The 114,322-nt window shown below is 32.6% G+C and overlaps 3 protein-coding genes across 6 annotated transcripts; 1 reads left to right on the top strand and 2 right to left on the bottom strand.

The window, feature by feature from the left end:
- Nucleotides 1-2,704: 2,704 nt before the first annotated feature.
- Nucleotides 2,705-24,892, bottom strand: bdwf (bedwarfed). Its single transcript, XM_067269030.1, has 3 exons — nt 24,402-24,892; nt 14,054-14,217; nt 2,705-2,933 (listed from the first exon to the last, which is right to left on the bottom strand). The coding sequence occupies exons 1-3, from the start codon at nt 24,762-24,764 to the stop codon at nt 2,726-2,728; spliced, it is 735 nt and encodes a 244-aa protein (XP_067125131.1). The 5' UTR covers nt 24,765-24,892; the 3' UTR covers nt 2,705-2,725.
- A 3,009-nt stretch (nt 24,893-27,901) lies between these two features.
- On the top strand, nt 27,902-58,985 carry egh (beta-1,4-mannosyltransferase egh). 2 transcript variants are annotated; one of them, XM_067269027.1, is made up of 2 exons: nt 27,902-28,007; nt 57,130-58,985. In XM_067269027.1, the coding sequence occupies exon 2, from the start codon at nt 57,158-57,160 to the stop codon at nt 58,529-58,531; it is 1,374 nt and encodes a 457-aa protein (XP_067125128.1). In that variant the 5' UTR covers nt 27,902-28,007; nt 57,130-57,157; the 3' UTR covers nt 58,532-58,985. The 2 variants fall into 2 exon arrangements, with proteins under 2 accessions (XP_067125128.1, XP_067125129.1); XM_067269028.1 differs by having other exon boundaries at nt 27,921-28,003.
- A 2,449-nt stretch (nt 58,986-61,434) lies between these two features.
- Nucleotides 61,435-102,118, bottom strand: Pfas (phosphoribosylformylglycinamidine synthase). Of its 3 annotated transcripts, none has more exons than XM_067269015.1 (23): nt 102,082-102,118; nt 96,843-97,143; nt 92,481-92,631; nt 86,977-87,127; nt 86,777-86,885; nt 82,225-82,365; nt 82,017-82,141; nt 81,797-81,925; nt 81,463-81,723; nt 81,159-81,389; nt 74,059-74,366; nt 73,845-73,976; nt 73,670-73,774; nt 71,442-71,567; nt 71,190-71,370; nt 71,034-71,117; nt 70,749-70,904; nt 70,276-70,541; nt 69,993-70,206; nt 69,727-69,924; nt 62,120-62,263; nt 61,882-62,037; nt 61,435-61,809 (listed from the first exon to the last, which is right to left on the bottom strand). In XM_067269015.1, the coding sequence occupies exons 2-23, from the start codon at nt 97,124-97,126 to the stop codon at nt 61,502-61,504; spliced, it is 3,960 nt and encodes a 1,319-aa protein (XP_067125116.1). In that variant the 5' UTR covers nt 97,127-97,143; nt 102,082-102,118; the 3' UTR covers nt 61,435-61,501. The 3 variants fall into 3 exon arrangements, with proteins under 3 accessions (XP_067125116.1, XP_067125115.1, XP_067125117.1); XM_067269014.1 differs by lacking the exon at nt 102,082-102,118 and adding an exon at nt 98,750-99,067; XM_067269016.1 differs by lacking the exons at nt 92,481-92,631; nt 102,082-102,118 and having other exon boundaries at nt 96,843-96,979.
- Nucleotides 102,119-114,322: the final 12,204 nt, after the last annotated feature.

Consider the following 114,322-nt stretch of genomic DNA (forward strand, 5'->3'; position numbering starts at 1 on the left):
AACAATATTTATTGTGTGAGTTGCCTCGTAAGGTGTAAAATATACACAAGTGTACACAAACAAACGAATTAACTAACAAACAATAATCTTAAAGTATGTACTGTACATTACGCATTCGTATAAATAACGTGTGTCCGGACAATGATCTGATAAACTTTGGCACTGTTTATTAATTAAAAACATTTAAAATACATTAAAGGAAAAAATATCTCCTCTTATTTATCCAGAATTTAATTCTGCTCTAATTAAAAGCATATAATTAATTCGTTTACCAAGGATCAAAGTAATATAACATTAGAATGACGAATGATGTACGAAATACTAGGCTGGGATGAATGATGATTCTCTGTGTCGACCTAGACCCATATTTCGAAACGAAAGGTTTGCTTATGTACATGGAAAACATAAATTCGAATCGAGTAAAGTCTCAAATTCAGTAAATATTTGGCAGTGAAAGTGCAAAAGGATAACTAGAATTATGTTAATGACGATTATGTATCAAAATATCATAATTCTGTCTGATTGGATCAAACATTTCCAACAAAATTAGATAAATTTTACCAGTCAAACTTTAAAAAATATGTTTATGGTGTGGGGTGGTCTGAAAGTCAGTTAACTGATATGGATTTAACAACTGAAACTAGATTGAAATAGCTGAATGTTATTCCTGATTTGATCACTTGGTTGGAAATGGCCAAAACACCAATTATAATTAACAAATAATCCTCTTTAAAATATCTTTTGGGCCACTAAGTATGCATGCTTGTATAAATACACACATTATAAGTATTTAGAAGACAATTAAAATTTTTGAAATAGCAAAACAATTACAAAGCAAATTTTAAAATAAGTTTATAGACAAATTATTGTTTTTATCTAACAATTTATAGACATAGATTTAATCTTATCTTTAATTTAATGTGCTAACAATGGAGAGGGCATTTTACTGTTTTTTTCTAATTATTCAATTTTAATAAGCTAGGATCGAAATAATTTTTTCTTTGTGAAAATTATAATTATTAAGAAACAATATAAAAACAACTCTTTGGATTGAAAATAGTAAATAAAGGCCATTTTAACAATTAATAATTATAATTATTTATGTGCATAAAAGATTTGCAGTGTTAATGAATTGGAAATGAACACACACCACTTAAAATCTTATTTTAGGTTTTTTTTTAGTTGTTAGTGATTAAAAAACGTCTCTTTGGAGATTTAAATGCTCAAAGAATAAGCATTAAAAAAAGTTTAATATCTAGTGCAAGTGTTTAAAAACAATTGTTATTACAATTACTACTACAAAAGTATTTCATTTGTGTTTATACAATGCTCTTATTCTCTATGTGATTCGTTTGACTAGGCAATGAAGAGAAGACTAACAATAAAAGAAGCTAGCTTATTTGTGAAACTGGAAATGTAGTGCTATTTTATAAAAGTTATTGGAACATTGGAGAATGTTTATACAAAGCAAAGAAGACGATTTTGAAAAAGGTAAACTTCAACTAATTCACTATTTTCAAAGAATGTAAGCAAAACTGCATATTTTATCAAGTATATAGATTTTCGCTTAACGAACTACACTATTACATTTGCACGATTAAACGAAAATCCAAACATTTAAAACCCTCGTCTACGTACCGAATTGTTAGCTTCTTCGCACGTCTTCCGTTTGCGGCGACGATAACGAAGGGTTTAATAAATAATTATTTCAAAACATTGAAAAGACTTCAAATAAACACTGCTGCAATCAATTTGAGACTGATAAAGCCAGAAAGGTATCTGCCTAACTTAGTCTTAGTGATCTTTCCCAGAACTATGTTATATTGAAATACTGTGTATAGATAGTACAAGAATTGTTCACAATCAGTAAGATGTGTTAACTGAAGACTACATTTAAGTAATATAAATTATTGTTATTATATGATATTTCAAGTTACCTTTTGATCCTATTTCACACATTATTTTATATTTTATGACGAATTTTAATTAATTCCATTCTTATGTTTAATATAGTAATATAAAATGTAATAAATTATATAACAGATTTTCGGCATTTTCAAATTTTATGATTATCAATTGTTGTTGAAGACTTACTTTTAGAATAAATTCTTGGAATACGTGCCAAAATTCTTTTTTTCTGAAGTGCTTTCGTTGCAAAGTTAACATTTAATCAATCGTGAATAATTGTAAAATTCTAAATCATCGACGACTTGCTAAAATAACGTGTTTTATATTTACCACGCGGGTTAATAAACCCGGAAAATAACTTCCGACGTACGACGGGTCTGCAGACGACGATCCGTGAATGATTGTCTCTAAAAATTGTCCAGATTATTACGCAGCTGTCACTAATTCTTCTCTATTTAATAAAGTGTTCTTCACCACAAATGGCTTAGACATTTCATGGTAAAACATTTATTAAATTATACAGAAACATGCTCCAACTAATTTTCTTCGTTATAAAAATTAATCTCTCGTCAGTTGTAAAATTAGTTGCAAAATGGATTTATTTTGTCGAAACTAGAAAAAAAAGGATCTATATTAATCATAAGTTTTAATAGTAATTAACTTAATTTTTTTAAATGTTAAAGAAACTCACCTAAAATTGACATGAATTTGGGATATTCTCTAAATTATTGTAGATATTTTAATTAAGTTTGAAAAATGATATAATTACAACAACAACAACAACAACAACAACAAATTTCTCGAGTTTTTAAACTTTTTAATCGTCTTCTGCGAGATTGAAAAGAATTTCGTTGATCTGATAAATTGCCAAATTTCTCTTTCTGGACGACATCTTTCTTAATACTGCCGCTAAATACTGACAGAAGTATCCTTCGGCATCGTTCTGAATCGGTGTAAATTTTAAAATGTTATTGTCTTCGACGGTCGATATGTGTCTGTAAATATCTGCAGAATGTGCAAATTTTCTGAAATATAAAGTAATTTTGTGAATATACTGTACATGTTATTCGGATCTGTTATTGTAAAATACTTACAATCAAATAAAAGAATTACTATTTGCTATATTTATTTAATAAAAAATGCAAATTATATTGTATCAACTACATATACTTATTATTTAGACACTAGAGGATAATTAAAATAGTTGTAACAGAGACATTAAGGAGTTTATTTTAAAGATACATAATTTAAAAATAAATAAATACTAAATACACAGAAAATGAAATCATGCCCCAAATTAAATTTTTTGCCTAAAATGTTCACTCTGAAGCAAAGATATTCTTTCTCCTTGATAATTTATTTACATAAAGTTATTTTTTTCCATTTTTTTCTTTGTTTCAAAGTAAGCGTGATGAATATAAATTCTGCAAAATATCACAGAAAATCTTTGTTTGTACTTTATACTGCATATGCATTTTTGAAAACATTTTGTAATATAAATATTTTCAAAAATATGCTTGTTATTATTTACCATTAATTAAAAATTACCAAATATCTGTTGCTGATCAAATGTTCTCAAATGATAGGAAAAAAAGTACAAAATGTTATGTGCCTTTGTCATCTACCAAGTGACAATGGAACTGAATAAATGCATTTTTATACATTTCTTGTTTTATCTGCTACATTCAAGATCTGCTGCCTAACATTGTTTTAAATCCTCTTTAATCTTCTCTAATTTTATCTTATATATTTGACTTTTATCAGGTTGTAAGAGAACTTCAAACCACCTTATTCTCTCTATAACAAATTTCTTTGGTCCTAGTCTCTCCAGTTTGTAAATTAAAACATATTTGTATATTGTATTCCAAATTTTGATTTATTAGAAAATGTTTATTCTGCATCAATAGAAGTCAAAAATTTGAATACATACTACTGAAAAAGAAATGGCATAAAATATAGCTTACAGAATACAGTGGTTAACGGTTAACGAACGATTCGGAAGACGAACACTTTTGCAAAAGATTTTTATTTTCGGACAACAAACACGCATTCGGATAATGAACACCTCACAGAACACAAGAAGCAACACTGCTTTTAAGATTTGTAAAACTATATTTTAATGGCATCTATACATGGTTTATGGAATGAGACTTTCACTGTTGTATACATAACCTTTTTTGCACTAGTTAATTTCTGTTCTCTGAATTTTTATAAGTGCTTTACTGAACTTTTTATTTAAAAAATTGATATTATGGGGCCCAAAAAGAGTCTAGCATCAAGAACTGTGTTCACTATAGAAACTAAGCAAGAGATAATAGCCAAGATAGAGAGTGGGCAGATGTCTGATATTGTAGGCAGATGACTTTAACAGATCTACAGTACAATCTTAGCTAAGATATAATCAAAATCACTCAAACAGATAAAGGAGTAACGAAAATCGCATCTAAGAAACAAAGATGTGTCATCCACGAAAAAATGGAGAGATTGCTTTTAGTTTGTTATTTTGTTATGTAAATAAACATAGTAAAAAAGTATATAATTTTTTATTTAATTTTTGGGGTCTCCAGAACGAATTAATCGAATATCCACAAAAATCTATGATAAATCAATAATCAGTTAACAAACAATTCAGAGAGTGAACGTGGTCTAGGAACGAATTACGTTCGTTAACTAATCATCCACTGTAGTTTCATCAAATTTAAGGAGCATATTACATGAATGGAAACAGACGAAATTCAACAACTTGATCAATGGCACTAATTACCAAAAACTTGACAAAATGGAATGAAGAAACAATCACCATGGCCGACAGAGGAGTCAAAATATTTAATGAAATGTGTGAAATAAATCTGGAATTCCAAAGTTTTAATAATTTAATAAAATTAGTCTTTCGACTTTTTTTGGAATTACAGAAAGAATATTTTCATTCTGAATTCCCGTAGTCAAAAGAGAAGCCAAAATGAAATATTGAAGCCACGAAAGCTTTCGCAGTTTCAATGTTTAATTTTGCAATATTTAATAAGCAAAATTGTGACTTACAATGCAGTAAGTTTTATGATGAAATTGAGTGACCAAAACTTAAAATAATATAAACAAAGTAACCCCATCTAAAAAATATGCTTGGTTTGACTCTAGGAATCTTACAACCTAATTTATTAAATTTGAAATCATATGTTCATAAAAATATCATTTTTTTGTTATTAGATTTTCAAAATAAAATGTTTTAGTAACATTTACATATTATAGTTTACACCTCCAAATCAATAGCAGTAATAATGTACTAAGGGATTGTTGATAAGGTTCATACATATTTCTTGACAAAAATTTTTTTTTGTCAATATTTTGTTAAGACAGCTCGTATTTATCACCTGCAGCTGCTCCGCCCCTTTTCGGTATCAAGAAATTAGGTCAGCCTACCCCTGACACATGCAATTGGTCTGTCTCGATGGAATGCTTGTACAGTGAAACCTTGCTTAACGAGCCCCTCGCATAACGAGCAAAACAAATTTGTAAAAATTGACTCGCTTAACGAGCGATGTTTCGCATAACGAGTGACGAGAAGGGCTGTCCTGGATTGTGCGCTTGCCCTATCAGTCTGAGTTTAGCACTCTTTCCGCTAGCATCTTAGTGTCGCTTGTGGTCACATATTTTTGCAAACTTGTGTTCATACATATTACATATAAACATCAACAACCACAGCCCGTTATATAATAAACATGCCAAGCAATATGCCAAATTCTTGGGCTATGTGAAGGCTATAATTAAATATCAGAAATTGTTTAATTTGACTAGAGGTAGGCAGTTATGCTACCATCTCATATTAAATTTAAAGGCCAATTCCCGAAATGTCTAAATTAAAAGTTAATTTATAATTATTAAATTTAATACGAGATAGCAGCATAACTGCCCACGTCTAGTCAAATTAATTAATCGTTAACATTTAATTATAGCCTTCACATAGCCCAAGAATTTGGCATATCGTTTGGCATGTTTATCAGACATGTTATCTGATTTTTTTGTTTTCTGCAAATCAAATTTGCATTTCAGGTTGGTTCATTCTGCATTACAAAAGATGATGATGATTCACGCTCCTTAACAATGTATATTGTATAATTGTCTTTGAATAAACATTATACATAAAATATTTGAGTATTTTTTGACGTGGAATGCATTATCGTATTTTACATTAATTTATATGAGAAAAATTGTTTAGCTTAATGAGTGTTTTTCATTACAAGTAAGATTCTGGAACAAATTATGCTTGTTAAGTGAGGTTCCACTGTAAAAGTGTAGCCCTGTATCAAATTTTATGCCTTTGTGTTCTTATCTTATAGTTTTGCACTTAAATTGTCTACAAGGACTTATTATACCAGGGACCTGGTTCAGCAAATTAAGAAAACAATTCAGAAAAAGCAAACAGTCTTTATTTTTCACCTGAACACATGTTACACGATATCATTGTGTTTAGGACCTGTTGGTCCCTCATCAGCAGGTTTACGACCAACAATTTCTAAAACAAATTAAAAAATTATTACAAAATTATAAAAATTTCCGACAACAAAGAAAAACAATTTGTAAAAGTAATGTATATACCAAAGTTATTTGAGAGCATTAAAAAAGTAATAGAAAGTAAAATAAATTTAATACGAGAAAAAATAAACTTGACTAAAAAATATCCTTATTATAGAAATGATAAAAAATATGAAATAACAGAAGAAAAAATTGTAGTATATTTATTTGATTGCAGTTGTAAACAAAAGAAAACATATTGGGGAAACAAAAAGAAAATTAAAAATAAACACAAAAGAACATATCTGCACCATCAAAAGTAATTATGCAAATTCAGCGGTAGCAGAACATTGTAATATAACAGGATGCAAAATAGATATGAGCACTATAAAAATACAGAAAAAAAATTTTTTTCGGGCAATTGTAAGGTTGCCGATTTTTAGGGGCAATAAGTTAATTGCGCGTCAGGAAGACCTAGGGGCGAATCGTATGTGGGTGGCAGTGGCAAGAGACAAAGATGACAAGTGTCTTACAAAACCGTTTATTTTTGACATAAAATTAAGTTACACAATACTGACACAAAAAATTCAATCTAGATCTTTTTTCCGCTGGGGAGCACCCAATGTCCGTGGACGAGTGAAGACTGGTGACCGATGTCGTGTGTCTCGGATCCTTGATGAAGGAGTGTCTGTTGCACGGGAGGTGACGGGTGATGCTACGGATGGACGGAGCCACCGGTGGAAACACTTGTCTGGAGGAGAGTCACCGCTTGACCTTGAGATTCGGGGGTTTTATAAGAATTTCCCTCGAACCTCACCCTTTTGATTGGTCCTAGTTTCCCTCTCCCTTACCCCGATTGGTCATTCTTTTGTTTTTAGGCGAAAACCGAGACCGATCTGGTTCGGGAAATGTCCAAGAGGTGTCGACGGAGTCTTTGAAGTCCACACTTGTATTTTATGCCGTTATGGTCCTTTTTTCTGACGTTTTTGACCCCAAACAATCTGGCAGATGTTCCTGTGGCCATTTACCCCCCCCTTTGTTTCTCGATTCCGACACTTGCTGGTGAGCACCTGGACAAAGCTCCTTCTCTTTCGGTTGAACATCCCCCTCTGTCGTTTGTCACCCATCACGTTTGTCTTAAAACGCGTTATTTCCTTTTTGTCTGGTCTATATCACCGATACAATTTCTTGTTCCAATTTAACCTCCGAAATTTCCCAACTTCAGAACTTTATAATTAATTGCAATTTTTGACCTGATTTTAGGGACTTCACACAATTATATGAACACAACCACATAGTAAGACAAAAAAATAGAATGACAAATGAACAACAATACAGAAGGGAAATACACCAATCATGGAACAGAATCATTGGCAGAGAGAATGAAGGAGTGGAGGTATAAAAAGAGAAATAACCTCGGGATAAGACAATGTTCAAGTGATAGTGGGAGAACGATGATGCAAGTTTTAAAAAATGTTTAAACCAGTTTTTATCAATATAACTTATTTTTATTGTATATAGGAATATGATTGAATTTATGCTATTTATAGTCTTAAATATTGATGTATTTAAAGATGTATTTATGTATCAAAAAAACTAAGTTCTATTTTATTTTACTTTATTGTTGGGAATTTTTATAATTTTGTAATAATTTTAAAATTTGTTTTAGAAATTGTTGGTCGTAAACCTGCTGATGAGGGACCAACAGGTCCAAAACAATGATATCATGTAACATGTGTTCAGGTGAAAAATAAAGACTGTTTGTTTTTTCTGAATTGTTTTCTTAATTTGCAGAACCAGGTAACTGGTATAATAAGTCCTAGTAATAAATAAGTCCTTGTAGACAATTTAAGAACAAAAGTGTAGTCCTGTGTTGGAAAACCTTTTTTTGAGTTAACAAACACAAACAGATGTGTAGTTAACTGTTTTTCTATGTCTGTTAGTTTTTCATCTGTCTTAATCAGGTGATAAATTATGGACATCCTGTATTATTATTTCATAAATTTAAAATTTATGAAACAATAATTACAAAATTAGTAAATATATAATATAATTTAAGTAAAGCAAAGTTTATTTTTCAATGTCAAAATAACAAACCAAATAAATTACAGTTCTACTGCATTTCAAGACTTAAAAAGTAGAAAAAGGAGGACTTTCCAGAAGAAAATTAGAATAAGTAAGAGAAATTTAAAAATAGTAAAAATCATTACTTTGAGAAGGATGTTCAATAAAGTATGACAAAAGCAGTCTATAGTATATTTGACAAAATATCATCTCATTTACAAGGCAAAGAAAGATAGTTAACATAGTTATGATAACTGAGTTAGAGTTATGGAAAAATAACGTTACAAAAGTTTAATTTACAAGTTTTAATGTCAGTTTCATTATTACAGTGTAATTTCTGCTTAAACTGTAAGATAATTGAAAGATTATAATAATCAACTAAGTTGCAAGATTTAAAAAATTGTAAATTTTGATAGAAAAACTTTAAATGTCAATTACTTAAGCTTTATTATTACTATAGTGTTATCTTTCCTTGAATTTATGATGTTAACATTTACTCCAAGTGAAAGGGGGCTTAGTGATCCAAAATACATTTTGGAGAAAAGAAGAAAAGAAAAATAATAAATGGATGAAAATTTTCTGGTGATTAGTTTCAATTCTCTCTCAGGCATAAATCTATATAATCTATATTGCAGAGTAGTTGAATAATTAAGATTTAACTTATATAACAGAACTCAAATACAACTTAGTATAACAGAACCCAAACCCAAGATTAGTACATTTGACTGTAAAATCAAATGTACTTTGACTTTACATCATAAGATTAGTACATTTGACTTTATACAGTCAAATGTACTAATCTTATGTTTATCAAGTTGTACTAATCTTATGATGGGGTTTAAAAAGCCTGGAAAGTGCTTTATTGTATTAAAGGTTGACCTTTTTAATGATTGAGGTGTTTTCTTACTAAGTCAAATTAAAAACTTAATATTGTGGTAAAAAGCAAGTAGTCAGTATTTTTTTTAAAACTTTTTTAGCATCAGATCCTTTAAATATATAGCTCAAATTTTTAACATAATCATAAATTAACAGAGCTAAAATACTCACAATCAAATAAATAATTACTAGGGTAAGGCTAGAAACTAGAGTACCATTAAGAAATGATAAGCAACACATGGACTCAATGTATGTGCCAGGAATAGAGTACCAATTTTGTACAGTAGGAATGACCAACAACATCTATGTATCACAGACAGACCCTGAAGAAATGGAGATTTATAAATCAACTCTCAAAATGAAGATCCATCAACTACTCTGGTAGTATCTCTCTTGAATAGAGATCATTATATGAGGTTCCCAACACAGAATAGAATATATAATAGTAATGATACCAGGGTGAAAGGGATAAGCAAAAAGGGAAAACAACACTAAATCTGGAACCTGTTACTAGTGTAAATCGTGTGAAAAAACCTTTCTTCACAAACATTTTTGAACTTTCTAAGATAGTTCTTCCTCGGGCAAAAGTTCTTTTTTCACACAATTTACACCGGTAACAGGTTTCGGATTTAGTGTTGATTTCACCCGTGGTGTTAAGGTGATGTTGAGTTTCTTATTTAAAAAGGGAAAATTAACGTAGTAAGTATGGTTGCTGTGTATACTAATTTTGTGTGTACCATCCTTGTAATCCAAATAATGATACTGGTAGACAATCATACAGCAATACCAGTATCATTATTTGGATTACAAGGATGGTACACACAAAATTAGGGAAAATTAAGTAAAAGTAAATCTATTCTGATAGTTTTTAATCTTTAAAATGCTTCATGTAACGTTTTGATAATTTGAATTGTATCCAGGAATTCCATTTTCCATTTGAGTATATTTCTGTCGCATTCAAAAATTTTAATTTGTCAAGAAAATCTTGAAGACAACCTTTGAAATTGCCTGAAAATGTCTGCAACTACAGAATTGCTGATTTAAAAAGGTGACTGTGAGTACTTCATCTAACATTCATTTTGTTTTTCTATTTGTTTTTGTTCTGTGCTTTTTATTTTTGAAAGTTTGAAAAAATATCAATCAAGTTTAAATTATAAAATAAAAAAAGAATAGGCTTGCAGATCAGATTTTAAAAGAGTAAACAAGCATCTGCTCCAGTAAAATAGGAAGGCTGCAAAATTTTCTAATTTTTGCTTCCTCTAGATAACAAAATTGAAAAAATTGGACTGAAAAATCGTCCCTGCATCTTCTATCTTGTAAACATTAAATCAAAATCATCTTTGGATGTTCTACTCCCTAAAGTTTAAGTTTAATGTAAAATCAGAAAAACTACAGTGAAACCTAAATTTAATTACTTTTAAGGAGAACCAGTTGAGATTACTAAAAATGGATGTATAATAAAGCTAAATGTTAAATTAACAAATGTTAAAAAGAAAAAACTTGAAGTGAAAATCTTTCCCTTATGATCTTCATTGAGACTAGATTAAATACTAGAAAACTATTGTTGAGATTTACACAATTACAATAAACATCTAAAGTTTTTTGAGAAATTTAAAGTTTATCTTTTATTATCTTGCATTACATACACAAATATAGGAATAGGAAAGTTGAAAATATGCATTATGTATACTTCATTTAGAAAAAGAAATTGATCTTGTGTCACTCAACGTTTTCTCCAACCTATTAACCGGAGTAATACTTTCCGATATTTGCTAACGCTTTCGATGCCCCCTCCTGGGCTCTTCCTCGGGCATTCGATAAACATTGTAGTGATTTGGTTGTTCACACTCCCCCATCCGACGGTGTTCGATTATGTAAGACTCCAAAGTGCATGCGTCCCTAAGCCTAATAAAACTTCCAACTGTGAACCGCTTATCCTCTCTTCTACTATACGCTCGAAACGCAAGAATAAACAAATAAATTTAATTTAAACGCTGTCGTCCATTAGGAATTGCCACGCTGTAGATAGGGACATTTCTTCCTTAAAATTAATGCTTGTGGCTTCGCACTCGGCTCTAAAAATTTCAATAGCTTCCAATATTTTTAGGTGATCGTGATGTGAGGTGCTGAGAATGATACGTGCCTTGTCAAATACCACCGTGATGTCCGGGTCTGTTGCATACGTTGCAAGGGCTGTCGTGTACTTATTTCGTAGAATGTCCGATTTATGCTCTTTCAGACGCACCTCTAACGATCTTTTGGTTGCACCTACATAAACCATTTCTTTATTATGCCTGCCATCTATTATAGGGACTCTGTAGATGCCCGGTAACCTATTGGGGTTCGGACAATCTTTTCCATTCCTTAGTAGGCTAAAAATGGTTTGACATCTCCTGTACGCAACCCTAATCTCCTGTTTCTTGGCAATGTCAGCAGTGGTGACATTCGAAATAGTTAACAAAGGGTTCGCTAGCAGAAAATTTTTCCCTGACAAAATCACCGACAAATGAAATGGAAGTTTTGGCTAGAAATAAATACAATACCTTTTCTTACAATATATCTAATAATCAGTGGCATATTTGGAACGTAACGAGCCCTGGGCTAAGACCAGGTAACAATAGTGTATTAGTGCTGTCGACCTATTTTGTTTTTTTTTTTTTAGGCAGAGAAATTTTTCACCCCGAATGGCACTGCTGATATTAGACAGATGTCATCATCTCTTGAAATATGATATCCTTTTTATTTCGCTGTCCATAGCCCGACACATCTTCCATAGCCATCTTGTATTATCTTGCGCGCGTGGGATTGTGGATCTCTCTTATGACTGGATCTAGTTTCAAGAACTCTCTCGAATCGATCGCGATTAAACCTCGTTTCGGTCAAGATTGAAACGGTCGAGAGAGATCGCACCAAGACATAGTCCCCGACCTTGCTCACAATCTAGGTTGAAATGCTCAGTGCAAACGGGGTATAAGGCTCTAGTTTAGTAGTATTACAGAATATAATATGTATATTTCAATATATTTTTTAAAAAAAACAAAACCACCGAGAAATGTTCCGTGTGTTTAACTAGGTGCGGAAAACTGAAAATTTTAACAATGGGTTCGGCCGAACCTGTGCAAACCCGCTGAATATCACCACTGAATGTCAGTATATAACGTTTTTAGAATGGGGTTAAACGTGACAGGGACTACAAGCTTGTCATCTTCCTTTACCTTAATATACCCACCTTATACGTCCTCTTTATTTTGATAGCAATGCTTGTATTTTTTAACGAGCGTATGTATAAGGTTGGCGTACCCATACTCCTTTACTATCGCTTCTATATAATTAATCTCCTGCGTTAACGCCTGTGTTGTGGAAGAATGAGTATACGCCCTCATGACTAATGATTAGAAAGCCACTACTTTATAAGGAAAAGGATTGCACGAACCTATCAGGATGTATGTTGTGACTGCCATCGATTTCCTATAGACTGCCGTTCGTATGCTCGTTTTGTCAAACATTATGTCAATATCCAAAAAGTGGATCCTATTACGGCTGTGTTGTTCTATCTCTACCACAACGTGTTGTTCATCTCTACCACATCTCTACCTATTACTCCGGTTAATAGGTTGGAGGAAACGTTGAGTATATCATCCTGGTGTATTAGAAGTGGAGAATATTTATTGGATCTTGTGTCATTACTTAAAAGACAAAAAGTAAGACAATTAGGACACTTTTTTAAAAAGCAGGCTATTTCCTAGGAAAAATAAGAAAAATAGAATGATTATGAAACCTGAAATTATTGAAATGAATATTGTAGAAAAAATTACTTTAAAAAGATGGACAAAAAACTGCTTAATTCTAGAAACCATTAGATGGTTTCTAGAATTAAGAAAATTATATTTTATTCAAAAACATTTTTGTTCTTTTATAAAATTAACATCAGCTGAAAATTACCAAGTGCTTTAGTACAAATACATTCAAAAGACAACCTCTCGTTCTAAAGCATTCAATAATTTTCACAGCTGATGATGTTCTTATAAAAAAATGAAAACATTTCTGAATAAAATTTAATTTGGTTTCCAGAATTATGCATTTTTCTCATCTTTTTGGATATGGTACCAAGTTCATGAAATATTTTTGTTAAAATTACTTTATTAAAAATAATTTCGAAAATTAAATTCAAAACAAGAAAAGAGCACGATTCATCAGTTTATGGAAGATGAGCACTTGAGGATTCTTTGAAATGTTTGTTTTATAAATTCCTGAAGCATAGGCAAAGTTCTCATGTATATATGTTTTCACTGAGATATTTGTATCTAGATAGCCAAGTTGTTTAGCTACATTTTTATGATGTCTACTTATGGAAAGTATACAAATTTATCTTTTAATTTAAAAAGTTGAAGTGATTAAAGAAGCAGAAAAGAAAGGGAAGAGAAAGTATACTGTATTCAAAGAATATGGAATACCAGCAAACACTAGAAACTTGCAGAAAATTACTTCAACTTTCAAAAATTGAATTTTCCAAATTGCATTTGGATTTTTTTCCAGATATTTGAACTGAAAAGATTTGACTATTTTTTTAATAAATTATTGAATTATATGTTTATAAGACATTTGCTTTTCAAAAATTTGTATAATTTTATTATAAATAATAGTTGTCACATAATATGAATCTAATCAGAATATGAAAACTGTGTAAAAAAGTTACCTCTTCTTCTTTCCTAGCATTCCTGGAATAATTGCTTCGTACGGTTCCAGAGCAGCATTTTCTGTTGGCATGGCCGGTGAAACGTCACCATTTGATTCTATAGAATGGGGAACGTCCACTTCACATTTTATTTCTTCCATTACATTTTTATCTATTTCCTTATCCTATATGAAAAAAATTATATTGTCATCATTTATTTGTTAAAATATATTTTAAAAAATTTATAAAATAAAGTAGCTAAAATAATTTGATATAATTGAATATACTACTCAAATGAAGTTTCATTTGATACTTTTATTTGGATAATTTTGTTTATTGATAAAACTTGTTTATAAATGTTTAAATATAAATGTTTCTGTAAGAAGACAGACTGTTAATGAAGTGTAAATTATAATTAATTAAATTTACAGATGGCCAAAAGGCCAAGCTATTAAGGTGTCAGCCTACCGCTCTGGGGGACCCAGAAATGAATATAAATGGGAAATTTTTGGGGTGATATGTTGGGTTGCATCTATCACCACCTAATTGTCCATTGTGAGCTGGCAAAATCCACAATGGGCTGGTTAAAAGGCTCATTAGATGGAGTCTGTAGACCATTAGGTGAAAAGGCCCATAGACCATAATTTTACCAAAAGGAATCTATGGCACAAAACAGATTAAGAAATCTTAGAGTGGTAGCTATTGAATAACTTTCAGAATAACTTTTTATTTCTTTCTTTCTCAAAATTTATTACAGGTGAGGTAGAAAGTTGTCAGAAAATGGCACCTTTGCAAATTTTATAATGTTTGTGTATATAGTTTTTTTTTATATATTTATTTTTCAATGCTATTCTTCTAGTTGTACTAGTTCGGTAACAGAAACTTTGTTTTAAATATGTACATAATACTTTCATTACAAATTGTGATAAATCTTAAGTTACCATTATCTGAACTGTCACCAGGATTAAAGTTACTCTGAACTGTACATATCAAATACCAAATTAATAAACAAATAGTATTTCAATATAAATTTAACTTAAAATTATGCAAAAATTTTTGGTTTAGAAGAAAATTTATCATTTTATCTAGCTTCCAAGTAGATAAGTAAGCTAAACATAAACATAACATTTTAAGATGTCAGAATTTAAATTTCTGTACTCAGACTGCTTCCTATCCATTAGAAATTTAATTGTCATTAATTTATAGAAAAAAGATGATAATAATTTTACTACAGTGTGGCAGAAACTTCAACAATATACATTGCCCTTTAATCTCTATAATATTTACCATCCAGATCACTTAACATGTTTGCAGCATTGTGTACCTCTTTCACTTTTCATCTTAGTCATTGTATACACACCACCTTAGTAAAATGCAATGATATTTAATGGGACAATATTTTCAAATTCAGATTTATATTTGGTAGGCAGCCATACATAAAGTATATTTACCATCATCTTACCATTTACAGTATAAACACTTACCGATATAAATGATATATGATGTTCAAGTATATTGAATACATTTACATTGATAATAAAATAACATTTATTATACTTTAAATGATTTATTAAAAATAAATTGAAAAATTGGACATTCCCCAATAAAATTGAAATTACTTCTTTTTATAAAAAAAACAATAATTTATTCAATAAAATTAAAAATTTTTTTAAGATAAAATAATTCCTCTTTGAAAAACCTTTAAGAATAAGTAGAAGAAACTAAGAAAGCAAGCAAAGAAATGAATGAATGTTTATCTGCATCTTTTTGTTGACTTTACTAGACCTTTGGTTGCCAAGTTAATGATAAGAATTTGATAACCTACTAAGCTTGGATTGCCTTGAATTCAAATTTTGATTCCTAACTAAAGACCAGAAATAATAGCACCTTAAAATTGTCACATATCTATTTGTTTTCTATTGGTCATTATATGAATAATCCATGCATTTGTAATGCTTATTTCAAGAATAAGTTCAAAGAATACTTTTTAGTGCTAACCACAAATAGAACACGACGATGAAATTTATATAGCATAATAATTAACCAGAACATACATCTTCAGGCATAAGAAGTCATTTTTTATAATTGAATTCACCGTAAAGAACATCCTACAATGCTAAAACCAATTTTAAATGTACCAAATCTAACAGACTGTATATACCCATGGTAACCAAACTGCAGCTTGCGAGCTGCATATGGTTCTTCAAGACCTTTATTGCAGCTTCCATATAATTATACAATACTACATGACTACATGTGTAAGTAGCATGTCTCAAGTATATAAAAAGAAATTCTATAACTATATGGGAGCTGCAATAAGGGTCTAGAAGAGCCACATTTTGGCCACTGTGGACATATAACATCAAGAGGAAAATGAAAAAATTCTTTACATTGTGAACATCTTGCTTAAAAAGTTGTTGTAGGATAAATAAACAATTCATTTTGTATTTTAGCTCCAAAAACTTTTATTTTAGGCATAGTCAAATAAAAATACATTAAATAATATCTATACATTAATTTGATAAGCCTCAAATACTGTCTATCTTTGTTTTAGAGAATGACTAAGGGTACAAACATGGTTCAAATATCAAATATGGTCCTGTAGTTGATGCCACTGAAGAGAGATTTGAGAAAGGTGCAATGGTGGAGAATGGTACAATGTTCAATCGACAGCAGTGGTGTGCAGTGACATTTGATGAAAGAGAAGCCGTATTTCCATAAAAATTATGAACAAATACTGGAAATGACAAAAATAAACAGTTTATTTTAATCCTAAAATAGATACATTGACATGAAACAAAGATACAAGGACTTGTTTATGAAAATAATCACACAATATGTATTTATATTTTAGAAAATACAACAGACGTGGCACTTCCACAGCTTCCACGGACTGCACATCACTGATCTACAGGTACAAATATGTGCTTCATCTAGCAATTAATTTTAGAACTAAACTATTTTAATTCTTTTGAATCTGTAATAAAAAAGTATGTATTAATAAAATAAACGCTTAAGCTCATTGCTTATATTTTATTGGAATAAAACCGTTAATTTTGACAGGTTCCTGCTGGTATTAACATTATTGATGCAAGCAAACAAATTAATGGTAAAATAATACATTTGTTTACATATACCACTCACCAAACCATCACCTGTTCATGTCACAAAAATAGAAAAATTGTTACGAACATTTTTGTCTATGTGAAATAGACACGAAATTATATCCCGAACATTACATAAATTTTGACGCTACATATTTGAATTATGTAATCGATCCGAACTTTTAAAAAACATTCTATTTTACTGGCCATTTGTTCAATATCATTGAGACCTGAGGATGTCTATTTCACATAGACGAAAATGTTTGTAAGAATTTATCTTTTTTCACGACACGAACTGGCGATGGTGTATTTACACGAACTTGGCGAGTCGTATATTTACAATTACGCAGTTTTTGAAATACATTTGTTTACCTTGGGGCAATTGTTTCGTCAGCTCAAGAAGCTGGCTTTTTGAGCAGACACTCCAAGCTGGCATTAGACTGAAATAATATGAACTTGAATGTCAATAATATTCAAATTTGGTATTATGAACATCTTTTGATATTTTCTATGCCTTGGTGATCTTGGAAGCTCAAAAGAAAACTTGGGAGTAAAGAAATTAATCCAAGTGTCTCCAATAAAGTGGAAAAGAACTGAAGAACAAACTTTAAAATTTGTATGTAAATTAAATAATTAAAATTGAAGAACTCCTATGCAACTAAATTAAATAAATAAATCTGGCAATGGAAGTAAAGGAATATTTTATAAAGTTTAATTTAATACTAAATTTTATTTACGAATGAAGTCTAGAAAAATAGTAGGCCCAGTTCAAATTTCCAAACTCTTTGAAAGCCTAGTAAATACATTATCCACTAGATCTCACTTGACATATTAATATTCCTAAATATCAAATATATTAAGAAATTGTGTTTAGACTTCTCTACTTCCTTGGATATCAAATGCATAGAAGGGTGCATGTCAAAATGGTTGGAAATAAAAATATATTCCTTTATAAAATTTAACTAGCTTCTAAACTGTTATATTAGTTAAACAACATTAATGTTACTCAATAATGTAAATTTTTTTGGAATTATTGTTGCACTGTAATAACTATGAGTACTCAAGCATCAAGAAATGCATTTTGGGTTTCTTTGAGTGTGTGATAATCTTGAGAAACTAACACTAACAGACAACATTGAGGATCAAGAGGCAAATTTTCTTCTGTAAGATTCACTGAACAGTAGTAACTCTCGCTGATCTAATGGTGGTAATTACATTTCAAACAGCACAAGACCAAGAATGGAGTTGCCAATTGGGCCAAGGACATTCAGAATAATCCAATGAATGAGAAAAAGACTATAGTGAAACAATAAAAAAACTTAAAATATCTCAATATTAACTATACAATAAAAGTTGTATAATTATTGTTCATTATTCTAAATTATTTCTTCTGCATTGCTCAATATACAGAATTTGTAAGCCAAAGATAATAAAATAATGTCCTAAAACATTTCTAATACACAAATACAAGAAAAATCATTTATGATTTTTTAATGCTATAAATATAACTGAATAGAAAAAGCATAAAAAAGAAACAAGAACTTTTAATATCCAGCAGTAAAATGAATCAAAAAGAGTTTTCAACTACTTTGAGTTACCATCTTTGACCTAGAACTGAATAATTCCAAAGTTATGACCTGATTAAAACTGAAAAATGGCTATCCAAAGTAGTTGAAAGCATTTGTTTTTTTTTTATTTTACTGCTGGTTATTGAAATATTTTTATTTCTTTGTGGTTCTTGGACAAATATATTGAAAATAAAGATTTAATTTTTTTTAAGACAAATCCAATAACTTTACATTGACTATAAGTCAATTTTAATTGAAAGCATTTCTGAAAAATAAAAAAATTTAATCCCAATCAGGATATTGCAGATAATACAAAACTTAGTGTCTTCTCATATAAATTATGTTGAGGAGTGCTGTTAACATTAACAACACTGACTTTTTATATAAAAAAATTATATTTTTATTGAATTTTTCAGTTTTCTATCATTTTTTTATGGTCAAAGCTTTCTCAGATAGGTATCGTATCTCTTCTTCTTTTATTAACCTTATAAGACAATTGTTTTCTGATACCGTCTTTCAAATTGAAGTTAATTGTTGTATCTCAGAAGCAGTAATTGCTAATAAAGGTCTTCCACAGAATGAACCACTAAGCCCTATTTTGTTCAATTTATTTGTCAATGATCTCCCAGATTTTTTTCATAGTCATAATACTAGGTATATCAATATCACCAGAGGTAGAACTGAATTGTCTTCTGTTTGCTGACAACAATGTAATATTCTCGTATTCATCTATTGGCCTTCAAAAGAAACTTAACCTTCTACAGAATTATTGTAAGTCTAATAAACTACTTATTAACGAGGCTAAATCCAAAGTAATGGTTTTTCAGAGGGGAGGCTGATTGGGAAAAGCTGATAAATTTTATTTATCTAACACTAAGTTAGAGGTTGTCTTGTCTTACAAATATTTGGGTATTTATTTTACTCCACAGGGCTCGTTTTCTTTTCGCTTAGACAAATTGTTTTTGAAATATAAACTTCAACTCACTAATCTAATAAGGCTTGTGATTAGAATGAAGCAGTCTCCTATTAAGTCACACTTTCGATTGTTTGATTCCTTGATACGCTCAAGTTTGGGATTTATTCCAAGTTTGGGTTCCTATTTAGGGTCCATTTTTTGTTGATAAATTAGAGAAGACTCAACTGAGATTTATCAAATCGATATTTCATATTAATTGTTCGAGTTGGGAACGACCGCCAATGGCTAAAGGTTTAGCATTGGCCATTTTTAGATACTGGTTTAAAATCTTAGAGCTACCAGAATTTGATCTCAAAGATGGTCTATAATAAATTGAAATTAATAGGTAGTAATTCTTTGGTCATAACTTGACCTTCTTTAGTCAAACATTTATTATTTGATTTAGGTTATTCAATTGCTTATTATACTCAATTTCCCAATAAAAAACTTTTTCTAGCTGAACTTTTCCAGTCATTAAAAGATAAATACTGGGCTCAAGATATTCTTTATCGAGCAAAAGTGTATTTTTTTGAAACTTCTCTTCCCCACAGACACCTCGAGATTATTTGTTATCAAATTTAAATTATAAGATTAAATCTTTAATAACACAATTACGACTTAATAACTATACTGTTGTATGAAATGGGTGTAGAAATAATATATCTGTTTACTCCAATTGTCCTCTATGTAACAGAATTTTTGCGTTAAGAATCATTTGTTTGTATCTTGTGAATACTCTGAACATGTAAAGGATAATTTTTTGACAATTGATTTTAATATATTTTGTTTATATGATGATAATTTAAGTTCTGTAATGTTAAATAAAATTTATAAATTTTTCTGTTATTCATTAAACATGTTAACATAGTTTTACTAATTTAAGTTATATCATCTATTTACAACTAGCAGATAAGCCCGGCATTGCTCGGGCAAAAAGTAACGATAGCAAAGATCATTACATTATAGCCAATCTTACCCGTTTTTACAGAATGCAAGAATTAGGTTCCATCTGTTTCCAGACTAATTAGAGAATTTTTAGATGGATCTAAAAATACGGTTGATTTACCGTAAAAACCACATCTGTGCCCGTAAATCTCGCAAGCCGCTTTCTCTTAACACTCCCATTGTTAACAAATACATTGTTATTTCATCCCCACGTCCATTTCCTGTTCAGATATTGTTAAGGAATACATGTTCCGGGATGTTCTCGAACGTTCCAGAACATCCCGGAACATTCTGGAATGTTGTGGAATGCTCTCGAATGTTCTGGACTGTTCTAGAAATTTCTAGAGGGCAAAACTTCCAGCCCTTATACCTTCAACAGCACACCCTTCAGGTAAAAATGGGAACCTTCTTCATGGATGGGGGATAGCGGACTACCACACCGTAAAACTCCCTCAATTGTACTGGGTCTCGTTTTTTAGTTTTAGCAGCACACACATTGTACACTTACTTTTATAATATATATTGATTATGTATAACAATGTTTGCTTTAATAATGTTGCTAAGAGTTCTGTAACCTCTTTGTAAAGTTAAAAAAAAAGTTTTCTATCTTTCATATATCTTGAAAGATATCTTTCATAAAAAGAATACAAAAAGCCAACAATTAAAATTCTATAAATGCACATTTTACTTTAAAACTTAAATTTCTATACATGTACGCAAGGCCATTGAGAGATAAGAGCTGGAGATTTTTCCACCTGTCCAGAGAAAACTTAGGGTCCAAAAGGTTGTTCCTATCCCTATGAATTTGTGTTATTTTAAAATAAAAATAAAAACTTTAACACTACTTTTTATTAATAAGAAACCCCATACAAAGCTTTTGACAGCCCTACATGTATTTTTGCACCATATTTTAATTGAGAAAGCGTACTAAATTGGAAATCATGTTTTCGAAGTCATGTTTATTGGAAGTCATTGTTTATTGTGAGAAAAGTATGAAAATGGAAGTCATGTTTATTGTGAGAAAAGTAATAAATTTATACTATTTAATAATTGTCATTAAAATTAATCATTATTGAATATTTGTAGATGTTGCCAAGAGAGTTTTGACAGACACTTGATGACACGAAAAAACTGACTCCATCAAGTGTGTACAAAGGTATGATACAAAATATTTTATCATTTGGAATTCTTTCAGTCAGTGAAGAAATGTTTTTTATACTGTTTTTGATTCTTTAATTATGATGCCTAATTTGTTAAATGTAAAGTTACTGTATAAAGAAAAAGGTTTAAGTAAAGTTTTAGTTTTACATAAATTATTGCAATTTCTTCTACAGCAAATGCTGGAAATGTCCCAGAGGCCTCAAAATCCAGGGAAGTAAATTCTGAAGACTTAGCAGACCAGATTCCATGGGAAATTATGTGACCAGCAAAGATGTCTTTAAAAACTGTAGTCAAGAAACCAGAACATCTGTGAGCAAGCAGTAATGTCATCAACCACAAAGTAGAAATGTAGAACATACAACATACAGATCTTGTATTCAATGCCATTTATATAACTTTAACATCATTACAAATTTCTCACCTTACAGTAACTTTTGGACATCTTGTATAAATTTTCATCAAGTCATTGATGTAAGTATATACATTTCTTTTTAAATCAATAAATTACTTTAGTTTCAATAATAGTAAAATCAAAAACACTAGTGTCATTATCATGGGCTGAATCATTTATACCTAGCCTAGAAGTAAAAAAGTTATTCTATCTTAAAGTTTTTTTACATGTCTACTCAGTGTTGTACTTGATCATTAAGCTACAACTATACTGACAGAATGATCCATCAAGCCCTGTCAGTCAGCTTATTGAGAATTATTAACTTATCTTTGATGGACACATTGTAAATTGAACTGAGGCAGATGATATTGGATCTCAGACACTGACAAATTTAGTACACTGCTTCTCTTTAAAAAGCCAACATTAATTATTAATTTTGAGTTTTTTTGCTGCTTTGAAAATTTATTTACATAATTTTTACATAAATTTTTATACAAAATATTAAATTTTGGAGACTTCTCTTTTGGTTAACTCAACATTTTTCTCCTCTTTCTTAGCTAGCATCATTGAAACCTTGTTGTGAGACTCTCTTGCCCCTTAGCAGACCTGTTTTGCTTTTTTGTTTGAACAAATGAAATGTGTAGAATGTTCCTTTATCAACATACCACTCTTAAAGATTTCACTTTTTGTTAGTAAAAATAGCAATAATTTATACAGGTAAGAATTACTACAGGCCCTTAAGTTTTCTCCAAGCCAGGGTTAAAAGGTACATCTTTCCTTCCTTCCATTCTCAGCACAATAATACTGAGAAAGAGAATTTTCATGAGGTTAATATATTTCTGATTTAGCTTTGTTTTTTAGCCAGTTCCTCCTCTTCTCTCACCAACTGTTTCTCTTTGAATCCAAACACAGGATTAACCAAAGCCATCAGATTCTAGACAAATAAGAGAACCCAGTATACACATCAATTACACATCATCTTTGATTGAAGTATTGTCTAGTTTCTCTCACTAATCTTCATTAACTTGACAGAAGTCGACACATTCGTTAAAGACCTTTTTACGAGGGTAGTCGTCCAGTTACCTTAACAAATAAAAAGAAGGCCTTTATTAAATGCATTAACTCCCGTCGTGTCGAGATAGAGGCAGTCGGCGAAATCAAACGTTTTGGGCGACTCCTTTTATCTGGGCCCTCGGTCGAGATAAAGAGGGACAGACACCAGATTCATTTGGTCTTGCTATGCATACTAACAGTTACAGAGAGTAAACAATTCATAACAATTGTCGGTTTGAGGTAACAAAAAGGCATCTACTGTTTCTTTAATTAATTAGTTATAATTAGGTGAGATGTAACAAGTGGTGGTGTCTTTTTGGGGAAAATAGAGACCGTCTTTCATCTTTTGACTCTGAGTTTCGAACACAGAACAAACATAAGCATAACAAATACGAGCCGGATAATTCACGCAGAAACCCACACACATCACACACAACATTGATAAAAAAATGTCCACGTAGACACCCCACGGGGACATATATCCTAAAGTTTCTACGACGGTCGACGCTATCGATATTGCAACAAGAACGACAGAAACAACGTTCGGTATAAACGGCGAAAGCAATTTGGGGAGAAGAAGGACACTTTACACCACTTTGAAGTTTACCTCAAACCAGTACTACTGCCTATTCTCCACACTCCACGTCGCTCGCCTCAACCTCTGCTCCACGTATAGTCGTGCGCTCGGCTAACCGACGGCTCGCATCTCGATGCACGGGCGGGACAAGCCCCCACACTCCAATTATATAATATCAAGTACTCCACAAACAGTCAAGCGGTCTACTCGAAGTCAGGATAGTCACACGGGCAGACAGAAACACAGAAATGCTAATCTCGACAGGAAAAAGCATGAAAAAGTGCCCTTCCCCATCCCGAATCTACCCGGAACCACCACCGCTCATCGCATTTCACCTCATTACCCCTAAGTAATTAAAAAAAAACAGTATATGTCTTTTCCTTACCTCAAACCCAACTGCTAATCATAGATAAATCTCATGCACTATTTATTTTTTGCTACACTCGACATATAATGATAACATTTGTTGGATGAAAATCATGCAGCAACAATTGGATTTTTCAAACATAAAATGTGTAACTAATAAGAAATAAAAGTTTAAACATGCATGCAAGTGAGTAGTTGCTTTAGTAATAATTAGCAAAATATATGTAATGTGAGAGATTGATGAGATACCTGAGTCATTTCTGGAATATCCGCAGAGTTTCTTTTGTTATCACAGGAAGGAGGATGAAGCACCGTTGTAGGATGATAAGCGTTCAAATGACGGATCATATTCGTTGTGTTCCCACATAATTTCAACTCGGAGTTGCAACCGAGATTGCACACGACGATCGTCTTATCGACAACGCCTTCTTCCGTCACTTTATAATCGAAATATTTCCAAACAACGCTACGTTTGGACATATTTCTCTTTCGAATAATACTTATAGAAAAACTTCCAGCAGAACGATTTGATAAAAGATGGCCACCGATTGTTGGAACGACGATCGATGATCGACCGCATTTATTCGATCTTCCATCGATCCGGTTAATCATTCGCTAACAAAAATATTGCACTTATCCTTAGGGATATTTTTATTTATTAATTTATATCTTTTAATTAGTTTAATCAAATCGATGACGTTTTATCGTATTTAGAATTTTAAATCGTCTTCGATGACGTTTGGCCATTTGAATTGACCGAACGGCTTATGGCCTTTTAAAAACTAAAAGAATTACGTTTTTCGAAGGTTTTATTCATTTATTATTATTTTACGGCGTTTATTTGCGATTTAAATTATAAAAATATAAGTATTTTTATATAATTGACGAAATCGGTTTCGTCTGTCTCTCACGCTCTATGTCTGGTGAAATAGTTGGCGCTTGCGTAATTTAGTTTAATTTTTTTCTTACTTTTACGCATCTAATTATTTCTTAATACTACTTTTTACGCTTCTCTGCTGCCTATAATGCGAGTTGTCAAATCCTAATTAATAATTGACAAAACTGCCATACAGTGCATTTGATTGGCCAACGAGTATGACTGCAAATTCAAAATTTATTGTTTTCAGTATATAGCACCTACGAAATTGTTTGCCTCTTTTGGCAAAAATAGTAGGGAAATAGATATTATAACATTGTGGTATACAAAAATATGGCGTCTTTCAAAATGAGAAAACTGTTTTTGAATATCATGGTTTCCGTTTTCACTTTAAAATAATGTCTTCCTCTGTAAATAAACTTGCAACGATTTCCGTGTCAAAACAATTTATTCCTCATTCACAATTTTTCACTTTTTAAGTCTACGTGAGTGTATATTCTCTGTGTAAAAGAACTTGATTGAACCTAACCATTGGAGAGGCGACCAATTACCAATGTGCGGTGGGTTTATCCACTCGGCTAATGGCGAGCACCTTCCTCTCGGATTCGATCCGGGTTCCCCAGAGCAACTTCAGGAATTTTTAATGGGCGGTCTTCTAGTATATGTCGGGCTTTGTTCCTCACCATCGAATCATCTCTTTTATAAACCTGGTCGAACCCAGGATGGGTATGGAAAACAAAGACCCTTTTATTGCCTACAGAGCGGAAAGAACCAAAAACCGGAAAAAGATGTCATATTAATTTTTTTTTTATTTTTCCAGTGTTCCAATGTATACTTATACATTGAAACACACACGGCATATTCTAATTGTTACAGTCATCGTAGTAGATCCCACCAGTAGGCAATGGATAAAATCATTACACTTGTATTTGGTCGCGGATTCGCGCCTCACCAACTGGCTGACCAGGTGGAATTTCCGGGTTTTCTTTACATGTGAAGAAGCACACGTAAAGAAAGCGAGTAAAGTGTACACATAAATAGGAGCGCACGATTAGGCCATTATATAAGACCGGCTCTTCGTGAGTGGCCTAGCGATCACCCACAAGTCTCTCGGAGAAAAAGGCGAAGAGCCACAAAACTCCATAAAAACCACCGCAAAGAAAGAAAGAAAGAACCATTCAATTCTTAAGATTAACTTATCTTTAGTTCAAATGAACGAAATACAATAATTAACAAAATTTGTGCTACATTTATAATGTCGGATAGTTGGCCAGATGGCCGAGAGGTGAAGGTGGCAACCCATCGCTCCGGGAGACCCGGAACGATAGGTTGCCACGGGTTAAAAAATCCTCAGGAATTTTTCGGGAGGCGGTCCGTCCGGATATATCGAGACCTGTCCCTCACCGGCCGGCCGCCCCATTGTGTGCTTGGCCGAACCCATAATGGGCTTGCTAAAAAGAGGCCCTCTTGGGCGAAAAAGTTTAAGAAAAGTGTCGGGTAGTTATTTCGTTTTTGAATCAAAGTTGCTTTGTTCGCAAACACGTGCAATTATTCCATCAGAAAAATATTGCCACAGAAAAGCAAAATGTCCTTCTTAATTGCATACGAAGCAACAACTTTTTTTCTATTTTGTTGATGCTTTTGTTTAGATAACTTTTCATTTGAAATCGGGTCGGGTTCTGACTAAACCTTGCAGTTAAACTGGGTGCAAGTTGTAAGTCGTGGGACGAATGGTGGATTGGAAGTTTGCCGAGCTATCAGTCGGCCCGTATTCGCGCACCTTATGCTAATAAGACAAGTTCTGTTGACAAGACAACTAAGAATAGGTCACAAATATTCCAGTAAGAGATCTGCGTCATCTGCTGGGAAATTATAAGTTAGTTTGCAATGCACAATGGGATTGAAACTGGTACTGGCATTCTAGCGTAACATAATTGTAAATCTAGCTTTGTAGTTGTATTATGGAAAACCCTTTTCTATTTAGAATTTTAGGGAGTGCGTACGCACCTTCCGCACCCTGATAATAACCTAAAAACTGCCAATGAAAGATTCCTGAACTTGCTCGCCCGGTTTCGATTCTGAGTCCTCAAGAGCGATAGTGTGAGGCCCTTTTTTTTTAAAAAATAATTCTTTCCACCCCGTGGGCACTCAGAGGGCCTCTTATAGTAGGCCATTATGGGTTGGGCCAAGCTCACAATAGGGCGACCGGGTGGTGAGGGACGGGGCCCGACATATCCGAACGGATCACCCCCCCGAAAAATTCCTGGGGTTTATTCGACCCGTTCGAATTCGATCCTGGGTCCCCCAGAGCGGTAGGTTTGACCACTCGGCCATCCGGCCGTCGGGTGTGAGGCCTTAATACTTTAATACTCGATCTTCCGTCCAATGTGTTATTTAATGTATAAAGATGAACTCAAAAGTTCTCATATGATTATGGATTGTTCCATAAAAATCCTATTCTGTTTTAATAACTAAACTTTCAACAATGATTTATTTTTATTTTTTCATTGATAAACAATATATAAATAATCCAAAAATATTTAATACAATAAAATATCTAATTCTTGTGAAATTTGTTTTGCTGAAACGATGTCGATGTCGCAACAGAATTTTGTACTCACAGTCAGCTTTATAAAAGGAAACGAATTTCACAATTTTCCTTGTAAAATTATTATAAAAGAATTTTAATAACACATTAAATTCTAAATATATAAAATAAATTTTAAAAAAATAGATCTTCTGTTATAAATAAATATTCATTAAATAATTATTAAATCGATATACGAATGGATAAAATCTACAACAATTTAAATTTCTAACCAATGACAAACCAGTTTATATTTTACCGGAAAAGAATGACGTTAATTTGTCCTTACGCAATTGCGCTTGCGTCGTCGCGTACACTTGCACCGAAGTGAGAAAGGGCGGACACCGGTTTCTAATTCACTCATTTTAAAGATAAATATATATATATGTATGTATGTGAAGTACGAATTAGTTATATTTACTAATTATTTCTTTAGTTTTTTTAATATAAATGTTAACGAGAAAGTTTTATAAACGAGCTGATTTTATACTTAATTATATTTAGCTTAATTGTAAATACCTTTTGGCATTTAATTTAGTTTATAACGCATTAATTAAGTTTTACTCCTTAATTAATTACTGACGTTTGTATATTTAGTGAAGGATGAAAGTTTAATGTACATTAATAACTGTAATCGATTTTAAATTAATTTTTAATTATTTACAATTTTATTTTGAAAATTCAAATTTTAAATTTGAATATCAACACATAAAAGTAAACACTACCAGTTATCAATTACAACACACACACACACACACAAAATTTCAGAAATTATAATTTATTTCTGTTTTTTTCCAAAGATTTAACGTTAAAACATTTACGTCAAACCAAATATTTTGTTGTTTCCATGCCTAGCCGGTTGTCTCTGGAACTTTGATGGATCCGGCATGGCTCGAACGAAAAGTCGTTTAATTGTGGCGTGCCGACCGAAAATATTCTAGCAATTTCGAAAGGTTCTAATAGGAACTAATGTTGTTAAGTTGCTAAAGTGCTTAATCTTTAATAGAAAACATCGTTGATTAGTTTTGTGTGTAGAATGAGTGTAATGTTAACGTCTAATTGTTGCTAAACTTTCAGAAATTTGTTTTAACACGTTTTTCTAGATTTTTCCATTATACGTTAAAAAAATTAATTTTTAACAAAGTGTGTTAAAATCGACATTCCTTAATAATAGAATATCCATCGTATGATCTGTTGAACGTTCGAAATGCTCACCAATTGGTTGGTTGGTGGCAGTGAATGTCAACATCAGTAGTTTGTCACAGGTCATCATCTACAGGTTCAAATGCATTATGGAATAAGTGTTATATGCAGATGTTCTGTCAGATTTAAAAAATAAGCATCATAAAGAACTAAGACTACATAACAGATATGTAAGTATATAATATAACGATAATATGAATAGTATATGCCATACTAATTGATTATAATCTTGTCTGGTTCTACAACAATAAAGTTTAGCATGTAGCAAAGTTTGTTGCTAGTCAGTCTATGATGCCATCTGCATTAGTGAGATCAGATGACAGATCATCCATTTTGTTTGCCTCCCACCACAATAAATGCAGGTAGGATTTGGGCATTTTAACTAGAGCCCAGTATGTCTAACCTTTCAAAACTGTACTTATTAATAATGTATGTTATCGACAAAAATTGTAAGAGAACTTGACAGATGACATTTTATGCTTGTTTATAGAAATAATGTTTAGTTTATTTTGAGGTTGTCTTCAGTCTGGATTTTCAGTTTATTTGCAAATTTATATTAAATTATATTGCAAAGTACTAATTGCTTTAATGACTTCATATTTTTTCATTGAATAATATTTATTCTCATCTAAATGAAATAAATTTATAATACCATTATTTGTAAATATTTAAATTTAAGTTAACATAGTGTTGCAATAGTTATAGGGTGATTTCAGTTTTTTTCATTATATAATAATAATGAAATAAAAGATTCAGCTAAATTTTGCAATATTATAAATTATGAAAAATTATTATATAAGGTAATATATTTTTAGATTTGTTGTTTAGGATTTCTATCCTAGGTCAGGGGTGGTTAACATACGGCCCGTGTAATGGGTTTATGCGGCCTGCGATTAATTTTTCAATATTAACTACTTAACTTCCAATAATTGGTCGAATGGATGATTCGTGATACTTCTTCATTTTTAAAGAAATTTCATTGTAGAGATTTACAACAAAAGTTGTAAATCTCTACAATGAAATTGTAGAGATTTACAACTTTTGTATATTTTGTTGTTTCCATGCCTAGCCGGTTGTCTCTGGAACTTTGATGGATCCGGCATGGCTCGAACGAAAATTTTTAATTGTAGAGATTTACAACAAAAGTTGTAAATCTCTACAATTAAAAATTTACATTATTTGAAGAATGAAAGACTCCACACTCACTGAAATTCATCTGCCATTCCGCCATGTCACTCTGTTTATGCTGACGTGTGATGCACAGGACTGCCTGCTCAGTCAACCTTTTTTTTTTTTGCTTGTATGTTTCTTCGCATTGTAAAATGACATTGCGCATGTGTCAGGAACTTCTGTTTGAACAAGCCTGACCTGCCACTCAGGTCAGCGTATTTGTATTTAACATGATTTAATTTTAATATTTCATTTGGCCTGTGAAAAAATTTTTCTTTCCAATTCGGCCCCGGAGGCACAAACTGTTGGCCATCCCTGCCCTAGGTACTAAACTTATACTAAGTATGATTTATATAGAAAGGTTCTACCTATTTGTTGATCAGAATTGGTTATACAGTAAGAAACTATTGACCGTCAGGTAGGAGTTGCTGCAACCAGATTGATTGATTTACCAACTCTCTGCATCTTCATGTTAACCTTGTATTTATTTTCCCTTTGCGTCTCCACATATATTTTTGTAATCACACTTGTTGTTGTGCCTTCTTCTCTTGCCAGCACTGGGCATGCTACATGTAAAACAACATGTACTTGTTTGTAAATAGTTTAACTCTCTGTTAACTCAAATCATACAATTGAATGTGTTTTCTCTACCAATGTACAAAATTTGTTATTCTGTTACCTCTGGTCTTCACCTGATAATGCATATGCAGGATCAAGCTATGTATGCTTACTACATTAATAAAAGATAAAAGTGAAGTAAGAAACTATTGAATAAATTGTAAAATTTCAAATGATTGTAATGCACAACAACTCATTAGAAATAATTTTTTTTTTCTATTGGTTGATTAAATGATCATATACTTTGCTACTTTGTCACACTCCTTATACTATTACTTGCAAGTTCTACCCTCATTTGATTATCTCATATATTAAAGTGGTCTTCAAGTATATTTATAGATTAAGATTTAGTAATAGTTTAAGAATTTAATGTATCTGGAAAAAAAGGGCATTCCATATTTAAAAGTCCAATCTTGTTCACTGATACTTCTATGTCAACAAATTAGCCAATTCACAGAAATGTCTCAAATATTCTTCTAATTTTATGTTAACATAAGGATGTGAGCTGTGAGTTATGCGAATACCGAGTACAAAGAAACTGGGATTTTCAAAAACAGAATCTTTAATTTGCGTGATAATATACAGGAACTTGTAGGATTCCAGCAATACAAAAAATATCACTCCCCGACAAGTAAATATATATATACACCTTATAACTAAACTTATAACTAATTATAACTAAATTAGGATAATGGGAAAATGAAGACGAATAAAGTAAAGGATAGACTGAAAGAGAAAAGGGTACCCAAATATTACGGTGTTATCACAGTGCGTTATATACAATGGTTGGTGGATCTCTTCTTAATCACGAATGATGTAACTTTGTCACTAAAACGTACATTCCTTGACAGACGGGGACAAAAATACCCTTGAACTTCTCTTCTTTCGATCCGAATTTTTCTACGTTCCCTCGTACTTCTTTGTCATCTCCACGTGGTCCCAAAAACGTGGTGGAGAGCTACCTCTGGCACGTCTTTCCTTCTAGAGTCTTAGCCAAAGAATGACCACTCCGTCCCCGTTCTGCCCTGAGGGCCGCATACCGTCCCATTGTCCACAAGAGACCACCTGCTGTTGCGCCGTTAAGCACCGGTCGGGAGAAAATACCAGGAAGGGAAGATAATAGTACTAGGAAGAAGGAAGGAAAATATATATTCTAATATAATATAAAATATAACTATACAGTACAATAATGGCGTTTAGCCACAGAGCTTTAGCTATTTATATATATTTTCCATATAATTTTTATTTTTTAAAGGTTGATTTGTTTATATTGATACACCAATGTATGTACAGTATATTGATATTGGTGTCACATTGTAGAATTAGATCAGATCAATTTTATATAATGTTAAAGTTATATGCAAAATGTGACAACTGCATATAAGCTATAACAATTTTTAATGTCTTGAATGAAATGATCCATGATGAGACACTAAAGAAAAAATGTATAATCACTGTTTATTAAATATTAAGACAAATTGATAACATTACTTTAGAGTAAAAGTTAATTTAAAGGGAAATTGTATAGATAAAGTCCCGAAATTCCATAGGGAGTAGAGTATATAGCTCAACTTGGGACCGAGACGAGTTCAACTATATCCTACTTTTGGACTGGAGACCAAAAATAAGAAAAGTATCATATTTACGATTTCTTGCCTTTCACAATGCATTCTATGCCATTTTAGAGTTTTCTATTAGGTGGTGCTGCTTCTAGTTCAGTATATGTTTTTTTTTTTTTCTTTGTTTGAGAACTACTGTGAATCAATAGAGAGGTTGAGGCCAAAGTTTCAACGTACATGTTTAAAACTTCGGCCTCAACCTCGCTAATAACTAGTGATGTTAAACACTCGGCGGTCTGCCACCTGCTCCCCTCCGGGAGGAGTCTGTCAGAAGCACGAATAGTTGAAAGCTACCAAGTGGAAAACTCTAAAATGGCATAGAATGCATTGTGAAAGGAAAGAAATTGTAAATATGATAACTTTCTTATTTTCGGTCTCTGGTCCAAAAGTACGGTATTGTTGAACTCTTCTCAGTCCCCTGAGTTAAGATATATACTCAGTCCTGAAATTCTATAGGGAGTAATCTATACGATTGCCATTTAAAATAAGTATTCAACTGGAATCTTTGTATATTTAATTGGAAAATAATAATAATAATAATTAACAACAAATATTAATAATAGCAATGTATTGTTTGATTGGCTTAATGTCCGTTATTTAGGGATGTAGTTTAATTATTTTTTGTAATCGGGCATCTAATTCTAAGTACAGTAAGACACTGATTAATGCTGATTCGATGTAACGTGGTCTGTTTGAAGCATAAAAAAGCTCAATATTTACGCCGATTCAAATTATCACAGCATTTCATTGATTTGTATATACAGTGGAACCTCGCATAATGAGTGTTTTGCATAACAAGCAAAATAAATTGTGAAAAAATGACTCGCTTAACAAGTGAATTTTCGCATAATGAGTGGCCAGGAGAGGGTAAGTTCCGGATTGTGCACATGCTCCATCTAGCACTTGTTCAGCTACCATTTTAGTGTTGCTTGTGATCACACATTTTTCCAAACTTTTTCCAAAACATATCATTTATAAACATCAACAATCATAGTCTGTTATATAATAAACCTGCCAAACGATATGCCAAATTCTTGGGCTACGTAAAGGCTATAATTTCATATTAGAAATTAATTAATTTGACTAGAGGTAGGTAGTTATGCTGCCATCTTTTATTAAATTTAATGACTGATTCCAAATTAAATTCCAGAAATGTCTAAATTAAAAATTAATTATTTATAATTATTAAATTTAATACGAGATGGAAACATAACTGCCTAACTCTAGTTAAATTAATTAATTTCTAATATTTAATTATAGCCTTTGCATAGCCCAAGAATTTGGCATATCGATTGGTGTGTTTACTGGGCAAATTATCTGTTTTTTTTTTTTTTCTTTTCTGCAAATTGAATTCGCATTTCAGGTTGGTTCATTCCATGCTAGAAGAAAAGATGGTGATTCATGCTCCTTAACAATGTTTATTGTATAATTTTCTTTGAATAAACATTATACATAAAATATTTGAGTATATTTTTTGGCCTGGAACGCATTATCGCATTTTACATTAATTTCTGGGAAAAAATTGTTTCACTTAACGAGTGTTTCACATTACGAGTAAGACTGGAACAAATTACGCTCGTTAAGTGAGTTTCCACTGTAATACGATTATTTATGAACACGAACCGATCGGCAAAAGGTGGCAATTTGTCATGGTGCTGTACTTTCCTTAAATCTGTTTGGTTGGTGCAATTTTGGAAATATAACATCATGGATGCCATAGGCAATATCGATTTTGCTTGGCAAGAACTAACTGATAAATGCACAAACGGAGCGTGGAAGAAGTTATGGTTAAAATTATACAAGAATTCTCAACGAGAAGAGCCTATTGCTGTATCGTTAGGTTGACAATTTGGTCAACCTAATCGATACAGCAGAACTAGGAGATGTAGATGGGCAAAATATTGAGGAGTTACTGCAGGTTTCTGGTGAGAGCCTTGCCAATGATGACCTTCAAGAACTGGCAGAACAAGGAATTCGTGTAGAAGTGGAAAATAGTGATTCTGAAACGAAGAACCCAGAGAATTTCTCTACAGATTTCCTTAGTAAAAGTTTGGTAACAATAACTGAAATTGTCAATCAAATTGTAGCGAATTATCCAGATTTTGAAAGGAGTGCAAAAGCAAGATGAGGCATTCTGGATGCGATCTTCTGCTACTGACATTTGCTTAACATGTTGACTGCCAACTACAAGATGACTCGTAGTTTGTTTACTTGCCATATTTGTGCATCTACGATTAAATTTGTAGTATATCAGTGTAAATATGAATAGATAGCCTTAGGGGCAAGAACAAAAACTCAAGATTGGCTTACATGGACAGAAAATTTATTAATAAATGAACAGAAAATATAATCATAAAAAGTTTATTCAAAATCAAAAGCAAAAGAATATTTTTATTGTTTGTGATAATTTTTAAAACAATCTTTTATGCAAAGGGCTAGCTTCTCTGGACAGACTGGACAGAAATATCTCGTTTCTTGGCATTTTTTACCTTTGTTACAAATTTGACATGGCTTTGTCGGATGCTGTTTTTTTTTCAGTAGGTGGAAGTTCTTGCAATTTTTTTTTTTTTTGAACTGGTTGAATCTCTCTTCCAATCAACGTCTCAACAAATGCTTCTCTAAACTTTATAAGTTTTATTTTAAAAGAAATTGCTTTTTGAAACAGTTTGTGTGCATTGTGTATGTATATGTATATATATTTATATTTATTTTTATAAACAACACACTCAAGAAAGACGTAAATGTGATGCGCTCTACTCTATATCCTGTTTGTTACTAATGGATTTAGATGCATATTTCTGACTTGGCTGTAGTGAAGCAACAGGTCGAATTGTGTCTGTACACGAATTAACTTGTACTTTAGCTTTAGTGAAGAGCTTTCTGTTACGTAAGCCACCTACTAGATAATTTGTAAGATCTTTTTTTAAAATAAACACATTCTATATGCTTTTTGATTATTACTGTGAGAGCCAAATTTGGTGAAAAAAACCTTTTGTTTGAGGTTTGTTTTCTATAAAAATTTAAAAAGAGACAACATGGAAAAATTTAGTCAAAGACAATTAAAACTGTTTCCCACTGACTTGGTTCCTTGTTGAAGCTGACAGTCAATGTGTCACCCAGAACCCACGAGTGAAAATTTAACTATTGGCTCTGATGTACTAAAATTCTAGCAAAGTCATGGGAAAAATCCAAGAGAAGCCCGCCTAATAAAAGGGAGGAGGTGATGACAACCGAGTCAGTCGTCATCAACACAATTTTTAAAGTGTGTGGGGGGTTCAAACCGCTGTTTTAAGTCATCGCCAGTCACTCACTTGATAACGTTAATTTTATTGCCTCTGAAATGGATTATACTACTCTGACCCGAACCTTTCGTGCCTCCGAACGGAATATCCTATCATTGCCAAATTGGAATGACTTCATCTTCGAACCCCATGTTCGGAACTGTTCTCATTCTCTTTGACAGGAAGACTACAACCAGAAAGGTATTTATCACTATGCGAACCTCATGTAAACTCTCTCTCTCATGACTGCTAGATTGATAGGCTAAATCTATATGTATCTATCCCGATATGTCTGTTGTATTGTATCATGTACTTTTTCCGGTTGAAATTAAATCGTTATTCGTTGTTCAATAAACAAAAATAGCTACTGGAAAATTAACTATTAAAAACAAAAACCTTAATAATTCCAGCATTAAAAATATTTAATAAAAACGTTTTCGACTGTTTTAAACAGCCTTCATCAGTTAAAACGAACTCAAAAACAAAAAGAATGCAGAAAAAACAGAACTCAAGCAAATATTTAAAATTCAAATTAATTCCAAAGTAAAAATGCCGTTCTGGATAAGAAAATAACAAACTGCGCATGCGCAACATATCGGAGTGAGAATAAAAATAAAAATAAAACAAATAAAAAATTGCCACAAAAACCTGTCTATTGCAAGAAAAAATGTTATGTACTGCGGTAAAACGATCTCCAAGCCGTGGACAAAGCATCAGCGTCTCTATGGTTAATACAACCGGTGTTAACGTGGGCTTTGTAGATTTCTAGTTTTTCTAAATATTTCAGCATTTGTTTGTTGGTCGTGGCCTTAATAATAGACGCTTTGTCCCAATGAATGTCAACATCTTGATGTTTAGCCAGAACTTGATTTCTTATCCAGAACGGCATTTTTACTTTGGAATTAATTTGAATTTTAAATATTTGCTTGAGTTCTATTTTTTCTGCATTCTTTTTGTTTTTGAGTTCGTTTTAACTGATGAAGGCTGTTTAAAACAGTCGAAAACGTTTTTATTAAATATTTTTAATGCTGGAATTATTAAGGTTTTTGTTTTTAATAGTTATTCGTTGTTAACCTGGTATCCGAGTGATTCACTTCCGGTTCGCTCTCTCATCTCATCTCCATCCCGAATTCGATCACTTGTGTATGCGGCCACTCGTATGACCGAATTAATATGCTGTCTCGGCTTCCGTGTCACCTGGGACACTGTGGTGTCAGTCCTGACAAAATACCAAGGAGGTACCAAACCTCCAGTCACATTACTATGTACTCTACTTAGAGTTTTTAATAATATAATTAAATTAAGTTGGCATTTTACACCGGAATCCTGAAAATTAACGTGGCTGTCAATGTGTTAAGAAAAGAAAAAAGTGACAAATGAAATTACATGACTTTATCACAAAAAACAAGAATTTCAGAAAAGCCAAGACTCTTCATCACAAAAAATGAACTTTACATTTCTCTGTGCATATGTTGTGTGTTATTTAACATATTATTATGCAAATTAATATAAAAATAACTTAAAATTAAAGTAAAATTTGTTTATTTTTGGTCGTGTATTCCCCTTTCTCTATTTACTCTGTTAAAATGACCTCATTTAACGCTGTTTTGTTTAGTGCTTTGTTGTCTAGGAATGCATCCCCCACATTAAGTTGGGTCTTACTGTAATTCAATCTGTGATTTGTATCTTAATTTATTGCATTTTATTTTTTCTTACTATTATATCAGTCAGCATTGGTATTAGTTTCTATAAATCTATAAAAATATAGAAACTCAAACGAGTTTCTATATTTTTATAGATTTCTTTATGACAACTTTATACTTTGAATTCATTAAAAAAACACTTCAGTAATAACAGAATAACAACAAATAGTAATCAATCAAAATTTTTTTAATGCTTGTATTTAATACATTGCTTGATTGATTTAATAATTTTTCTATATAGCCTTTACCCTTTGTATACTAAGAGATTTGTCCTTGTTTTTGTGAAACCATAGCAACCAGGTCAAGATTTATGAAACACATTGTAGTACTTTCCAGGAGCCAAACTCCTTGTTTTCAGAATGATTTTATATTATAGGTACAGGTTTTTTTTTAACTTTTAGGTGTTTGCTCATTGTTTAAAGTTTCAATTTCTTTATAGTCTGAAGCTCCACAATTAAACAAAAAATTTTTAAGTTATAAAACCTGCAAGTTATTTAATTTATAGGTTATAAATACTGTTTAGTACTTTCGAGAAGTCATCTTTTTAAATATTGAAACTAAAATTTAACTTTCAGAAGGTGGTTGTATTTTATTTTTATATATGCAATTTCCTACTAATGTTTTTATTTCAAAAGCTATGAAGTTTACATTTTATCATGTAAAAAGTTCTTGCAAAGATTGATTTTAATCAGAATGAGATTAAAAACATTGTCTTATAATTATTTAAGTATAGTATTTGTTTGCTAAACAAATCCTATAAAATTTTAAATTAAGTATCCATAATTCCTAAATAATTTGTGTTATAAATGCTGTACTTGTAATTTTCTTTTTAAATGTTTAAATAATTCTGTAAAATTCAATGTTCTTAATTTTGCTTTAATTTATCAATACTTACCAATAACATGAGTTACACATACTTAAATAATAAAAAATACTTAAAGTACTTTATTTAAATTTTAATTAAAGGAATATAAGTTTTACTTTTAGGACAATTTAAAATTTTATGGAATTCAATTGATTTCTCATGTGTTAATCAAAACTAATTATCTGTAAATGTCCTTGAACTATTAGTGTAATGCTGCAATAATCAACTAGAATAACAATTGATAAATATCCAGGATGATTAAATATATAATAAAAACATGGAAAAACACTTCAAAATATAAAATGGGTATCTTGGATATTTTATTAATATGTTCTTATATTGTGCCACACCAGACTTGTTAAAAAAAAAACAAGTTTTACATGTTGAGGAAGAGAAGAGTCTCAAAATAAAGGTCAACTCTACCAGATGACTGTGTGGTGGAGTTGACCTTTTCGTAACCTGAGGAACACAGTGGTCCTCAAATGCATGAAAACAACAAATTATAGACACCAGGGGCACCTGTACATTGGGACATGTGTCCACCTCCTTTGTCGTCAGGTTGTCCTTTTCTTAATCCCCAAGAGAGCTCTAAGGTTTCATTTTATTTTTAAACTAGCTTGTTATGCCCAGGTTTATAAATTATTATAGTATAGAAACTTATATGTAATAATTGTTACACCTGGAGTTATTAATTGTAAATTTAAAAAATGTGTAGGAAAACCAATTTTAAGGACATTATTAGAATGCCTATAACTATGTGAGAAATTTTTTCTTGTAAATAGAAAGTTTATAGAAAAATTATTACAACTAGTTTGGTTTATTTGGTTACGGCTATGTAACACGTGGGTAATATGCCAAGAGGATGTTTCCCAGGAGGAGTTTTATGCAAAACTGGCCCCTATTTAGGTGTTACTAACTTGAAAACGGAGAAAATTTCACATGGCCAGCCCATTGGCAATGTGTGAATCCACGACCACCAACTACCACTGTTAACAGTTTTGACTCCATGCAGGTTATTGCTGTGAGCACACAGCACTAACCTAGAGTCAAAACTGGAGTCAAAACTGTTACACTGGTAGTTGTTGGTTGTGGATCACTCATCAAAGTAGTAATATAATGAGTCTACTTCACACTATATCACTGTTGCAGTAATTAAGTGAATATAATATATATATTTTTAAATAACAGTAGATTCTCGATTTATCGTTCTTGTATCAGTCATTTTCTCACATCTATTGGTTGTTTTCTCCAGTCTCAAATTAACATCATATATATATATATAATGTTACCGGCAAAACCCAATTTTACACCAAACTAGTTTGGCGTAAGCATGTCAGGCCACACTAGTTTAGAATTATTATTCAAGTATATTAATGGTTAAATATATTAATGATTAAAATAAAATTAAAAGGCAATCAATTTGATGAACAATATTTATTCAAACATAGTCTACTTAATTAGGGTAACATTAACTCTGTTTTTTATAAGTATCGAAAGTGGCGGCTCGTCTCTGAGTTCAGCAATCAGAAGACAGGGAACAGTGGAGACATGCGTTCTAACCTAACCTAACCTATTCTAATAAATTACCATAATTATTAGCAATCAAATTATTAGAATAGGTTAGGTTAGGTTAGAACGTGCCTCCCCGGTGGCAGTTCGTCTCCGAGTCCAGCAATCAGAAGACAGGGAAAAGTGGGGATGCACGTTCTAACCTATTCTAATAAATTACCATAATTATTAATTAGATTATTAAGTGACTATTGTTCATCTAATTAATTGCCTTTTAATTTTATTTTAACCAGTAATATACTTGAATAATAATTCTAAACTAGTTTGGCGTAAAATTGGGTTTTGCCGGTAACATATATATATATATATATGTATATATGTGATGATGATGATTTTCCCATATTCTTTGTTCCTGTATCATTCATTTTCCTGTAATGTTTGTTGTGTATTTTAACTGGAAAAAAAATGTTATCCCGCATCGATCGTTTTTACTCACAATAGAGGGTGCTAAATTGAAACACTGATTTTTGTGTACTAAAAAGCACATCAAATTTAACAGTTAAACCCTTTGACTACAACTAACCTATTTTTATTGTGATTTTTTGGCTACTTTTTGTCTACAGCTTTACAAAATACTGTACTTTATTGGTGACATTTCCTCTTAAAGCCAGGCAACACTGGGAAAAATTAGCACATTGTTTTAGAGTTGCCATCTGTACAATAATAACAGTATACAGTATCTATTATATATAGGTATCTTCTTGCTTCCTTTTTTATATTCTGCGGGCACTGCTGATAGCACCTTTCTTTTGAACAGTTGTTCTTTTTCTGAGAATTTAAGTTAAGATAACAATGTTTGAATTTTAAAAATTATTGAAGAATTCTCTTCAGAATTACTTTGTTGTTTCTAAAATTGAAATGATTATACTTAAAATCAAATTGTTATCTATAATAATAAAATTATTTTAATTACTAAAAAATCAAATGAATGTTTTATAAGCGGCCATCCCTGCAAATTGTAAAATGGTTTCTTATTATAAGAAATCTTTTTTCTAAATATTAGTTTAAAATCTATTATGTTCATGCAGTTGTTTTTGTAGGTGCACATTTGAATGTGTTCTTATGATTAACTTTTTAAAATTACTGCATTCTTTATTCATAATCAGATGATGATAAATTATAACAAAAAGAATTTTCCTAAAATATTTAAAGATGTTATTCCAGCAAAATTACAAAATATGACAAATTTATTATTTATAATAAAATTTCTAAAACAAAAATGACGACGTTACTTTTTAATTTTCTTCGTTATACCTGCATATTTGTTTACAAAACTTATTTTCCTTAATACATTAATATGCAAATATTGTGTTCACAAACATACACACTTGTTTTCACTCAATAACAAGGCATTTAATATAATTACAAAAAGATATAAATTTTTTAAATCGGTGTTATATAATATGACTTTAATAGATTAATTGCTATGAGAATTGTGTAAGGAAAATATTTCAACAGTCCTTAAAAGTTATGTGATAAGTTATCTTAAAGTTTCTTGCATATACAGGAAACTGTTTTTTTAATGAATTATTAATAGAAAGTAAACATATCATCTGAGCAATATGAAAGTTCATTATCAGTGGAGTGTTTAGTTATATCAAAAGAAATTAAATAGGATTGGTTATAAAATTAGAAGGATAATATATATTTTCATTAAGTAGGTGTTAAAGGGACCTGATGCAGCAAAATAAATTATCGCTTTTAAAACCAATTTCTTTTCTAAAATTTTCTTTTCCTTTGTTACTATTGCATAATTAATGTGTATTAAGATTTTATTCACACATTTAGAAAACTCATATTGATAAACATAATGCTGTTATAACAAAATGGTTTTTAGTAATTTGATTATTTTTGAGTGTCAGCTTCTCAGAGATATGTAAATTTTGTAAGTCAGTCTCGTGTAATTGACAATATGCAACTTAAAATAGAAATGTAAGAATCAGGATTTATTAGATTAATTAATGTAAGAAAATATATTATTTCTTTAAATATTGTTTACAAGAAGGGAAGTTACATTCATTGTTTGTGGAGAAAAGGGGAAATCGACTTCCTTTCCCACACGGCCTTATCTGTAATTCGGATGACCGTGTGTGTGTTTACCTCTCTGCATCCCGTAGAAACCACGGTTCCCTGTGACGCTATTGGCTGGAGAAAGGGTTAAGAGGGGTGATTTTTCCGAGAGAAGTAATTGCCATATAACTCCAGGCAGTCACCCAAGAATAGACTTGCCATAGAACACATTTAACTTGTGTGCTATAAGTTCCCGCCAAGATTCTCGTCTCCCCACCGAACTCTCGTCGCAGTCTTCTGCATATCGACGTTTAGTTGCCGACAACAGAAGACTACCGATCGACTTACACTTTAACTGCATAAGTTTTAAATATTAATACATCTAAGAATATGTCTTTCGAGTTAAGTTCGATTATGTTACCTTATATTAGTCGTGCGTATAATATATTTGTTTTGTATATTAAATGTTGATTGTTATGTTTACCATTTGATTCCATTTATTTGCTAAGTTCGAACTATTCGCCCGCTACGACTAGGACTTATCCACGTACCCTCCCACTCAAAAGAGTAATCTATTTTATTAAACGCGTGATAGGGTGAGAGATCTATTCTTATCTGGTGTTAGCAAAAACAACTTACAGGAGTATCTTTCGAACCTCCTGTGCAAAATTTAAACTCTTAGAAAGCCATCCTAAGACCCTGTGACAGATCCACCAGATCTATGCCGACTAAGTGGTAGAACATAAACACTTCTACCTCTGGTTCTCGCAGAAAAAAAAGAATTTTGTACATTCAAAAGTTTACACCCAAATATGTCTACTTCAAAGTAGATGAAAACGTTCATGATATGATTTTAATTGTTGGAATTTGGTGTGTTGTGAGTAATTTTTTGATTTAATCCAGTATTGTGTTGTTGTCGTTCTTAAAATAAAAAAGTTCTTTTACTTGTTACAATCAAGCTGCATCAGAATATTATGAAACTTAATTAATTAAATATATTTTTAATTTAATTAAAATTAATTCAAGATTCAAAATTTGCCTTTTTTATATTAATGTTTATGGTTATAGAATACTTGGCATCTCTGCTCTGACTCAGAAATTAATTCCTATGGTGCATTGTCTGCAACAGCAGCAGTGTTTTCTCAGCATTTTGTTGAATCATAAGACATGGTGGCCAAACAAGTGAGACTATTCTCAGAGTGGGAGGTGTGAAAGCTGGCACTGTGCTGCTGTGTGTAACTGTGTTAAGATGTTGCAGGAGAGTTACCAACAGTAAATTTAAAGTATAAGTGAGTTTATGTTATACAGTTAAGTGTTGGCATGAAGTGTACATTACATTTTTTATTTTGTATGCATTTGCTAAACTAAATACTTACTTTAAAATTAAAATAATTATACGTTAAAACATTGTGTTCTGTACTTAAATTATTTTTACTTTAACTTTCGATTCCTTTCTAACAAAATTTTATGAACATCATATATTTCTTCCCTTTTTAATTAAAGTAGATGAAACATTGTATTATGTATTTGCAGATTTAGACAGAGACTTTTCTTTTTATCAATTTTAAAATGAAAAAGAATTTATACATTTTTTATAACATTATAATCGTCTGTAAAAAACAAATTTTGCAATTTATTTCTGTCATATCAAATATCAGTACCTTCAATTTTTTTTTGTAAATGCGATTTTTGTGATTGCCCTTTTCTCTTTTGATGCAATAAATAAGAGCAGAGATTTAATGCATGCATGAAGAAATTATTGTAAATGGCAATTTGTTATGAATACTTTATGAAAATATTTGTTGTGTGTTGCAAAGTGCAATGATATATGATTTTAAGTACTGTAGATAAGCTCGTCCGGAAAGGCAAAGTTTTTGCACCAAGTATTTCGTATAATAATTTGTTTGATGCATTTTCAGAGTCGTCGGTCGTGTCTTTTTAGGATGAATAGTTTAAGAATTAGAGCATGGCGTCAACGTAGACAGCGTTTTTCGGTAATTATAAGTATTAGTGTGTGTCATTTAAGAAAAATAAGAGATCTATAACTTTTGTGGAGTGTTAGTTAATGGAAATAGTAAATAATTTAGACTAAAGCTTTTTTTTAACTTTTAAAATGAATTCTGTTATTGTTTACAACAGATATTGAAAAAAGTTTTTATTAAACTTATGCTTTCTATGGTATTTCTCTCAAAGTGTGTGTAACCTAGAAATGAGTAGATAAGTTTTGCCTGAATCTATAATAAATAACAGAAGTCTTCTAAAAATATTACCTAGGTTATTACAACTATTGCATCATAATAAAATTTGGTAGCGTAGTCGTCGATATAATCATATTTACTTGTCAGATGAATTGGTTTGAAACAATGAAATTTCTATCTTCTATATCTTAAGAGATTGTGCTGTGTATCTGGTGGAATATAGATGACCTTGTCTAGCCAGTTTCTATGTTTTGATTGATCAACCATGAGGGATATCTATTTCATAAAATTTCAATAGATATACAATACTACTTGAATATTTAGTGTTAAGAAAATAAAAATTTTTTAAGTTTTAATAAAACAGGTGGTATGGATTTTCTCTAAGAAGAGTCTTGTTTAAGATTTATAGTATTAAATGTAGGAAGATGAACAAAAACAATAATGGAATGGAAATTGAAGAATAGTAGATGAGGATAGGTCAAAAACTAGATAGATATGACAAAGAAGTACTGAAATACAAAAGGTGAAAACTGCAGAAGAAATCATTGCTGCTTATCTTTCAGATAAACTGATTTCATTTTTGATGTGTTTAATTTTAAAGCATTTATAGAAAATGAACAAACACCTTGATCACCTAATATGATTGAAATATCAGCTTAGGCTTGTGTTTCAATATTTTATTTCCAATAACAAATTTTTTTCCCAATTATCTGTTGGCTGATGCTTTTAATTTTTTTGTGTATGTGCAGTTTTTAACTTTTGGACATTTTATTTATAACTTTCACTTCCATATGTAATGCTTTGATACTCCAAAGTTGCTTTTCGTACGTGAAATTTGCACTTATTTTCAGTGGATGAAAATTTTCAAACTATCATTATCTCATGTTTTCTTGTTGGTTAATTTTGGCAATAGCAAAATTGTGAACATTTTTATTGTATTTTTTGTTTATAACTTTAAGATAATAGAATAGTATTGTTATGCAATGTAACATATTCAATGTAAAAATACTAAGGATTTTTCTACCTTAATAAGCAGTGTTATAACTTTTAGGTTTTTGGAAACAGAACTATTATATCTTGTGACTCTTGTTTTCTAAATTTCTTTCATGTGCATTTTTGAAATATACAAAAGGCAAACTGCCTTTACTTCAAAGTTTATTAGACAGACTGTTAAGAAATTAGACCAACAAAATGAAATAGTTGGTAGAGGAGGAGGGTCAATATAAGCAATTTTGTTCCTTTGAAATCTGGTTTCTATAAATTCCTTAGATTCTCCTAAATTTTTGGTAACGATTCCTTGCCCGCGATGCACGAATACTTTGCCGAGAGGACCGACATTACTGTTAAACATCTGTTAAAACTGTGTGGAAGTGGTGTTAATTCACACTGTTCTAAATACCTCTATGAAAACACTCTCTGTGCTGGATGATGTGCAGGACTTCATTTTAGTACAGTTTGACAGCAAAAGAGATGTAACAACTGTTCACATAGCACAGACCAGACATTAAAGTATTTTGCTAATTACCATCTTTTTATTGTTAACCAATTAAAATTTGGTATCATTAAAGAAACAGCAAATGTTTTCTGTTTTCACTTTTCTGAAATGCATCTATATACATTTTTAAAACTGCTACATTAGGAGACAAGGTGCATGACAGTGACAATTGGCTTTCTGAGCATCAAACACAAGACCGTGTTATTTATTAAACACTTGGCACTTTTCCACTTCTATTAGTTGAGACGAGATTTTATTTCACTCGTTTCGGGCATTTCGCCCCTCTTCAGTCAACGTTAGTTCCTCGAACTCAAGGGTGCGCGTGCATAGCACAATTTGGACCTCAAAGTTACAGCAACAAATGTAAATGTTCTACGTACGGTTTTTTAAAATCGAACGCAATAGATCTTTAATCTTCTTTTTACTAACTTTTTTCTTTTCTTCATTGGTGTTTTATCTTGACATAAAGCAATAAACGTTTGGACCTGGTGTTAACTAAAAAACTCACTTTTCGTCTAGTACTGGCTCATTATTACGCAGTTGTTTGTTGACCATTTGCATATTCTGCTGGTTATGACGATCTGAATTTACATAATTAACTGTATAGCCAAAAGTAGCCAAGTTAGGCTGGATCTGTTGCTTATTTTTTATATGATTATAATATTCTTAACCAATTCTTGTTTATATTTATGCTTAAATTTTTATTTATAGAATTACTGGACTTTATGATGGCCACGCTCTCTTTAAATTTTCTATTATAAGCGTATTTTTCTTTATATAAAATTTTTGTACCATCTTGATCTATATTACAATTATTAAGTAGGCAATGATCATGAAAAACAGAGTTTACTCGATTGTATCTTAAGTCGGCGACATGTTCCTTTAATCTGATATTTAACTTACGTTTCGTTTCTCCAATATAAATACTATTATTCTTACAAGTACACGGAATTTCGTAAACGACATTCTTTGTTTCTTTCGCTTCTGTTCTAGTTTGCTGTATACTCTTTTTATTTTTTAGCCGGGATTTAAGTTTCTCATATTTAGGTGCGAGTTTTATGTCTACCTTTCTTAATTCTTTATTAATTTCTTCATATAATCCTTTTACATATGGAAAACTAATATATCTTATTCCTGAGCCTTGTTTTTCTATTCTTTGTTTGTCGTTTCTATTTGTTTTATCATTTATTTCTTTTTCCCATTTTGTAATTATATAGTTTGGGTATCCATTTAATACAAATTTATTTTTTAATTCTTTTATATATTTAGACATATTACTTAACTTACTGGTTCTATTTTTAATTTTTTCATATTCCATTGCAAAGACGTTATATTTGATATATAAAGGTATATTAGAGTTATATTTGATAGTCGTACTGATAGTGCAAGGCTTTTTAAAAGGTTCAAATTCGATACTATTTCTATTCCTTGTAATCCTAACGTCCAAGTAGTTAATGCTATTATTAATACTGTCTTCTTCTTCTGTTTTAAACTGAATTCGTTTATTTAAATTATTTATAAGGACTTCTATCTGGTTGATTGTAATTTCAGAAGTATTGTACATAATCAGAATATCGTCAACATATGCTGAAAATTCTAACGGTTCGACCCATAGTGGACTTCAAATATTCAACGTTATATAACCTTGAAAAATTTCTAAAGCAAGAACTTAAGTCTTACCAAAATTCTAATTTTGCCGTATCTAATACTGATGAGCTTTTAACAGATCTAAAAGATATGAAGATAGAAAGCACTTTTAAAATGGCTAGTTTAGACATAATTGAAATGTATCCCTCCATAACATGGGACATAATTGAAGAAAAATTAAAAAAACTTAACATAACACCAGAGATCACCCAACTAATAGAGTTTTCGTACATGAGTAATTACTTTGAAATAGAAGGTAATTATTACACCCAAAATGAAGGTATTAGTATGGGATCAGTTATAGGACCTAAACTTGCTGAATTAGTAATGATTGATATAGATGAAATAATTAATAAAATTCAAGGTATAAAATTTTACAAGCGATATGTTGACGATATTCTGATTATGTACAATACTTCTGAAATTACAATCAACCAGATAGAAGTCCTTATAAATAATTTAAATAAACGAATTCAGTTTAAAACAGAAGAAGAAGACAGTATTAATAATAGCATTAACTACTTGGACGTTAGGATTACAAGGAATAGAAATAGTATCGAATTTGAACCTTTTAAAAAGCCTTGCACTATCAGTACGACTATCAAATATAACTCTAATATACCTTTATATATCAAATATAACGTCTTTGCAATGGAATATGAAAAAATTAAAAATAGAACCAGTAAGTTAAGTAATATGTCTAAATATATAAAAGAATTAAAAAATAAATTTGTATTAAATGGATACCCAAACTATATAATTACAAAATGGGAAAAAGAAATAAATGATAAAACAAATAGAAACGACAAACAAAGAATAGAAAAACAAGGCTCAGGAATAAGATATATTAGTTTTCCATATGTAAAAGGATTATATGAAGAAATTAATAAAGAATTAAGAAAGGTAGACATAAAACTCGCACCTAAATATGAGAAACTTAAATCCCGGCTAAAAAATAAAAAGAGTATACAGCAAACTAGAACAGAAGCGAAAGAAACAAAGAATGTCGTTTACGAAATTCCGTGTACTTGTAAGAATAATAGTATTTATATTGGAGAAACGAAACGTAAGTTAAATATCAGATTAAAGGAACATGTCGCCGACTTAAGATACAATCGAGTAAACTCTGTTTTTCATGATCATTGCCTACTTAATAATTGTAATATAGATCAAGATGGTACAAAAATTTTATATAAAGAAAAATACGCTTATAATAGAAAATTTAAAGAGAGCGTGGCCATCATAAAGTCCAGTAATTCTATAAATAAAAATTTAAGCATAAATATAAACAAGAATTGGTTAAGAATATTATAATCATATAAAAAATAAGCAACAGATCCAGCCTAACTTGGCTACTTTTGGCTATACAGTTAATTATGTAAATTCAGATCGTCATAACCAGCAGAATATGCAAATGGTCAACAAACAACTGCGTAATAATGAGCCAGTACTAGACGAAAAGTGAGTTTTTTAGTTAACACCAGGTCCAAACGTTTATTGCTTTATGTCAAGATAAAACACCAATGAAGAAAAGAAAAAAGTTAGTAAAAAGAAGATTAAAGATCTATTGCGTTCGATTTTAAAAAACCGTACGTAGAACATTTACATTTGTTGCTGTAACTTTGAGGTCCAAATTGTGCTATGCACGCGCACCCTTGAGTTCGAGGAACTAACGTTGACTGAAGAGGGGCGAAATGCCCGAAACGAGTGAAATAAAATCTCGTCTCAACTAATAGAAGTGGAAAAGTGCCAAGTGTTTAATAAATAACACGGTCTTGTGTTTGATGCTCAACATATAAGAAAACACGGTTTCAAGAATACCTAAATTGGCTTTCTGACATTGTGTACATTATGGGGACAGTAAAGAAATTTTAGGAGTGTTTCATGAGGAGGCTGCAACAACCCCAGTTCATATGACCAAAACTGTTTATATTGAGTCCCTCTACCATACATTTTGTCAGTTTACTTTCTTAACATCCTGTATATCAAAACAATAAGAAATCTAAATACTTAAAAAGTAATTTTTAAGAATTTTCATAAACTGAAAGAAAGGGAGAGGGGGGAGTTATGCATTTTGTTTTTAAATATTTATTTTTATCAAAAATAAAACTTTTCATTCTACACTTTAATATTGATATACTTCAGAAGCTGGGAGGAGAACTTTTATAAGAATCTTCATATCGGCGTTAACGGCATTTGTTCTTTTCTATGTGAACATTAATTTTGTTATATCTGCCATCTGTAAACTCTAGACTGGATATAAAAAGCTAAGTTTTGTTAATAAAAGATATTTTATATTGTTTTTAGTCAAAAGTAAAATTTGATAAGTTTTTTCATTATTTAATTAAAGTAATAACAAACAAAATTACTGCTGTATAGAAAAGTAATTTTATCAAAACACACTATCACATACCTTAACTATTATCTAATATTTCTGAGCAAATATTTTCAGCTTTATCATTTAATTAAATACTTTTTTGAAAGTCTTTTGTTCTACATTTTTGCTGTAGTTTAAAAATGATTGATCATTGGGGTGATTTGAAATGTAACAACTTTTAATTGTTGGAATAGTTGGATTTTTTTATAGGTAGGTGTGTTGTTTGCTCAGTTTTAATCTGTTGATAATTTTAATAGATAAGATAATTTTAAGTGCTTTGATAAAATTTAGACACACTTTCATACCCTGATTATTTTTTGTAAGGTTATCTCAAGATTTGCTTTTTGCACCACCACTAGGATTATTTGAATAGCAATGCGGTGTCGTGGGCGTCTCTGGTTACAAATTCACTCTTGCCGAATAAGTTCGACTCTCGACACATTCGTGTTGTATAATTAAGACTAGACTGCGGGTAGGGAATCTGTGGCCTTTAGTGGCTTCTCGTGCAGCCTGATGATAATATATATTAATAAAAGTTTTTACTGTCATGAATTTTAAATGTGTTTTTTCTCTTTTCTGTATACTGAATGTCTATGCACGTGCAACCTTCTACACAATATGTAGCATTTGAGAACCCCCGAAACAAGATGTGGCCTTTTTATTGCAGAAGATTCTCCACCTTTAGACTAGACACTGTTGTAGTTAAAGTCCTGTCAATCATTTAACATGTGTATTGTTAGTTATATTATTTGAATGTACTGGTTTGAAATCTTCTGTGTAACAATAATAGTTATCTACTAATATAAATTTGGCAATATAGATACAACTTGTCTATTCATCTCTAAATTTAGAGCTAGTTAGTAACTCGATATAATTTGGCAAATCGTTAAAGCGTGGTATTAATAGTTACTAAGTTAGTAACAATATTCTCTTGTTTTATAAAATGATGACAAAATAGAATTTCAGTGGGAAAACTGATATTTTAATATTAAATCATTGTTAGAGATAAAATATACTTGATAATCTATATGACTATGACTATATAATTTGAACTTAGAACAATAGTTAATAGATAAAATCAAATCATCTATATACAGTACTTAGATTACTTATTTGTTTATTAAATAGTTTGCACAGTTTTTAGTATTTTTATAAAATCTTTATTTAACACCAGTATAAAAAAATATTGTTCAAAGTGCATTAAACACGTGATGATGATATTTAATGATTTATGAAGTTCTCTAAATCCTAGATTTGTGCAGCTTTGAAATCTATATTTTGTAATAATTAAATTATTAACATTAAAATGCTTGTTTGAAATTTTATTTTTGCTTTTTTGGTTGTTTACTAGATTTTTCCGTTACGTAATTGGTCAAAAAATGACCCACCCCGATTTTTACATTTTTTCGGAGACCTTGAAATGTCAGGAAATGCAAGAAAAAAGTTGGGGAATTTTTTTTCCTGTGTACATGTGGGAGAGCATGATTTTGTAGCTTAACCCCTGTACCTTTTTTGTCAAAAATTTCTCAGATTTTTCAGGGAGGTTTGTGTATTAGAGGTTGATGTGTTACATTTTGATGGTTAAAGATTGAGGGGATGGGGAGATAGAAGTCCTGTGTCATATTTCAAGTGGGGTCAGACTATGAAAATTTTACTTGTTATTACCATTTACAATTTCTTATAAAACTTGTCTCTGTCCACAGAATTAAGCTTCTTGCCATTTTATAATAATTAATAACATATTTTATTAAACATTTTATAACAGATAGCATCTCACACACTTTTTTTTTGTTGGAAAAGTTATGCAACTTGTTGCTATTTTTATGGACTGTATTTAGAAAATATTTCCTATGTTGTTTTGAGCTATTTCAATTCACTTTCAATTTGCTTTGATTTTTGTGTATGTAATTTAGACTTTATCGTTAAAGTTTACAAGAATTGTATGAAGACATAACTGTCTTTTTGTTCTGTTTTGAAGTCTGTTATTCAAGCTAGATTTATGATAACTTGGCAATTTACATATTACACTTGGTCACATTATAATCTCTCATTCTGAAACTTCTAGCAAATCTCTTCATTCTTGGTCTATTTTTCTTCATTTGTATCTCGGATTTCAGGACAAAAAATACATTTTTGCAGTATGTTAAATGGAATTAGTAATTTTCTGTTGCAAATGGAATTTTATCAATAATTCGGCAACTACAGAATCAATATTAAGAAGATATTAAATCAAACTTTTCCAACTTAGTATCAAAAATTATCTAACCTGTGCTTTATAAAGCAGAGGTTATAATTATTAAAAATATAAATTAGAAAATTGTAAGAGTATAATTTTCTTGTAAGTTACAATTTAGTTTAAATTCTAAAAATTATCAAAATATAAATCTTGTTTATATGATGATAAACGGCATGACTAACTGCATATGGTGTTTATGACTAATTGAAAAATGAGTTGCAATATTAACTTCTTACCACATATGGTATCAATATAACACACACATTTTATTTTTTAGTGATTCAAAAATCTGTCTGAAAATTGTTTTTAAATTCTACAAAACTTGACAACTTTACATATAAAAGAAACCAAAGACTGCTTCTTAAGGTAGCTAAACTTATTTAATTAGCAATAATGTTTTTGCCTCTTCTCAATCCTTTGAAAGTTTCTTAAATTCTTACAAGACATGCTTTAGAATGGTGGTTTAAACGCCTGCATTTTAAAAATTGATCGAACGTCCATGTTAAACTGAATTACTTAAAATTTTTAGATATTTTATAGTTGTAATTTAATATTAACTTAGTTAGCCAAACTTACTTTTTAGATATCTTAAAGAAGTGGTCTTTGGTCTCTCTTAAGCTTAAAAACATTAAGCAAATACTTCATGAAACTGGATGATGAAACAAACAAATAACCACAGTATCTTAATCTAGTTCAGCAACTTTATTTCTCTATAAAACTAATGTTTTCAATCTTCTCCTAAGATCGTCTTCAGGTATTGTTCAAAAAATGGAAACGTCTGAAGAACGTGGTATATTTCAAATTCAAAGCTTCCAGTCAGATGCGTGTATAAGAATGACGTACTTAAATTATAAATGTTTGTTGAAGCGTGCTTGCCACACACAAACTTGAAAAAGGCATGCATAGTATTCTGACTTCTGATTTGGACAAGTATATCTAATTCTAAAGAACTAGTTGTGATGCTGAGACAAACCACTCCTACAACTGAAATGTAATTAATGTATGTAAAATTATGAAAGGATTAGTGTTTTAAGCTACTTAAAAAAAAACAATATATATAAAGAAAGATTTGCTCGTAGCAAAAATTGTCTTTGGATGTAAGCAGTTTGAACAGAAATTGAATTAACACGTTGACTGCCATCTACGAGATGACTCGTAGTTACCGTTTCTGCCTAGGACGCCACCTACGAGTTATATCGTAGTTTGTTTCCTTGCCATATTTGTGCAGCTACGATGTAATTCGTAGTATATCAGTGTAAATATGAATAGATAGCTTCAGGGGCAAGAACAAAAAATCAAGTTTGGCTTACATGAACAGAACATTTATTAATAAATGAACAGAAAATATAATCATAAAAAGTTTATTCAAAATCGAAAGCAAAACAATATTTTTATTGTTTGTGATAATTTTTAAAACAATCTTCTACGCAAAGGGCTGGCTTCTCTGGACAGATTGGACAGAAATAACGCGTTTCTCGGCGTTTTTTAGCTTTGGTACAAATTCGACATGGCTTTGTCGGATGTTGTTTTTTCTGAGTAGGTGGGATACTCTGTAAATAGTGAAGCTCTTGCAATTTAATTTTTTTTGAAACTGGTTGAATCTCTTCTCCAATCAACGCTTTGACGAATGCTTCTCTAAACTTTATAAGTTTTATTTTAGAAGAAGTTGCTTTTTGAAAGAGTTTGTGCGCATTATGTATATATATATCTCTATAATATGTAATGCAACCTTTTTGGTCCATCTAATAGTCTTTCTTAGAGCTGTGTAGTACGATAGCATTTGATCTGATCGGTCAATGCCAGACATTCCATGATTATAATCTCGAATTATATTCGGTTTCATCGAACATTTTCCATTGCGATTGAACACCTCTACCATTTCAACAACGTGCATGTTTGAAATGGTAAGGACTTCTCGTTTGTCTTTCCATTTACATACAGTAACAGGACCATTTCGCTGCCAAATAAACTCCCCCTTTTTCAGTTTTCGATTTACCACATCTCTGGGATTCCCCTTTCTGTTATTTCGCAGAGTTCCACACACACAAGTTTTTCGTGTAGTCAGTAATTTCGTAAGAGCAACAGAATTATAAAAATTATCCATGTATACAGTATATCCCTTATCAAGATAGTCTTCAAGTAAGTGTAAGACAACATCAGTAGTGTGGCCTAAACTACTGTCAATTCCTTCAGATTTTCCGCTGTTAATTGATATTTTCATAACAATACCATCGGATTCACATAGTTCTTACAGTTTGACACCGTATTTGTGTTTTTTATTTTTTATGTACTGGCGAAAATGCAATCTTCCACGCCACAACATCATTGATTCATCGATACACATATTTTTATCAGGCACATAGTTTTGGTGCATAATATTATTGAAATGGTTTAGTATAGGTCTTACCTTATATAATCTGTCAGAAGATGGTATTGAGCTATCAACTAAATGAAAATAACGCAGTAACAATTGGAATTTATTTCGACTCATATGTGATCGCCAAAACATTATATTATACAATTCGTTTGTGCTCCAGTAATGTTCTATTGAAGGAAAAGAACAAGGACCCATTTGTAATACAAGTCCAATAAAAACTTTCATTTCTGCAGTGCTGACGTCTTTCCACTGTGATACCCTTTTAGATTTTTTTATTTCTTTATGTTTTGCGATTTCTTGTGCAGCATACAAATTCATTTGTTCGACCAGTAATGCAAGAAATTCTTCCGAAAAAAATAGGTCTACCAGCATTTGCACTGTAAGGTTTGTCGTATCCAATTTCAAACCAACATTTTCTTGGAAAATAAATAGTTCAGGATTTTGTTGAGTTTGTCCACAAATTATCGTTTGGATTTGATGTGGTTGCTTGAGACGCATCGTCATTGCCTTCAGGTTCGAGAATAGTCTCATCTTCAGGTTCGGAGACGACGTCATAATCACTGTCCTCACTTGAATCTTCAGATGGTACATAATCGCTACTGTCGTTACCATTCTCACCAAAAATTTTGTCAGATTCTGAATCACTTAGATTAATGTAGTAATCAAGTTGTTTTTTAGTCAGTGGTCTTTTCTTATCCATATTGGGATATTTATAATTTGATTATAAAAATAAATAAAAAATAACACTCTCAAAAAAGACGTAAATGTGATGTGCTCGCCTCTATATCCGATTTATTACTAATGAATTTAGACGCACATCTCCGATTTGCTGTAGCGAAGTGACAGGATGAATCGTGTCTGTGCACGAATTAACTTGTAGTTTGGCTTTAGCAAAGAGCTTTCTGTTACATAAGCCAACTACGAGATAATTTGTAATACCTTTATTTTAAGAAAAACACATTCTATATGCTTTTTGATTATTTCTATGTACTATGATTAGAGTTTTTAATAATATAATATAATTAAATTAAGTTGGCGTTTTACAACAGAATCCTGAAAAGTCTTGTGGCAGTCAACGTGTTAATAAACTTAGAACACCTAAACTTTAATTGTATTTGAGTTTACAAAAATGATAATTTCTGTAAATTTGAAAATCCAGATGGGAGTTTGGATTTTCAAATTTACAGAAATCTGGCCCCAATTAGTCTGGATTTTTGATTCTTCATCACTTATATATGTCACTAGTGGTTGACATTATTCAAGGTGCAAGTTTATAGTATACATAAGATAGCATGAGATGCATTAGAGCAGAGAATAGGTTTTCTATGTACAGGTGTGTTAATATTTTTTGTATCCTAGTTTATAATAGATGTTCTTCAAAATCAAATATGCTAACTTTGTTATGCTTTCCAGAGCACAAATGTGTACAAGTAAATGGGATTCTAATGCATAGCTGGTTACTTATGCTCTCCATCATACATAAAACTTGATAATTTCCAAGTTATCAAATATGTATATTCATAATTAGAATTCTATGAACAGAAAAGGCTTAAATAATGGCAGGTCTAATAGGCAAATGTCTTGAAAGATCAAACCCCTTAACATATAACGTTCTTAAAAGTGGGAGATTTTCATATAAACAAGAGTAGAAGCAGTTTACAAATTATTGAAAAATATGCGTGTGTGACTGCAGGGTCAGTACCTCTTTGATACCCTGTCAGGATGACACCGTGTCTTTTCGGACACACAGAAACAGTTACGTTCTCGCACAAGCGGTCGCGTATGTAGTATTTTAGATTTGGGATGGAGACTGAAGGAGAATTCCGGAAGAAGTACACTCCTCGAGGTTATTCATGTAACAAATACCTGTTTATTCAGGCTATATACAGGGTTAAAGGCTATTTACAAGGCCAAGCGTAATGAAGAGTGGAAGGAATTGGAGCAGCTCGAGAGAGAGAGTTTACAAAAGTTCATGCAACGACAAATATCTGGAGTCTAAGGAGGTCTTCATTGGAGGATTCCTGCGAAGGTTGAGGGAGGTTGAGTTCAGGTGTTAATCCACGTAAGATGCAAGTGTTAATATCCAGGGTTGGGGTTAGGTCAGGCGCTACTCCCAGTTTGGTTTACTTCAGATACTAATCCAGATTTGGGTTTAGGATGGCGATGGCGGGATGCATGCACATTGAAAGGTTCGCAACTAGTGACGAAAAGCCTCGATTGCCGCCTCCTTTTTATACGGAGATCTTCCTTGGGCTTTTCTCATTACTTCATTTGGAGTTTTAGTATTTTAGGCCCAATCAACAAGTTTCGCCTGTTGAGTCAAAAGTGACACATCAAATGTGTCACTCCTCACAAGGAACTAAGTCCATGGGAAACAGTTTTAATTACCGAATTAATCAGATAATTTTTTCGAACTAGAAAAAATGTTATAATAATTTATAAAGAAAAATTGTCTTAAAATGTTCCTTGAATCATAAAGGTTTCCTTTAGTAATAAAGGTTCGATCCTCACACATGCATTCAAACCAGTGTACTGGCTTAAGTACAGTACATAAATGTAATTCCTTTTTATTATGTATATATAATGTCAACTCAAAACCTGATGCAATTGATTAAAGCCAAACGATTGCCGATTTACTGGGCTATTTTTAGGATATGTAATAATGAGTTACCAATTAACTTGACTAGCAGTAGGTGAATATGTTGCCAACTCGTATTAATTTTAATATTTATAATAAATTTAATTTTTAATTTAGAAATTTCTGGAAGAAAAAAGTGGGACTCAAACCTGCAACTTGTGGTTGTTGTGCAGATGCATTGCCAATTATGCTACCCAGACTTCTGTCCAATCTTCATATCCAGAACTATTAATTTAGATATAATATACGGATTATACATGATGCCATCTGGAGATGTCTTAAGGACCCGTGGTCTTAAAATAGCCTGATAATTTGGCAGATTGTTTGGCTTTTTTTTAATTACATTTTTATGCCATTTACAATGCTGATCTTTTGATATTTATTTTGTTAAAAATAAATATGTAAACCTCATGTTAATGTACATTCTGCATAGTTAAGAATTAGCACATCAAGAAAACTTGTGTATATAGTAATTTCCATTAATTATTGAATAATTTTTCTTTTCAGGTAAACTGAATTTATACTAACAAGAACAATGAATAATAGAACAAAACACTTACTACACTGTATAGCTTGCATAAGTACTATTCTCTTCTTTGAAGTTATATCTGGAGGTATTCATCTTTGGAAATTTAGTTACGAAGATATCGATCCTGTTGCTTCGTACGGCTATCTAGGATCCGCCATTCTATATTTGTTCCGCATTCTCACTCTACTGGCTTTACCGCAATGTGTATGCAACTGCCTCGGCTTGCTTTTATACAATGCTTTCCCAGAGAAGGTCAAACTCAAAAGCTCTCCCTTGTTGGCGCCTTTCATCTGCATTCGTACGGTGACGAGAGGAGATTTTCCCAGTCTCGTAAAAGGCAACGTTACCAGAAACATGAACACTTGCTTAGACATGGGTTTGGAAAATTTTATGATGGAAGTCGTGAGTGACAAACCGGTCGCTCTGCCCAAACATCCCCGAATTCGTGAAATAGTCGTCCCTTCCACTTACAGGCCAAAGAGTGGTGCATTATTTAAAGCGCGTGCGCTGCAGTATTGTCTAGAAGACGATATTAATTTATTAAGTGATAACGATTGGATTGTTCATCTAGACGAGGAAACTATTATAACGGATAATGCAATCCGTGGCATCTTAAACTTTGTCATGGATGGCAAACACGAATTTGGCCAGGGGCTGATCACTTATGCAAACGAAACAGTTGTAAACTGGATAACTACATTAGCAGACAGCTTTAGAGTAGCAGACGACATGGGAAAATTAAGATTTCAGTTTAAAATGTTTCACCGTCCATTATTCAGCTGGAAAGGATCCTACGTGGTAACCAGAGCAGGAGCAGAGAGAAGAGTATCTTTTGATCACGGACTGAATGGTTCCGTGGCCGAAGATTGCTACTTCAGCATGGTTGCCTACAAAGAAGGTTACACGTTTAATTTTATCCAAGGCGAGATGTGGGAGAAAAGTCCATTCACTTTCTGGGATTTCCTACAACAGAGAAAACGTTGGATGCAAGGCATATTCCTCGTGGTCCACAGTGCCGACATACCAGTACGTAATAAATTATTTTTAGCTTTTGCATTGTATTCGTGGGCAACCGTTCCTCTGACAACGTCGAACATAGTTTTAGCAGCACTCTTTCCCATCCCCTGTTGGCAGATAATTAATTTCTTATGTGCCTTCGTTGGCAGCATGAATATTTATATGTACATTTTTGGTGTGGTGAAATCTTTCAGTTTATATAGATTGGGTCTGGTGAAATTCCTCTTTTTTGTTATCGCCGCACTCTGTACCATCCCATTCAATATTGTGATAGAAAACGTCGCTGTGATTTGGGGTTGCTTTGGCAACAAGTACCGATTTTATATCGTCAACAAAGAAATCAAACCACCCATAACGGTCTGAACTTCAGAAAAACAAAATAGACTTAAGTACTTACCTCGTCTGCTCGTCGGATGCATTTTCGGGCCGCCGTAACCAAGACGCAAACTTGGATTAACATAATGTAATATAACAAAGCATCTTTTAATTATATAGCTTTTTACAAATTCGACTCTTATATCGAAAACATACCGATCACGCCGTTAAATACAGATGTATTTATCATACATTTGTATATAATAATGTTAATACAAAAGTGTATATACTGGTTCATCTCACGCCCATTTTAAAGAATAACGTCTAGAAAAACGATCACCGAATGGCAGATTTATGCGACTCGAACGACATCGCTCGTCTCACTGCCGTTTTACTCAGGACACCGTACATCGGGGAAGTCGAAAGCTCGAACGTTTTTCACATTGTGTAGTTTGAATGATTTTCTTTAGTGCACACAATAAATATTGTTCTTGATAGAAAATTATTTTATTTATTTTCAAGTATGTAATTGTGAAATTCTCAGAAACACAAATTGTTAGTTACCCAACATAACTGGTTCAGTTACATTGAGTTAGGATGACGACAACCCCATCTGAACTATGTTACTTGTGCAGATTTTTAATATATTTCATTATTGCAGCTGTTTGTTGTGTGTACAGAAGTGGATTTCAAAACTACCGTACATCGTCGTACACAATGCGGAGGGGGGGATGTGTCATCTACACGTTTTTAGTGGTATTAGTAGCATATGAATTTATTCTTACAAAACTACTTACTAGTTGCGTGAATAAGTTACCAGAAAATATTTACAAAACTTTTCATAAGTTACTTTTCAATGTCAGATGGGTCCACAAACTAACATGCACATAATTAGGGTGAGAATTTGCCAAAAGTAGATAATCATTTGCATCAAGGAGGGAGGGAAAATATGTAGTTCAAAACTGTACATGTAATTAATGAATAGCCCCTTTGCTCTGTCTAGTGTTTAAAAAGTAAAAGAACTAAGAGCAGTACTTCCACCCGAATGTAAACATCATCTGTCGGTAGGGTTTAGTATTAGTTTATAAAGCTTTTTTAACGTCGGTTAAATACCGATCGACATTTCTCAGAGAACATACAATTCAGAATAAACTGTCATACAATTTCACAGTAGACTATAACAAACTGTAATAAACCATCCTTTTATTTTCACTTATAAATATCACTACTGCAGTATCTCATTTCAATACAAATGAAAAGTGAAATCCTACAAATAAACAAAGTTATAATTAAAAGATTTCTTCCCAGAGTTCTAAAAATCTTAAAAATTACATATCATAAGCAAAAATGCATGCAAAATTTGGCATCCTCTTATACAATTCTAAGTTTTCAAAGATACAACTAAACACCTATCGAGACGACACGTCTTATTTTAAGGACAATATTCAAAAAATGACCGTATTTTAGTCAAATTCGAAGAATGCCACGCCGGCAAGAGCGTCGGTCGAAACGCCTCCGCGGAAAGGGAGAAAAGAAAAGCAAAGCCGTCCGATCGGTTCGTATTTACGAATTAAAATTGGCGGATAATCTGCCTCGTCGCGCCCTCCGTCGAATTGATTTTTAAACGCAACTTGCAGGTTATCTGCACGAAATTAACATTTGGAACTCGTACACGGGCGAGCCTTTGCCGGTATGCAAATTCAAATTGCTGCATTCTGTACAAGAAATAATTTTTTCTTTATTGTAAACAGACTGTACAAGTTAGTGTGATTATACTTTACAATCTTTAGCATTTATCTATGAGATTATAGTATTAGAAAATGGTGGTTAGCATTTTCCAAATAGCTTCCATTTTTACTTTCCCGGTTCTGTTATAAGAGGAAAAATATTGCGATCGGTCAAAAAGCAATCCTCGAGATTTTTAATTTTTGGACTCCGACCTCAAAATTCGAAAAATGCAAAAAGTTCGGGGTTTTCTTTACGGATGGACGTAAGCGTTTCCGGGGAGCACGATTTTGTTCACTATCTGAAGCTTAACTCCAGTGCTTATTTTGTTGGAAATTGCTGAAATTTTGCAGGGAGGTTTGTTTATTAGGGGGATTGATGCTATTAAATTTTGGTGGTTAAAGGTCGACGGGATGGAGAGCTAAAGGGGGTCGTCAAGTAGGGTCAGATTTAATGACTATTTTCCTTTTAATTAAATAATTTAATTAAAAATATAAAAAGTTTTTAAATAAAATATAACAGATTTCCCAGCAATATTTGGTGACGCCAAGCTAAGCAACTCGTTGCTGGATTTTTTTGTTGGGACAGCAAAATTTTATGTTTTCCATTTCAAAGTAGGACCCGATGACGGGACATTCAAAAGAATTTTATCTGCTTTCCTTGGCAGACTGCATAAACTAGTCTTTTCCAGACTAATAGCAAAGCCCGATATTCAGTAGTGCAAGTGAAGGAAAATACTTTTCTGTTTTAGGTGCGTATTAAATTTGGTTTTTAAATCGTAGTTTTTGGCTCGTCAAATGGTTTTGGCTTTGTCTTTGTCTAGTCACTAACAGCATCTAGGAAACGTGAAAAATCGTTTATGCACCAGGCATTTATTTGCCATTGTGATTCTTTCTAAACCCGTCAAAGGCAGATATGTATACATGTCTAGCTCTGTACACAGTCCACACTACAATGATGATATTAGATGTTCCAACTTAAATTTGTATCCCAAAAGTTAAGTAGATGATAATTACTGGTAATTTTATGTAATGAGGCCGCTTTGGATAATTTTGTTAGGTTGACAATTATCGCATCACGTCTTAATAAGCCATAAAGTAATTTTTGACACCAAAGTGTCGTTTTGAAATGCACGTGGAACGTGCATTTTGAAAATGCTAAAAAAAGCAATTTTTCGTATAAAAGCATACGCTTATTTATACGGAAATACAATATTACGGTTCAAATTATCAATTGCTACACTGTTTATTATACAAAAATAATTTGTACATACAATTTGAGTATTTTGGCATTTTAATGTTCCAAACACCAGTCGTGTGCATTTTTAAACATTTTAACCCAGGGCGAGACTTTCACGGACGTCTTCCATTCGAATGGCATCCAGGCCCACTGCCAGGGAAACACGCACCTCTCGGGATGCGGCATCATGGCCAGGTGTCTGCCGTCCGGAGAACAGACGCCCGCCATTCCCGCCACGCTTCCGTTCGGATTGAAGGGATAGGCCTCGGTCGGCAGACCTTCGTCGTCCACGTACGTCAGGGCCACCAGATTTTCGGCTGCCAGGGAAGACCGCGTGGCTTCGTCGCGGAACGTAAATCTTCCTGATTTTTAAAAACATTCGAGAAATTAATTTTTCAATTAAAACAAAAATTAACAAAAAAGGAATAAAATACCTTCGCCGTGGGCCACCCAAACACCTAATATCGAATCTTCCATTCCTCTCATCATAATGGACTTGCTTTTCTGTACTCGTACGGCAACGAAACGCGATTCAAATCTCTCCGATAAGTTATGAGCGAGGAAACAACCCTGTTTTCTTTTACCAGACTCTTAAAAAAAAAAATTATATATATATATATATATAAAAGGCATTAGCATAAATAACTAAAATTTTAAGTACTTTAAGCTTACCGTCCACTATGGGAGCCACCCAACTTAACAGGCCCATCAGTTGACAACCGTTGCAAACGCCGAGACTAAATGTGTCCGAACGACCGTAAAAGGCATTAAACTGTTCTTCTAATTCGTGATGGAACAAAAGTCCTGCTGCCCAACCTGTATCCCAAAGTATATATGTTTAGAGCTTTAAAAAATATGCTTAATTCTAGTAACTTTTACAAAATATAAAATCTACAATATTTGTAAATGCTAGTATAATTTTGGGTGGACGTGTCTATCGCATCTTCGCCTAGATTTTTAAATAAGCTGCAGCAGCATGGACCGAACCAACTTTTGTCAAAAACAAAGCAACATCTTGCTATGTATCTTAGTATATTGACTCTTGTGCAAGGCAAATTTGACGAATTAAAGTAAATTTTATGCAACCAGCCATTTTATCAAATGTTCTGGTTTTTTCTTTCTGAATGCACACAGACCTATATTGTTCATTAATATACAAATCAAAGGAATTAAATGAATCCTAATTGTTTATTTTTACGTAGATACGATCGGTGCCGATCTATCGACAAAATGCACAAACCTACCTAAGGCTATGGCTATACCAAATATGCAGAATTGTTTTGTAGACATTTTGATATTAAAAAAACTAACCTCGAAAATACATGACTTTTGTACACAGAATAACCGTGTATTGTTAGGGTTTTTCTTTACTGCATTTAATAGAATATGTTATGCTCGTTTATCTGCTGGCTAACTCTAATAATGGGTGTTTCAAACACAAATTTCTTTCCATCTAATGCACTTGATATTATAAAACAAAGTATGACTGTTAACAGTGGAGATAGTACAGGTTCCATGGTATGTTTTGGATGCATTTTTGAAGCAGTAATTGAAAAGTTTATAAAAATGCAAACGATGGCAAAAAATGCCGTTATTCAGACGACGTCGACTTTGACATTCCGTCGCCACTAGCGAGGTGGCATCAATTTGTGTGAAAACAAAATGACTAACGTGGATTTATTTCTGACTAAATACTGACTTAGAATTCAGAATTCATGCAAAATTTAAATTTTAGATGTAGAGGAGCGCACGCACAGCTCTTTCTCAAAATGGAATGAATACCACACCTATGGGAGTTATCCCACATTACGAAAAAGTTTAAAGACAATAGACGTTACCCAAATTTATATTGTACATCTTTACAAAAAGCTACCATTCTAGCAACTTGTCGTACTGTCGGAAAACTCCTTAAAACTAAGGTTTTGTACTAGGCCCCCCTGTGAGACATGACACAAAGAATGAAAATTTGGTTATGTATCCAGTATCATTTTTGGATTTTTTACTATTATCATCACTTTTTTTTTAATTTCAAATAATATCTTGTGTTAATGTGGCTATAGGTACGTACATAAAGTAAATGTGTCCATTTTGCATTTCTGCCAGTTTAAATTTTTATGGTACTCTCTATAGTTTCTTAAAATCTCCACTCTGGTTTTTGAACTGTGTGGTGCTCCTTGCGATTTTCTCTTTGCCAACATTTCTTTGACTAATTTTTAAATCCTCGTCGCCGGGGATCGGTAGCCTTCCGTCCGGTCGAGGCGTCGGTCCGTCACGGTCCAAAAAACCCCGGAATTTTTCGGGGACGAGCTCGGTCTAATCCGTGCCGTCTCGACAAAAAAAAGCCCTCTTAGCGTCCGAGCGGCGGAAAGAGTAAAAAAAAAAAATTAACTACTACCGTGCACCGTTTCCAAAATTTGGTAAATAATAATCTTTACCCAATAACTGTTTTTGTTAATCTTGAATACGACACACACGCTGCCATCTTAAGCAAAGGGTCATATTTTGAAAATAACCCAGAAATAAAAATAATCCTCGGGTGTTTAACTCGTGTGCACCAAATAGTGTTAAAAACATTCGGTAACCTCGGGTCGACGTATCGGAGCAAATCGGTCTTTATCGAAGAATGCAGGGTCGGGTTTCCTCTCGGAATATCGGAACAGATTTATATCGTCGACGGGAAGGGTGCTACGGTTCTTTTAAGATTGAAAACTAGACGGGTTTCCGGTTGATTTCAACAGGAAATGGAAAACTTTGTAAAATAAACATGTATACTTTATGTAAGATACATAAAGTTTAAAATAATATGAGCATTTGATGTAAAAGTAATTCTAAAATGTGGATCCTGTTCTATTGTTCCTTATGGAAATTGAAGACGATTCATTTGGATCCGAAAACTTAGTTTCCATAAGAAGCAGTTGTTGGAAGATTCTAATTCACAAAGATGATTATTGATAACAGCTGTCAAACAAACTGAATTAATAACTGGAGGTGGCTAAGGTCAGGATTTGTCCTGCGACCTTAGTAATAATTGTTTAAAATAAACCGACTTGTTGAGGACTCGAATGACATAAGACTGTAGGTTTTGGGTTTTTTTTTGTCATCCCTTTCCTGGGAGGGGGAGGTTAGATTCGGATTGGAATATTATTTTAATTAATTAAATGATTTAATTAATTTACTAGCCCTCTCCTCTTCAGACACTCACAGTTAACAATGTCCAGTTAGACCAGATGTGGAACACAAAATGTGAAGCAATTATTTTTGTAATTTCAAAACAATCAAGTCCTCACTTGGCATTGTTGACAGGTTCTTGGAAATTGCAACTTTAAGCAAAATGATATAAAACAAAACCAATTATACCATGATAATTGATAAAAACAAGAATTAAGCTCCTACAGCATATTTCTAAAGTTTTAAAACACAAATAAATATAAGTTGTACACATATAAAAACAATAAGATTAAGTATTTATTAATTATGTACCCATTTTTGATAAATCAGTGAGTGACAGCAATCACAGTGGTGAAGCTTAATTCTCATCACTGGTGATGGATGAAGATAAGCAATAAAAATGAATTAAAACCAAATGATTGCCAAATTATATTGGGTTATATTATTATTATTAATTAAATGCTAAGTAATTTGGCACTAGAGGCAGGCATTAGGTACCATCTCTTGCTAAATTTAATAATAATAATTAATTCAAAAGATTCCGGAAGAAAATAATTGCCCCGAAGCAGGACTCGAACCCGCAACCCCTACTTACCGTACAGTTGCATTGCGAGTTATGCAACCCGGACCTTTGTCCGATCCTCGTTTCCAGAACTTATTAATTTAGAAATAACCATACTTGGTTACATACGGTGCCAGCCGGAGATAACCATATTGGCCACAGGTGCCGAGCCATGTCTAAATTAACAAGTTCTGGAGTGAGGATCAGACTAAGGTCTGGGTTGTGTAACTGGCAACACGACTGCAGGGTAAGCAGGAATTGCAGGTTTGAGTCCCACTTCAGGCCAATTCTTTTCTTCCAGAATGTTCTAAATTAATAATTATAATTAGGTACCATCTCTTACTAAATTTAACTCCTGTCTCTAGTGCCAAATTACTTAGCATTTAATTAATAATAATAGTAGATGTATAGACCAATATAATTTGGTAATTATGTGGCTTTAATATGCAACTATTAGGTTTGGATGTTTTTATATTAATAAAAAATTAATATTTGCAGTTCAAAAACAAACGGTGGACTAAGGACGTAACGATAAGCAAAACGGCCGATTACCGATTAATCGGTCACGCGTTATCGGCCGATGCCGACTAGCGTTAATAATTTATTGTGTTAATAGGTAATTATATTACGATTATTATCGCAGGAAATTATATATTCTTAATAAAAATATAAAATTTCATGCAATAAAAATAATTTTCAATATGAAGCTATTTTTTCTCTTTTACTGTGGAAGCTAGCAACTGAGAAACCACCTCAACTTCAATAATTCACACAATAGAAACACTGAAATTATTCTTATCATCAAAAGCAAAGGGCAGTAGTTCCTTTAGTGGCATTAATACCACAATAGGACTAGAAAATTCAATAAAAAAAAATTTTTAGCATATATAGAAAACAAGTCTTTATGCTTGTCGTCTTTGAATCTTGAACCTAATAAAGTAAAATTAAAAAAAGAAAGAAAGAAATATGGTAGAGGAAATAAAAAGATGGACAATGGATAGCTTAGATAATGTTGATAATTCAAAATCTCAAGAATTAAATCCTGAAGCGTCCATTTATTTGACGAATTAGCTTCTGGTAAACGAAAAAATGAATAAGAGCGTGTTTTTAAAAAGGAAGAAAAAACGAAACAAGCGAACAAACGTTTTGATTGAGATTTAGAAAAATATTTACATTTACCTCTTATACAAAGACATAGTGACCCATTTTTGTGGTGAAGTTCAAAAGAACTTTTTCCTAATTTTAGCAAAATAGCTATGAAATATCTAAGTGACCCAGCATCTTCCATTGAAAGGGAAAGAATTTTCAGCACTGGAGGTAACATTTATGAACTGGCAAGAAATAGGCTATGCCCTGAAAATGATGAAATTCTCATGGTTTTGCATCACAATTTACAGGTTTTAAAGTTTAAATATATAAAACCAATAAAAATTAAATATTCAAAGTTTAAGCTTTAAATAAAAGAGATTGCTTTGAATAGATTATATTATATCTTAAATTATTTCTTTTATCAATACATATTATAACTTAAAATTTTTTAATATTCAGTTTGTCATGTGATATATAATAAATATATAACAGAATGTCACATATAAGGTTAGTAACAAAAATATTAAAATGCAAAATTGGCCGATTACCGATTAATTGGTGCATCCTTACGGTCGACAATTCCAAAAACTATAAAGGGCAATGTGTAAATTTAAAATGGTAAATATAAACAGGGTAAGTCTGTTTACCTTAAATAATGTCTTATTTGTTGTTAAATTGTAATGTGGATACAGGCTCATATTATGAAATTCTACTATTAACTCAATTCTTTTGTATTCATTAATCTCATTGGAGCATGTTTGCAACCTCCAACTTTTAATACCCACCTCACAGAAACAATTTTACTGTTTATAAAGAAAATTCAATGACAACAACAGTGAATGAGAAAAATAAAAGAGCATCATTTCACAAATAATTATAAAGTGAGGATGGTCCTGTATCTCTATAACATATATTCGTAGAACAAACGAAATACCGTTGATTATTTGATAAAACATTGCTACTAAACCAAACGATCGCCGTAATTAATCGGGCTATTATTAATAAGAGTCCGATTAATTACGGCAATTGTCGATTTATCCGAAGACCGCCGATCGGTCGGTCTTTGGGACGTTTGTTATATTTATAAAATATTGCTTTATGAATCCCAAAAGTTCTATTGTTAAATTGTTTCAAAGTTATAATTACTCTTATGTCCAACAAAATCAGATTAGAGTGAACCTATTTAAAAAAATTCTCTATTCATACATTTTTTATCTTCAATAACATTTGCTAGTATCTACAGTAGTGGCCAATTGTTTAGGATCATTAACAATTATTTTCAAAACTGAGTTGTGTGGAATCTAAAACCAAACAAATGAAACTAAAATTCAGGAAAAATATTAACTTTGTTTTCATTTGATAAAATTATAACCTTTATTTCATAAACAAAACATTACTTTTACTCAAGCAATGGATGATGTGCAACTAGTTCAATTTGTTCCTGGACAAATGTTTAGGACCAATAACAAAATTTAGGAAAAAAAAACTAATATTCTGTTGGATAACCAAAATTTTTTTATCACAGATAAGCAATTGTGGGGCATGGAGTCCACCAATTGTTGCAAGCGCTCAACTGGGATGTTTTTCCAAGCTTCTTGAATTGTCACAAATAGCTCGTTTCTATTCCGGTGTATTTTATGATTTTACATCACCCCATAACATTTCAATAGGGTTTAAATCTGGTGATTGGGCTGGCCATTCCATTACCCTAAGATGGTTGTCCCGAAACTATTTTTGACAAGTTTACTGGTGTGCTTTGGACCATTGTCTTGTTGGAAAATCCACTTCGGAGGCAAATTGTCATCAGCAAATGGCAACATTACATCTTCCGGAATTTGTTTATACTGAAATTGGTCCATTATCCCATTTATGAGGTGAATGGGTCCGATTCCATACGAAGAAAAACATCCCCACACCATTGCATTTCCACCTCCAAACTTTACAGTGGGTTGAATACAATTCAGACGAAATTCCTCAACTTTTTGTCGTCTTATGTATTTGTGACCATCACTCCCAAACAAATTTATCTTTGTCTCTTCCGACCGTAGCACACTCCGCCAGTTTTGACTTGTCCGAGTCAAGTGTTCACGAGCAAACTTCGGATGAGCTTGTCTATTTTTCAGTGATACGAGTGGCTTCTTCCTTGCAACTTGCCCTAATAGATTAAATTCATTTAATCGACACCTAATGGTATGGGTACTAAGTTTGGGCATCCCACATGTTATCATTTTAAATTTGAGATCAGTTGATGTTAGTGGTGCGATTGTTTTTTTGCTATTCTGTGAATTCTATTATCTGTGCATTTGGTTGTTTTTCCCGGCCTTCCAGATTTAGGCCGATCCAAAAGACATCCGGTTTCTTCCCATAGTTTCGCTGCACGAATACGTGATGTTTTGCAGCACCCCAATGTTGTTGCAATTTTGGCGTAGCTGATGTTTTACCACGAAGACTTACAATTTTTTGATGAAGTTCAGGATTCAAATTCTTTTCCCTGCCCATCTTGAAGCAGAAAATATATATTACTTTAATTACATTTTAATGTTTTGAAATGTTTTAGTAAGTTTCTGGAATGCACTTACTTTGTAGGATTTATTGTGACTGGTCCTAAACTAATGACCAGATGTATGTGGGTGTATTGCTAAACAACTTGTAATTTTTCTGCAATAAATTATGCAAATTACTTCATGTTCTACAAATGTCTTATACAAATACAAACAATTGATTTTTGCATAATTGTTTATTTATTTCCAGTTTTTTTTTGTATTTAATCAATGATTTTTGCCACAATCATGTTTGATCCTAAACAATTGGCCACCATTGTATAAAAGAATTTGGATAGTGAACATCAAAAGGAGAAAAATTTAGTGTTCAACTTTAAGTTTTATCAGTGGCATGCTGTCCATGGAAGCCGTGGAAGTACCGCTTCCCTTGTATTTTCTAAAATATAAATGCATACCGAGTGATTATTTTCGTATTTTAACATACTTTGAATTAATTAAAATTAATGTTTTATTATAACCGCATTATGTATCTTATTACAAATTTCTACACTACATGTAAAAAAATGATAAGATTGTTACTGTATATTTGATTTTAAAATTTGTATATATTTCCAATGGAAGTGCTGTATTGTCGAACACCAGATAGCTTCCATAGTGAAAATATTTGAACGGTGTAAAGCATCCAGATTATATGCATTCACACATGCACTTTACAGAGCACCAACCTCACGTGGTTTAGGTTGTGGATGCTACACACCAAAATATCATATAATGCTTCCATTGATTCTATCCAGGGCAGGCACAGCTTCCCTATCATCAAATGTCACACATGCCACTGAGTTTTATAACATACAATAATCAACTTAAACTGAAACTTAGTACTTTTTTCTCTCATTATAAAAGATAAGGCAGAGAAGAAAATTATTTTATATTAATTGTATATAATTTTTATATTGTACCTTTAGCAGATCCTAAAACATCTGCATAACTGAATCCTCCCGGAAAGACCACTCCTCTAAACTTATCTAGTTTAATTTTCCCAAACAGTAAATCAGACATGGTTACATCCCACACTTCAAATCCGACCATGTGCAACGAGGCCACCATCTCTCTATCGCCATTTGTTCCCTCTTCGCGGATGACTGCAACTCTGGGTGCTATACATATAAGAAAAAATTTTAAATATACCAAAATATATAAAGCTGTTTTGACAAGTATTAGTTACCTGATGTAATTCTTTTAAGATTAATGCATTCAGTTAAGTCAAAATTTATGTGAAATGGAGGAGTGGTGCGACGAGAGATGCCATTCTTTTCTTGGGTCACGCATTCCGGATTTGTCTGACGATATTCTAACTGAAAACTTGTTTCTTCCCATATATCTCTTAGAGTCGTCATTTTATTTTTTAGTACAACTTCATTATTAATACTAAGTGTTACCTAGAATAAGAAAGCTTTTTAATATTACCATAGTTGTTTTATTTGGTGTTTGTAAGAAATTTATATTACTATAGCTTCGTTAGCAAAACCACTACTGTATCCAATGTACTGACACGGAATTCCTTTTACTCTGTAAGAGTCTTTAACACCATTAACATCTTCTTCTCTGACTTCTACTATCCATCCGACCTCTTCTCCAAATAATGTGGACAAAACAGATCCTGAAGGACTATCTATGTTTGCTGTTATGCCACAATTTCCTGCAAATGCCATCTCCAAGAGACAGGTTATTAGACCTCCATCACTAACATCATGTCCAGAAGTTAATTTGTTATCTGAAAATTTATATATGTCTATAACTGTATTTCATGGCATTCAAAATAAACAGTATTCCAGGAAAAAAGTTTATAAACATCTTCCTGAATAAAACTTGTTCCTATATCTAGCTTTATATAGGAAGATAATCTCCAGATAATACTACCAATATAATTGAATAGATAATTGATTGCCCTCTGATAAGACAATGCTGACTTTTAAATTACCTGTAATCAGACTTTGAGTAACTTCAAATCCAATTTTTAGCAATTCGACATCTTCGAGATCGGCCGTTTTATCGCCCAGTTGGTTGAAGCACTGTGCTAGAGCAGAACCACCGAGTCGTCCCTTACCAGATGAAAGATCAATATACAAAAGATGTCCTAGAAATCCAAAAGATTCATTACAAAATAGCAACAAAAAGTAATGCTGTATAGGACTGAGAATACTAGCCCTAGAAATGAAAATAGTACATTATCTTACTATATTTTAATTGTAAAAAACAGATTTACCTTTTCCGTTTGGACACTTGAAATCGGGCGTAATCACGGCAGTTATGTCAGGACAGGGTGCATAAATTGATACCACCAATGTTCCTATTAAGTATTACTTTGGAAATTATTAAATCTGTTTTAAAATATGTATCTTGCACATTATAATAACCTTACCGGGGGCTTTAACAGTTTCTTTCCCTATTCTAGCAGCCATACTCAAAGAATCTTTCCCTCCATCTATGGCAAGTCCTAATTTCTTCATTGTTTCACACATTGCCTGGCATGCATCATACAAGGCAGCACCTTCACCAGTAAGTTTGGCTGCCCACATCCAGTTACCACTGCATTTGGCATCCTAAAATTAAGACAGTTTGCTGTATTGAAGAAATGTTAATTTTGAAAAAGCTTAGCTTCATCAAAAGATACCTGCAAAGAAGATATAGGTGCAAACATCAAATTGGTAACAGCTTCTGCAACAGACATCCTTGCTCCAGCAGCAGGATCCAACAAACCTTTAATTGGCTGTTCTCCAATAGACGTTGCACTTCCCATCTAAATTGATAAATAAACCAATTAAAGACTATAAATATATAAACACAGGTATCCCCTGCTTTGCAAAAATTCACTTTATGCCATTTTGCTTTTATGAAAGACCTATATTAGCAGCCATTTTTGCTACTCAAATGAAAAAGGCAGAAAGCAAATATAGCATTTAGAATTTGTTTTGCAGTGAGCCATTTTAGAAACATTATTCACTCTGAGAAAACAATAAGAGGCATCTCTAAGCTCCTTCCCTGGAAAAGAGCCTCTTTAGCTTATGAACTGTGTCTGAGAAAATCTGTGCTTTATGTCAATTTGTTTCATGCATTCATTAGCAAAAATAAAATGATAAAAAATGTAAAGGCTGTTGCTTGAATGAATTGGATTGATATACAAAGCCTGGAATTCCATTAACTTTAATAAAGAAGAAATCAACCAGTCTTTTCTTTTAGATGAAACAGAAAGAATGGATGATGGTGATGAAAGTATTGCAAAAGTAGAATTTAAAGGTGTTATGGATGGTTTGATTAGTTTTCAAGACAAATTTCCTAGCTTAAAGGTTACTTACTGGAGAGAGTACTTCTAGTTTAGTTTCACTAACTAAACTGTATTTAAACATACATACTATATAAAAAATAATCATCATATTATTCATTCACAAGTACTCAAACAGGTTCTAATTATATTACCAAAAACCTTTATTCCAGCAACCTCAACTTAATGCAAGCCTGAGGATGACATTTTTAAATAAAATGTCATTTTTGGACTAAAGATCACTTTCTAACAAAAATAATATGAATATGATTAAGTTGAAATACAAACTTGACAAATTTTAGAATGTTTTAAATGATTGGATTTATATTCAATTTAACTTTCATTTCAAATCTTTAAATTATGCAAGTCTAAAAGGTTTTCATGCAATGTGCCATCTTATACAAATAATTATAAAACTGAAATACAAACAGCAACTTAATGCATATCATAGGTATACATAGAAGGGAGTGTCCCATAATAACAGCACTTCATATCAAGCTTTCCAAGTAGTTCATACACTCGTTTGGTCCTTATAAGTGGTTGAATCCAACTTTATTTCAGATGGTTATTATTATTTTGGCATTGTTCCTGCATTGAGTCTGAATGTATGCAGTGGTCAGCTAATACCATATCACTGGTCAATGGCATATGCATTAAACTATAATTTATTACTGCATAAATAGTATTTTAATACTTTATATCTTTTTGAACAGTCAAATCAAATAAATCACTATTCATAACACATATTCCAGTGGTAAATGACAATCAATGTTTATAAATTAGTCATACATCACTGTGTCAAGCTTCTAAGAGAATGAGCAATGAATGTCTTTGAATAGAATAATAAACAGTTTCTACTCATGTATTATTACATTAAATCGTTGTGAGAAACAAGTATAAAAATAATTAAAAGAATTTTTAGTATTTTTATACTTGTTTCTCACAATGATTTAATGTAGTAATACATGAATAGAAACTATTTATTATTGGTTGCAATTTGAAAAAATTGTAGACCTATAAATTCCCACTGTTGCCGTCTATCTGCTTGCCCTTCCTTAATCTTGAGAATGGAGTTAGATCGATGAAAATCAAGACAAGATATTGAAAAGTAAGGGACAGGAAGCCCCGATTAACTATCCGCGAACTTCGGCTTTTCACCAGAAGTAACATTATTTCAATTCAAAAATGTTCCACTGAAAGAAGTAAGATAGATGACCGACAAGACAGTATTGCTAACAGGAAAAGTATGATGTACGGGAGCAAGACACTACTAATTTGAGGTGGAGAACATATATTTTAAATTAAATAAATTAAAAATATGATTAAAAATTGCAGCTCAGCATTGTGATGATGTCACAATAAATAATTATTAAGCTACAAGTTTTAATTTTTGTTGAATATTTTTGAGTCATAAAACATTTGATTGTTCATCCATAATATCTAAATTCAAACGGTTAGAAAAAGTTTTATACATAACTGTAATTTAAATTAAATAAAAATGTCAAAAGAAAAAATTTCACACAGTTTAAAATTTAAATAGCAAAATCAATGATATGAAAGAAGAAAATATAATTACTTACAGTATCAAAATAAGAAAGGGCAACCACAGCCACATCTGCCAAAGGAGTGTGTAAAGGTCCCACACATTGCTGTTGAGAAATCAGGCCAGTCACACTACGATCAACCTAAACAATAAATCCAGTTTACTCTAAAAATATTGCAAAATTAAAACCAAATAAATACTAAACAATGTACCTTATTAGTTAAATAGCGTTTACTGGCAACAGACGGCAACCTAAGAACTCGTTCGAGTGCAAGTTGTACACTTAATGCAGACGGTAATGATAACGGCTTTAGAATGGGATAGTATTTCTTCATTTGAAATATCTTTTGAGAAATAAATTTGATTATTATTAATGAATCGATGTTATAAACGTTAAAGTTCTAAATTCATCCTAACATTTAATACCTTTCTTGGCATAGATGCTAGTACATGATCCAGCTCTAAATCAACGGGATGTCTTTCTTCATTTGGTTTTTCTACTAATACAATACGTCCATCACCGACCACTTCGCCAACAAAATTAACTGGACATTTTTCTCTAACAGAAATTGATTCGAGAACTTTCTGATCTCCATGTTTAATAAGTATGGCATCGCTCTCTTGATATTCTGCACCCCAAAGTTCTAAAGTTGTTACGGTAGGATCCCCGAGCTGGAACTTATCACAATAAATAATTGCTCCCGAAGGCTCGACAATTTCTTTTAAAACATTACCTTAATTTAAAAATCAAATCTATAAAATTTGTCTCTATATTCTCTTCTATATAAAGAAAACATTTTTATTTAAAAATATATGTTAAAATTTAATTAAAATGTGGTTTTACTATAGCATCTACACAATTATTTATTATATTATCAAAAATGTTGTGATAATATGCTTTGTGTTCAAAATTTACAGCAATGCATTAAAAAACTTAAAAAAAAAACAGCAGCTGGTAGTGACGACATCTTTAACTATATAGTCAAAAATCTACCCACAGTCATAATCGACTACCTAACTAAACAATTTAATGAATTTTACAAGAAGAGTATAGTTCCAGACAATTGGAATAAGGTGATATTTCATATGTTGTATAAAAAAGGAGATAGAATAGACCCAGGTAATTATCAGCCTATCACATTATTGTCTACCTTCCGTAAACGTTTTACTTTGGTTCTACTAACTAAGTTTAATTCATGGATTGTTAACAATAATATAGGAACATCACTCAGTTCGCATTTATCAAGAATGGAGGCACACCACTGGCACTTTTCATACTAACGGCTATCGTCCAAATTCAGCTTCATAGAAAAAGACAAAGTATTTGCACTGTTCCTGGATATCGAGAAAGCATATAATGCAGTAAGCATTACAGATTTGCAAAATAAAATGCATCAATATTGGGCCGAGGCCCAAATGGTGAAAATTATAGGTTCAGTAAAATAAATCAACACCTTTCAAGGGTCCAGCAGAACGTTTAATATCATAAAAACGTTTTTGATCAGTGATCTTCTTCAGTTATTCCATCCAAAGAAACGAATGAGAAATTCAAATTTGAAAAAAACAAAAATTCAAAATGTGGTTATACGTTTAACGGTAATATATATATCCATTCTTAATAGAATTACAAAGAATGTAATAAATAAAAGTAACAGGCATAAACAAAGCTACTTAAAAATCAACACCAAGTAAATATTAAAGTAATTAACTGAAAAATGCCGTCCACAAAGTTGTAAAAAAAAACTATGTTGCTTTATCATAAAAAGACTTTCACAGGCCGAGGACAAACCGTCGGCATCTCTATGATTAATGCACTGGGTGGTCAGCTGCGCCTTGTGAATTTCTGTTTTTTCTAGATATCTCACCGCCTGTGCAGATCTTGTGGCCCTAATAATCATCGCCTGATCCCAAAAAACCGTGATATCTTGCTCTTTGGCAAATGCAGCAAGGACCGTACTATCAATGCTTTTATTCACTGTGTATTTATGTTCATCAATCCTTTTCTTCAAGCTCCTCGTGGTTGCTCCTACGTATACTAGGTTGGAGTTTAAACCTATGATCTTTCAAAGATATAGAGCAGTGTTTCTCAACCTCTAACGAATCGTCACCTCCTTCGATAAAACTGTTACGTAGTATCGCCCCCTTCAATAAAACTGTTACGTAGTATCGCCCTCTTCACTTCGAAAAAAATTTTGTCAATCGGCTAATCAGGACCCCTGAATATTATAATTCCTGCCATGTGACAGAAAAGGGTTAAAAGTGGAAGGAAGAAGGATTATAGGAATGCTATTTGTTTAATTATTGTACGATATAATGAATAAAATATCTAATTATTCTTAATATAATGTTTTACTATATTGCCCACAGAAAATTGTTTTTTGCCCCCCAAAATATAAATTGTTGCTAATTGCGCCCCAACATGGAAAAATCACACCGTTGAGAAACACCGGTATAGAGTATACTCCTGTGAGGTTGTTATATTTATATCACCCCGTTGAGAAACACTGGTATAGAGTATACTCCTGTGAGGTTATTATATTTATATCTTCCCTCATCATTCCTTAAGAGCCTGTATACGGTAGGATTACGTCTATAAATTATCCGCAGATTCCTTTTTCTGGCAACCTTCCTAATCATTCTGTTTATAAACGGTACGTAATTAAGCACGATTTTTTCCTTATGCTTAGTTCTTTCCGGTTGTTGGCTACATTTCTGAAAGTCCATAATAAGGGTATCTATTACGCTTCTTCTGTATCCTTGTTGTAGCGCTATGTCCCGTACATAATCTAATTCCTTATAAGTATCATATATGCTGGTGCAGTGTGTGTAAGCCCTTTTTATCCAAGATCGAAAAGCCGCCAATTTTATGTGTTCTGGATTTGAGGAATTTCTAGGGATGATAAAAGGTTGATAAACAGGCTTACGGTATATCTTCGTTTTGATCTCACCTTCCTTACACATTATTGTTAAATCCAGGAAATTAACATAACTCACTTTTCCTGTTCCAGCTCCAATGTAAGACCATAAGGGTTATTGTTGACTATGCTTACAAAACAGTTTGTACTCTGCTTATTCCTCCACAAAATGAAGATGTCATCCACATATCTTGCGTATACTAGTATATCTTCCTGGAACATGGGCAGGACATAGCTTTCTAGCTTACGTAGCACCAGTTCACGTATTAAAGCCGACATAGGGCTACCCACTGGAAAGCCAAGCCCTTGTAGGTCTGTCTTTCCTTCAAAGTTATAGAATGACATGTGGCAAATCAAATCAGCTAATTCCAAAATGTGCTTATGGTATTTCATTGCATTTTTGATGTTAGAGATTAAAAAGTCCCTCAAAGCACAAAAAAAGCAAATAAAAAAACATCAAAAATGCAATGAAATACCATAAGCACATTTTGGAATTAGCTGATTTGATTTGCCACATGTCATTCTATAACTTTGAAGGAAAGACAGACCTACAAGGGCTTGGCTTTCCAGTGGGTAGCCCTATGTCGGCTTTAATACGTGAACTGGTGCTACGTAAGCTAGAAAGCTATGTCCTGCCCATGTTCCAGGAAGATATACTAGTATACGCAAGATATGTGGATGACATCTTCATTTTGTGGAGGAATAAGCAGAGTACAAACTGTTTTGTAAGCATAGTCAACAATAACCCTTATGGTCTTACATTGGAGCTGGAACAGGAAAAGTGAGTTATGTTAATTTCCTGGATTTAACAATAATGTGTAAGGAAGGTGAGATCAAAACGAAGATATACCGTAAGCCTGTTTATCAACCTTTTATCATCCCTAGAAATTCCTCAAATCCAGAACACATAAAATTGGCGGCTTTTCGATCTTGGATAAAAAGGGCTTACACACACTGCACCAGCATATATGATACTTATAAGGAATTAGATTATGTACGGGACATAGCGCTACAACAAGGATACAGAAGAAGCGTAATAGATACCCTTATTATGGACTTTCAGAAATGTAGCCAACAACCGGAAAGAACTAAGCATAAGGAAAAAATCGTGCTTAATTACGTACCGTTTATAAACAGAATGATTAGGAAGGTTGCCAGAAAAAGGAATCTGCGGATAATTTATAGACGTAATCCTACCGTATACAGGCTCTTAAGGAATGATGAGGGAAGATATAAATATAATAACCTCACAGGAGTATACTCTATACCAGTGTTTCTCAACGGGGTGATATAAATATAACAACCTCACAGGAGTATACTCTATACCGGTGTTTCTCAACGGTGTGATTTTTCCATGTTGGGGTGCAATTAGCAACAATTTATATTTTGGGGGGCAAAAAACAATTTTCTGTGGGCAATATAGTAAAACATTATATTAAGAATAATTAGATATTTTATTCATTATATCGTACAATAATTAAACAAATAGCATTCCTATAATCCTTCTTCCTTCCACTTTTAACCCTTTTCTGTCACATGGCAGGAATTATAATATTCAGGGGTCCTGATTAGCCGATTGACAAAATTTTTTTCGAAGTGAAGAGGGCGATACTACGTAACAGTTTTATTGAAGGGGGCGATACTACGTAACAGTTTTATCGAAGGAGGTGACGATTCGTTAGAGGTTGAGAAACACTGCTCTATATCTTTGAAAGATCATAGGTTTAAACTCCAACCTAGTATACGTAGGAGCAACCACGAGGAGCTTGAAGAAAAGGATTGATGAACATAAATACACAGTGAATAAAAGCATTGATAGTACGGTCCTTGCTGCATTTGCCAAAGAGCAAGATATCACGGTTTTTTGGGATCAGGCGATGATTATTAGGGCCACAAGATCTGCACAGGCGGTGAGATATCTAGAAAAAACAAAAATTCACAAGGCGCAGCTGACCACCCAGTGCATTAATCATAGAGATGCCGACGGTTTGTCCTCGGCCTGTGAAAGTCTTTCTATGATAAAGCAACATAGTTTTTTTTTACAACTTTGTGGACGGCATTTTTTAGTTAATTACTTTAATATTTACTTGGTGTTGATTTTTAAGTAGCTTTGTTTATGCCTGTTACTTTTATTAATTACATTCTTTGTAATTTTATTAACAAAAAATATATGTATTACTGTTAAATGTATAACTGCATTTTGAATTTTTGTTCTTTTCAAATTCCTCATTTGCTTCTTTGGATGGAATAACTGAAAAAGATCACTTAAAGTGATCGAAAACGTTTTTATGATATTAAACGTTCTGCTTGAAAGGTGTTGATTTATTTTACTTAATTTTATTTGGTTCCAGTAAGCATTTCTTCATGAATTATAGGTTCATTATTTGGTCATTATGATGCAATTATTAAGCAAGACAGCAAGAAGTGGTCACCTTTTAAGATAGATTGGGGTTTGCTACAGATTGGTTGAAAAAATGAAGAGACCCTTGATCTCCTCATCTTTTCAACTTTCTACACTTTTGATATAAATTATTGTTTTGATAGAGTAGATGACAGATTCATAATTGATGAATATATAGTACACTCAATCTCCTATGCTGACGATATTGTGATAATTGCTTCCACTGAAACTGCATTACATAGAAAAATTCAGGCATTGACAACTTATTTTATGAAATTAAAACTTAAAATCAGCCCTAGCAAATCATGTATAATGATTCTTAGAAATGGGGGTAGACTACCCAGGAAGAATATGTCTTTTTATATTAATAAGGAAGAGCTAATGGTGGTGAATGAAATCAAGTTCTTGGGGGTTATTTTAACTCCTACTCTATCCTTTGATAAACAAGTTAGTACGTCCACGATTAAAGCAAACAAGCTAATTAACAATGCAGTAAAATCGTTTTCAATGATCAAGCTAAAAAATATTCAAGTTCAGTTTAAGCTGTTCAACTATATTATTGTAAATGCAGTGAGTTATGCCTCTCCAGTTTGATATCTCTCTACATATCAGAAATTGGAAGTAATTTGAAAATATTTTACATATAAATCTATTCTATTAAAGTTTAATGTACCTGGTAGTGCACTTAGATTGGAACTGAGTAGATTTAAATTAAGTACAATGTTTATAAAAAGATGTATTAAATTCCTTATGAAGTTGAGGGACAGTGGGCAGCTTTTGACCATCCTACTGAAACAATTATATCATAAATCATTGTTGAATGGACCGAATAGAAACTGGATGAGTCAATTAGCTAAAGTGTTTAATAGTTATGGGTTTTCCATACGGCCGTTTTTGGATGCGCCAGAGATAAGTGAAGAATTAAGCACTCAATTAATCTGGAATGTTTTGGAAGTTCATTATCTCACAATATTGAAGATATTCATATACATAAATTGCCAGACTGGTACAGCATGATACTGGAATATCCTTACATTAATAACTATACTATATATTGACAAACTTACCATTTAACATTGTTAAGTCTAAGTTAAATAAAAATTTTTTCAAATATGTTATATTGATTAATAATAAATTTTGTGTGTATTCTAATAATGCTTGCCCGAGATGTAGTGATAATTTTTCAAAATTTCACTTGATTTGTAATTGTGAAAAGGCTAAAGAATTAAGACAGAGGTGTGGGCTTCATTTCCTAAGTGACTATACCGTGGAAAAAAAATCGATGTATAGTTTTTTTCACTCAGCCAACTTAGAAACAATATAAAAATTGTATAATTATGTTAACAAATTTGTTGCGACCAGTCAGGAAGCATTGATCACTTGACTTAATAATGTTAATGTACCAATAATAACTCCCTATGTAACAAGCTAGAGCCTAATACGAATAAAGGCTTGATTGATTGAAAAAAAAAATTATCAAAAATGAGAATAGTTAACCTTAAGGACCGTCTACATCATTTTTTTATTTAATTAATAATACTGAACATATAGCTGCTTAAATAAGCTTCCATATTACAATCATATAGATATTGCCTTTACAAATATTCTAAATTACAAATAAATTTTTAAATATCAAGAATTTCATTTAAAATATTATTAAAAAATAAATATATTTCAGTTTTGAGCCTATAATAATAACTGAAAAGATTTTTTACTATAAAAAATTGTCATTGTTCAAAATTTACAGTTTTAAATGTAGCAATGTTTTTTCCCTTAAATTTTGCCTGATGACAATAATCTTAAGAATATATAAACTTTCCGTATTTTCCGTATTATGTACTTATTACTACAATTAAAGTTAATTAATGTTGAAAGAAGCAGTCTTATGCCTTATTTGTGAATTGCTGACACATTTATCAAGTATATTCTACTCATATGATGCTAGTGGTCCTAATCTAAGTTTACCATAAAGCAAATATTTATTGTATAGTGAAGTTTATTTTATCATCAAAGATCTATATTTTTGATGATAAAGTAACACTACTTTATCTTATTGTGCATAATATTTATTATAAAGTAATTTAAATGTACATTGAATCAATTCTGAAGAAGAGTCCACTGTAGAAGCATTTATATAACATCTTAAACTGTATATCAGATTTTTATTGAATTATATATTATACAATTGAATTAATAAAAAAACTTTTTACCATTTCCTCCAGCACCTTGATCATGGATACTACATATTATGTTTCCTTCTCCTAATTCTATGCATGCCCTAATTACTCGATTGAGTTTTTGTTCCATTTCGGCATCTCCTCTTTGTACTGCATTAAAATCCAATTCTGCCTTTTGGTCTCCTTGAACATGCACAGAAGATGCAGAACCGCCACCAACGCCAATACGATAAACCGGACCTCCTATTTTTACAACTGTCATTCCTGCAGAAATGTTTAATTAAGTTCGTTGAAATTTCAATAGCAATTCTAAAAACACCTGAACAATTTCTAACACCTTTCTGAGGATCAAATTTTTTTATAAATGCTGCGTCGATGCTCCCGATTCCCCCGGAAAACATTATGGGCTTTACCCACTCACGTCGTTCTCCATTCGGAAGACGCATTCCAAACGATCGAGCAAATCCCAGAATGACTGGCTCACCAAATTTGTTTCCATAATCTGAAGCTCCATTACTTGCTTCAACAGCGATATCCACAGGAAGGGCAAAGTTAGAAGGATAATCGAATGTCTTATCTTCCCATGGCAGAATGTATCCTTTATAACAGATAAATAATAACAGTTTAGAGCACAGAAAGTTAATATTAACAAATACATTTACAATATATACCTGGAATATTTAAATTTCCAAAGGAATAAGCTGCCGAACCGGCTATCACATGGGAACCTCTTCCCGTTGCATGAACATCTCTGATACGTCCACCGGTACCAGTTGTTGCACCACTAAATGGAGCAACACCTAAAAAGTTAATTTGACACATTTTTTACCATTCGTATATTATATTTAACACCAACATCACTTATAATTATTAAAAATTAATTCAACTTACCCGTAGGAAAATTATGAGTTTCAGCAGTAAACACAATATGACGTATGCCGGGACGAGTAATGAAGGAACTAGATTGATGCGAATCTTTTGGTAATAATATATTTACAGCATAGCCCAATATTGCACTTAAATTAAAAAGGGATAATTAATATAGAAAGTTGATTTATATGTATCAAAAATTAAATGAATATTTTGATTTATTTATTACCTGCTATTATCAGAAAATTTGATGACATTATTGGAATTACTGAATTGTTGAGTACTCATCACCATATCTATTAAAGATTCTTTCTTTTCTACTCCATCAATCACCATTCTTCCTTTAAAGAACCAATGTCTACTATGCTCACTATAAATAAAATAAAGTTTTATGCATACTTGAAAACTAATTAAGTTTAATGATACCTAGAAACAAATTCTACTTCTATAATGAAGTTTGGTAGTAGAGGTTTCAAAATATATATGTTATAGTCTTTTCTGTTCACAAGATATAGTGTAAATGCATACAGAAACAACATCCAAAACTTAATAAGTTTGTAATAGTGTACTATACAAATACTTTATACAATAAAATTGATATAAATGATATATAGTATATGTACTGTATATAAAATGTTTAAATAATGAACAACAGAATATTAATTAGTAGAAGTCACTATTGCTATGAATTATTGATAATTTATAGATTAAACCTAAAACACAACAAAACATTCTGCATTTCTAACCTCGACAGCATCATATTTTTGCGCATACATCTCATGACAATGGTATATATACCATAGAAAATTGTTAGAATGAAAAAAAATCCTTTGCATAACTTGTCCTGCTGGGGGAAGCTATGCAAAGGTTTTATTTTCATTCTAGATAAGTCAAAAGTGTAATTTAATTTTTTTAAGTGAATTTTTTTCCTTCATAAATAAAGTATATTTTGTAATACTAGATAAGCACACTGCCAGATGATGTTAAAACCCTTTTATAATGCAAATACTTTTAACAATACAAAATCGTTGTCATCAGTGAACATCTCAAATTTGGAACAGAATGTCATTGTGTGCAGTATAACATTCTCAGCATTTAAACATTTAAAATTCACAATGATACTCAAAGCTTTAAATTACAATAAAGAACAAAACTTTGAAACAAAAAGCATAACTGAACTCTCAAAGCATTTTTATGACATGAATTTGTCATGCTTATGGGACAACTAGGGTAGTGCAGTGTCATGATTGAAGAATTTAAAAAATTAGATAATTTTTCAACCATGATGCCACACTAACCTAGTCATCCTGTGTCACAATGCACCATGGACTCATGCCATAACAAAGTTTTGAGAGTTCCATTGCACCTTTTGTTTCAAATTCTTGTTCTTTCTCATAATCATGAGTTTCAAATTCCATTGTGAATTTTAAATGTTTAAATATTATACTGCTATTAAGAGTGCTATACTGCATATAATGATGTTCCAAATTCCAGATGTTTTCTAGCCTGATGACAACGATTTTGTATTATTGAAAGAACTTGCATTATAAAAAATTTAATGTGGAGTTTAACATACTAAAATACATTAATAATATAAAAGCCATCGTCTGTGTGTGTATATGAATTCCTTATAACTCCTGCAATTTTTGCCCAATCCAGATAAAATTTTGATTATATTCATTTTATGTTATGATGGAATGTATAGGTTACTTATTTTGTGGAATTATCTATAGAACAAATACTTTATTAATTTTTAAAATATTTTGGCAAAGGGTTTTGAACTTACTTCATTAGATTTAAAATTTAAACTTTAGAAAAAAAATAGCTGCATCATCTCACTTCTATAACAAATATTTTTAAAAATCTTTCCATAGTGATTACGTGACATTCTATTATCCAATCAGAAGTAATGATCTAACGACCCCATTATTTATACTGTTATCACTCATTTAACTAACATACATACGATTCATCTTTGTTTTATTAACATAAAATTAAAAAAACTTGCTATTTTTGTCAAAAAAAAAACAAAAAAAAAAAAATGCTTAGAGGAAAGCATAAGAGTAAAATTGGTTGGGTAAATTCTAGATCTAAAAGAATAAGAACCAGCAAGACCCCTGAAGATCACGAAGTCCGACTTCAGCAACATTGAGTAAGAATGGCTTTGTCAAGGGCTGCACTCATAAAAAGTATTCTGTTATACAGTAGACCCCCCTATAACATGGTAGATACGTTCCGTGTTATATGAATTCCGTGTTGTACGAGTCACTTAAATACATGAGCCAATCACAGCCTGGCATGAGTGGAGTTTAGGGGCTATAACTGTTCAAAAGGTTTTCTTCCATAAAATTAACCGATTCTAAACTAATTTGACTCAACTCATCCAAAACACATAATTTTTGGGGAATAATCCATATAAACTATGCTATAAACAAAAAATTGTAGGATTACTTACCGAGTGTGCACTGTTCGACGACGCCATGCTTAAGCTTGTTTTTGTCGCAGAGCGGCTCGTCGAACGATGGGCGCATGTTTCCTGATAAGTTATTTTTCTGAGAAAAATTTGCTGAACTTTGGAGACATCATTAATAAAAATATAATTTTAATGGCCGTTGAATAATAAATGTTTTTAGTAGGTCCAGTGCTTGTTTAAACTCAACAGTTTGTACAATATTTGCTATTGGTCCAGATTTGACCAATCCTGTCGCGACACAAGTCGGCGATGACGTTTTACCTGTTATACAAGTCTCTTTTAGCGTGTTATACGAACACAATCGCAATTTTTTCGCAGTGTTATACGAATTCGTGTTATATGAACCCGTGTTATAGGGGGGGTCTACTGTACTTGATGGGGGGAATTTCTAGTTTTGAATTAGTTCAAATTATCATTACTGTTTTTATTTAGTTAATACAATAATTAAAACTACATTTTCTTGAAAATTATCAAATAATTTATCTATAAGTAAGAAATAATTTTTAAGAAGTCTTGTATAAATTTTTCTTTGTGTTTTTTCTTAATTCTAAATTTTTCTTAATTCACTCAATTTTCTTGAAAAAAATTGAGTGAATTAAATAATAATGCTGGCCAAGAATTACAAAAGCAGCAAGCAGAATTTATAGTAGTTGTAAAAAGAAAGTTTTTGAAACAATAGTAAATTTCTATCAATCAACAGTATTAAAATTATCACAAGATTGTAATAAAGATTATTAGTGAAATCAAACAGATTATTATTAATTTGAGGAAGTTATTAAACACATTTGAGTTCAACAAGTTGACTCAAAATACAAATTAATATAAGGCCAGATAACCAAGACTAATGTTTATCAACCTACTGTCACTTACTGCCTTAGTATTAGTGACAAACCCCCATGTCCAGTCTAAGTGGAAGGTTGAGTAATGTCAAAAAAGGAAACCCCAGGGATATGAATGAAAGCGCATGGGAAAACAAGAAGTAGGTGGAGTAGGGGAGAAGCACGGAAAGTGCAGAACAAAAGAGAGTAATATGGACAGGTGTAACTGAGAAGACTCTGAGGATCTGAATGATGAGTGCAAAGAGATTTCTGAAGTCTGTCAGAAATTATAACTTGAACATTAGTTTAAGAGTGACTATTTTTGTAATTTTTGTAGCTGATACTAAGTGCAGTTTAAACTGTGAACCTTAAAGTTATCATATTCTCTTTATCTTATTGAGCCTCGAGAACAGTGGATCAACCCTAACACGTGTGACTGGCTTTTACACCTATCACGCAGTTACACCATTCCATAGTTAGCCATAGTCATTGCCATCTATGTTTATACTTCTTTATTTACTTATTTATAACAGATTTGCTCTTTCCTTCCCCACATAATTTCCATAATGGTCTCAAGTCTAATACTTAAAATTAGTTTGACCAGGAAATATCAGATCCTATCATTTACTATCTGGTTCTACATTGCGGGAAAGGCCAAACACATGGCAGCAATGTTCCCTCTAGGCTGCGCACTGCTCAAATCGTTGCCGCGCACGAAAATTTATGTGCCGTGCAGGCGAGCATGCACACTGATTTGAATTGTTGTTTACTTAATTCTCACTCTGTCTGCAACATGATTATTGCTATGTATATTTCGATTAAATACATTAAATCATTGACAAAAGATAATATTTTGTATGGAAGTATGTTTTAAAATGAATTTTAATCTGTACTTTATAATTAATTATCTTAATTTTTATAGGAAAAAATAAGATTTTATATATACCGTATTTTATGAACTATAAGACGCACTTTTTTCTTCGAAAAATTGCCTTCAAAATTCAGGTGCGTCTTATACTCCGTAGCATCTTATAGGTATTTTTTTTAAAAAAAATTGCTTAAAAATTAAGGTGCATCTTATAGTCTGTAGCATCTTATAGTCTGTAAAATACGGTATATATATATATAGATATATATATATTTATATTTTTTATAATATTTTTCTGAGCATATATATATATATGCTCAGAAATATATTTTGCTCAGAATTTGCTCAGCAAAAATTTTTTTGCTCAGAGAAGTACATGTTCTGCTCAGCTACAAAAAAAATTAGAGGAAAGATTGCATGGCAGACACAGAAAAAGCCATCTTGGTACCCGCGAAGCAGAAATAATGATACAAACAAGATATTTATGCTCTTTAAACAAATTGCTCATTAATATTTATTAACATCAATTGATATTTTTATCATTGATATTTATAACATTAATTCATAAAAATGCTTTAACTTAAAATAATTGAAAAACCTTATGACCATAATATATCAATACCTGTTTGATTGAGCCAAATCGAAGCATTCCACTGTTGTCGGATTCCTTTGTAATTTACTGCAGAAGAGATTTGTGTAATAATCTAAATCCCAATCATCAAATGAAAGTCCTTTAAAATTAAAAATAATCTAAATCAATTTTTCAAAATTGTATTTTAAAACTTTTAAATGTTTTACTAAAAATAATTATAAATAACGTACCCAATTCTTCACTCACTTTTTCGAGTGCTTTTCTTCCCTGTTCGAGTATGGGCACTTCCGACCATGACTGTGGTGTTATCGTTAGATCGAAACTGAGAATTGGTTCTTCGTATGGTAACTCTGTCATTTTATCATGCAGAACATTTATAAACTGAATTAAAATTAAAATAAATTAGTTTAGAATAAGTTCAATACAAAATAAATAATATGGTAATAAACCACACTAATTCAGAATTTCTGGTAATTCAGACTACTATTTTTCACAGTGAAAACCGACGCTCTACTGTATTTTAAAATACAGTAGAGCGTTGTTTATCCAAATCAATTGGGGACTGGTGTTGTTCGGATAACTGATTATGTACGAAAAATATATTAACCTATCCCATGTTCAAATTTTTCTCCGTTGCGTCACTTTGCGTTGAATTTTCGTCGATTTTAAGCCTAACAAAAATTTTTATAATAATAATCGTGCTACTGTATCATTAAAAATTATTTCTTTATTTTGTAGAAACAAAATAAATATATTGAAAAATATGAAAACAAAAAAAATTATACTTTAGAAGTTAATCTAGTATCAAAAACGTTCGATTTGGCACAACACAGTCCGGCTGGAAAGCTTTCGGTTAACCGACCCTTTGGTTGATTGGCTTTTGGATAAACAATGCTCTACTGTAATTAATTTGTCAATTCTAATCTGTGTTTTAATGATTATTACCTTGCTCTTAGATGCATCCAGTTGTGTTATGAATTGGATGTACATACAAACCGTTATTCTAAGTGTGAGATTGTCAACAGAAGAAAGGGGGGATGTTAAATCCAAAATCTTGTCAAGATGAATGAGGGGTGTAAGCATAATGTGGGTGTGGTTGTCAACATTGAGACAGGTCATTTTTACAAAACAAGCTGTTTTTTTGGGAAATACATAATGCTTACACAGTTCAGTTCATAAAATTTCTTCTGGAGTAGAAAGCAAAAGGTAAGTTCATCCCATTTTCTTCCATCGTCAGTATTCCACTGGCAATCAATTGTTGATCAGTGGATGGTCTGATGTCAGAAGGTGAGTTAGTTGGAAATTCACTGTAGAAATTCGTAGGAGGATGAAGAGGAAACAGTGGTGGGTGGATGTAGGAACAAGTGAGACACTGTTATAGAGGACTAACAAGTCAAGTTAAAAAGAAGCAACTCTTTGTCGGGGTTTTTAAAGAATTTACCCCCAAAATCCTTGATTTCATTGGTCCCAATTTTCTCTCTCTACTCCTGATTGGTCCACTTCCTGCTTCCAGGTGAAATTAGATGACCAGATTGGGTACAGGAAAGATTACTCTCCATCAATCAATTTGATTTCATTCAAAAGTGCTGACTGAACTTTGAAACTTTTGCTCATATCTCATGCAATGATATTTTCTTTTTTGATGCCTAAGAATTTTCTTTCTTCTTTTTTTCTTTATTAACTACAATGCAATGGTTTTTCTTTCAAAATGCTACGTTTCTTTGTTTTTTCCGAATTTTGTCATTTCTATGAATTTGATCCTGACAGACATTCTGAACATTCCAACCTGTTAGTTTGCATCAACCTGAACTCACAAAGTTTATTACCTTTATAACTGATCTATTATACAATTTTCTGTTAATAAAATACAGGTAGCCCTCTGTTTACACCGCAGTTCTGTTCCTACAAAAGCCAGCGCAAACTGAATTGGCATAAAATGAACCCATATTTACAGTGAGGTATAGGGTTAAGTTCTACATAAGTAAAAAATAAGCAAATAATTTTGTTTAATACAATATAATATAAATTTAATACATATAAATTTAATTTTTAAAATGTATTTTATGATAAAATAAAGTGAAATGTTTTTATTAAAAAATTTTAGTTTCAGATCTCTTACATTTTTCAGAAAAAGCATCCATCTTTAATTGTTTAGATTTTTGTTTTCTCTCATTAAGAATTTCAGAATATGGTCAAATGGATTTCGGAATATGGTCGAATGGATTTCGAAATATGGTCAAATGTAAAAAGGAGCATAATCGCCTCCTTTTTACATTTGCACTTCGCTCCCAATCATTGTCTAACTCACAAACTACATCCGTCAAACTTTCCATAGTTGAAAGGATACGCTTTAGATTGGCAATTTTCATAACTCTTGGTGTTTATTCTTCCTTCTCTGACTGTTCACAATCTAATTCTTTGTATAATTCTTCTAAGTCTTCTTCATTTGATCATGATCAGCCACTCTTGAATGAAGATGTGACAGAACTTTTAGAAGTTCTGTCACATCTTCCAATCCCACATCATGCATAAATCTGGTAATGTCTTCAATTAAATTCTCCTGATGTGCTACTTCTTCAAAATTGTGCATGAATGCTGGCAGAAGTTTACACCAAACTCCATTTAAGCATTTTGCTGAAACTTCATCCCAAGCCGACTTGATGTTTTTAATGCCTTTCAAAATATCGAAAGACCGTCAAGAGTCTTTAACTGTTTTGTTCGAAATGTCTAAAACTCTCATCATTTCCATGAATGTATTACGGAGATAATAAGCTTTCAAGGTTGCAATAACCCCCGATCTATTGGTTGCAAAAGAGATGTTGTATTGGGAAACATGTAAACAACCTTAACATCCAATGGTGTTCTTATTTCATCAAGATTTTGAGGATGTCCAGGAACATTGTCCAAGAGAAGAAGTGTCTTGGGAAGTAATTTATTTTTTTCACAAAAGCGAAACACAGTAGGACAAAAATAACTTGTGTACCAATCTGTGAAAACATCTTGTGTGACCCAAGCTTTCTTGTTCCATTTCCAATAAACTGGCAACATATCTTTATTTAGACCCTTTAAAACATGGTGTCTGTGAATGATACACTAACATTGGTTTAAGTTTCAAAGTTCCTGAAACATTGGCTCCCAATAAGAGAGTTAATTCTTTCAAGACTGCATAATATTCATGATTAAACAACTTACGACGACACCTTATGAAAGTGCAGCCCAATTTTTATTACTTCCAAATGCTTTCGGTCATTTTAAATGACCTTTCTCAAGAAAAGAAAAGAAAAGAAAAATAAAACAAACTAAAAACAAACGGTTACAGCAACTGTAAAAATCAAACGCTTAGTACAAAATCAAAAAATCAATTTTCTAGAATCTACAAAAGTATCAGCAGCATGGTCCTCTAGCCTAATTTAAACCATGTTATTTTAGAATGATAGTATGCATGTATTATTGTACGTTCGTGTTTATAATTTTCTGTATTGTCATTTGGTATTTTAATTTCCTTTAAGTTTATGCTTTGTATTATTCTGGTTGCAAGGTAAAGATGATGTACATAAGCTGCAACAGAATATATTTCAAAAATTTGAAACGCTTGTTCGTTTTTTGATTTTGTACTAAGCATTCGATTTTTACAGTTGCTGTAACCGTTTGTTTTTAGTTAGTTTTGTTTTTCTTTTCTTTTCTTGAGAAAGATCATTTAACATGAGCGAAAACGTTTGGAAGTAATAAAAATTGGCTGCACATTCATAAGGTGTCATAGTAAGTTGTTTAATCAACAAAAGAGTTAATCTATCTTTTGCAACTTTAAAACCTGGAGCAGAACATTCTTCACAAAAAGTAAAAGTTCGTGCTGGTAACTTTTCCCAATAAAGCCCAGTCTCATCAACATTGAAGATTAAGTCTGGAGAATTGTTGCCTTGTTCTACATAACCCTGAAATTCCTTAGGAAAAGTAGCCACCGCAGCAACATCTGCACTTGCTACTTCACCACATAATTTTACACTACGACAGTTACTTCGGGATTTAAATCTCATAAACCAACCCTTGCTTCCCAAAAATGTTTCTTCACCTCCATCTGTCTCCTTAAGATTATCAAAAATTGATTTTGCTTTCTCAGTTATAACAGCTTGAGTCAAGGAAATGTTCTTTTGATTTGCTTCATCCACTCATAATGATAACAATTTTTCCATTTTTTTCAAAAATTTTACCTCTACTGTAACTCACATGTTTTACATTTACTACTGTAAACTGTTGAGCAGAGTGTTTAATTTTATCTGCATTTTTCATAATGGTAGTAACAGTCGACAGAGGTAAGTTCAAAGATCTGCAGACATCAGGGCGTGTTTGTCCATTTTCCATTCGTCGAATAACTTCCATTTTTGTTTCTAGGGAAACTGATTGCCGTGCCTTCTTAACATGTTTAGATAACTCTAGTGAACTTCTTTTATCTGACATAATAACCCTCCTTTATTCTTGTATATGTGGAGTCAAGTTGAAAATTAATTGATGTCCAATAAATGGTGTCCAAACCGAGAGCGTCTATGCTTGCTAATGTTCTTATCCTGTAAAAGTCCATTCAGGAAAACACCTTACAATGAGATCGCATTTCCAAGAATCACGACTTGTCGATGTCAAGATGAATCCACTCCTCATTGGCCAAACGATGCCTTCTTAAGCCAGACAATATCCACCTTCCTTTTGCAAGATGAAGCAACTTCTTAGCGAGACCAAGGCAAATTAAAACTTTCCTGCCAAAATAGCACATATTGTGTGCTATGGCGGGTTGTCGGTCGACCAATCCGCATCTATGTTCTTCTGTAGCTCTATGTCGGATCCACCCGTCATTCAAATCTAATGGTTCGTGGAACATTCTCTATTGGTCTACATCTGATCAATCCCAACAAGCCACAATTCTGCCATGACAAGTGGTGTCGTGGTGGACTTGTATCTCGCTAGGATTGGTCAAATCTGAATCAGTGGATAAAGGAAAATTGGGGAATTACACAGCAAAACAGTGAATTGTGCAGCAGCGTTATTGTGAATCAACATAAATTGAGCTGGCATAAACAGAGGGCTACCTGTATTTTCTTTAAACGAAGCAAGTTTTTGTACATTTCATGAGGAATTAGGACTCTGTCTGAACTTCACACAGGGAACACAATTTCTTGAATTAATTCAAATTAATGTTTGAATTCATTTTTTATCACTCTTTCCCTTCTTTTCGGAATATTTGTCAATTTATTTTTATTTAAAGTTTTTCCTCAATTTAACTAGTGTTAAAATAAATCAATTAAAGATTTCTATTCAATTCTATTCCATTTGTGATTAGTATTGTATATATACATTCACAAGTCCCAGTGTTAAAGAATTCTTTTTATATGACAAGTTTTTCAAGATTCATCAAGGGTGATCACATACAGATTTATATCATATGTTGAGTTAAAAAAAAAACATTATGAAAGACTTTAAAGTGCATTCAAGGACAGAAAGGCCAAAGAACTGTGGTGCAAATTTCAAAAAGTACAATCAACACTCAAATTTCTTTCAGAATGATAATCCAAAAGAAGGTAAAAGACAGATGAACAAGTAGCATTCAAGAAAGCATATTTTAATGCAACCAATAAAGCAAAAACCACAATCCAGCAATATACAAGGCCAAAGATACAATTAACAATTTCAAACTTAGTATTTGGAAAAGTTAGTTAATGATTGAAATAATAAAATTATTACTTACATTTTTTCTTGTATTTGCAAGAAGAATCTTGTCATTTTTATCAACAGTGATCAAATATCTGATTGCTCTCTCTACACGAGTTACAGAGGTGAGCCCGATAGAATGACAAATTGACACAGCATTTGTAGAATATGGAGTGGAAAAATTTAATCTAAAATTCACAAAAATATCATTATTTAAGTGTTTATTCTTAAATGATTAGCAGATTATTGGTATAAGGATTGCATATAAGAATATTAGGTTTAAAAATAACCTTTTTTCAATTTTACTAACATTTACCAATGAATGTAAACAAGGAAAAACATGTCAATAAAAATATGTCTTAAAATAATGAGAATATGTAATATAAATTCAGCCAAGTAATATTACAGGTTCTTAATTATTTATTTCAGCACAGTTAACTTTAATAATAGACATTATTTTTCACTACAGTTTTAGCAGGTAACATTTATTCAACATAAAATTATTGACACAATACAATATCAGAACCAAAAACGTCAATTATAGCAGAAGATTCCTGCATTAGAAAGCAATGAGATATATCAAATTTGTATATAACACAGCAAATTCACTAACAGATTGAATTGTTAAATCATGATTTAGTTGACAGTATGAATAACTATTTTCCTTTGTTACTATGGATTTTTAAGCACATTAACAATTATATTTACAAACTACATTTTTGATGATCAACCTGAGGAAACAATTCATCTGACACCACCCTAACTGCAACTTTCATTTTTAATTAATTTAAAAACAAAAATTGTTCTATGTGTTTTTCAAAATATTTTAAATTACACCAGACAAATTCAGCATTGTGACCTCTTTCAAATCAAGATCTTTTAATCAAGATATTTCCTTTCTTTTCTTTTCAACTAACTATTCATTTCTAAGCTGTTGATAATGCATCCCATTTCTTTTATTAATTATCTCCGATTCTCAACTTTTCTCCCAAATTCATGTGTTTTTGGCTGTTCTGCTATTCCCCTTCCTGTATTTCTTTCTTCCAATAAGCTTTAATTCCTCCAATTAGAGCTTAATTTTCTTTCCTTTCTCTAATGCCATTTCTGCTCAATGCATCATCTTTCATACAGTCATCTAAGTGCTCCTTGAGTCTGGAGTAGAAGATTCTTCTCGTTGCTCCAAAAATCTCTGCTTCTACAATTGCTCATCTGTCAGTAATTATATATATTCATGACTCCTCCATTGTGTATCATTTTTCCTTCTCATTCCAAATACAATCAGAAAGGGTAGGATTTTTCTTAAGTACATTTTTGTGTTGCTTTCACTAAGATTTTCTAGAAATTCAGGCTCCACGAGTCCAGATAACGTAAATTTGGGGGTAAATCTTATTTTTACCCCCAAATTGTTCCAGAATCTTAGCCTTTACCCTTCTCATTATCAGATCTGCCAAGATTCCCACTATAGTTTTCTCAGGTTTGTCTCCAAAAAATAGTTTGTTGATATAACTTTCAAATTTCATATAGAAATTAATTAAGGATTCAATTAACAATTCTTTGTTTTCTTCATTTATTCCTGTTTTTTAATAAACAGAAGTAAAAAAATAACAAATGGATAAATCATCATCACAGTTCTTCCCCTTGATATTCTCACAATGCTAATATCATTGGTAATTTAAGGAAGAAAATTGGCAGCAGAATATCTCAGCATCAATATTGAAATAAACTTCAGTATTGTCAGTACATCAAACTTGAAATAAAATCTATAATTGCTTGCATGTGACATCACAAAATTATCAAAAACATATCAAATATTTATTGATTCAATACCAACAAATAAACTATCATTATTAAAAACAGAGACAATCCTGAATATTAATGTAGCATGATATGCAGATTGAACTCCTATTTTTAAAAATTTATAGTTCAATGAATTATTATATATATAAAAATACATTTTATAGAATATAATCTTTGTTTAAATTAAAAACAATAAACAGAAAAAATAAAAGAACAAAACCTCTTTCGAGCTGCAAAACTTATCTTCAGTTAAAAACATTAAAAATGGTTGCAATGGTAGCTATCTCAATGAAGCATGTATAAATTTATAAATAGATATTTTATATAGATAATTCATGTATTAAATCTAAATTTATAGAATTAACAGGACCTTCCTGAATGAATGTTAAATAAACCAAAAACTATGGGTTTAAAAAAGCAAGAGCATTTAATTAACATCATTCAAGGACCTATTTAAAATGTCTACTTCAGAGATCAACTACATTTGTCTTTGCAAGTACAGTAGAGAACCGAAAATCGGAATCGATTGGGGACTGGGGTTGTTCAGATTAGTGATTTGTTCCGATTACCGATTATGTACGAATAAATACATTAACCTGTCCGATGTTCAAATTTTTCTTCGTTGCGTGTCGCTTCGTGTTGAATTTTTCTCCGTTGCGTGTCACTTCGTGTTGAATTTTTGTCGATTTTAAGCCTAACAAAAATTTTTATAATAATAATCGAGACTATCGTATCGTTAAAAATTATTTCTGCATTTTGTACAAACAAAATAAATATATTGAAGAATATAAAAACATGAAAATTATACTTTAGAAGTAAATCTAGTATCAAAAATGTTCGATTCGGCACGACACAGTCCGAATGAAAATCGTGCCGATTACCGGCGATTCTGATTACCGGGGTTCCGATTAACGAGTCTCTACTGTACTTTAGAATACAGAAAAGAACAGATACCAAAGAGTAAATAATTTTTCTAAGGAATTGAAACTATCATTTAAGTCTATTTATCAACCATTACCAAGTGTACAGAAGCATTTTACAGTCTCGGTAGTTGATTTATCTCGTGCTCTAGTTTTTCAGTGTTTTTCAACCTTTTTCTCATTCTGGACCATTACATTTTGTGTAGCTTTCACTAAGATTTCTGTTATTAATTATCTCTGATTCTCAACTTTCTGGACCATTAAAATTATGGATAATTTTACACGGATGAGTAACTGTATGTGACTCAGAATTATGCTTATTTATTAAGTTTACGTATGTTTATGTAGAGTTACTGTACAGGACAAAATACATACAGTAACTTTAGACTACTATTTAAATGTCACTTCTAGTAAATTGCACCAGCTGCAATATGGTCAACTATTTTTCTGCAGATTGGATCAATTTTTTTCACAAACCAGCACAGGTCCATGGACCGACAGTTGAAAAACAATGCTCTAGACCAAGGGTCGGCAGTTTGTCAAGTGAGAAGAGCCAAATTGGCATGGCAACAGGATAACAAAAGTACCAGAGAGCTGCATCGAGGACTTAAATGCTTGACCGATCGCCGACTAACTGTGTTGAATGACGCCACCTAGTGAGCATTACAGGCATTCCGTGACAATAATAAATTCCTATTACAAATATACTGAATTATTTATATTGTTATTGGCTATTGACCAAATGAATAATAATAATTTATACTGTTAATGTAAATAATAATTTATACTGTTAATGTAAATAATAATTTATATTGTTAATTTAAATGTGGGAAATATGACACACGACAGGGGCGCCTCTAATGGGCTTTTTGGCATAATGTTACACGTCGGACACACGGACGCGCGTTCAATGGGTTATATATATAGATATGCTTCAAATGCTACCACTCGCATGCGATTCATATTGATCAACGCGAGTGTCGTCATGTGCGGACGGGCTAAAGAGCGGTAGAGAGTATGCCGTACGAGTCAAAGTTTGTTCGGCGGCTCTATCTCATAAACTGGAGTTATAACGCTGCTTGAGATGAGGTGAAATTGGAGTTTATGTTCGAAGAGCCATAAACGTCTATGCAAAGAGCCTCATTTTCCAACCCTTGCTCTAGACTCCTATATACTACCTACAGTGCTTCTACTGTTTTGACATTACCTTCTAAATTTAAATTCTCCAAGATTTCAGTGTTATTCCAAAAAATGTTTTCATTTCATTAATTGCTTCCAGGGACACAAGTGAAATGATTCTCCATGTACTTATGTCTTGTAATCTATCTTTTGATCTTGTGACTCTTACAGAACTCAAAGCATTCATCTTTTTCTAAATTTATTCCAAGTATGCAATATCCATATCCATTTGCATATGCATTCATTATGTTCTCAATCTCCTTTCTTTATCATGCTTCAGCACTTCTTAAAGCATTTCTTCTTAAAGTTTTAGAAATAAACATATCATTTGTATTTCTGCATATTAGTTATCAGATTTTCATTCTAATAGCTAATACACGAATGGTGTTGATAATAAGTGTTTGGCAAGGACTTTTATCAATAACATTGTGTTAAGACAAGTACATCAATTATGATTTAAATTTTCATAAAAATATAGTAACTAATATAGCTTATTTTCTTACCTGGGACCTACTTCAATAAGTATAGTACAAGGTTTTATTTCATTAGCAAACAATGTATCCGGATGAACATCTCTACCGAAGCCACGAGACAAGATCCAGAATAAACTATTTAGCCGATCGGTTGACAAATTACCAGAGTTCTTTGAAAGTTCTACATAAAAACAATATTCAGTTTTCAAAAACTCAACATTCACATCCTTTGAAAGAGATTTTAACTGTTCTAATTTCTGCTTCGTCTTGATTTCACTTAGGGCAGGATACTGATAAAATTTCAAAATAGTCATGGCCTTCTTGATTTATTCTAGAATATATAAAAATTATTCTTTATTAACATACAATTTTTATTACTTAAAAAAATAAAATGTTTTTCATCCTTTATATTGCCATTATTAGGCATACCATCAATTTTTGACTTTTTGTGCTACTAATTTATAAACCAACAGATTTAACTTTCTCAATTGCAGTGTCTTCCCTTCCAAAAAGCTATCATCCCTTTTCTTCTAAGCAAGTCGGTCGATTAGCAAACTAGATTATCTCGGCAATAGTTTACCGATTGCAGTATCATAACCAGGGTGGGTCCCAGAGGACTGGGCCCTTACATTTGTAAATAAATAAATTTCAAAAAATCAAATAAGTACAGGAAAAAGATTTGAATGTGACAAATGACAAGCACACTAATACACACATATACAATATCTAAGAATACGTGTGAATTGGTATATTCGTTAACCTTGTACTACGTGTGGATAGAGTAAACTCACGAATATGTGGTAGAGGGACGAATGTATATATCCACATTCTAACTTGGGTTGTAGTTATGCTACCGACCAATTAACAGTTAAATTATGTCCAGCCTATTTAGTTACAGCTACATCCTTTTAGTAAGCATTAACATCATCTCAATATGCACTACCTCTGCTACTTCACCCTAACTGGATATAGCAGAATTTGTACATGTTAATACATATAACTATACATAATATATTATGCTAATAAAGAATACAACAAATCTGTTTGAATAACCATGTTAAGTTGTAAAATTCTGAAATTTTGTATATTAATTAAATACCATATAAAGTATACTGAATTTAAGTAAAATTTCAAATCTTTAATTAGTGGAAGGTACAGACAGGTAAAAGTGGAATGCCAGTGTTGAATATGAAAGAAATATGGAATAGAGTAAATAAGCGAGAAGAGGAAGACTAAAATTTTAACAAGTTATATAATATCGAATTATTTAATAATATAAATGTTGAAAGCTTTACTGCGTCTCACTTTATGATCAAATTTTCTCAGATAATGTATAAAAATGTAAAATGGTAATTAAGGATATAAATTATTTATATATTCATAAAGTTTAATAAGTAATTGACTATTCCAAAATTTAGTCTTTTCTATAAAGTATATCAACGTTTAAAATTAAAAAATTCTCATCAAAAGTTATCAATGCTTATTAATTAATGGTGTGGTATATAACCTTTATATTGATTAATATTCATCGGTACCCGTCGAAAAAAATCTATTTATTAACGGTTCTTTGTGATATAACGAAGCCTAAAAAGAAAGTTTCAATCAATTAAAGTGAAAATAATTTATTATTGATTTTCAGATAAAATTTAGGATGAGTTTAATTAGTTTATTTGGCTTTAGGAATTTTTTGAGCTTTTTTTCCAATATCATTTTTAACTTTAGTTTGACAAGTTACTTAGCTTTCGTTGCTAAAAAAATTATCATCTTATTTCTAATTTTTGTTGCTAGAATATTAATGTTTGTTTATAAGGAATAATAAGAAAGTAGAGATACCAAAGGAAACGTAAGATAATTACTTTCTTATTTATGCTTAAGTTTTACAACTTTTATTATTTTTTCATACGCATAACAACAACATAGTTTATTCTATCATTTACTCAAACAATTCCAGATGTTAAATCTACACTTCCGTTTGTTGGGTTATAAAGAGCTTGATAAATATCGACATCCGTTAGGAAATCGACAACAAAGACGAAATTTTAAACACAAAACAGAAAATTGAGTATAGATTATTAGAAATATAACGTGACAATAAAGGATATTTCGCCTAAAATACATCCAGAAGCGATTCTTTCCGACAAAATTATGAAAATGCAGAAAAACAATTTATCTTATTGTCGTATTTAGTGCCTGTAGCATTATTTACTAAAGCATCGATTAGTCGTTATTCCGAACTTCTTTATTATTAGATTAAATGTAAATTATTTTAATTACGGTTACTTCAATTTATATCTTCATTTATTTTTAATGGGAAAAGTTTCAAACTAAATTTTTATAAACAGATTCATTTTATAAAAATTTAATTTATTGTCGGGGCCTAATTGTTTATTACGTTGACATAAAATAAAAATCTCATAAATAAATTAGAAATAAATTTTTTAACACCAGAGTAGATAAACTAAACTAACCCAACTTCACTGCCTGTAACCTTATATTATGGAAAGATGTCCCAAATTTTTGGCGCCAATCGATACCATCGACGATAATCCGTACGGATTAACGGTGGAAATAGATCAAGCCCACTCCACCCAGGCACACTTCTTAGACATTAACATCAAAATAGAGGGATCATCCATCAACACGGAAGTGTATCATAAACCAACCGCCGAACCTTTGTATGTACTGTAGCTGCAAGTTCCCGCCACCCACCACGGTACAAGACGGCAGCTTTCGAGGCTTTAATCAAAAGAGCATACTCGCATTCCTCGTCACAAACGGCTTTCCGTTCCGAAATGCGACGCATAGAGCAAATAGCTAAACATCTTACACAAAATGCACATAGAGCAAACAGCTATCACAACATCTTACACAAAATGAACAACAAGGTACTCCAACAACAATCTAATAACACTTCTCGTTCCAACGATTCCCCGGTTAACTACGTACCGGTCACGCACAACCCGGCACTTAAGATCACATACAACCAGATAGCAAAAAAAAAGAATGTCCGCTTAGCATTTAGGAGGTGTGCCACAATATTTGATTGGCTTAGGAAGGGAAAAAGACGCTCCAGACACAAACGGACTTCCGGGAGTATACTCCGTGTCCGTCATCGACCGCAGAGATAACAGCAAAGTAATCTACGTCGGATCGACTAAACGCAACTTAGAAACTAGGATAGAGGAACACTAAGCAGACACCCTACATCGTAGAAACAACACCGCCCTAGCGGTATACTTCTCCGACCCGGAAATAGAGCCTCTATTCCCTCAAGCCAGAATTATTCATACTACGTTCTGCACAGAACACCTCAAATGGCCGGAGGCCATATACATACGCCTTAACACCCTCGGGAATAAGCATCGCATTAACTTCAAAGAAGAAACGACGCTATCGACAGCAGGGGAGGCCTTCCTCAATAAAACTCTAAAGTAACACCGTACCAATAACGCGCAGGTCCACGACGACGCCACTTGTCACACGTGACAACGTTCCAGAAAGATTTTCCAAGCCAACGGTTAATTTTGACAGGAAATTCAAATTTGAATAGAGAATTCCATAGCGCCCGAAGAAGAACCACATTAGGTTTTAAAATGTTTGCAAAGTCCTCCGCTTTCGTCGGAGAAGAAGCACACCGGTTACGGGCAGCGAAGTCGAGTTAGTTTAATCTCAAATATTTAAACGTTCTCGAAAGCCGGAACAGTCGATCAAAAACACTTCGCGCCGGCTTTATTCATTCCGGCAGGTAAAATCTAACGGACGTACAAACGTTTCCGGCCACTTCGAGGGGCCTTCGAGCGGCCGAAAATTTCGGCACGTCGGTTAAATTTTACGTGCCGGATTAAGTATAAGGGACAAAGCATTTTAAAATAAATATCGTAAATACTTAATTTTAGAACTAACAAACTTTACTTCCGTAAGTTTCTTTACTTTTACATATTTTACACACGACAGAGAATAACAGTCTCTCGGACAACAAATATTTCACGGTAGGAAACGCCAATCGTCAAATACCGGCCGGCAGAAGTTAGAGTTTCTTTCGAAAATCTTTAAAAAATTTACACATTATAATTATAAATGCAATCGGTTGCACGTAAATTTACTCGTACGAAACGTAGTTGGATTCGTACACCATACTTTTAATAAATATATATATATTTATTAAAAGTATATATATATATTTTATGCACAAAAGCAATTTCGGAAGTAAAAATTTATCGTCGGGTCGAACCGACCACCGTAATTAGTTACCCAAATTTAGCGACGCACCCTTAATAGAAAAATTTCGACTTTTTCCACCGTTAAAGGCGCACTAATTCGGCATATTTTACAATAAATTACATATTCGAGAAAAAGCACAAGATACACACAATATAAAATTTCGGAATATTAACACGGAATTTCTCGACCACAGAAAAGATATTCGACCGGTAAATTAACGCATAGACTTATTTACTTTCCACAGAAATTTGCACGGTTACCCGCGACCAACACACGTCATCTAAAGTATAAAAAAAAATGCTACCGTATCATATTCTAAACTTTCCAACTTAAGAAAAGTTTTAATTATCTATCAAATTTCTATCAATTGCATTAATTTCTCGTCGAAATATAAGCTATAATTGTAATCGCGAGTTATTGTTCGAAAACCAAGACGTTACTATCTAAGAGCAACTTATACCGGTAAAAGTTACCTACAGGTAATTCACAATTACCTAAACGTAACTCGTACCTTAGAATTTATACACGTGCAAACGGGTCGATTCGAGCTCCCAGCAACCTTACTAGAACCGTCCTTCGACTTTTCTGGTCGTCACGGGGGGTCTACGAATTAGGGAGGGTCCAAGCACCTCGTTCACGACTGCTACTTTACGTACGATGTATACATATTTAAATGGTGTAAAAGTAACTTATGGATATTCACAAAGCATTTCATTTTCAATAAAAATCGCAAGTCTTAAAAAGAAACAACCTCGAACTTAACGATTCTTTCGATATTTAAGGAAATGAAAACAGCAAATGATAGACGATCCGGTTTCGGCATAATTGTAACGTCCATTACCGCCTAATCCACAATTTTTTAAACATTTCCACCGAAGATTCAAACAGCCACACGCTTTACCACGCAGGCGCACAACAAATGAAAATTTAAAAACAACAATAATATATAATTTTATATAAATATAATTAACTTAAAATAATCTTTAAGGGATTTGATGTATTTAAATGGCAATTTTCCGGTATAAAAACCTTAAAATAATATAAATACCTGTTGCCGTCGACCGAGACTTGATTTTGGCCAGGAGCCACCTAGGAACAGTTATGGAGTCGAACGAAACTTTTTGTCCACTTCACTAATCGGTAAAATGCGTCATAGTCGATCAGATATAATCGAAACTTCGTTTGATAAAATATAACTGATAATTCGTTACATTTCCTCTAACTTTTTCCCTCTTTTTAAGCACAGCATCGGCGTATACGATGGCTCGGCAAGGCCACCGCGTACGACCTATTAAAAAACTCGATTTTTCAAAGTTTACTTAAATATTTTACAAACTTTCGCGTCAATCTCCATACATTTCAATGAGCTAATTATTTTTTATTCGTTTGAAAAAGTTTCCTCGGTTATTTTGTTATAAATCGACGTCCTACTGTAGAGGAAGCTTAGCCATCACTCTCCATTAAAGCGCGATTTTTTTTTCAATTTTTATGACCTTGATCGCATCTTCGTATCTATAACAGGGAAAACAGACTTTGTACTCGTTCTCGTTAAGAAAAGTTCCTTATACAGATAATAAATTAATTAAACTTTATAAATATGAATAATGAGAAGCGCTTGCGCCTATGAAGATTTTAATCATTTATACGAATTATCATCTAATTATAAAACTATCAGATTATTTCGACGTCTTAAGATTTGCTTCTTATAAAAATAATGTAAAACTGATTATTAAATCGAAAACACAATTTTTCATTTATAATTTTATTTTATTTTTTGACCACCGGATGGCCGAGCAGTTAAGACGTCGGCCTTTGGCTGGGGATCCGGGATAAAAAATTCCGGGAATTTTTGGGAGCGATCTGTCTTCGTCGTGTCGAGCCCGTTCCTCGCCATATTGTGGGTTTGGCCCATCTCACTAATAAAGTTCCTTTTAGTGTCCGTAGGGCGAAAGAGTCAAAGGGCCTAGCCCAACCCTGTTGATTTATATTGTTGTTATAGACCTCGGACAATTATAATCTATAAAAAGCTATAATAGTTTAAAATTTAGCTATCATTTATTAAATAATTAGCATATACTGTGTAAATTTAAAACTGGACACGACATATAATAACAAAAAAATGCGTATTAATAAACTTGGATCTTTTAAAATTACTGAGCATAATTACAATACTTAATAATATATAGTCGTATTTAGAGCGGCAAAAATACTGCAAATATAATTATTGACAAAATAACCTTTGTAACGTTTTATTACCTAATTTTGAATAATTGTAAATTTCCGGTTTACATTCGCTTACTGCAGCATAAAAATATTTTTAAAAAGAAACTATTAGTTGGCCATTGTGTGTAAACAGAAATATCAAAAGTGCACGGTAACATCCGAAACATAATTATAAATAAATGAATAAAGTAATGGAATTAATTATGAAATGCTATAGCTAAATCTTATATGATTTTCTGAAGATTATTTAAGGCCCTTGATAATGTTTATTACAATAATTACAAGTGTGTGTGTGTGTGTATCTTATCGTCACTCTTATCAGAGCGATAGTAAATAATATTTTGCAATTAAATGATTACAGTAGAGCGTCGTTTATCCGAATCAATTGGGGACTGGGCTTGTTCGGATAACCGATCGTGTACGAAAAAATATATTAACCTATTCCATGTTGAAATTTTTCTCCGTTCCGTGTCGCTTCGTGTTGAATTTTCGTCGATTTTAAGCTTAACGAAAATTTTTATAATAATAATCGAGGCTATTGTATCGTTAAAAATTATTTCTTTATTTTGTACAAACAAAATAAATATATTGAAAAATATAAAAACAAAAAAATTATACTTTAGGAGTTAATATAGGGTACGTTCGTTAAGTCATACGAGTTAAACGAGAATGACCTCATCGTTATTCTTGTTTCGTTAGACTTTTCGAACGATTCGTTATAACTAAATGGCTGTTTCTAAAATCGAAGATACGAATGTTGCTAGTGCAGCCTTATCCAAAATATTTTTCTTAGGTTGCTTCGGACGGACAGTTATTTCCATCATTTCACCTTTTAATTCTCAATTTAAACACTCGAGTAGATCTAGAAACATCGATATCGTCGGGCGCCATTTTCTAAACGAAATAAACTAACTCTTTCCTTCGTGAGCTTCGTTAGAGCAAGGCCAGTTGATCGCTTCGCTAGTAAGGCCGTCCGCCGTAAGGAAAATTGCCGTATTCACACAGTTTCCATTTTTCGCCGCTGCGAAAGATTTTGGCGCTAGTTAACGGTGAGACTCACGCGTTCGGTGAATTGGTCGTTTTGTACTTTGTTACTATACCTGTGTGCAGGTATAGCTATTTTATGAAATTGTGATAATTATATATAGTTATACTTGTATATTGTTATATTTATTCGTGAGTTATACACAGTTGACGGGACTTTCTCTTCAACAGCAGCTTGGTATATAGATAAAAATACATTCATTGTGTAGCTCTCTATCTGACAACACTCGGCACAGTTGATGTTGTAAAGTACTTGCCGAATACCGTCAAATTCAGATATGTTTTGACGAGAGATTTAACAGTGATCCAATTGAGTCATTCTTTAGCTGCATTCGTCCGTTTAATGGAGGAAATGACAAATTAGATGCACGATCGGCATCTCTTACAACGCAAATGATTTTAAAAGTTGGTATCTTACAGGCTGCACAGAATGGAAATGCACCACGCTCTTCTTCCTCCTCAAAGTTGTTACCTGTTATGACAGAAACCAATTATAATGTCAAAGGTAAAGTCCGTAAATTGCACGATTCTTCATTGTCTATTTTGCAAAAATTGCAATCTGTTACACAAGACTGCAGTGTTCCCTGTACAATTGAAAATGCTTCTCTGGCAGTTATCAGTGGTTACTTAATTAGAGTTCTCGAAGAGAAGGTTGCATGCTACGAGTGCCTCGAAATCCTCAACCATCCTGCAAGTAATGGAGCTCTTCTTGGCTTAATATCAAACCGAGGTAGAGGACAGCTTCGTTATCCGAGACCGGCGTTGGTGGGAGTGATTAGAATTCTTACAGATTTTTTGATGATGTAATGACATACACAAATCCTTGTCGGGCTAGTTTGAAAGTTAAGCCGATAAAGGTCATTTTGCCATACTCGAAAAACTGCCCCGTACTGTGGTGTAAGGCTAACACCGATGGTACACGTTCAAATCACAATAATCGCATGTGCAATATTATAGCGACAAAGTTTGTTAGCCCTTTACTAACCAATTGGACTGGACAATTAAGTCAAACTGTGGAAAAAGTACTCACACTGTATCGTAAGCCCACTTCTAGAAAAATATTAAAAGTCTAACGTAATTAAATGTAAATATTAAGTCTAATTCGTATCGTAAATTTCCGACGAGGAGGAAGCTAAGTACATTTCTGTTTTTTGCAGTTTGTAAAATTCATTCAAAAACAGTGTACACTTTATTCAATAAATTAATTTTTTTATGTAATAAACTTCTGCTATTTCTATAAAGAATTTTATTTATATTAGAGATGTAAACCGAAGCAATGTTACTTTTACCATAGCCATACTTTTGATTTCAACTTTAAAACAATATATGTTGCTTTTGTTCACAATTCTACGTACTTCTCCAATATAAATTATAATAAATTCTTACCTTCGATATCACCATATTTCCGCGAAAATTTTTCGAAACTTTTTTACTAATCTAAAAAAATGTGCTTACTTTTGCGAAAAAATAAGCAAATTTTTTCGAAAGGTTATATCGATTATTTATTCTTAGTCTTAATTAACAAAAGTAATAATTTTATAACATTTAATACACAGCATTTTAATAAATTATCATATATGGTCCGAAAATGTGAAATTTTTTATAGTAGACACTACAGGTAATCTAGTTTTGCTAAGTTTGCGTACTTTTCGAGTATAAAAAGAATATATTTAAATTAACGATTAACTTCTGGTATCTTTAAGATTCGAAAAGAGATCATTAAATAGTATTAGTGTGAAAAAGTTTGTATTTTCCATGCCAATAATACTCGGTTATTATTTCTTCCTAAAAACGTCTTATAAAAATAAAGGTGTGAAAAATACTGTATTATTATTTCGCTTTTTTCACGAACTAAGGAACATCGTTTGCAGCAGCTCATTTCTCGATTGTCAAAAGTTTTCGTCCCGCATTAATGAGAAAAATACTTAACGCAACAACGTCTCCAAACTCCTCTATACTGAAACGCTGACGATGGATGGTCACCGATCGTCAGTGCCACAAGCGGAGAAAATATCAACTAGCGTCTATACGCTCGGTACAATAGACAGAGAGAATTGGTGGACGGCCTTACTAGCGAAGCGATCAACTGGCCTTAGTTAGAGTTTCGTTCGATACGTCATCACCGCGGAGCATGCGCACTGAGCGAGAGTACTACTTTTCGAACGATTCGTTACTAACGCGTTTAACTCGTTCGACTTAACGAACGTACCCCTAGTATCAAAAACGTTCGATTCGGCACGACACAGTCCGACTGGAAAGCTTTCGGTTAACCGACTTTCGGATAAACGACGCTCTACTGTACTGATTTTTTTTCACTTTGTGTTAAAATATTTTATTTATTTAATTATATTTACGAATCCTGTTTGAGAATCCATCGACCGCTTCAAAACTATTTCCATCTTGGAAAAAGTTTTGAAGGTTATATTTTCTTGATGATTATATACATTCTTGAAGTTGCTCGCCTGGATTAGATTCCGGGTTGCCCAGAATGGTAAGTAGACCGCTCAACTGCTTCGGCCATCCAGCCATCAAAGTCTGCGGGTAGTAAGAGAGAATTTTTCTGATTCGATCACGGCCTCGATTGGGAATGGCCGGGAGACGACGGATTAGCGCCCGACATAATAAACACTGCATAAAAAGTTTTCATTTGAGTGGACCGAAACTAACTTTTACCGCCTTGGCCACCCGGCTGTCACGTATAGTGGTATAAATTAATTTCGTTTATCTAAGTATTCATCGGGAAAAGACCCACTCTACTCAATTGCTCATAACGGTATTTATTTATATATATAATTAATTGAAAATATAGTAGTTGAGGCGGCTAAGAACGTAGCAGGCCCGTCTTTGGTACGTGCGAGGTCCTGGGCCAAGAAAAGAAATTTAATAATTGTTTAAAGATGCTATATTTATTAAAATTTCACATTTTTAGATTCATTTATAAAAGTAGGGAACAAATTAAATCTTTTTCTCGTCTCCGGGTGAAATTATCTTGAATGGAAACGGATGCGCTAAATTCGAAAATGATCATAAAAATGCTCTGTCACGCGAGGTTTAGTTGTGAGTCAGTGGGGAAATATTTTTAACTAATATACAGTGCCATAAAAGGGTCTGTGTCTTACATTCACTGTTGCTTTGACGTTCGAGCGTCCGACGATAATCCCATTGCTGGGCTGGTCCCATGGTCCCTGGTAACGGAACTGCATTTCAGAAATGGAATTTCTGATGGAACCGTCGCACGCATCACTCAAGTTCTCCAGAAATATGTCGAGACGGTTACCATAGTCCTTAAAGATTCCTTTCTTTGTAACACGTTGTTAGCTATGAACTATAAATTCGTGGTTATTTCCCAGAAATCCACTCGCCACAGTTTAAATGAATGCCAAGCGACTAATTCGACAGGTATGAGCTTTGTCTTTAGAGTTTTCTTATTTCGGGTACTACGAAGATTCCTTCCTTTTAATTTTGCTGTTGTCACATTCGAGAAAACTCCTGGAAGGTAAAGGAATTCACTTCCGTCGTTTTCTAAGGCCTTCACCAAGGAGTTTCGTTAATCCAAGTTTAACGTGAAAGAGGGAAGAGAGGAATCTTCTTTGGGTCTACCAGCGCCACACATTTTACATTTCTTTCTCAACAGTACGTATTCTTCCCTATTTCCCAAATTTCTATCATCATAGTTTTTGTTTTGTTTCCGGATCGTTGCACGGACACGAAAAGCAGAAACTTTTCATAAACGCTCCTTGTAATCACCCAAGCAATAAGATAACCTTAAAAAAGTAAATATAGTAGACCCTCTATGACACGGTAGATACGTTCCGTGTTATATGAATTCCGTGTTGTACGAGTCGCTTAGGTTTTACAAATACACGAGCCATTCACAGCCCGGCACTTGTGCAGTTTAGGGGGTACGGCTGTTTGAAAGGTTTTCTTCCATAAAATTAATCGATTCTAGACTAATTTGACTCGAACATTTCCAAAACACATATAATTTTTTGAGAATAATCCATATAAACTATGCTATAAACAAAAATTGTAGGAATACTTACCGAGTGCGCACCGTTCGAAGACGCCATTGCTTAAGCTTGTCTTCGTCGCGGAGCGGTTCATGGAACGGCAGACGCATTTCCCGATAAGTTATTCTTTCTGCGAAAACTTCGCCGAACTTTGGAGACATCGTTAATAGAAATATGATTTTTATGGCCGTTAAATAATAAATGGTTTTTAGTAGGTCCGCTGCTCGTTTAAACTCGACGGTTTGTGCAATGTCCACTATTGGTCCAGATTCGACCAATCCTGTCGACACACGAATCGGCCATGACAATGTGTCTCATTCTTTTACCGTGTTATACGAGCCTCTTTTAGCGTGTTATACGAACACGATCGCAATTTTTCTGCCGTGTTATACGAATCCGTCTTATATGAACCTGTGTAATATGGGTCTACTGTACTGAAGGTTGCAAACACCATGCAATAAAATACTAACCGAATTCTTATCTCAAAATATAATTAATATAATTTGCATTCATTATACTATTCGTGTTTTCTTTTCAATGAACGTGAACATATGTCTACATTAACACGTAAGATTTTTAATATAGAAGTAAACAAATGTGTTCCGCTTGCATATAAATTCCCACTCTTTCCTTAATATCGAGAACCGAGTTAGATAGATGAAAGACGAGACCAGAAATGAAAACCTTAGGGACAGGACGTTCCCGATTAACTATACGAGAACTTCCGATGCAAATCGGAAGTCACGTTATTTCGATTCAAAACTTTTCCTCCGAAAGCATTGTGACCGTGATATAATAAATAATTGCTCGTATTTTATTGTATTTCTATAAAAATATAATTGCGAAAACTATGGCTTATCCTCTGATGCATTTAAACAGCCGTATAAATTTAACTGGATAAAGGTAAACTTTATTTTTTACAAATGATTTGTTAATTACTAGTAGCCCGGGACGCCCCCTAGTGGGCGTTCTAGCAGCATTACAAATTCCTGAGGCACGTTTGATGCAGTTAATATATATAAATGTATACAATTCCTCATTTTAAAAACTAAACTTTATATTGTTAATTTAAATGTTTGAAATATGACGCACGATAGGGGCGCCTCTAGTGCCCGTTTTTGGCATAACGTTAAACGGACGGACGAACAGCACGCGTTCAATGCTGTTCGTCAATGCACATATATATATATATAGATAATACTGCATAAAATATACAATTTTACTCTATTCAATACAGTGAGAAATAGTATTTGGTATAGTTTTGTATTTTTGATATATGAAACATATTTCGTTTGGCATTCACGTTAAGTCTATGTATTTTGGTAGTTTGTGAGATATTCCACACCATTAAAAATATCAATGAATTAAATGTAGAATATCAATGCAGATTAATTAATATTGTACTGACATCTCCGTGATATAGGCATACACATACATGATACACACACACACATATTTATAATTATCATGTATAATCACATGATAAATGTGTAGGAGTTAGTTTAGGACAAACTTTTAAGCATCTTGCTCTGAAATCCAGGGCAAGCAGAGCTTGGTAATGTTCCCATTTAATTATGCCATTATCCATAAGCTAAATAAATGAATGAGTTCCCGTTCAAAACTATAGCATTTAAATAAGTATACAAATTTAGACTACAATTATGTCTAAAAGAAGCTGATCCCTGACTGTTCTTATAAGATGAAGAGTATCGAAAATATTTAAATTCTGTCGTCATCTGAAGAGTGTACTAAAACAAAATATCACAAAACTATGTAAAACCAGTGCCGTAACTAGGGCGGTGCCAGCGGTGCCCAGGCACAGGGCGCAGTCCCTGGGGGGGAGCGTATAAATGACCTGGACCAAGTTTTATATCATAGTTTTGGGGCGTAGTTACAGAAGCTCGCACCGGGCGCATGAAAGACTAGTTACGACTCTATGTAAAACAGCTTGAATAAACCAATTACCATCAAGCTTTTAAGTTTACCCAAGTTTTCATTTACTTCCAGGAATTTCCATACACAATACTTCTGTTAGTAGCATTCCAATGAAAAATGCAATGAAGTTAATTGATAGAAGAATTGCTAGCCGTATATGTGAAAAAACAAACAACATTACTAAATCCGATACATTCACCAACCAATGCCGTATATTAGCGAGGGCCCACCAGTGGGTGGGCCCTCGCTAATATACGGCATTGATTGGTGAATATATCTACTCGGCCATCAATGGGTGGCCGAGTGGATACATTCGGCCACTAATGGGTGGCCGAGTTGTTATGAGCCGCTCATGTGAGCGGCTCACAACAACTCGGCGGTAACCAGACCCTAAATACTGGGAAGTTCGTGGGTTCGCTCCCCGGTCGGACAGGCTGGCAGCTAGGAGTTTTCCGGGTTTTCTCCTTGCAGATAACGCCTAAATAGGGGCCAGCTCCCCATAAAATTCCTCCCGGAAGGCATTCTATCTCACCTCGCGTACGTTAAAGCCGTCTTCTATAAGGCCGGTTCATCGGTCGCCTAGCGATCAAACCCAACTCGTCGGAGTATAGTGCCTAACTGTGCCATAATCTCCATATAAACACCTTGTCCAAGTATATTAGCGAGGTTGAGGCCGAAGTTTTAAACGCGAAAACGTGTACGTCGGACGTTCGGCGCCGCTTTCCCGTAAGCCTAGAAGTTTGACAATGGCGTTTGGAAAGTCAATGGAATCGTGCTCAACATTCCAAACGCCATTGTCAAACTTCTAGGCTTACGGGAAAGCGGCGCCGAACGTCCGACGTACACGTTTTCGCGTTTAAAACTTTGGCCTCAACATCGCTATTATCAGGCTAGAAACGGCTATAATATTAATAATACAGTGATACCTCGGTTTTCGTCGATAATCGGTCCGAAAACAATCGGAGAAAACCGAGGCAATTATTTTCATACGAATCAATGCAAATCCGATTAATTCGTTCTACACACTTCAATATACACACCAAAAACAGATTTTATAGAGAATTAATATAGTGTTGTAATACTAAAAACAATACGAATTTAATATAAAACACTAATGTAATGATTAAATGAACATTTAATATGGCATTCGAAGGGCTGCTGGCTCAGGAAACTTTCTTTGGTCCCATGATGGAGCTAAAAAGAAAGGAAAGCAATGGAATTGTTTGGCTTTTTTAAAACTCTCTGCCCTTTGGGCACTAAGAGAGCCTCTTTTAGCCAGCTCATTATGGGTTCGTTTAGGCCCACAATGGAGCGGCTGGGTGGTGAGGAACGGGTCCCGACATATCTGGACGGACCATCACCCGAAAAATTCTTGGAGATCTTTCGACCCATCCGGATTCGATTCCGAGTCCCCCAGAGCAGTTGACTGCTATCTTGACCACAAGGCCATCCGGCTGTCTTAAAGGAGTTTGTTTGGCTAGACGCACGGGCTAGTGCTCACACAACGAGAAACAAAGCCGCACTGAACAGGAAAACGCATGAGTCGTCCTTTCGCAAAGTTAGCAGCGAGGTCATACGGGCACGCCCACGAAAACCGAGAAAAAAAATCGACGAAAACCGAAACCGATGATAACCGAAGTATTACTGTATAGAGGGGGTGCACGTGACGTCACGTGACTCCGCTCACATAAACAGAGACTGCGCAAAGAAGCGCGCGCCATATTGGTTGATGATTTCACGTTAATTCGCTTGAGCACTATTATATCAACGTGTAAGAAAGGAATTTTATCAGATTTTGCAGCCGATTTGAAAGGTAATGATTTGATAAAATGTAAAGAGAAAACTTATTTTATTGGATGGGATCCGTACGAAACGAAACAAACGGATTTTTCATCTAACGATTTAACCACGTGGCCAACTATAGAACACAGAGACAGTAAATTATTTGGTTTTAACAACTAATGCTGTCACACTGGATCAGATGAAGGCATACAAATCACTCGTTGCTCATAATTATTTGACAAGCGAATTTATCATTCGTGATATTTTATCAAGAGCCGTTCGTAACGATTTAATTTTGCTTGTAGGAAAGGTACTTCATGTGAGACATATACCTTTAAAAATATACACACTTTTATTTAAGTAAATTAGACTGAAAGGACACTTGATTCAAAATGCATTTTTATTCTTCGTAAGCCAGTGGCGTGCCGTGACATTTGATGATAGGGAAGCCGGTTTCTGCGAGAAGTCGACTTCCGGGGGCAATCGGTTAATTGCGCGTCAGTGTGATCTCGGTTCCATTCGTATCGTTTGTTCGATAAGCCAGTAAAAACCGTAGACTTCTCTAAATGTATTTTTAATATCACAATTACATTCCGAATCGCTAGCCACGATATAAGGGCTAAAATTATAAATAAGATAATAAAAACTTACTCGGTGAAATAAAATGTGCGGTGGTGGATGTACAGTACATACTCGTACCTGGTACCGTATTCTTCAATTGTACGAATATACTTTTAGAGAAAATTATAATTAAATACAGCTTTGTAAAGAAACGTACGTAAAAATAACATAAAATCTTCTTTACTTTTTAAATCTTAAAACAATCCGCTTAGTCAAATAGCTCCCTACGAGTGACTAATGGAACTCGGTCCCGGTAGGTGCGCGCGCGCGGGCTGCCAAATCCCGAGGGCGCCGATACCGGTCGACGTCGAATGCCTCTTTTGTCGCGTCACTCGTATACCCCAAAGGAGGCGACGGGGTTGTTGTACATTTTAAACGTTTCTCGCCATAGCCGTAAAAATCTAAATACGTTAAACTTAACGGATTGCCCGTCGTTTGTTTTCTAACTAATTCGTTTTAGGACCGGGGTCCACGGAAATTTCCAAAATTTACGACTTTTCGGTCACTCTCGCCGAAGTGGAAAAATTTCTGTCTTTATTATCTACCATTACGAAGAAATCGGTCCCCACTGTACTCGGCTAGAGATTGGTTGGGCTAAGCTTTTGTTCAGGTAAAATTCCGGCTGTTTCGGCAGGGTTTTATTCGTGTCCCCAATTCCCTAATCTCTTAATTATTTAATTACTTCCGAAGTAGAAATAAGTCGAAACCGGTTACTTTGTACCCGAATATTTCTAGTCTTGGGAAAAAAGTGGAAAGACAAATTTTTTGACAACGGATACATAAATCGTAAATTTAAGGAAAATGAATCTGGAGGTTTTTTGTACCTTGCGCGTCTCGTTCATTAAATTTGGTTGTAAATGATGCTGCCAAACAACAGTTAATTTTTTAACATCGTACAAGATTTCTACACGTTTTTTTCTACATCCCCTTATAGATGGGACGTACGAAATCGTAATATCACCGGTTTAACATCGAAATCAGTAAGTAATATAAAAAACGGTTGAGCGGAATAAAAATATCAAATATTTTAATGGATTTTTTTTTAAACTTTTGTCAACTATACAGAACTATCATAAAAATATACCAGTAAACTCTTATCGGTTGGGTTAAGTTATATATCTGCTCGTGATTCACATAATGGGGCGAGGGCGGCCGAATATCTAGCAGGTAGGCGGCTAACAGCCCAGGACCGGTCCCGGATAGAATTGGAAGCGTTACACGTGTGTAGTTCCACCAGCTAAACCGGGTGAGGTTGGTGCTCTGTAAAGCGCATGCGCGAATGAGTATAATCTGGCTGTTTGGAAGCTGACAATACGGCGCTTCCATTCCGCCACTGATATTCGATTATACAATAGCGATCTTATCGTTTTTTTCACATATAGTATAGAAATTTGTAAAAGATACGTAATGTTGTTATAATAAAATATTAATTTCAATTATATGAAAATAATCGCACAATATGTATTTATTTTTTAGAAAATACAAGGAAAGCGGCGCTTCCACCGCTTCCAATGACGGCACGCCACTGCTCTCCACGACGTCTTTACTAGCTTGCTTGACACAATGGCTCCGGCATCTTCGACCCTTCTTCCCTTATCTTCCTTTCCAGAATTGTCACGTCCGAGGATCTACTCGAGTCAGTTCGTCTTCTTTACGATCTTTCTTCGTCAGAGG

The sequence above is a fragment of the Centruroides vittatus genome, unplaced genomic scaffold (genome assembly GCF_030686945.1).
Source record: "Centruroides vittatus isolate TY-2023 unplaced genomic scaffold, ASM3068694v2 contig_345, whole genome shotgun sequence".
In the NCBI taxonomy this organism is placed as follows: domain Eukaryota; kingdom Metazoa; phylum Arthropoda; class Arachnida; order Scorpiones; family Buthidae; genus Centruroides; species Centruroides vittatus.

Bases quoted from the DNA above. Each gene is read 5' to 3' on its own strand.
- Pfas (XM_067269015.1), bottom strand. From the start codon at position 97,126: ATGACTATTTTGAAATTTTATCAGTATCCTGCCCTAAGTGAAATCAAG. The intron at 70,905-71,033 runs GTAAATCTGTTT...TTGGATTTCTAG, and splicing joins CAAGTGTCCAAACGGAAAAG to GACATCTTTTGTATATTGAT. The intron at 61,810-61,881 runs GTATTTTATTCC...TTTAAAAATCAG, and splicing joins TTGGGTGGCCCACGGCGAAG to GAAGATTTACGTTCCGCGAC.
- egh (XM_067269027.1), top strand. From the start codon at position 57,158: ATGAATAATAGAACAAAACACTTACTACACTGTATAGCTTGCATAAGT.
- bdwf (XM_067269030.1), bottom strand. From the start codon at position 24,764: ATGATTAACCGGATCGATGGAAGATCGAATAAATGCGGTCGATCATCG. The intron at 14,218-24,401 runs GTATCTCATCAA...TTTTTCATATAG, and splicing joins ATATTCCAGAAATGACTCAG to GATAAGGAAATAGATAAAAA. The intron at 2,934-14,053 runs GTAACTTTTTTA...TTTATATTTCAG, and splicing joins ATGCTAGGAAAGAAGAAGAG to AAAATTTGCACATTCTGCAG.